Here is a 141348-nt window from a genome sequence, read left to right on the forward strand (position 1 = left end):
TTCAGAAATTAAATACAATTTTTCAATTTATACGGAAAGCTAACTTTGAAGTACCATACTTGAGTTGTTTCAAATACATGAATTGGGCCGCAAGTAATACTTTTATCCCCCAAATCAACAAAGCAACAACTACCCTCCACTTCAGTAGCCTCTTGGTTTTTCTTTCCTGCTTTCCATGATGAGAAAAAAGGATGAATTTGCTTTCCTGCAAACATCCGTGAATTTTCCTGATCAAACACAAAAGAAAAACACTTAGAGCTACACATTGAATACTACGGGTGATAAACATGAACCAAACAAACCCAAGTTACAATCACTTTCAATATTCAAGCTAAAAGTTTTCATTTAACCAAATATCCCAAAATCAGCACAAAACCAAAGAAGTGCAACTTGAGCTACCATAACTAATTTCAGCTTATTCCTCTTCTTTCTCTTTTTTTGATACCAAAATCGTTATCTATTCATAGTATGAGTAAGCAATAACCACAATGACAAACATAAGCATATCCAATTACCAAAATCTAGCAATATGAGCCGAACCCGACAATCGAATTGAGCATGGTGACTGACCTGAGCTGACATCTTTGCCTCTAACCGCAAATCCGGAACTGGCGGGGATGTAGCTTGACACTCAATCGAATCAGCCATTGTTTTCTTGGGCGTAGTATTCACTGCTCGCTTCTCCTTCACCTGCTATAAAAAACAAATACTTGAGAATTAGCTACTTTCTTATCCTAAATTTTCAATCAGATAATTCAAATTCAATGCACATTCTGCAATAAACAACCAAGATTCACCTGAACCTTCTTGGAAGCTCGCAGCATTGACTTTCCTTTAGGCTTCCTCTTCTTCTTGCTTTGACTGCTCCCACTGAAATCCTCGTCCTCATCTTCCGCAAAGTCCTTCTGAACCTCGTGATCGCCGTTCTCTTCGCACTCTTGCGGTTTTTGCGGGAAGAGCGTGGACTGGACCAATCTGCGGCGAACACATCGCCGCTGATCCTCCGGTGGCCGGAGATCGCCGGGGCTGAGCTCCGTCAAGGGCTCGTCTTTGTCGTCCGATTTGTCCATGTAATGTAGATGTAGGTTTGGTTTTGGGGAATTAGGTTATTGGAAGAGGAATTTGGGAATTGGCGACGAAATTCTGATTTTGGAGAATAAAAATGGTTTTAGAGAAAAAAAAAATATATATATATATATATTTGGAGGGAAAGAGAACGTTGTTCCCGCCTTGGAGCGGAGAGATTTTTGCTTTTTGGTAGTGAAGTGAACTCAACTGAATAATATTTCTTTTTTTTTTTTTTTTTTTTGATAACCGGTCAGAAACAATAATACTACTGCTACTACTACTACTTATTAGAGCATTCTCATTAACCTTTCTATATGCTAAAAGATTTTTTTTTTTTAGCATTTTTGACCCAAAAGTTTGCTCCATCAAGGGTTTTAAATGCTATAATTTTTTGCATTGATGAACAATGCAATCTTATATTTGAGATCGCACTGTTCACCAACTGTAAAATTTATATTATTTTTTTATTCAGGTGGAGCCCACTTTCTTTTCTTCTTTGTCTTTCTCGTCTCCATTTCTTCCCTGTCTCGGCATTTCTCTAATCTCTCTCTCTCTCTCCCCCTCTGCTCGACATCTCTGTCTCCAAACCCATGATTGACAGTCAATGACCGTCCAAATCACAAACCCATGGTTGATTTGTGACTGACCCCAAATCAACCACAGACAATCACCGCGGTGACCCAAGGAGAGCAAACCGTGGCGGCCCACGACGAGCAATGGCCCCATGGCCACTCATGCAATCTGAACCAACCCACAGCCACACACGAGATCTAAAGCCACCCACGGCAATCCACGATGATCTAAACCCACCCACAATGATTTGAACCCCACCCACGGTGAGCCACGACCACCACCGGCCCACAGCAATCTGAATCCCACGCCAATTTGAAGCCTACAAGCCGATCTTGAGAGAAAGGAGAAGCTTTCACTATGAGAGGAAGAGAGGAGGAAGCATGATGGGTCTGCTAATGGGTTTGCTGGTGGCGGCGATGGTGGAGGTTTCTTTTCTTTCTTTCTTTTTTTGCTGTGGTTGGTGGTGGTGAGTGGATGTGGAGGTGGAGGTGGAGGTGGAGGTTTCTTTCTGCTGTGATTTTTTCTTTTTTCTTTTTTTGTTAGTGGTGGTTGTGGTATGGGTGGTGGATTTTTGGTGGGTGGTTGGTAGTGTGGTGCTGGCGGTGCTATGAGAAAGAGAGAGATAGAGGAGAGAGAGGAAAAATAAAAAATTATTGCTTTAAATGAAATGGTAAAAAAATAGAAGTTTTGATATAGGTTGTATTGTGAAGTGGTGTGTTATATGTTATAAAATTGGGTTTTGAGATGTTAAATGTTATATTTTTTGACATGTTTGATGAGAATGCTCTTAGTTTCATATGGCAATGGGTACAAGTTACTTGCTGAAAATTTGAAGTTTTAATTTGTAATTATGATAATTTAATTCAAACATTCCGTAGCTTTTACTGGTGGAACCGGTACCCAGTGACTTTATTCTTGCCCTACAATATTTTTCACATTTATTCCCTCCCCCCTCGCGCATGCGGGGTTATGAAACTTTTTACGACAAAATTTAAGTACAGGATTTTTGTGACTTTTTTCTCATAGAATACTGGTGTATTTTTTGTTAAGTAGTTACATGGTAAGACTGAGACATTCCAAGCCTAACTCTTGGAAAGTGTATGAAACAAACCCAATAAGATGACCACCAAACTGTAATTAATAGGACTGTATGCGGGTTTGCTTCGACCGATTGAGAGAAAACCGATAATGAAGTACAATAAAAAATACAATAAATTACATTGCACTGTCTCCTAGTTACGAATATGAAAATTATCGGACTTTAATTCTTATTTGCATTATAAATTAAATAAATAATATGAAAATTGCATGGATAAAGTTGGTCTATAAATAGTCTATAAGATCAAATATTAAATTATGAAGTGAGAAAGTGTTTGGGGCATATATCTGACATGCATAGTTGATTTTTCCAAATCAGGGTCAAAGGATATTTGGGATAGGGAGCATCTCCTTTCTTCGAATGTCTTTTAAAATCTCCCTCTTGCTCCATAGAAATTTGGGCAAGGTAATGGGTTATTGTTGGTTGATCGATCGTTGAAGGCTAGGGGTTGGTTTAAGGATTCCACCAACTTGGGTTTGTGTTTATGAGATTAGTAGGTGGTTGATCATTATTTTGAGGTGTTTCTAGGGTATTTGAAGCACACAAATTTATGGCCTTTGAGAGGAGAGGCTACAACTAACACAAATGATCAGTGGTGACTTTATCTCTCTTTAAAAGCTCATGTTTGAATTAACATATCAATTTTAGAATATTATGAAATTGTTGTAACATTTTATTATGACCCTAGCGTTACTCTTATTTTTATTAAACCCAAATTCTTGAGATTATCAAGTTAGGTTGATCAATATTTTTTTAAGGTAGACGAAACATACTAATTTAAATATAATATATGTATATATATATATATCCCCCCTTTCTTGTAAGTATAATACGGAGTATTTTTTTGGGGAAGTCAGGGTGGTGTGTAGTTGCCCTAGGTCAGGCCGTTTACATAATTCTATGGTGTGTTAGTACCTGGCTATTTCATTTGGGCCAGACCCTTGGCCCGTGGAATTTTGTTATTTTGTAACCAAAATTATTACCCATGTAGCATTATCATTTATCAAACCCCTCTTGTTAGAGAAAGCATTATTTATATCTAACATTAAGCCACTCGTATAAGACTAGTATGCATACATCAAAATGTCCAAATATTGTCAAAGTAGCAGTGGAATGGGTATTGGGTTATAGGTAGTATTTGTTATAGATCTGCTCACTCTACTCTCATTTTAGATTGTAGACAACCAATGAGATGGATTTCAAGCATGAAGATTAAGCACTGTTATCGAGAGGTGTACCAATGTGTAGTTCGACTAGCTAAGAATGGAGCAGATCAACAGCATGATTTTACGGTTTTTGCCAATCCACCTATGGAGATCATTTTATTGATGTATTATGATTCTATGGGTTTGTACTATGAGATGCTTTCCCTTTAACTCTTTTATTTAATTAATGCAATGCAATCCTTTTTCTACCTTAAAAAAAAATATGCTTGTGACCACATTGAAAGATTGTCAGCTTGGTAATTGTTGACTAGTATGGCCAAAATATTGTCATTCCCTATGTTAAAGATATAGTAGACTAAACCCTAGACTGATAGACTTATAGTACAAGTAAGAGACTTGGTTTGTACACAAATCAATGATATATTAGTGTAGTACAAATCCTGTGTTATAATGAACCATAATATATGTATATATAATAAATTAAATCCTAAACTAATAGACTTCTAGTACAAGTAAGAAATTTAACTTGCACACATAGTAGAATTAGACTTAGGTCTATGCTAATGGGCTAATATATCTTTAAGACACTATATCATCCCCTTAACTAGAATTTTTCATGTGGAGTGCTACCACCCATCCCAATATAACACTTGCAACAACCTACAAAAATACCAACGAAACAATGTTCTTTTATAGAGTCAAGTCATTAATATAACACTGTTCAGTCATTTAAATCAAGAAAAAAAAAAATCAAGAGCACAAAACAAACTATCATTCACTCTCAAGCCTCATGTTTCAAAGCATGAGCTTGAGCATGTGAAGGTGCATATATGATCAACTTTTAAGTTTGGCAGTCCGCATCACCATGTCAAATGCCCAAAACCCACCACAACCATGAACATAATTTGGGCAACTGCTCAAATATTAAGTATACCCACACTGTACCTTCCTAATTTGACTTTCCTGCATCAAAGTAAAGGCTTTGTTACATCCAAAACTAGGTCAAAATGCCCAAATATCACTAATTTTCGAAATTTTCAGCAAAATAGCATTTTTCTCAAAATTTTAGTATAATCAAGTTCCAAAATGATGGTATTCATGGTATTTTGCTACATAGTTTGCAAACAATGCTATTTTGCTGAAAATTTAAAAAATAGGTGGTCAAAAAACCATTCAAAGTTAAAAATTGTATGAACTTTCCCCTACTAGACTCATGCCATATTAACCATCAACACCGAACCTACTGCTTGACCAACTCTCTCCCAAACTTATTTAGTAATATAAATTAGTGAAAGGCCGTGGATTTGAAGTTTTGAACCAAAAAAAGGAACTGAGTTCATATGGAGCTTATATGGTTCAACATAAGCACTCACCATGAGTAAGTGCTTATTAAAAATCCAAGGACACCCCGCTAGAACTCTAGCCATTAGCAGCAAAAAACTTCCACAAAAACCATGTTACCCAAGGCATCCCATATATAGTCATTAATTATATATACAGTTTTCCAGGTGTTGCGTATAGTATGTTCAAAGCTCATTGATTGAAATTATTAACCGATAACACCTTAACCATGACACATAAACTTCCCACCCAGCGAATAATACCCCTTCACTCCTCATCGATAAATTTGAATAGGATCACATGACACATAGTGACCCAACAGCACAGATCCCCCCTCTCTAGGCAAAACACCAAAATGCAGTAATACTTCATCAAGTGTTTTTCCAAAGAGAACTTGAGAGACTCGGAGATTTTTTTGCTCAACTTGTTAAGGCATTTTTTTTGTTATTTTCCCTTTTATGTTAGAGATCAGTCTATGTATAATAAAAAAAAATATGTAGAATTTATATAATTTTGCCTAAAAATGACCCACATCAGTTTGTGTATAATTGTGTAAATTTACAAATTTGTTATAGTAACAGTGTAAATTTACACTGACACTATTCATTTTGCATTTGATTGTTTATTTTTTCTTTATGTATCTTGAGAATAAAGGAAGAGAGTGGATAGTAGTTGTTGTGTGCGAAGAAATATAAGTAATAAAAAAAATGAAGAAAAATTGATATTTTATTGAAATGTAATGTAAAATAGATAATCTAATGTACGTTGTTTTGAAAAGTATGTAAAATAGAAAAAATAGGTTATTATACAAAAATAAACATGGATTTTCGCACGAGCTGATGTGAATGCTCTTAGGATTTAAACTCATTGCAAGCCGTACAATAAAAGTTCTCTTTCTCCACTTGCAAATTCTAGGGTTAATAGCATTGTCCAAATAACATGATTGATGTATAATAAAGGTTATGTTATTGGGTTATTAGTGTATTCGAGTAAAAGTGATGCTTCACGTATTAATTTTCACCTTATGAGCTCTGTTAAATATTAGCATTGATACACCATGTTGAATATGCTAGTATAGATGCGGAAGCGAAAGCATAAAGTATAAAACACAATAACACACGAGGTTTAACGGCCTACATCCACGGAGGAAACCCTAAAGGGCTACATCAATAATATATTAGAGTGTAGTACAAATCCTATGTTACAATGAATTATAACATGTGTATATATAGTAAACTAAACCCTAGACTAATAGACTTCTAGTACAAGTAGGAGACTTGGCTTGCACTCAAAGTAGAATTAGGCTTGGGCCAATACTAATGGGCTAATATATCTCTAACACTCCCTCTCAAACTCAAGATGGAAGTTTGATGAAATCTTGAGATTTGATAAGGTTGAGAAGATCCCTTGAATGAAGTTTGGCTCTGTGACGGTAGTTTGAGGAAGGCAATGGTCTTGCAGTGTTGATGCGACTTCTAACGGTGGCTTGACTATACCGGAGAGTTTTGACGGCAGTAGTAGGAAGCCAAAGAAGATGAACGCAGCGAAGAAAAACACCGAGGAAGACAAAGATTGCTCTTAAATATACCGTAAGGACAGAAAACCATGGCCACAGGAAGGTGGCTCTGATACCATGTTAAATATTAGCATTGATACACCATGTTGAATATGCTAGTATAGATGCGGAAGCGAAAGTATAAAGTATAAAACACAATAACACACGAGGTTTAACGGCCTACATCCACGGAGGAAACCCTAAAGGGCTACATCAATAATATATTAGAGTGTAGTACAAATCCTGTGTTACAATGAATTATAACATGTGTATATATAGTAAACTAAACCCTAGACTAATAGACTTCTAGTACAAGTAGGAGACTTGGCTTGCACTCAAAGTAGAATTAGGCTTGGGCCTATATTAATGGGCTAATATATCTCTAACAAGTTCTTTAGAAGGCTATGAATTTATTTTTTATTTTTTTTGTCTTTAGCATTACTCTTAAGCCAGACAACCACATAACTCCTCTTCCTCGTCTTGATTCTTTTTTGTGATTGTGTCCAATACCTCTATTGAAAGACTCCTAGAAAAGACTTCTCAGGTCAAAGCATAACAATACATTTGTCATTTTAACAAGTTTGACGGTTCTGGGTTTTAGATGCACTTTTAACTAACTTATTAATGTTCCAGAATGTTGTAGAGTCAATTACTATGTAACATAACTCTTTCATATTTCAAGTCTAAGTAATAGAACTCCTGAATACAAAGCCATAAAAAATGACTAATGAGTTTTTTATTTATTTACTATAGTTTGGATCTTTCTTATACTTCCTACCTTTTTTTTTTTCTTTACAGATATGAAGCATGTTTTTAATAGTTACAGCAAATATTTGGTTGTTGTTTTAAATCTACTTTTATGCTTGGATATATATGTTTCTTTTCATAGATATAAATTAATTTTCTGTAACATTTTCTTCTTTGGTATATTTTGTTGTTAGAAGTATGGCTTTGATTATGTGTGGTTTATATGTAAAATTTGTATATTGACGTCTTGAATTGAGGTTGATTTTGGGTACAGTTGACATCAGGCAGTTGATTTTGTACAGTTGATTTTGTATATAAAACAGCCTTTTAAATTCTAATGTCATCATCTTATTCCTCTCATTGCAAATTGAACCAAATTCAATGGAAATCTCCCACTTGGGTTTTGTCCTGTTTATGGGTTGAAAATATATATCTTGATTTTTTGTAATCCTGGGATCTAATGAATGTAGCAACAACTTATCAATTGAAGAAGATGGTGATTGTACAAAATTTCAAAAACTTGATGTTCAAACCAATGTGCAACTCACACCAACATCTGTACTTAAGGAAAACAAAAGGGCATATTCAAGGACTACTACAAAGCAATAAAGGAAGAAGATACAAAAAACACTTTAAAGTTGTCTTTCAATCTCTAAGATTTTCTATGCACAATTTGGTTTTAAATTGAAACATAGAGGAATTAAACTCTTATATTTAGTTATTTGAGGATTTTTTTTAGTATAGCGTTAACTGTTTGTCTATATACATCTAATTTCTAAATATTGTAGTGTTCTCTTTACATTTTAAAAACTCATGAGACTCAATTTGAATTGTAACTTATCATGTTTAAATAATTTCTTTTGAATTTTAAGTAATTAATATTTGCATTGGTATGTTGTTGAGACTCAATAGTCGTGTCTTTAAAATCAAGAGGAACTGAAAAAAAATATCTAAACTTCAACATTTTTTAAATATAATGAATGCATTGAATATTTAGTGGAAGACATGAAATAAATGAAATTGAAAAATAAGAACGTGCTACTAGAGAATTGATGCTGAATTCCAATAGCTAATGTCACATCATTTGGAAAAAATTGGTAGCTTTTTCATGCATCGCACAGGTTAGCGACTAGTTATTATTATTATTATTATTATTATTATTTTAGAATCATCTTCAAATAAATAGTGATGGACTTTTAATTGTTGAAAATACTACAGGTAAAACATAATTTAAGCACATTACAATGGGGCATTCTTATGTGTCTATTAAAAAAAAATTCATTTACCTTATAAAACAAAATCTCTAACAAAAAGACTTATTAAAAAATACATTTTTATTATTAAAAATACCAAATACGTTATAAACAAATGAATGACAATAGTTACAAACAATAAAATTCAATACAAATTATATTTTATAATAACATTAATTAAAGTTCTAACAAGTAACAACATACAATAGAAAAGTTTTTGTGGGGGGCAGTTAGTCAGGAGGTATTATTAAGGCGGTACGAATTGGGCCTACAACTCAATCCGAGGACATTAACTAATCCGAGAATGACCAAATGAGGTTATAATGGAAATGGTATAAAGAGAGAAATAAAAATAATACGAGATAAGTCCAACACACGTCCGAGGAGAAAAACCATATCAGGAACAAGGATCCGAGGTTAGTAAGAGTTTCATATCACCCTAGACCTTCTTCAAAGTTACATCACAACTAGGAGTTGGATGTTGGACAAGGGGTAAGTAGAGAGAGGCAACAAATATCTTCAAAAGCTGTTACCTCTACATTAAATGCCTCTCAACTAACTCTCTGGCCGCATTAATGTAGAAATGATACCTGAACAGTGACCAAACAACCTTACAGCTACTATTTGATGGTTCTGGGAGGTGTTGGATAGGATAAGAAGGAGCTCTTAGAATCCAACCTACATGTGTATGGTAGGGATAACACAAAGATTGTAATATATAGCACGGAAAGGTGACCTAAAAGGGGGATCGAGAAAAAATCATAAAATCTAGGCAATAATATCGTGGGTTCTTGTAACTGTGTTCATAATCAAGATATTATAAGATAAGTTTCTTAGGCTGTGCCGAAGACAGAATTTTTTACTTTACTTGTGCTTAACAATCTTAATTTAGCAACTTTTATGATCCATCTTTTAGAGTATAACTAGTTCTTTCACTCACGCTCTATAAATTCATTGTTTGGGCTTAAACCCAATCTCATACTTGGTCTAATCCAAATACTGTCCTTACAGTTTTCATCTCAACTCATCAAAGTTTCGTCTATTTTTTTTTCTCGAAAAAAAAAAGTTCTATCTAATTTTAGGAATAAATGATTTAGATTTTAGGAAAATAAAATGAAATGAGATTTTTTTTTCTTCTTCTTTGTTTTAGGTAAAAGAGTTATGTAAATTACGCTTCCAATAACAAATTTATCAATATAATCATTAACATTTTTTAGTAAATTTCATTTAAAATTAAATTTAATGTTGGACAAAAAGAATATTTATTATGCATTAAATAAGCTTGTTTCAAGATGGCGAGCAATTTCAAGTTAAGCTAGTTAATACAAAATTAAAACATTTATTAATCATGTTATAGCACATAGGGGCCAATCTACACTAAAAGTCTTTGTAAACAACTTATTTAGTTGAAATTACAATTTTTTTGCCGAATGTATTGTAGATAAAGCTAAAAAGTAGTTGAAATAGTACAATGACTCATAAATAATACCAAAAAGTATAATGAGATTCATAAATAGTAAAAAAACTAGATTTTTAAATCAATGCCAAACACAATCCAAATGCTAATTTACAAAAAAATAAAACGTTTTGTATTTATATTCATATTAAATATTGTCACCCTTATCACAGTGTTTGAATAAGTGAACTTAATCATTTGATGAGATCTTACTTTAATTATACCACACATATTATATAAAATAGTCATATTGTCATGATCTTCACTTGATTGTTGTTGTTGTTTTTTCTCTTTTTTTGTTGAATTATACATTGTCAATTTGTCATGTCAAAAAAGAAAGAAAAAGAGATAAATGAAGAGAAGATGAAAGTAGCCATTTTCCAAGACAAGATTAGTAAAATGATTATTTAATTAACACTGTTTAAAATATATTTAGAAATTTAACATTTTTCTAAATTGAGTTAATATGATTTTAAGTGAAATTATGTTTTTTTTTGGGTTTCCCACCGTGTTTCCTCAAGACTTTCAATCAGAGACTAATCATTGTTCGTACTGGGTGGGCCCACAAAGGGGTAAAGCACTGGCTCAGGAAATTCTTTTCAAAGTGCAGGTAACAAGACTTGAACTAGGGAGCACACTTAGTCAAGCCCAATACAAGCACTTTGAGATCAAGAGCCCAACTAACTTGACTAACCCCCTGGGTTAGTGAAATTATGTTTTGAAAACATAATTTTGACACCTAAATTGCATTGAAATTAGTTTAAAATCATTTTTTTTTTAGAGAAGTTTAAAATCAATTTAAGCATTAACATCATGCCTTCAAAACACAAATTTTTAAACAATAAAGAAAAAGATTAAAGACCCATTTGATAAAGCATTTTAAACACATGTTTTTAAATTTTAAATAATATTATAAGTATTTTTACACACTTTTTTATCCACACATATTTTAAAAAAATACAAACAATATTACTCAAACTCTTTACCAAACATATCCTAAATTCTCGAGTAACTTAAAAAAAAGATGGAACTAATTTGGATAAATAATATTAAAAATATACTATTATTTTGAGGTGTATGACACGCTCCTTAATGTGGGTGGGATTTTCACACAATGCTCTAACGAGCAAGAAACCAGAAATTCGTTTCCGCATGCCTGAAAAGCAGACAATAGAACCCAAAATAGTCGAACGTGGGGTTCGCTTGGATACCCATAAATCTTAAAGGCAAAAACCTAAATTACCAAAACATCCCTACATAAGTAACAGTCCAAAATAAACAACTAAAAAACAATAGTCCACAGTAAAGGAGACGGAAAATTACCAAATTAATGTTGTCACGGACTCATGATCACTTGAGCTGCAATTATCGTAATGAAATATAGATTAGACTAAATAATTTGTTCCTCTCCAATGCTAACTTAACTAACTAATTCCTCTAAAAAAAAAGAATAAATAATTTGATATGTGTTATTTATAAATTGATTAGGTAAAATAGGAATTTTCTTTTTCCTTATATTAAGAGCATTTGCATCCGTGAGTTTTTAGCCAAATTTATTATAACATACTTACTTTGTCAGTTTAGGTGATCTATTATTTATAGACAATTATATCAGCTTCAATATTCTATTACTATTTTACTTTAAGATTATTTTCTTTTTCCTCAAATATGTTTTTTTAACCCAACTTTCCTAAGGTGTGAATAAAATAAGATTTTTATTTGGGGTATTGATTGAACAATGCTCAATAGATATACCGAGGACATTGTTCATTGTTAAGTTTTTAGGACAAAATATTGAAGGTTAACGTATGGAAGTTTTGGGTGAGTTTGGCTTTTTATTTATTTTTAATACTAAACAGGGCTTTAGCTAGTATCGGAGGATGTAAAAAAATATCTATTTTACATTTTCCAAACCTACTTTATCTATTTTATTAACCCAATTTATAACTCACTTAGCATCCTAGTTTTTATTTTTACTTACAACTTATTCAAATAATATAAACTACATCATCAAATAATATAAAAAACTAATTATCAAAAGAGAGAGAGAGAGAGTGTGAGAGATTATAATATATATATATATATATATTTATTTATTTATTTACAACCTTATGAATAGAAAGTTGTGTAAATACAAACTTACTGTACATAGTTGTTAAATTTTGTTAGCAACTCACACCTAGATAAAGCTCAATTCAAGTAGATGGGTTGCTAAAATAGCAACTTGAGGATTTTTACACTCTAGCATCATTGGGGTTGCAAAAACCCCCTATTGCTATTTTACATCCAAACAAAAAAAAAAAAAAAAAAAACCACTACATCCAGTGGGTATATTCAAATTTTTTTATAACCTTGCTACAGTGGGTTCTTATTTATAAGAACCACTTGTAAAGAATTTTTTAATATAATAATTTTCTCTCCCCTATTATTATTATTGAGTTAGATTTTTAGATATATATTAAGAGGATTCAAAAATGTAGTTATTGCTTTTTTTACTGTCAAAAATACCCCTAATCTAATTAGATAACTCTTATTCTTAATGTGGGGCCCAAATGATTTATGGGCCAGGCCCATCTACCCGGGGAGAATCCGAAGGCCCAAGCCGAGGAGGGCTATGGCCCAAGCTCGACAAAATAGCCTATGGATACCGCCGAGGACAGCTCAGTCCTCGGCAGACCCAAAGTCCCCCCTGAAAGAAGGGTAAAAACGGTATAGGACTGAAACTTGGAAGAAAGATCTAAAATATCCAGGGAAAGCTGCCCTTACTGCCATTCAACGCTCTGAACCTAACAGAGCCGCATTCTTTGGCTTTTACAACCACCCCCAACGACTTTGAATATGGGCTGATGAGACTTGGAAAGGTTGATCCTATACGTGGACGAAGGACAATGAACGCAGGCAAATATAAAAGGAAAAATAAGTAACCTAAAAGGAGGGGTTGAGAAAAATGGCCAAAAACCAGAGCCTCCCAGCCCACCTCCAGGAGAAAGACTCCAGGGGTGAAGGAAAACTTAAACTCGTACGAACACCGCGAAAAACCCACCGCCTGTCAACCAGGGCCTAGCCTTCCAAACCCACGCTCTACAAATGATATTGTTAGGGGCATTTTTACGTGCGAACCCGACACTGTTACGGTCCGCCACGAATCGCGTCCTTACAATTGGCGCCGTCTGTGGGAAAGGCTTGTGTGTTGGTATAGGATGTGGGTCGATAGAGTTTCTTCGTTATTTCTAACCGTTGGTTATAGAGTTCTAGTATAAAGTTCTGCTAGGGGCTACGTTTCTTGACCAGGGGCTTGGCTGAGGAGCTAACTCCCTTAAAGCCAAGGTCTCCTGTAAAGAGCAAACTAGGCACTTGATAGCGTTAATCGTATGGATAAACTCTAGGGGCTTGGTTGAGGAACTAACTCTCCTAAAGCCAAGATCCCACACAAAGAGAAAACTAGGTTTTGGACAGAACCAAGGCATTGTAAAGTCCTCGGACTCAAGCCTATGGGGAAACCAACTACTTGGATGATGGAAAACTAGGTTTTGGACAGAACCAAGGCATTGTAAAGTCCTCGGACTCAAGCCTATGGGGAAACCAACTACCTGGATGATGGAAAACTAGGTTTTGGACAGAACCAGGGCATTGTATGGTCCACGGACTCAAGCCTATGGGGAAACCAACTACTTGGATGATGGAAAACTAGGTTTGGGACAGACCAGGGCATTGTATGGTCCCGGACTCAAGCCTATGGGGAAACCAACTACTTGGATGATGGAAAACTAGGTTTGGAAGAACAAGGCATTGTAAGTCTCGCTCGGACTCAAGCCTATGGGGAACGCAACACCTGGATGATGGAAATAGGTTTTGGGACAGAACCAGGGCATTGTATGGTCCACAGACTCAAGCTATTAGGAACAACTACTTGATGATGGAAACTGGTTTTGGACAGAATAGGGCCATTGGTATGGTCCACGGACTCAAGCCTATGGGAAACACTACTGATGATGGAAAACTAGGTTTTGGACAGAACCAGGGCATGTATGGTCAGGACTCAAGCCTCTGGGGAAACCAACTACCTGGATGTGGAAAACTAGGTTTTGGACAGAACCAAGGCATTGCATAGTCCACCGGACTCAAGCCTCTGGGGAAACCAACTATCTGGATGTGGAAAACTGGTTTTGGACAGAACCAAGGCGTTGCATAGTCCTCGGACTCAAGCCTCTGGGGAAACCAACTACGTGGATGAGGAAAACTAGGTTTTGGACAGAACCAAAGCATTGCATGGTCCATGGACTCAAGCCTATGGGGAAACCAACTACCTGGATGAGGAAAACTAGGTTTTGGACAGAACCAAGGCATTGCATGGTCCACGGACTCAAGCCTATGGGGAAACCAACTACCTGGATGAGGAAAACTAGGTTTTGGACAGAACCAAGGCATTGCATGGTCCATGGACTCAAGCCTATGGGGAAACCAACTACCTGGATGAGGAAAACTAGGTTTTGGACAGAACCAAGGCATTGCATGGTCCATGGACTCAAGCCTATGGGGAAACCAACTACCTGGATGAGGAAAACTAGGTTTTGGACAGAACCAGGGCATTGCATGGTCCACGGACTCAAGCCTATGGGGAAACCAACTACCTGGATGAGGAAAACTAGGTTTTGGACAGAACCAAGGCATTGCATGGTCCACGGACTCAAGCCTATGGGGAAACCAACTGCTTGGATGAGGAAAACTAGGTTTTGGACAGAACCAAGGCATTGCATAGTCCTCGGACTCAAGCCTATGGGGAAACCAACTACCTGGATGAGGAACCAACTATTTAAAAAAAAAAATGGCACATAAACCTCAAAATCCATCCGAAGAGAACTCCGCGTTAACAAATGGGTTAATACCTTGATTGCGCGGATTCCTCGGTCTACCCTCTGATCCTCAGTATCAAAGGGGTTGATGCGATACGGCGTAACGTATTATCCAAAAGCACAACCAAAGTCCCTCGCTACTCGGCTACCCTCTCGGACGAATTACTTAGAGTTTATCGTTCTCGGACATCGCTCTAGCATGCATCGCGCAGCACTCAGCGGTTATCCCGGTTAGTTCCAAGAGTTTAATTTATTGATGATTAACCTTGTTATGCTTGATAATATTTGTAAGTTTAAACTAGTAGGAATCTGTGTTAAGGCATTTTTCTGCCTGGAATATCATTAAGGGCAAGCTTATATTTAATATTCATGCATAAAGTAGTTGTTACGGAGAAGAAAGATATGTATAGAGAAATAGACACATATTTTATTAAGACAAAGGAACAGTACAGTGTACAATGAAAAACTGAAACAAAGCCTACATTGAAGCTAACTACGTATGTAACGAAAAATACAAGAGAGTGAAGATAAAGCCGAGGAGGTAGCACAGAGGAGAAGTTGGCTACTGCCTCGAGACCTTATTCCTCCTCAATGCTTTTGCACGCCCATAACTCAGGCAGCAAAAGAACCCAACTTGGGGCCTGCACCGGTGAAGAAAAGGTGCAGGGAACCTGACCTCAGGCTAACACCATCTACAGAAAAGGTGCAGGGAGCCGGAAGTTGGGGAGCCCCCGCAAAAATTTGCCTGCTACAAGGCAGACGGCGCTGATGGCGGAAATTCCTTCTTCTGACATACCAAAAATCTGGCATGACCAGAACCTGCTTCGGATTTTGACTAAAAGAAGGAGGAATACCATCTTCCTCCTGTCAAGACGGAGGACTGGCTTGAATCTGTGCCATCCTTGTCCATACCATATCACCTTGAGGATTCGGTGCCTCTGAAGCGTGCGGAGACCTTTCATCCCCATCCACGCCTCAAACATCTTGCTTTGAGGCAGTGGCACTAGAAAGAGAGATCGCGGATATGGAAGAAATATGGTTCTGAAGGGAACAGGAGAGTTCATGTGCAAGTGAAGTGATCCCCTATCCCATTTATACCCAGAAGTAAACCGGTGGCATTTAATTCACGCAGCGTCCCAAGGAACGCTACAGACAAAATGTCTCTGGCTCGATTTCCAACGTCGTCTGCAACCCTGAGGCTAAAGGAGTCTCGAGAAGGCGCACCTCGAACACTGGGACGCCAAAAAGTACCGCGTGATCAAAGACTACGGAAATACCTCTTAATTTGCGGGCCCAGTAAATTCGCGGCCCAGGCCCGTTCAGCATAGGGCCCAGGGACAGAACCAAGGCCTTGCATGGTCCTCGGACTCAAGCCTATGGGGAAACCAAGTACATAAAAAATTACAAGTTTTGGACAGAACCAAGGCCTTGCATGGTCCTCGGACTCAAGCCTATGGGGAAACCAAGTACATAAAAAATTACAAGTTTTGGACAGAACCAAGGCCTTGCATGGTCCTCGGACTCAAGCCTATGGGGAAACCAAGTACATAAAAAATTACAAGTTTTGGACAGAACCAAGGCCTTGCATGGTCCTCGGACCCAAGCCTATGGGGAAACCAAGTACAAAAAATTATAATTATTACAAGTTTTGGACAGAACCAAGGCCTTGTATGGTCCTCGGACCCAAGCCAATGGGGAAACCAAATACTTGGATAAGAAAAGGTTTGAATTTCGTAAGATGGGTTACTTGATAAAAATGTCAGGTCACTTCATCCACGGCTTAAACACCATAAAAGGTTAAGGCCAATAAAGTTGTAAGGAAGGTGGTGGAACGCCCCAGCATTTAGTCGTATAAGAAGGCTGTTCATTTGGTGGGTGATATATCTTCAAATGGTTATTCCTCACACGGCATCAAACCTTCGTTTTTCTCCTCGGCTAGCATGGGGTAAGTATTACTTTTCACTGGTCGGCCTTATTGTGCCAAGCATTTCTATTAAAGTTATGGCGACATCTTTTTATTATCAAGTATTTTGGTCTTAGTCGTCATTGATTTAGATGCTATATTATGGTGCCGAGCAGCGTTTGTAAATTAAAAAAAAAAAAAAGGCATAGAGACAAAACATGCGAAATAAAATAACAACAATTTTTATTAATACGAAAAATTATTACAACGTACAAAGAGGGGCTCAAACGAGCCTATACAAAATGTGAACTGCCTAAGCAACAATTACATCCGTAGTACAGATAAGTAAACTGTCAGGCGTCTTTTAAACTCGTCTTCGAAGTCTCTCCAATCTCTGCCTCAATACTGCTCATATTACGATAAGAACCTTCTTTGGGAAAAAATGAAGGAGAATGAAATAGTAAGGAAGAAATCAATGAAGAAGATGGAGGAGATGAATGAAGAAGATGGAGGACATGAGTAAAGAAGGAGGAGAAGAAGAGAGAAGAGATGAAAAGAAAGAAAAAGGAGCAAAAGAGGGAGAATTGAAAGCACCAGGATGGAACTGGTGCTAGGAAGACTAAGAAAGGGAGACGGAGGATAGCACCAGTGAAGGAAGAGAGGAAGAAGTAGAGACACTTAGTCCCTGCCTCGATCCTGACTCCCAACACACTGGAGCCATACTAGGTATGCTCATAGGAGAGCGGTTGGTACTGATGATGGGTGTTCTCGACTCGGTCACGCCGAAAGTTTGACATGACAAGTCCCTACTTCGGATTTTGACTGAAAGAAGGATGAGGTTGATTTTGAGTCTTCGCCATCCCTGTCCCGATCGAGCCATAATGAGCTTTATTGGAACATGGCGTTTATGGGAGGGGTCTGGCTCCTGCATCACTCGTTGTTATGGTAAAGTGTATCGCGATTTAGTTTATAAACCAGTGGGTAAAATGAACCCTAGGGGAGGCCAAGTATTTCAAATCTCAGAAGGATGAAAAGGAATTCTTTACAAAAACAATAATCTCCTCCCTTCCTTCTTATACAGAGGGTGGAGCGGGAGACATTTAATAGGTTCAGATCTCCAAAGGAATCTGTCAACACAAACATGCCGGTTCCGTTTCTCCACCCCATCAAAACAAACCGCCGAATTAAAGTAGTCTCGTAAATAGTGGCCATTAAAAGCACGTTTTGGGATACCCAAACGATAAGAACGCATTAAGCGCGAAATCAAAAACTGTCTCATAGACCGGTGCATTTCTTGGACAGACAAAGAGCCGCCAGCATTATTAATAGGCTAAATTGATTGGGCCGCAGGAAGAGGTTCGGCATCACCAAAACCCCCCTTTCCAACCAAGAGGTTGGACAGCCGGGTTTTGAGGGGCTATTGTGGGGCCCAAATGATTTATGGGCCAGACCCATCTACCCGGGGAGAATCCGAAGGCCCAAGCCGAGGAGGGCTATGGCCCAAGCTCGACAAAATAGCCTATGGATACCGCCGAGGACAGCTCAGTCCTCGGCAGACCCAAAGTCCCCCCTGAAAGAAGGGTAAAAACGGTATAGGACTGAAACTTGGAAGAAAAATCTAAAATATCCAGGGAAAGCTGCCCTTACTGCCATTCAACGCTCTGAACCTGACAGAGCTGCATTCTTTGGCTTTTACAACCACCCCCAACGACTTTGAATATGGGCTGATGAGACAAGTATCAATCTTGGAAAGGTTGATCCTATACGTGGACGAAGGACAATGAACGCAGGCAAATATAAAAGGAAAAATAAGTAACCTAAAAGGAGGGGTTGGGAAAAATGGCCAAAAACCAGAGCCTCCCAGCCCACCTCCAGGAGAAAGACTCCAGGGGTGAAGGAAAACTTAAACTCGTACGAACACCGCGAAAAACCCACCGCCTGTCAACCAGGGTCTAGCCTTCCAAACTCACGCTCTACAAATGATATTGTTAGGGGCCTTTTTACGTGCGAACCCGACACTGTTACGGTCCGCCACGAATCGCGTCCTTACACTTAAAAAATAAAAAATGCGGTTAAAATTGTAATTCAACAAAATTCAAAAAAAAAAAAACTATAAGATAAACTTTTTTCCTAAAAATTAGCACAATCTTTATTTAATATATTTCCCGCATGTTTGATTCATTTTTTTCCCTAAAAAGTGGCAAACATTAAACCAGAAGTTTACTCCATTTCAAATCCTAGATTTTAGTGTAGTTTCTTAAAAATTCCTTCCTGTATAAACTCACTAACAATAGATAAATTCAAATTAAAAAACTAAAAAAACTTCCAGATAATTCTCGGTATAACTTCCCACTAGAGTCCTAAATAGATTCAAACTTCTCTCCTATTTCTAAAAAACAAAAAATCTTTTCATCCGACTAACACAAATAAAACTACCACCCCCTCTCCTTCCCAAATACAGTTATTTCCAACCTATTAGATTGAGGAAAACTGCTTCTACCCTCACTTAACTTTCTTCCAGCATCTTAAAAAAAATTGGTTTTGGAGCATGTTCAAAAAAACTGTTCATACAACTGGCTTTATTCTCTAAAAGAAGATATGCAATATTTATTCTCTTCATCTAATGAGATTCTTCCTCAGTTAGAAGTCCTTTTTTTCATGAGTGAAGTTTACTATCCACCTAAATTTCGCCTCTTACTTGCTTTCGGGGACAAACACTAAACAACATCTCCATTAGATCTATAAAATCCAATTAATTCTCATGTAACTTTTGTAGGTTTGATTTTTTTTTTCTTCTCAATTGGAATTCACAATGGACTTCTTCGATGGTCAAATAAACCCATCTCTTTTGTTAATAACAATTTCTTACAGCCAAGTCTTTTTCCTACAATAATTATTTTTATTTGTTTGAAAAATAAAAAAAAAATTTATAAATTATAATAGAGACAAATTATTCACTTATATCCAAAAAAAATAGAAGAGCCTCTGTTAGGGGGTGTTTGGTAGAGGAGTTTGAGTAATATTATTCGAGTATTTTTGATATGATTATGAATAAAAAAATATATAAAAATATATATTAATATGTTTAAAATACTTTAAAAGTTGCTTGAAATGTTCTGCAAGATGGGTCATAAATATTTTTGCGGGTAAAAGAAGGATAGTAAGAGCCTATTTTATAAATAAAAAAAATGATAGTAAAAAGCCTATGAAGGGGACCACTAGTGACCGACTAGGAAGCATCAATGTCCACAACCGAGAATAAAAGATGTTGACGAGGACAAATTAGACCAAGAAAAAGAAAGCGTTTGAGACTCCAAGCTCGAGAATCTGACTAATGTCTGTTCACTCTATGCAACACATTTGTCCATTCCCAGACGCTCCATCCTTTTCAAAACTTTCCCTTTCCATCTCTCTCTCTGGGTGGAGAAAGTAGAGCAAGAAGAAGAAGCAGCAGCAAAACAAAACACAAACCCTAAACCCTGAAACTCACTTCTCTCTCTACTAAACCCAAAAAAACCCACATTTTTTTTTTAGTGTCTAAGCAGGTCTCACCAATCTTAGACCTTCCTCTCCATTTCTTCTTCTTTTTGGTAAACAAATCATAGAAGAAGAAGAGCAAACCAAAAAACAGTACCAAAGGTCCAAAACCCACTTCAATTTCTTTGAATACCAAAGCAAAAAACGCATTTCAGCCTCATTTATTGCCCAAAAGAAGCATATATTTTTTTCAGCTCTCAACTCTCAACTCTCTAAAACTCTAAACGATGCCAAATCAAAAACCCATCTTCCAAAACCTCTTCTTTTTACTCCTTTCCTTGTCAATCTTCACCAATGTAGCTCATGTGAGCTCAAAGTCCACCATTGAGCCCTGCTCAAACTCTGACTCTTGCAACGCTGTCTTGGGCTACACACTCTACACTGACCTCAAAGTCTCCGAAGTAGCCTCACTCTTCCAAGTAGACCCCATAGCGATCCTCACATCAAATGCCATCGACATCTCTTACCCTGATGTCGAGAACCACATCCTTCCTTCACAACTCTTCCTCAAAATCCCCATAACCTGTTCCTGTGTCGATGGTATTCGAAAATCGGTCTCGACCAAGTACAAGACTCGGCCTTCAGACACTCTTTCCACGATTGCTGACTCCATATACTCGGGTTTGGTCTCGGCTGATCAGATTAGAGAGGCTAATTCGATATCTGACCCTTCGGTTCTCGACGTGGGGCAGAGCCTTGTGGTGCCTTTGCCTTGTACTTGCTTCAATGGGACTGATAATTCGTTGCCAGCTACATATTTGTCCTATGTGGTGAAGCCTGTGGACACGTTGGCTGGGATTGCTGCAAGGTATTTGACTACTATTACTGATTTAATGGATGTGAATGCTATGGGGAGCACGGCTATTAAGGATGGAGATATACTTGCTGTTCCTTTACCAGGTATGTTTATCAGTTTCTTTGAGTTAAATAAAGCGTTTGATGTTTGTTCTATGTATGGTTATGTCTTTCTATGTATGTTTTGGTTGAATTTCATGTAATATTGTAGTTTTACATTACAAGTTAGTATTTGTTGTTAAGTTTTGTGATTTTAAGCTTTTATAAGTGAGGGTATACGTTCTTTGTAATATGTATTGTTAAACACACAATATTGTTAATATTTGTTATTGAGTTTTGTGATTTTTATCTTTACTTTTTGATAATTTAATAGTTAGCTATGAGGCTCCTGACAAGCTATGTACTATGCATTTATCATGGAATTTTATTTAAAAAATGTATTTATGATGGAATTTGTGTTAAGCACACGGTATTGTTAATGTTATACCTTCCGTTCAGAATTATATGTGTATGATGAATTTGCATGTTTTGGCAGTAAAGAATGAGTGATATTTTTAGTTGTTCTGAATTTGTTTTGAAATTTGCTGGTGCTTTTGTTTTGTACAATTTATGATTATTTGTTTGTAAATGATTGAGGTGGTAGGGTTCTTAGTTACTTTCTTCTTTGAATTACAGCATGTGCATCTAATTTTCCAAGATATGCCTCGGATTTTGGCTTGATAGTGCCGAATGGGAGCTATGCCATTACAGCAAGTCACTGTGTGCAGTGCAGTTGTGGGCCAGGGAACCTCAAGTGATTCAGCAACTTTGCTTACATTTTGATTCTTTTGTTGTTAATTTCAATCTTAAAGAAGATAAAATTTTCTTCTTTAGGTCTAGTATTAATCCGCTTTATTGTGTATTTATGCAGTTTGTACTGCATGCCTGCTTCGTTAGCTGTTTCTTGTTCGAGCATGCAATGTCGAAACAGTAATCTCATGCTGGGGAATGTTACATTCCAGCAGAGTAGTGCTGGTTGCAATGTGACTGCTTGTCATTATGGTGGTTACGTCAATGGCACCATAGTCACTAGGTATTGTTATCCATTATAATCTGGTGATTTATTTTTTAATCTTCTTATGTTAATCGTGAGATTCAATTTCTGAAATGGAGTTACATTTGAAGGTTAAGCTAATTCATTCCTAATTATTCTGCAGTTTGTCCACATCTCTTCAACCCCGATGCCCAGGTAAAAGATTTTGCATCCTATATTCCTACAGGGTACTTGGAATGCACATTAGAGAGGATATTATTCGCTTCTTGCTGTTAAAAATTGCAATGACTGCAACCCCCCCCCCCCCCCAAAAAAAAAAAAAAAAAAATCAAAGATTTTGGTAATGTTCTTCTTGATATCTTTGTTGGTGATGATGATATGGTGAAAAACTATTTAACACAGTGGATTGTTTTTTCTCTAATGGAATTTTTTTCTGACAACCAAACCACTTGGATTTCAAAGCCTTTGTGCAGAATATGCTGAAATATTAAATTCAAATAAGGTCGAATTAGGGAGCCAATTAATGTTCAACAACTCACTTTACACTGAACACTTGAGTATGAATGCAGATGTAAAGTTGATATGTCTCGTTCACTTCAATGTTGAAATCTGTTGAAGTAATCACATAAAGCTTCACTTGACACTTCTATTTTTGTGATTTTATCACTGTAGCTCTTAAGTTGTTTTTGGATTGGTTTTTAAAAAATGATGCAGGAGCACAGCAATTTCCTCCACTTATAGCACCACCTAACTCAGTAACCAGGGATTCAATGTTTGCGCCATCACCTTCACCTCAGTCCAATGGCGCTGGAACCCCAACACCCAAGTCTTCGGGGGTGCCAACAACAACAACTGGGTCACTTCCAGGACTTGGACTTCCCCCTGCAAACAGCCCTATTGCAAGTGCTTCTTCTGATGCGTCCTCCTTGGTGAATTCATTAGCCACGTTTCCATCTGCATTTGTTTTATTTATTTTTGTCAAGCTCATGATGTCCATGTCATTGTAATACTGCTGATTATTGTATGCCTCGATGGCGGGGTTTTGTTCTGCATGGTTGATGCATTTTTTTGACTGGTTCAACTTCTTGTATTTAACTCTTATTTCTTTGTTTCTACTGTCAAACTCATTTATTGATGTGGAGAGTCCTTAGTTTCCTATTGGTGCCTGTTATATTGTTTTACTTAACTGCCTTGCTATGCATTCTGAGGTATGACCAGTTGCATTTCTGTAATCTATTCTTTGGTATTCATTAGCAGAGTGCTCATTCATTAGCAGAGTGCTCATAAATTGTGTGGGTGTACTGCTTGTCTGACTATGTATGTTGAATTTTTGTTTTCCTTTTGACAATTTTGAATATGCTGATGAGAACTTAATGGTTTTTAATTTATTGGAATCTCAATAACTTCAAATATCTGCAGCATGGTCTGCTCTTTGAGGTGTGACTTCAAGGAATTCTCTGTAAAATTTTATAAAATTGCCCCCACCCCATGCCCCATATGTGCATGGTTGCCGGATTTCTTTTTTGGTGTTTGAATTTACTAATAATTAGAATTTCATAACAAGATTGGGCTTCCCTTGAATATTAGTGCTCTGGTTATTACCTTTACTAATTAGTAATTAGTACTGTGCCTTGTTGGCTAAAGCTACTCTTGACCTATAAGGTAGGCTTCATGTACCGGAGTCCGTAGGTGACTCTTCCCTACTTTCTCAAGTTCCCAACAATCTTGGCTTTGTTAATCTTTTCTTCATTTGCATATTATTACTCTTGATTCGAAGTTGAGTAACAGATAAATGAGGAGGTTTTTTGTTTATTTTATGACTACTTTAGTTGGTTAGGGTCTGAAGTGTGTACAAAGAGCTGGATGGATTTTTTCATCTAGAATTTCATTCTAGAGCAGTAGAGCTAGCTTGTCTTTTATTTGCATCTTAATAATAGTTTAGTTTTTGGCGTGAGGAAGTAAAGCATGTACTTGAGAAAACAGCATTGCTGAGGGAAGAGTGACAGTGACATGCATATGTTCTCGAAATTGTATTGGGAAGACTTGCTTAGTAGGAGTTGGGATCAATTCTTTCTTTCATTTGACTCCATCTAAAATTTTGTGCAGTAATGGACTTTGAGCTTACACTTAGAACCAAACTACTCTACTTTCTGAAATTAGGAATTTGTTGGCGTGGGACTGGAAATGGGAGGGTGCAATAGCATCCAAAAAGTTCAAAACAAGCTGAAAAAATCTTTGCCATTGGATCAGATTAGAAAAGTTTAAAAACAAAGTATACAGTAAAAAGTTATTTGAAAAATATGATCCAATGGCAAAGATTTTTTCAAATTTTTGCAGACCATTGGATGCGATTACACCCCTTATTTGCATGGGATCCAAATCCGGAAATTAGAACTCCTGTTCATCTAATGAATACAGGCCATGTTGCCTTCTCATGGTTGACGTGGGAACTATTAGAACCAGGCATACAAATGGGGGATTAGGGAAATATAATCAAATGATAAAATTGTTGTGAACTTTTCATGAGCATATAAAGTTATATGATTCTAAACTAAGAAAATTTCTAATGCACACAAAAAATATTGAGACTTAAGCAGAAGCAGGTTAACCAAAGAACCTACAGCTGATCACATTTAGTGGGAATGAAAGAAAGAATCTCCTTTTTAAGATCATGAAGAACCAACATGTTTCGCTGCTGAAAGTTCCCGAAAACTGACAACCTACCCGTAGGCCTCATTGCCAAGCACACCAGTCCTAACTTGGTATCTAGTATCATATAGTTCTCTGCTGGCAACTCCAAATCTAATCCCTTGAAATGAAAAACCAATCTGGGGAACTTAATTTCCTAAACATTTTTTGAGGGCAAGTCAAAGCAAAGATCAAACTCTGTTGTGTATAAATATGACACCTGAAGCTTTGTTTGTGCCACGAACGCCTGCTTTAGCATGTCGAAAGCATCCTCTTGTAAACTAGTGACTGTGGTTTCGGAATCTATCATCAGGCCCCCACCTCCATTGCTGCCTATTTGGAACAATGATTTTGGTATGGGCAAGAGAGTTTGCCCAAATGTGATAACTTCGAGAGATAAGTAATAAAAAGATGGTAGAATTGGATTTCTTATCCATGGGGTGCTTTTGATTGCCCCATTTGAGACATTCAAATCTGCTAGAGAACCAAACAAAAGGCTACTACTTTTGTTGTCACCAACTGAAGTGAAACAGTACGAGAATTTCCTTGAACCAAGTTGTGAAACTAAGGACAAAGTTCCACGCCCAAGTCCCACTATCCCCACAACATTGTTCATTCCTATCACTTGGTTGTTCACCCCACACCCAAAACCTATCCTTGGCACAGAAACCTGTTCTTCAAAAGTGAGAGTTTCCCTTGATAAAAACCCTTGTGATGACAACCCATCCCCATAAACATTCAAATATTCGCAACACCCATTACCACACCTTGAATTTCTCAAAGCCTTACACAACTTACTAGAGCATGTAACACTTGAAAAAGAAGAAGATAGTTTTGGGTTAAAAACTGGGGTTGCTCGTTCGAAACAGTATGTGCATGGCTTGCATTATGTCCATATTAAGTCACTACCTGTGTCCATGATCGCAACCAAAGGCACCACGGGGGTCCCAATTGATAAGTTCATGAGGAACTCTTCGTCCCCAGCATAAACTGGGGCTCTAATATCATCAATTCGACCATTTTTTGTGATTGCACTAAGCTTCTCAAGTCGAGGTTTCACTTGGTTGATTATGGCTCGTTGGATGAGTTGCAGTTTTGTGAGGTTTTTTAGGCCAGCATCAATGTGTGTTAGGCTAACCCAGAAGCCGGTTTTTAATGGGTTATCATCAAAAGCTAGCCTTGATGAGAAAGTTAGCAATGGGAGAATTAGTATTAGAAGTGGTAGTAGTAGTAAGGGTTGGAGAGAAGTTGCATAATGTGCCATAGTGTGCGTGTTTTAGGGAGTGAATGGTAAGTTTTTGAAATGAAATATATAGTTTAGTGGCCTTATTAGAGAAAGAGGAAGAAGGGAATTGCCGTTATCATAATCTGGAACTGAATGTAACGGTTATTATTATGAGTAGTTGCTCAATCCTTTTGTAGATGTGTTGGAGAACCGGATCAACCAGTGTGAACAATGGGTGGAAGAGAAAACTTTAGTTTCATCACATGATTTATAAAATTCTATTAGAAAATATTATGCAAAAATGATTACAAAGATTTTTTTTTTTTTTTGAAACATTGGATGTTTTGATTCCTTAAAAAAATTTGAAACATTGTTGTTGAAGATGGTCATATTATCTATCCTAAAAGATCACATTAGATAAGATCATATTGTCTTCTTGTGTGACATGCTAGAGACACCTTAGATAAGATCACTTCGTTTTTTTATATTTTTTTATATAGGAAAATCACTTTGTTTTTTGATATTGCATTGTCTTTTTTTCCTTTTTCTTTTTTTGTGGATAATTTAATGCACAATGGAGGAAAGGGGATTTGAACTCTAAATGTTTCTGTTAGAAATGGCAAGAGATTCCAGTTGAGTTACAAGACTCTTGGCAATATTGTATTGTAATCTGTCCTTAGATGTTGTCTTTTATCATCATTAAAGAATTGGAGGGCCAAATTCAATATTACTCTACACTCTATACTGTGAATTCAACATTTAATCAAAAATTAAAATTATCAAACTTATATATTGGAAATCTGACATCATGCTACCAAGTAAGCATTGCAATGAATTGGTTGAACACTTAATTTGACTCATCACTTTCATCAACTTATTTAATTACACTTTTTCATTATTATCACAGATTTTGGATATAACATCTTTCAATTTTTTATTACTTATTTATTTGTTTGTTTATTTTAAGATACTAAATGCAATTGATGTAAATTTGGATCTGTTCCATTAAAAATTTAGGACAAAGAGTTGAAATTAACTTTGGTAACAAATTTGGTTTTGTGAAAGCTAAATTTTTCAACCAATTTCTATAGCAATTAACTATAGCAACCCTGTTTGCTATAGCTTCAAGGAACCAAGACAGGTTGACTTGGATGGGGGCAAAACATGGGGACTTTGATCTAACAAGTGCAAATATGATTGCAACAGGGCTGGGTTCTCTTGATCTTTTCCATGGAAAATGGGGTTGGGACCTAAAAATCCTTCCAAGAGTTCAAACTTTCCTTTGGAAGTGTTGTCATAACAGCATTGGAGTTAGAGAATGTCTAGCATCAAGAGGCATGAATATTGATGTTACCTGTCCTCTTTGCCAAGCTAATGTTTAATCAATTTCTCATGCCCTTCGAGATTGCCTAATCAAAAACCCATACGGATCCAGCTAGGAATCTCCACAACTAGTTGTTCCTTCGTCACTCAAGACTTCAACGAATGGTTGTCAACCAATTGTGCTACTATTAAGGCAAGGTCTTGGTGCACTATTCCATGGAATATAATGTTTTCGTTTACTGTTTGGACTTTGGACCATCTGGAACAATAGGAATCAGGTGGTATATTAGTAGGTTTAGGTCGATGGAAGCAAAGTATTGGAAGGACAAGCTCTTGATAGCTTCTGCATAAACGACTGTAGTTTAGTCTTTCTGTTTGTTATGCTACTTGTAGTTTAGGATGTGGCGTACTTAGTTTTTATTAATTATAGACATGCGTTGTTTGGTGATTGGTGTATTTGCATAACTAATTTTGGAGGGAAGATTTGGATAGATTAGGAAGTTAGTTAGGCTCAGTTAGTAGCTCTTTTCCTTGTATATATATGGATCAGTTTTGTACAATGAAATTAATGCATTTTATTCACTCATCAAAACTCTTATATGGTATTCAAGTGTAAAAGAACCAACCCCATGCTAGCTAAAGAGGCAATGTAGAGAGCAATGAAATTTTTCTTCTATGCTTACTCCCCAAAAACCCCTACCCACCTAGTTGTGAAGTAGATTTGATGGGAAAAAATGGCCCGTGTATGGGTTAAGTTGAATACAGACGGATCATCACTTGGTAACCTGGGGCTAGCGGGAGGAGGAGGAGTTATTCGTGATATCGAAGGTGCTTGGATCATGGGGTTTGTGAGGAATATAGGCATCACTTCTAGGTATATAGCCGAATTATGGGCTCTAGGGGATGGCTTTTACTCTGCATAAATAGAAATTTTAATACTATTGAAGTTAAGTTAGATGCTAAATCGATTATTGATGTTTTGTCTACTTCAAATTGCTCTAACAGTTTGGCTTCCCCTATGGTGGATGACTCAGGCTACTAGCTACCCAAATTCATCAGATTTAGTTTAACACATTGCTTTTGAGAAGCTAACAGGACTGCTGACAAGCTGGCCAGGATAGGAGTTGCCCAAGAAAATCAGTTTAATCTTTTTAGTTGTTCGCTTGTGGATGTTGTTGATGTTTTCTTAGCTGAGTTTAATGGTCTGTATTTAAACGGGAAGTGTCCTAAGACTATGTTTGTTCCTTAGTTTTCTTAATGCAACCCTCTTTTACCAAAAAATGAAAAAGAAAAAAAAGAAAACTGAATTTTTCATGTCAATGTGTTGGGTTTCTTTTTGCTCTCTTGCCATGCACATAAGCTGAAATTATCATGTCATATGAATTTACTGAGCTTTCTTGATGATTCATATAAAGTTTAGGAGTCATATCTGCTACTTGCCCACATAAGTAATGAGAAAGGCTAGTGACGCATCTTTCAAAGGATATTGAAAAAATCTTAAGAATTTATAAGCATGTTCTCATTGAAATCCTTAGGTAGTCTTCTCTTTGGCGTTAATATGAGTTAGAAACACCTATTGAGCCTAGGGGTGGCAAGAGTTTTCAACTTGAGAGAGAGAGAGAGAGACAGAGAGAGATAATTTTTTTTCCAATAATGCCCACTTGAAACTTTAAGAACCAAATGCGCTTTGAAACTTTAGGAACCAAATGGGTTTAAGGTAAACTTTAGGGAGCAACAATGTATTTTTGCCTGTATATTAAAATTACCAAACCACTCTTTTATACAATAATTTTTTTTAAAGGTCTAGATATTATACCGTTATTTACTTGATATGTCATTTTTTTTAATTATTTATACTAATATTAATTTTGTTACCTCAAACATAAGGCAACTGTGATTCTTATCGAATTATCTTCAGTTTCTCTCCATCATCTTTCAATAAAGCCCTAATAAGTGAAAATAAGGGGGCGTTTAGTAATATTGTTTGTATTTTTTTAAAATATGTGTGTGTGAAAAAGTCAGTAGAAATACGTGTAATGTTGTTTAAACACTGAAAACCGTTGTTTAAAATATCTTACCAAACACCTCTTAAGTTGTTGAAAACATCTCGAGTGGGAAAGGGGTTGGTAGTGGAAGTTTGAGGAAGGTTGAGATTTGACTTTAATTTTCAACGTTTTTGATGGCTCCGCTCCAGAGAATATGGGAAAATTCCTCAATATATATATATATATATATATTTTAAAATTTTGTAATTCATCCATCATCGTGTGGGGGACACTACAGTGTTTCTCTTTGTTGATTCTGATTGGATGTATTTCCGCAGTTATGGTTTATTTATGCATAGTGGAGGTTTATTCATCTTAAGGAAAGACTCATTAAGGAGAATTTATATTGACTGAAACGGTGATAATCATCATTATATTAACTTTTGTTGCCCATTTAATTTCGGCATAACCTTAGGTGATTGAAATTTATGAGAGAAAAGGTCGCTCTCTGCCTCTAGGGATAGCCACGCTATTTCCTAAGCTAGTGGAGCTTTCTTGTCCTTGTCTCAGTACAAGTCTTTTGTCTCCCTTAGTGGAATCTCTACGATTTTCTTTCCCCTTTACGTCAAACATGGACAACCTTGAAAACATGTGGAACAAACTCTTGCTTTTGGACTCAGAAGAAGATGGGGTTCAATGCTCTGTTGACTCTTTAGCGCCTCGTCTCCTACTTGCTGCAAAATTTCTAACGAAGAGGCTAACAAACATTGAAGCCGTTGCTCGCACTTTCAAACCCCCATGGAGAACACAGAGGGATTTTAAGATGAAGGATATGGGGGAAAATGTGATGGTTTTCGAGTTTGAGGATGAATGCGACCTTGAACGAGTCCTGGAACACGAACCTTGGACATATGACAAGCACCTGGTGATTTTTGAGAGGGTAATGGAGAATGTTCCCATCTCAGCCTTATCTTTCAAGCTCATTACTTTTTGGATCCAGATCCATGACCTTCCAATGCACAGCATGACTTCAACAATCCGTGAATCCATTGGAAACTCACTTGGGACGGTTCTTCCAATGACGGACTCTGAAGAGGAAGGTGGGAAAGGTAATTACCTAAGGGTGCGAGTACGCCTGGACATATCAAAACCACTTAGTCGGGTGCGAAAAATTTGGTCTGATGGTAGAATGGTTGGATGGGCTGCACTGAAGTATGAAAGACTACCAAACTTCTGTTATTGGTGTGGTCTAGTGACTCACGACGAACGGGACTGTGAAATGTGGCTTCGCAGTAAGCGAACTCTAAAAAAGGAAGACCAACAGTTCGGTGCGTGGATGAGAGCAGAAGCCGATTTGTCGTATCGGAAAACATCATTGATCGTAAATGGTACGTGTCCAAAAAAGGCTGGTCCACCCAAAGGGAAACACACTCGGGCTCCTTCACAGGCAACTGAATCATCTGGGGCTCAATCCAACACTGTAGGAACGATGACGGCGGCAATACCACTTCCGGTGGAGGCCGAAGCTGAAACGGAAGGTGGTGAAGGTAACGTTCAAAACCCGGATTTTCAGCAACCATTAACGCATGAAGGTAACGTTCAAAACCCGGATTTTCAGCAACCATTAAAGCCTATTGATGATGACGCCCGTTACAACTCTTCCCATCCGTTGGCCATTGATTTCACCTTCCATACCAGGTCAGTCACTTTCAATGCTAATAACACACCCAAACCGAGAAGCCATGCAAAACAAACCATAGGTCAGCCAAAGCCCAATACAAAAGCCCGAAACAAAACACCAACTCACCCCACACATGGGCCAACATTAGACACCATTCCCACAAGCCTTTCCGCCCCAACAGTCAAATGTGAAACCCCTAGCAGTGACCCAAAAGGCCCACAAGCAACATGGAAAAGATTAATACGTAACCCAGAATTAGGTCCCCAGGAGGTGTGCATGACAGACTCTGCCTCTCGCAGAGAACACTTTGAAACAGAGGAACTGCGACCAACAAAAAGACAAGCCTTGGTTGCCGACGATGACTACCCTCTTCCTGCAACGGTGGTGGCTGTTGATCAGCCCCGCCGAACCCAATGAATTGCATAAGTTGGAACTGCCGTGGGTTGGGGCAAACACGTGCAGTTCTCGAACTCACCGAATTGGTGAAAAAACACTCCCCAACAATGGTTTTCCTCATGGAAACCAGAGCTAAGGATGACTTTCTGAAGAGGCTTTGCACAAAGCTTCAGTTTGACAAGTGGTTCATTGTACCAAGGATCAACACAGGGGGTGGCCTAGTTCTATATTGGAAAAGCGAGATTGACCTTCATGTACTTAACTCTACTCCGACATTCATCGACGCAGTAGTCAACCCAGGTTTGGATGACGCCTGGCGATTTACAGGTTTTTATGGGAACCCTGTAACAGCCAACCGGGAACATTCTTGGGCACTACTTAAACACCTCTGCCTACAAATAGACCTCCCTTGGTTATGCGTAGGCGATTTCAACGAAATTGTCAAAGCGGAAGAAAAGATGGGAGGTGCAAGCAGACCGGAGAGACAAATGGTTGCTTTCAGGGAAGCGCTGGATTTTTGTGGTTTAAGGGACCTTGGTTTTGTGGGGTCTCCATTTACATGGTGCAATAACCAATTCGATGGGGTAGTAACGTGGATTAGGCTTGATAGGGGAGTAGCCACACCATCATGGTTTCAACTTTTTCCAACTGTTCGAGTTCACCATATTGCCGGATCCTTGTCAGACCACTCACCTTTATGGGTGTGTTCTGATGATGAAAACATTCGCTTCTATAAAAAAAGGCGGCCTTTTAGATTTGAAGCAGTATGGATGCGAGATGAGAGTTGTAATGGAGTTATTCAAAGAGCATGGGAGAGTAACACAACAGGTTCGCCAATGGACAAGCTGACACAGAAAATAGATGGGTGCCGAACAAAATTACAAGTTTGGAGTAGGATGCACTTCGGTAATATCCGCAGGTCACTGGCTGAAAAGAAAAAACTTCTTGCTAAGGCAGAGGCAATCTCAAAGCTGGGAGGAAATCATGAACAAGTAAGGATTTTAAGGGGTGAAGTTTATGAACTAATGATTAAAGAAAATTGTTTGTGGCAGCAAAGATCAAGGGTGGACTGGTTGAAGTCAGGGGACCTTAATACAAGTTATTTCCACAGCCGAGCAACTCACAGAAACCGGCGGAATTTTATCTCCAAGTTAGTGATGGATGATGGTGCAAGTGTGGAGGATGAGCAGAAAATTGGAGAGGTGCTGGTTGACTATTTCAAGAGCATTTTTACTTCGGCAAATCCTTCAAATTTTGATACCATTTTGCAAGGAATTGATCCCAAGGTCACTCCATCAATGAATGCCGAACTCACCAAAAGCTTCACGGCAGAGGAGGTTGAGCAAGCTCTCAAACAGATGAAATCCATGACTGCGCCAGGCCCAGATGGTATGCCACCCTTATTTTATAAATCTTATTGGAATACTGTGGGTTCTAATGTTATTAGTGCTACTCTTTCAGTCCTAAATTCAGGTACCATGCCGCCACATATCAACCACACCTTTATATCCTTAATCCCAAAAATAAAAAATCCAGAAAAAGCCAAGGATTTCCGCCCCATTAGCCTATGTAATGTTATCTATAAAATCATATCCAAAACCATAGCCAACCGCCTTAAAAAAATCCTCCCAAAACTGGTGTCTGAATCCCAAAGCGCCTTTATGTCAAATCGCCTCATATCAGACAATATCCTTGTTGCTTTTGAAACACTACACCACTTAAAAAATAGACGAAGAGGAAAAACCGGATTCATGGCCCTTAAACTTGACATGAGCAAAGCCTATGATAGGGTTGAGTGGAATTTTTTAGAAAAACTTATGGCAAAATTGGGGTTTGATGAGAAATGGATATCTTTGATTAGCACATGTATTCGATCTGTCTCCTTCTCGGTGTTGGTTAATGGGGAACCTCATGGTTTATTTCAACCTCACCGAGGCCTCCGCCAAGGAGACCTTATATCACCTTATCTGTTTAATTTATGTACAGAAGGCCTCCATTCTCTTATCAAACAAGCAGAAAATGATGGCTCAATTAGAGGTGTATCTCTTTGCAAAGATGGTCCCAAAGTCTCCCACTTATTCTTTGCTGATGACAGCCTCCTCTTCTGCCGAGCAAATGAGCATGAGTGCCAAGCTGTGCTGGAGGTTCTTGAGAAATATGAACAGGGTTCGGGGCAACAAATCAATCGAGATAAAACCCAGATTTTCTTCAGCTCAAACACGGAAACAACAATGCAAGAAAATATCAAAGGGCTGCTTGGTGTTTCGACTATAACCCAATATGAAAAATATTTGGGTCTCCCTTCACTTGTGGGTCGAGGTAAAAAGCAGAGTTTCAGCTATATCCGGGAAAGAATTTGGCACAAAATACAAGGATGGAAGGAAAAGTTATTATCACAAGCTGGAAAAGAAATCCTAATCAAGGCCGTGATTCAAGCTATGCCAACTTTTACCATGAATTGTTTCAAGCTTCCAAAGGTTTTATGCAAAAACATTGAAGCCTTAATTCGCAAATTTTGGTGGGGATACAAAGGGGAAGTGCGCAAAATTCATTGGGTTAGTTGGAATAAATTATGCTTACCAAAGAACCATGGTGGTTTGGGTTTTAAGGATTTGGAACGATTCAACCTTGCTCTCCTTGGAAAACAAGTCTGGTGGCTAAGTCACAATACTGACTCCCTCTTTTACAAAGTATTCAAAGCCAAATACTTCCCCAACTGTTCAATTTTTGATGAGGGGGTTAAGAGGAAGGGATCATATGCATGGCATAGCATTCTGTCAGCTAGAAGCATGGTTCAAAGAGGTTCAATTTGGAGAATTGGCAATGGGGAAAAAGTCCGCATCAGAGGTGACAATTGGCTCCCTGACCCGTACTCAAGACAAGTTATATCACCCCAAAAAAATTTCCCAAACTGCACTTATGTCTGTGCATTAATAGATGAAACGATCCCGTGTTGGTTGGAAGACAGAGTTCGTGATGAGCTCCTGCCCCATGAAGCTGAAGCTGTCCTCAGTATTCCTCTCAGCAAACGCAGGCCTGAAGATTCTCTTATTTGGCAGAGGACGAAGAATGGAGTGTACACTACTAGAAGCGCCTACCGTATGCTAGCAGAGATAGACACCCTGTCCAAACCGGGTCAGTCAAACCCAGTAGCAAGTAATGGTATCTGGAAGCAAATTTGGAGCCTTAATGTCCCTAACAAAATTAAACATTTTTTGTGGCGGGCTTGTGGCGAAGCATTACCCACAAAGAAGAATTTATGCAAACGAAAAGTCATCTGCAATGCTAGTTGTGAGAGCTGTGGGAAGGAAGAGGAAGACACCATCCATGCGTTATGGGAGTGCCAAGTCCTTAAGGAAATCTGGTGGGAGATTGATATTTGTCGAAGCAACTTGTTAACCTGATTCACTTGCTTCCGAGACCTCCTTACTGGAATTTTCCAAGTACAAGAACCAAACCAAGCAGAAAAGTTCGCGTATGTGGCCTGGGGAATCTAGACGAAGAGGAACACAGCTAGAATGGGACAAGTGTCCATGCCATACCAAAAAATCTATGCGGAAGCAATGGATAGACTGCAAGAATTCCATGCAGTGCAGGTTGAACAGCCCATAACAGACACAGCGGTTGAGCAACATCGATGGCGCCCACCTCCATCTCCTCTGCTCAAAGTAAATTTCGATGGTGCGCTTTTCATGGACTCGTGTAAGGCGGGCATCGGTGTAGTGATAAGGGATTCAGCGGGGAAAGTTATTTGGGCTCTGTCAGAAAGGATTCCATTACCCAAAACAGTAGAGGATGTTGAAGCATTGGCTTGCAGGAGAGCAATTGAGTTTGCACTGGAAAAAGGCTTGCAACAGGTTGTCTTAGAAGGAGACTCAGCTACTATCCTAAACAGCATTCTGGGGGGCTTGCCGTGCTTGGCACCTTATGGGAATATTATTGAGGATTCCATCATTTTGGCTTCGCAACTTAGTCACTGTTCTTTCTCCCATGTTCGTCGCAAGGGCAATGCGGTGGCTGATAAGCTAGCAAAATTAGCCAAGCATCTTAATGTACCCAAAGTTTGGTTGGACAATATTCCTAGTGATGTCAATTCCTTTGTAGTTATTGACAGCAATTCTGTTGAATTTTGAATAAAAGTACTGGACGATTTCTCAAAAAAAAAAAAAAATTTATGAGAAATGTATATTTTACAATATTTTTATAACAAATTTTAAATGAAAAATTATTGTTTGTTGTTACAAGTGAGTAAAAAAAATAATTTAAAGTTGTGAATTCAAATTAGAACTAATAATAATTTACCACCTATAATTTGTTATGAAAGTATTGTAAAAATGTTATAGACATAACACTTTTCTTAATTTATATTAAGGTAAAAGAAAAAAGGAAAATTTATATGAGAGGTGTTTGGTACCTCCTTTTTCTTTTTTCTTTTTTCTTTTTCTTTTTTTCATTTTACCTAGGTAATAGATTAATAAATTCTCAAAAAAAAAAAAAAGAAGAAGAAGAAAAGTGATAGATTAATAATATCTGTCTTATAATTACAAAATTTCACCTATAAGAGCACGTTTGGTAGACTACAACGGTAATTATATAAGAATGAGAATGAGTATTATAAAGGATAAAAAATGACATAATGTAATACTTATTATTATTTATTTGATTTTATTTTTCAAAAAAAATTATTCAAGTGCTAAAAACGGATGACCACTAATTTGTAGTAATAAAAAATATTTTGCTATAGTATTTTCAATAATAATTTTTAATTTTGAGTAAAATAAACGGTATCTAAATGCATATGATGTGTTTAATAACAAAGAAGCTAAAATAGTTATCAAGAAAACACAAAAAAAAGAGTAAATAAATAAATAAATAAATACTCTACATTAATGTATGTAAAGCCAAAATTGTACGAAGCTACTTTTGGCTTCAGCGATAAAAGTTTAAAATAATTTTTTAATACCTACTCGTAAAATATGATTGAATGACCCTGAATCCTAAAAAATGACCCTAAAACCTAAAAAATGACCTAAATAACCACGAAACCTAGAAAATTACCAAAATACCCTCAGAACAAAGAAAATGACCATAATGCCCCCGATACCTAGAGAACAAAATGTCCAATATAAATAAATCATAAAAAACCTAATAATATATCTAACTCTATATAACAAAATTATAGGAAGAGAGAGTTTGAATGATTTTATATTTATGAGTTATTTTTTTGTGCAACTAAAATTAATCTAAATATGTAAGTTATTTATATGCAATATACCATGACTATGTACAATCCATTACTAACTAGGTAATATATATATATATATATATTTAAACTAAAGCTTAGTATTTTTTTTTTTTAATTTAGAGAAAATTCAATTAGAATTAGAATCGGAATTTTCTTTTGCTAGCTTTCCATAAAAATAAAATTGTTTAGATTTTTATCGTTATTTTTTCTCTAAACTAATAAGCATATTTTTTATATTGTTTCTATTCAGATAATTTGTATACGAATATCTTAAACCTAAAATATTATAATTGAGCTGAATGATCTCATGCATCTATTCTCATTCAATTTAGGAGATACTATTAAACCAATCTATTCTTTTTATTTTGTGTTGTATTTAGTAGAATTTCACGTACAATGATTGTGAATTGATATTGTATATGTAGTATCCAATAGTGATTTTCAAAATTATATATGTAATAGCAAAGTAATGAGAAACTTGACTTAACTAATATCATGAAAATTGTAAGGAAAACCATTTTAGTATCTTTAAATGTCTTCTTCAAACTAATGTCCTATATGTTTAATAAGTAATAACCCAAGCTAACATCAATAGCACCACTACAATTCATTATTCTCGTGTGTAAGTATGGGTTACATACTAGTTTTTAATAATTGAGAATAAATCGAATTTGAAATATCCTACACCTCCAAAAGAAAAAGATCAAGATAGCCCCCCAAAACCAACAATCCTTGACAATTATAAATATACGTAATCTCTCTAATAATTAAAAAAGAAACCTAAAAAATGATCTCTCTCTCTCTCTCTCTCCCCAGTAAGTGATAATATTAACTTTAAAATATTCATTTTTTAGGATACTTTTTAATTTTGAGGTGGTTTCTAGGATAATTAAATTTCATCACAAGTGTAAATATCATTGTATAAATAAAATATTTTTTATATTAAAATAATTCTTGGTGTGTGGTCATTTGTTCTAACCATAGTTACAAATATGATAAACAATGATTTCGTTGCCAAAGCTTATATTTCTTTACTTTTATCGTTTGATTTTATAATTTGTACCTCATTTACTTTTATTTCCCCTATCCTTGTCTTGCATCACCACCTACTTTTTCAGTTATTTATTTATGAAACAATGATGTTTTTATTGACTAAAAACACAACCAAAATGCAAGGTAGAACACCCAAGCCATAGCAAAACTAAGATTGGCATTTGCAAATAAAAGTTTACAACAGACCCACTACAACAAAACAATAGGCTATGATAGCTTACACCCCTCAACAAAGTGCCATGATCTCAACAAATCAAGCTAAAACTGGCCACTCCTAAAACACAATCTACAACAAAACTTATACATTAACATCATCAAGCTATCACAATTTCTTAACACTACAGCAACATGTCACAACTGAGTAATGAAACAACAAATCCACCAGGCTTTGACAATAATAGAGCACCACAAGATATCCAGCAATACCAAGCTTTCAATAATTCTTCATCATAGGACGCATCAGTCTCTAGTTTGATAATGTAGTATACATTGCAGATTTGAGTCCTCATTTATAGCAAAGGATACAATTAAGCATTGAGTCACAACTGCATAGTTTGCTCTCAAATCTCCCTTGAACATCCTTCTTTAAAACAAAAGGTAGATATACAATTCCTTTAATCAAACATTTAAGATATAAGCAAGCTATACAAACAACAAAACACTAGCAGCTAAAAGCTGCAACACCTAAATAGAGCAATCAACAAACTAAATAGCAAATGAAACCATACTTAAGAATAATCAAACTTATTTTTACGATAACAGTAACAAGACTAAATTTGATAGCACCACTATCCACTTCTTAAATTGGTCATGGTTGCATATATTGAAGAAGATTAAAGAGAATCATGAGGTGGTCAAATTATAATTTGAGATCATACAATTTTATTGAAAGCATAGCAATGAAAACAATTGATTTAAAATGCCTTGATTCCAAATCCAAATCCAAATACTAGTTAGCTTAATCCAATGGTTTTTATTTAACCAAGTTCCGTGGACGTACATGATTGGCAACCCACATAATAGAAAATCCTTATAAAGATAAGTACCAATCCAATTAAAATCAATTTCTTTAGATTTACAGCAGGTTGGGTGTGGGGGTCAGGTGACCATCACACACATAGTATAATATTTAGGTTCAAACTTCAAAGGCCACTGCTTGGATTACCATTGAAGACAACCAATAATGTTTACTAACCTATACTAACTTGTCTCTGTTTCATAGGGACACCTGAACTCATAATCTGTGTACAATTGCTCAAAATCTTAGTAAAAAAACTCTTGCATCAAAATACACGGCTCACAGAGGCATTTCATCGAACAGTTAATTGCTTTACATGGTTATTTAATACAAAAATTTACATTTCAGTTAGACCAACCTTGAATCTAAAAAACATAAAATCTCTAACAATTTCTTAACAAAACTATACCAGCCTAAGCACCAAACCTCAATAAAATTGCCACTCCCAGCCTTACCAATAGATATAGAACCGCATGGACAAATCCAAACAAAACAAAATAAAATACCCATGAAAATTTTACCAAAATAAGCCAAAGACTTTACCTTTTTGAAATACCAAAAGCAAAAATTGATAATACCAGTTGATTGACCAAGGGATAAAATTGATAGTTCAAAACTGAAGGTGCAAAGTACAGTGGACTATTTCTAACTCATTCTAGTAATTTAATCACCATTTACAACAATACAATTATACAACTGATACAATCTAACCAAAACAATCAAACACAAACGCAAAGAATATATGTACATGTATATGTGTATACCTTGCCTGTGTGCAGCGTTCTATAGCAAACCAAATTCGTTGGTTTGAAGCTAACCAGGGGTCCAAGCCTGCGACCTAGTGTACCCGGAACCTGTAAAATTTGACACAAAAATCAACAAGATCTAAGAAACACCCAACAAACACACAAAGGGCAAAAACATTAAAAAAAATAAAAAATAACAGAAATTTAGTACCACTTTCAACCTTAAGATTTTGATAATTTCTTGGTCAAATAAAAGAAAAAAAAAAGATGTTAAAGTTTGTATTTTTAATATTTTTATAGCTACAGCTTTGAAAATTTGTATCACTGACTCGTACAAGTAGCTCTTGGAATTCCCAGCTCATAGAAGAATTTCATCAAACACTTTGCATTTCCACTAGTCCAACCTTGAACTCCAAAAAAGAAATCAACAATTTCTTATCAAAACTAAACCAACCCAGTTCTCATCCTTACAGCAGATACAGACCCACAAAAATTCAGAAACAAATCAAACAAAACCCACAGAAAAATCATAAACAAATCAAACGAAACCCCAAAAAAATCAGAAACAAATCAAACAAAATCCACATACAATTCTTAAACAAATCGAACGAAACCTACAGAGCACAAATAAACCCAGACAATCCTATCAATATTTTGTTATTCAGATATACAATTGATGGAAGAGACTGAATCCATGGCATCCAAACAGACCACTAGAGTTTTTCCCTAACTTCAACAAATAAAGAGGAAAACGGTTAAGAATCAAAATCCCTAAATGAATGCTATAAGAAATTTAGACTCTAGTTTGTAAAGACACAAGATAGCAAAAAATAGATTCAGTGATTTAACCAAGAACATCAGTGATGAGGGTTGGAAAGAAGAGACGACAAAAGAGAAGAACCCACAAGAACCTGGAGGTATTGTGCATATCAGATTCCTTCAGCCATTCAAAATAGTAAGTTAGGCACGTTTTCAAACAATTAAGAAAACTAACATCTCGAGTTTTAGAAACTCGAGATCCATATTATAACTCGAGTCTAAAAGACTCGACTCGCGAGTGTGAAAATGCCACATAGATCTCGAGTCTTTAAAACTCGATTTCCATGAAAAAAATTTCACCTATAGTGGCGTTTTTAAGCCTTACAGTGACGTTTTAAAGCCCTATAGCGGCGTTTTTCTGCAAATTTTTTTTATAAGTACAGGTTTAGGGGGTTCTATAGTGGCGTTTTTAAGCCCTATAGTGACGTTTTAAAGACCTATAGCGGCGTTTTTTCTCAATTAATGGAAATCGAGTTTTTAAAACTTGATTTTCAGCCTGATTTTTTTCCCAATTTAACTTAATCCACTTACAAATCGAGACTTAAAAACTCGAGTTTTATCTTGGAACTCAAGTTTTAGACACTCGAGATGCTAGTTTTCAAAATTGTTTTGAAACGTGACAATTAACTAAATTTTTTAATATTTATTGTTATTTAGAAAAAAAAATTCCAAGAACCTGCTTCAGATCAGAAGCGGTGCGAGAGAGAAGAAGAACCATATTTTTTTTTTTGGTTTTATATATTAACTTGACTGACCGGTAACTGATATACTATTAAAATTATACAAACGGCTAAGATTAAAACAAGTAAATCTAATGGCTAAAACTTATGTAGGTACCGTACCCCCTAAAAAACAGGGCCAAAATGGCCAACTGGCCCTAAAATCCTAAGTATATAGTTAGTTGGCTTTGTTTAGAAACATAATAGCTTACTAGCATCTCGAGTCTCAAAGACTCGATTTTGGCCTTCAAAATCGAGCCTTTGAGGCTCGATTTGTAGCTCGGATCAACTCTGATGTGGCAGAGGTGCCACTTGGCATCCACATGGAAATCGAGTCTCTAAGACTCGATTTCTAACGCCTATGACTAACACCAACTCAGACCAAACACCAGAGCATCAGAGGAAAAACCCAAACACCAGAGCATCAGAGGAAAAACCCAGAGAAAAAAAAGAAGAGCATCAGAGGAAAAACCCAGAGAAAAAAAAAAGAAAAAAAGAAAAGAAAACCAGAAACAGAAAGGGAGAGAAGATCGAGATCGGAGACCAGGCGCGCGCGGCATGACCAGAAACTGACCAGCGACCCAGGCTCGCGCGAGACCCAGGCGGCCTGGGGCTCGCGCCGGCCAGCGTCGCACGCGGCCAGGGGTCGCGCGCGGCCTGGGGCTCGTGCGAGCCTGGGTCGCGCGTGGCCTGGGGCTCGCGCGAGCCTATGGCCGCGGCGCGACCCAGGCTCGCGCGAGCCTCTGGCCGCGCGCGACCCAGGCTCGCGCGAACCCCAGGCCGGCGCGCGACCCCTGGCCGCGCGCGACGCTGGCCGGCGCGAGCCCCAGGCCGCGCTGGTGAGTAGCGGTGAGTTTCTCTTTCTCTCCCTCCCTCTGATCTGATCTGATCTGCGTAGAGGTAAAGTTTCTTAAATTGGTTTTGGGTATTTCTGGCACGTACAGACTTAGAATGTTTTAAAAAAATTTTGGATTAGAAATCGAGTCTCTAAGACTCGATTTCTATGTGGATGCCAAGTGGCAACTCTGCCACATCAGAGTGGTCTAAGCTACAAATCGAGCCTCAAAGACTCGATTTTGAAGGCCAAAATCGAGTCTTTGAGACTCGAGATGCTAGTAAGCTATTATGTTTCTAAACAAAGCCAACTAACTATATACTTAGGATTTTAGGGCCAGTTGGCCATTTTGGCCTAAAAAACAGAAAGGGAACAGGAGACTGACCCAAAGCTATTAAAGAACACTTCTTTCTATTTTTTTTAGTCTTATTCTTTTCTCATTCCCGTTGCTCTCCTTCTCTAGCTCTCTCCTCAGATCAGCTCTCAAGACCCTGAAACTTCTCGAGCCCCTCTCGAACCCTCTCGAACCCTCTCAAACTCATTCTCAAAGTAATAGCAACAGTAACATTGTATTTCTCTCTCTCTCTGTTTCGTTTCGAAAAAAAAAAAAAAACCCAAACAAAACCAAAAGCCCGTCGATCTCTCGCAATCTCTCTGGTTTTGGAGATGGAGAATTCGGAAGCGAGGAGTTCCCAACGCGTCCGAGTCGCGGTTAGTATCAGGCCAGATGACGGTACGGATTGCATTTCAGTGGTTCATGGTGAACCTCTGCCTCAGGTACTTGATTTTTTAAAAATTAGTTTTAATCTAATTTGATGATATGTGTATGATTTAGCTTGAAATTTGGTGTTCAAAATTAGGTGCAAATTGGTTCGGAGTCCTTCACCTTCGACTATGTTTATGGTGGTAGTACTGGCTCGCCTGCTTCTGCATTATACGGTGATTGTGTTTCTCCTCTTGTGGATGCACTATTCGATGGTCGTAATGCCACTCTTATTGCATATGGCCAGGTATAACTTTTTATTTTATCTTATAGAGTTAGAACACTCGAAAATATGTTTTGATACATTGCTGAGTTTACTCTGTTTATGTTTTTTAAGACGGGGTCGGGGAAGACGTACACCATGGGGAGTAACTATTCAGGGAAGGGAAGTAATGTAGGAGTCATACCTAAAGTAATGGAAGACATATTCCAGAGAGTCGAAGTGATGAAAGATTCAAGAGAATTTGTTATTAGAGTCTCATTTATTGAGGTAAAAGAAATACTTCTACTTAGCTTGTTTCGTTTTGTTTCCTTTGCCTCACTACTTGATGTGGTATGATGTGATGACAGGTACTCACGAATAAAGTGTATGATTTGCTAGATCCAAATTTGCGTGCAAGGGTTTCCTTACAAATTAGAGAAATTGATGGAGGAACAACAGTTGCTGGAGTCATTGAGGCAGAAGTTAGGACAGAAGAAGAGATGGCAACACATCTATCTTGCGGTTCCCACTCTCGTGCCACTGGGAGTACTGATATGAATGACCAATCAAGGTGAAAATTTCATAGTGATATATATTTTTGAAAAGTGTTGCCAATGAAAATCTCTAGCTTTGTAGTTTTGAATGAACACTTCATAATTTGAACTGTTGCCATACTTCATTATGTTGAAAGTTATATAATTTATAATGTTGAACTTCATGTTAACTTTTTGTACCGTTTTCCAGTGGCTCACATGCTATCTTTACAATTACTATGGAGCAAAAGAATTTTGCACACAATGAAGACATTGGTGATGACATCATATGTGCAAAACTGCTTCTAGTGGATCTCGCTGGTAAAGGTAGAGACTTGGTCTTGGGGTTTCAATCTGTTACAAAATGGTTTATAAGATAGTGGCAAGATGAACATCTATAGCTTTGTAGTTTTAAATTCTAAAATAGCCATCTATTGTGAATGTGATATATGGAATGAAAAGTATGTTTCATCATTTAAATTGGAGTTTTTCCCATTTGTGTTTGTTTTAATAGTTTATTTGATGTAGGAACTTCTATCAATGAGGATTTATTGGCACTTGGCAAGGTGATAAGTGACTTGGGAGGTAAAAGGAAGAGGAAAGAAATACGTCACATTCCGTATCGTGATAGGAAGTTAACCCACTTGTTACAGGCAAGTGAATAAATATTTATTTTTCTTACTTAAATTGTAAGTATAATTTCTTAGAATTTGCTTGTACCAATGAAATTGGATCTGGTCATGGATTAGCACATTATATTTTACATAACACAAGAACACATAGTAAGAAGGTGTAATATGGAGACTGCCATAAGTACCAAAATAATGGAATAAGGGTTATTATTAACATTTTTTGGTATTTAAAGTGAAAATTTGACTGATTGTAAAAAATTCTCTCATGATTGTTTATTGAAATTTGAATCTGTAGGATTCTCTTGGAGGAAACAGCAAAACGGTTATGATTGGTATGTGTCAATATACTTATTCAAGCATCTTAGATCTTTCTTTCTTGTAATTCCTCCTTTTTATTTTTAATGTTAACAATGTTTTGTATTGATTGAAGCTTGTGTACGTCCTGCCAACGCAAATCTTAAGGAAACCCTGAGCACATTGAAGTATGCAAATCATGCTCGCAACATTCAGAACAAGGCAGCTGTAAGTATTCTCTCAACATACTTTATTGGTTCAATCTACTGTTGAACTGTGTTTGTGGGCCTCTTAGATCCCATCTTTCTTAGGGTCTGGTCATGGAAATGGTAGAGTGTAACTATACATACATACATAGATTGATAACTATACATACATATTCTTTCCTAGAAAGAGATTTTTCTCCATTATTAATTTGCTGTCCAAGAACTGTTTTGGTAACCACATTATCATTGAGTGCAGCATACTGAAACCGGGTAATTTCTCTCTAGTTGATTGCTTAAAAAATCAAAACAATATAAATTGAAGATATTAAATATAATAAAAAAGCAGATATTTGTCTAACAAAGTTGCCTGTGTATAGTTGGCTGTCGTTTTTATCATCATTGTATGTTACCTTTAATGTGCTTAGGTGTAGGGCTTTCACTGTTATTTCATACTTTTTTTTTTTTATAATTACATGCCAGGTTTTGCCACAAAAAACAAAAAAAGCTTCTATGTCTACAAAACGTTGCATTGACTGTAGAGAAAAGGACTCAGAAATAAGAGATAAGGACTCAGAAATAAGAGATTTGAAGGAAAAGGTTCTGAAGTTGGAGATGGACAAAGCAGAACTTATACGTTCACTGGTAAGTGCATTACGGTACCTCTAATCTGACCATGAGTAATATATCTTGGGAGAGGGAAAAAACAAATAGTGATACAATCTACATATATACATAATCTATTGGATTTGGGTGGGCCATCTATTTCATTAAATTGGATTTGGATCTATATAGCTATACTTATTAAGTGACATCATACGTTGTTAAACTATCCTTTTGACTTTCTTGGACATGGTTGTCTGTTATTTTTCTTCTTATTATTATTATTTTTTTTCTATTCTACTTTGCAATAGAATGTCTCGAAGAAAAGGAGAATGGCAATGGATGGGGACCTAAACAATGAAGGGCATAAGAATGACTTGCGCAACCAGGTAGGCGCACCCTTCTCTTCTTTTTAACAATCAACCAAAAATAGTTTGCTTTTTTTTTTTGGTATTTTACTTGCTGAATTATGCTATACATGATTTCCAGTTACATATTATTGGTTAATTGTTTCTATTGCTGTTCTTTTTTATTTTTATTTTATTTTTTATTTTTTTTAATTTTTTTACCATCAGCCAAAAACTGTTTGCTTCTTTTCTTCTTCTTCTTTTTTTTTTTTTTTTTTTTTTTTTTTTTTTTTTTGTATTATTTTACTGGCTGAATTATTCTATACATGATTTTAGGGCTACAGGAGCTCCTCTAGATCAGAAGACATGGATACATCTGAATCAGAATATTTGGATGATTCGGATGATGATGATTGGCCACAGGAGCTCCTCCATTGCAGCTCTTGCAGTAAAAACTCTTCTTGCAAAACAGTGAGATGCACATGCCATGCTTCTGGATGTAGTTGTGGGACTTTGTGTGCTTGTTTACCTAGTAAGTGTGCCAACCGCAGTTGAAATGGAGCTGGTAGCTGCACAAATTGAAGAATGGGATGAAGAAAGTTCTGTTCCGCTAGCCCATGTCTTGCATATTTTTGGATGGGGCAGTGAAGTAGAGGCACAGATCAATGCAATTTTATTTGAAAGTGCAATCCGTTCATCTGAATTTTCTCCTGAATTACTATCTAGCATTCCACATATTCCTTGGGAGGTGCCACCTGAGGAAGTTAAAAGTAGAAGAGATCTTCGAAATTTGTGCATATTTACTATTGACCCTTCCACTGCCATTGAACTGGATGATGCTCTCTCTATTGAAAAATTGTCCAATGGCAATTTCAGAGTAGGAGTCCACATTGCGGATGTGTCATATTTTATTTTACCGGACACAGCCATCGAGATAGAAGCACAAGTTGGATCAACAAGTGTCTATCTGTCACAATACAAATTACCAATGTTGCCCCCAATGTTTTCAGAGAATCTGTGTTCTCTTAACCCTGGAGTAGACAGACTTGCATTTTCTATTTTTGTGGACATCAACTATGCTGGGGATGTTGTTGACCATTGGATTGGCCACTCTGTGATACAATCTTGTTGCAAGCTTTCATACAAACAGGCTCAGGACATTATTGATGAAATAAGTAATGTGGATAGTTCTAATATCACTGAAAATGGGAATCCCCAGTTGTATGGCCATTTCAAGTGGCCTGATGTTGTTAGATCTGTTAAAAGCCTTCATGAAATCTCCAAAATTTTGAAGGAGAAGAGATTTAGTGATGGGGCTTTACGTCTGGAGAGCTCCAAAGTTGTTTATCTATTTGATGATCATGGTATTCCATATGATAGCATGCTTTGTGGACAGAAGGAGTCAAACTTTTTGGTTGAGTTTATGCTTTTGGCAAATAGGACAGCTGCGGAAATCATATCTAGAGCTTTTCCTGATAGTGCATTACTGTGGAGGCATCCTGAACCAAATATGTGGAAGCTCAGAGAGTTTGAAGCATTTTGTTGCAAACATGGTTTGGAATTGGACACTTCTTCTTCTGGTCGGTTTAATCAGTCGCTGGAGCAAATCAGGGAAAAGCTCAAGGATGATACTGTGCTGTTTGACATTCTGATCTCATATGCTTCGAGACCAATGCAAGTGGCTACTTACTTTTGTAGTGGAGATCAGAAAAACGGTGAAAATGATTGGGGTCATTATGCACTGGCTGTTCCTCACTACACTCATTTTACTTCACCTCTGCATCGGTATCCTGATATTATAGTGCACCGGACACTGGCTGCAGCCATAGAGGCTGAGGAGTTGTACTTGAATTATCGAGGATCTCTGCCAAAAGTTAGCAGGGGAGAGAAAGTAGCAAGAAGATGTTTCACTTGTATTCATTTTGATAGAGATACTGCGGAATCCCTGGAAGGTAAGAAAGCACTGTCAGCTGCAGCAGTAAAGCATGGAGTTCCCTGCTCTGAATCACTTGCAGATGTTGCTGCTTATTGCAATGAAAGAAAGCAGGCTAGCAGTCATGTGAAGGATGCCTGTGACAAGCTCTACATGTGGGTCCTGCTAAAGAAAAAAAAGGTATTTTTTATTCTTCCTTCAGCGCAATTTTAATTTGCAGTCCTCTTTCGTTAACCTTTAAAAACAAATTATTACCACTGGTGGATTGTGATTGTGGAAAGATATTAGTGCATCACTAAGGTGCTACATTGTCCTACATTAAATGCTGCATTCACTTTGGGATTTGTTATCTATGTCTGCTTTTGTCATACCTCCTGCCACCATACTCTGTATTTACATATTTCATATCATATACTTGCATCATGATTTTTGTTATCTTTAACTTGAATTCCAATGTGTGTGTGTATATATATAGATCCTTAGTATTTGGCAGGAATGCTACAACCAAGTACCCTCACTATGTGAAATGTGTTCACCCTCATTCTCTTCATGGGTAGCTTTCTATCAGACTTGATAGTTTAATAATTCAAAGCATTGTACTGTAACTACTGTTCCAATCTTGAAGTGTGCATTCTTAATTAGAAGCTTAATGTAAAATCTAAGAAGCACAGACACTGACATGACATGAGACAAGGCAACACTGCAATTCTTAAAAAACTAGGACATGACATTGTAGGGACATGGTAACTAATTAATTATTTTTAGGTATTTTAGGGTGTAATTTATTAGTAGCAATCACATTTTTATTAATTTTATCTACAAATAATTCAACTTCAAACATAAATAAAAAATGCAACTAAATGATAATTTTTGACAATAAAATATTGTATTTTTAACAGTAAATTGACCATAATGTACTAATAAATAATAATTTTAACAGAAGATTTATATTTTATAACAATTAATAATAAAAAATGAATAAAATCCAAAAACTTAACCAGACTATAATTTATTGGTAACTAACAATCTTAAGGATTTAACCAAAAATGAAATTACAATTTAAAACCCCTTGTCTTGATAGATACGAGAGAATAGAACTCTCTAGAAACAAAAACAAAAATAAAATAAAATAAAAAAATTTTTTTTTTTAATAAAAAAGTCAAAAACATTAGAGTAGAGAACAAGGCCAGGTGGGCGAGACCGCAAGAGAGATGTAAAGTTGATGGTGAGGAGTGATCTGCAACAACTTTGAGAAATCTGATGGAGGTGCAATGGTCCTTTTGGGTCACTGATCTGACACTGAGGATGGCCAACAAGGTGCGATGCTGCTGTTTGGATGATCTGGCAGTGAGAAAGCCAAGGATGGCTGGTAGCGCAACACAGAGAGAGTGTGTGAGAGAACTGGGGAGCTGTTTGAGAGTGTGAAAGAGAGGGAAGTTTGTTTTGAAAAGTTTTGTTCTACAGATTGATGATTGTTATCATGGTAGACTGGTAGGGAAGAAAATCATTGATTTTTTAGTTATTTATTTTTTTAATTGTCAGCTGTGTTGAGAGTGGGCTGCAACCATGTCGAGCCCGTGTCCCAATTAAAAAATAATTTTTTTGGTCGGACACTCCACAGGCGGGCATGTAAGCAGCCATGTCTGACACACACACACAACCATTTTCGTTGCGTCCATGCGTCCTAGTATAAAATAACCAGTAAAATTTTATCAGTCTGATTGAGCCAAATACTTTGAATTCGAGTTGGTATTATGGTTGTTGAGGCATTGCTCTCTTTGTTATGTTCATCCTGAGTGTTTCAGTGTTTGGATTGTGCTTCATGTTTGGCCTATCTATTGTCCTACTGCAGATTTTATTTTCAGAAGCAAGAGTATTGGGTCTTGGGCCAAGATTCATGTCCATTTATATTCAAAAGCTAGCTGTAAGTTGTTTCTGACTTCTATCTTCCTTAATTAAAAACCCTCTCTCTCTCTCTCACTCTCCCCCTTTTTTTTTCCCATTTGTTTTTCTCTGTGCTGCCCTTAATTTTTATCCTGTCATTCTATCAGATTGAGCGCCGGATATATTATGATGAAGTAGAAGGCTTGACTGTGGAATGGCTGGAGACTACTTCCACATTGGTGCTTAGTTTAGCTAACAAACGCTCTTCTAGGAGAGGTGGCCCTGGTAAATGGAGGGCACTTGAAGACATTGAATTTGTTGTAAGTCCATGTGATGTGAAAATTGAACTGGGGGTGTTTGGAGGGAGTTCTAGTGAACAGGTAGGTGATACTGGTGTTGCTGCTCAGGCTTCAGAGCCCATTTGCAAATCTGTCATTTCAAATACTGAAGTTGATCCTGGAGTTTCCCCCTCACAGTGCATCTCCTTTCAACCATTCCTGTAGTACTTCATGCAGTAGGTGGGGATGATGGTCCCCTTGATATTGGGGCAAGGCTTTACCTGAGCTCATATCTAAGGTAACTTGGGTGTTTGGTAGTGTCAAACTACTGCAACTGAAGGAGACTCTGTGGAGATGAAGATAACAGAGCTTTGTATGGAATGGGCAAGCTCTGTTGTAGATATGAATTAGTGTATAGTTCACAAGAGTTTTAGAAGAGAGAAAAATTTGTGGTTTAAGTCTGGTGATGCTTTATGAATCTATGATGCTAAAATGGTGGTGTAGCTGTAGATAATGGTGGAGGTTTTCGTTGTGGCTTTAACTTAAGTGGTTTTTCTGTTTTTTTAACAGATGCAGCTTGCCGGAATAGGCCCTTGTGTTTGTAGCCAGTTCCATCCAATATTTTACTTGTTGAAAATCTACCTTCAACTTGGGATTTGAGCTTCGAAGCCAAATTCATGCTGTATTTTTCTCCTTCTGACTGCAGCCCAATATATTTTTTGATTTTGGGTGGTCGGATCTAGTAACTTCAATTTGGTATGTTATTGCCTTTATTGTATTTTGAACTGTTAAAACTGGGTGACTGGCAGTAGCTCCCTGTCAGAATAATGTGTTGTCTTCTTTCCCTAGGTGAAAACTTGAACTGGAACTGTAATCATCTTTTGAAGTGCTGCTTGGCTTGTATTTCAGCTCAAGCGTGCAGCAGCACATAGATCTCTTATTAATGGATATTTTTTGTTGGGTATTAATTTAACAGTTTCTTTGAAATAGTAGGTGTGACAAATGGGCAGGTTGGGTCATAAATGAGTTAAGTGTATAATTACCCATTTATTCATTTATGACTCGTTTATATATAAATTAATTATCCATTACCAACCCAATTTATTTAATTAGTAGTAATCCACCCATTCAACCCAATATGACCCAAATACCTCTTAAACTACTTAAATATCCTCTTGACCTCCAAAATTACCAAAATCCTCTTAAATACCCAAAATGGCATAAATATCCCTACACTTCCAAAATTACCAATATATCCTTGGACATCCAAAATTATCTCCAAAGTCTCTAAAATGAGCAAAATACTGTCAAAATCTTTAAAATGAGCAAAATACCTATGAAATATCTAAAATAATCAAAATACTCCTGATATCTCTAAAATTATCAAATATGCTCAAAAACCACTAAAATGACCAAAATATTCCCAAAATCTCTAAAATGAGCAAAATACTCATGAAACTTCTAAAATGATCAAAATGCTCCCAATATCTCTAAAATTACCAAATATAGGTAAAAACCACTAAAATGATCAAAATATTTCCAAAATCTTTAAAATGAGCAAAATGCCCTCTAAAATCTCTAAAATATCCAAAATATCCCCAGAACTTAAAAATTACCAAAATACCTCAAAAACCTGAAAATGACCAAAATATCCCTTAAATCTAAAAAATGATCGAAATACCCCCTAAACTTAAAAAATGACCGAAATACCTTTGAAACTTTAAAATTACGAAAAATACCCGTAAAATCTAAAAGATGATCAAAATACCTTCGATACCTAGAAAATGACTAAAATACCCCCGAAACCTGAGAAAATTACCAAATTACCCTGTAACCTAAAAAATGACCGAAAAACCCCCAAAATCTATAAAATGACCAAAATACCCCCTAAACTTAAAAAGGACCAAAATACCCTGAAAACTAAAAAATGACTAAAATACCCCCCTAAAACCTAAAAATGATCAAAATACCCTAAAAATGATCGAAATATCCTTGAAACTTAAAAATTAGCAAAATACACCCTAAAACTAAAAAATTACCAAAATCCCCCCTAAACCTAAAAAATGACCGAAATACCTTCGAAACCTAAAAAATGACTGAAATACTTCCAAAACCTAAAAAATTACCAAAATACCCTGAAACCTAAAAAATGATCGAAATACCCCAAAACCTAAAAAATGACCAAAATAACCCTAAAACCTAAAAAATCGATCGATAAAAACCCTTGAAACCTAAATTATGACCAAAATACCCCTAAACATGTAAGATGACCGAAATACACCTGAAACATCTAAAACTACCAAAATAGAGGTTTGGGGTATTTTGGATGTTTTGAGAATATGTTCGACAAATTAAAGGTTCTAAGAGTATTTCAATTATTTTATAGGTTTCGAGGGAATTTCGGTAATTTTATAGGTTTCGAGGGAATTTCGGTAATTTTTTAGGTTACAAGGGAATTTCAATAATTTTTTAGTTTTTGGGGTTATTTTGATCATTTTTTCTATTTTAAGGGTATTTCAATAATTTTCTAGGTTATGAGGGTATTTTTGTCATCTTTTAGGGTTTTAGGGGTATTTCAATAATTTTTAGATTTCTTTTTGGTTATTTCGGTAAATTTCTAGGTTTCAGAAGTATTTTGGTAATTTTTAGGTTTTGGGGTATTTCAACAATTTTTTAGGGTTCAAGGGTATTTTGGTCATTTTCTTGGATTTTGGATTTTGGGGGTATTTTGATAATTTTCAAGTTTTGGGGGTATTTTGGTAATTTCTAGGTTTTGGGGGGGGGGATTTTGGTCATTTTTTGGGTTTCAGGAGTATTTTGGTCAATTTTTAGGTTTTGGGGGGTACTTTTGTAATTTTTAGGTTTCGATGGGGGTATTTTGGTCATTTTCTAGGTTTTAGGGGTATTTTTGTCATTTTTTGGGGTTTGGGGTATCTTGGTAATTTTAGGTTTTAGGGTATTTTGGTCATTTTTTAGGTTTTGGGAGTATTTTGGTCATTTTTTAGGTTTTTAGGGTATTTTGGTCATTTTCTAGGTTTCAGGAGTATTTTGATCGTTTTCTAGAAATTTAGATTTTATGTTGTTTATTTTAAATTTTAGATGGGTTTTAGTGGGTATTCAATAATTTTTAGATTTCTTTAGGGTTATTTTGGTAAATTTCTAGGTTTCAGAAGTATTTTGGTAATTTTTAGGTTTTGGGGTATTTCAACAATTTTTTAGGGTTCAAGGGTATTTTGGTCATTTTCTTGGATTTTGGATTTTGGGGGTATTTTGATAATTTTCAAGTTTTGGGGGTATTTTGGTAATTTCTAGGTTTTGGGGGGGGGGATTTTGGTCATTTTTTGGGTTTCAGGAGTATTTTGGTCAATTTTTAGGTTTTGGGGGGTACTTTTGTAATTTTTAGGTTTCGATGGGGGTATTTTGGTCATTTTCTAGGTTTTAGGGGTATTTTTGTCATTTTTTGGGGTTTGGGGTATCTTGGTAATTTTAGGTTTTAGGGTATTTTGGTCATTTTTTAGGTTTTGGGAGTATTTTGGTCATTTTTTAGGTTTTTAGGGTATTTTGGTCATTTTCTAGGTTTCAGGAGTATTTTGATCGTTTTCTAGAAATTTAGATTTTATGTTGTTTATTTTAAATTTTAGATGGGTTTTAGTGGGTATTGGTGGGCTTATCCATTAAGATCTATATAATTAAATAACCTAATGGGTCTATACCAATTTAGCCCAAATATTCAAATGCATTGGGTTAAGACTTGTCCAAATTAGGTGAGTAATGATGGGTGGGTTCATGGATATAGATAAAAATTGCCACATCTACTGAATAGTGATTCACTATTACCTTATACAACATTGTGCCAAAGATAAAAAGCAATTCTAATTAGTTTTTTATGCCAAGTTTTTGAAGAAGATACTTGTAGGTTGTAGTTTCCACCTCAAGCTTCTTGTTTATGAGGTCCTACAAAGCTTGGGGTATTATTTGGACGCCCCCCCCCCCCTCTCAAAAGAGATAGATGAACGAAAACTCAAATATTTTACTCTCCTTAAATTCGTAAGTTGTGTAATATGAAATTTATAGAAGGCATAAATTAATCAATATGAAATGGATATGTGGAGAACCCCTCACTCCTACTCTCCAAAACTCCCAGCCTCCAAAAGAGGTGGAAAAAAGAGAGAATATTATTTCAAAATATCTAAAGGTTTTGGCTAAGTTGGGGGCACTAGTTAAGTATGAATAATCTTGTTTTTTGGTTTCGTGCTTGTATATTAATGTGGTAATAAATATGAGAAAAAATTAGAACGTGTAAATACGCTGGTTTACACCCTCTAATAATAATAATGTGACATTTCATATTTTTACTATATAAAATATAGAGCACGATGCACACAAATACACAATTATACCCTCAAAAATACATAATATAATAAAAATTAAAACCCACATGACCAGAAAATCAAAACTCAAACTCATTGTGTGGACAACCAGCCCAACAATGAGCCGTTGGTGATGGTGACGGTGACGTTGCCAAGCTTTGCTTACTTTGGAGAGTCATAAGGACCTAAGTACTGGCATTGGGGGGTGTAAACACCCTTCAGTTGCTATTTTACAACTCAAGACAGTAAAAACCCACTCCATCCGGGTTTTATACTTTAAAAAAATTGCAACCTATGAATAATAAGGTTGCATATATACAACCTTACTATTCATAGGTTGTAAAGAAAAAAAATAATATTTAAGTGATAAGTTTTTGTTTTTTGTTTTTAATTATATTTTTAAGGAGAGAGAGAGAGAAAGAGAGAAAGAGAGAAGCAATAAGCTAGAGGGTGATTCGAGGAAGGTGGATTGAGCTAATCCATAAATTGAGTGTGCTACTGTTTATTTGCATTTTGATTATAAGCCAATTTATTGCTTTTTTATTTATTTATTATTGAGATTCGACGTAATTATAATATGCAATTGCACTGTGTAATTAAACCCCCTCTCTCTCTCTCTACTAACACTTTAAATCCTAGCCATTTATCACAATTGCATCAAGTTTAATACTTTTTTTTCCCTACCATTTGCAGGTCCCTTGTAAGTTTCTGACTAATTTTTTTTAGATTTTTACCTTTTTATTATCTACAATACTTTTCAACAAAAAAATTATATAGGTTGTTTTCAAAATATAAAAAACAACGGTTTAAAAAAAAATCCTCAAATTAAAGGCGCCAAAAAGGGTGGAAAGTCTCTCACTCTCTCTAGTCTGATAGTCTCTACTCTACTCTCTACAGTAAACCTAATAATAAGTAAGAAAGTAAGTGGGAAGAGAGAGATGACATCAGCAATAGGATGGTACGGACCCCTCATCGATCTCTCCGAAGCCTCTCTCCACGTGGGCGATTTCGTTCAGCTCCTCGTTTTCGTTCACCGATCAACTCCTACTGTTCAGGTCGAATGTTATTTCATTTGGATGTTATTCATTTTTTGTTTGTTTGATAGTTTATTAATTGAATTTTGGTATTGCAATTAACGCAGTACAAGTTATCAAAAGGCGGAGGAGGAGGAGATCATGTAATAAGGACAGAAATTCAAGTGGGTGACAACACACGACCATTTTTTCCTGTCTCCCTATGGCACAAGCAAATGCAATTATCTACACCTGGTGATGTCATTTTGTTACAAAGTCAGTTCTATACTCTAATTTGCTTATTAAGATTGCAACATTTGTTTCATTACTCATTAAAAATAAATAAATAAATAAATTATATCCAAATTAGTTTCTAACGTGCCCCAATTTAATTATTACAATTTTTGGTGTTAACTGTTAAGTGACTCATTCATAATACTCAGCTCCAAAAGTAAGAAAACTTCATCATGCCCAATATCACATTTTTCTTTTCTTTTTGGTTGGGTAGAAATTCCAGCTTTTTTTTATTTACAACTTTTTCAGGATCAAAGACCATAAAAAGCTTGATGTTTTTAAAAGCTTAATAGATTCTACATTTCCATTTTCTCCAAAGGGCTGCGCTGCACTGAAATATCTAATTCTATTTTACATTATCTCTAGGATACAATTACTCACATTGGATTCTTCTACTTCAGAATGCATTCTGTTGAACGTGTTATTTTGGTTTTAAAATTTGGTTTGATTTCTGACATAATCTACTGTTAGAGTTCTGTTAAATAATATTATTAAGTTTACCTTTTTAACATCTTTTTTTGAACTCAGATGTAAAGATTGCAAAATTTGGAGATTTTGTTGAGGCCAGAACTGTCCAATGCTCATCGTTGCAATGTTTAATCCACCCTCATGAATCAATTTTGTCAAAGGGTATAGCACTAATACTACGATATGTTATTCTTCTACTTAAATTTCAACTGATTTTAGATCTTTACAGCTAGGAATCAGCATGTAATTAGTATTAAGTTAATTGAGATTAAAAGAAAGACATGTAAAATATTATATTTATATTTGTAGGCGTTGATGATTTAATAGCAAATTGCCGAGTTGGGACAACAACAAAGGAAAAGCTTACGAGAGTAATAGAATGGTTACAGCGGTCTGGATCCACTCTTTGCAATCTTAACGTGCACAGTGATCAAGTATTCTATTTACCCTTTTATGTTTACCTCTATTTTCAAATTTGATATAATCTATTAATGTGGCTAATAATAGGAATCTGTTGCTTATGGAGCATGGATGCAATTTTCTTTTAAATGAATCAATTTGTGGAAAATGTTATCTTCTTCTTTTTTGGTGGTTATGAATCTGTGTTGAGTTGTGTCCAAGTCATTTTATTGCATGCATATAAATTTGGCCATCGTTGCTACTTTGTTTTTTGGTAAATGCTTCTTCACTTTGTGGTTCTGTTGTCTATACTTGGCTTCTTTTTGTAGTCCCACTGGTCACTCTAATTCACATAAAATGAACAGTGAGTAAAGTCACATGTTCTGCCTTTGGCTTCTTGATTTCATGTTTACTCTGTGGTATATATTATGCATCTTATGATATCATATTTTGAACCCATTTTGGTTTTCTAGGTAACCACAGATTCCTGCATGAAGATACATTCTTACCCTGATAAAATATCTCACAGTTTGTGTTAAGCTCAAAACTGTGTGGGATATCAGTAGCATTTCTGCAATTGACAGATACTACTTTCATTTGGAGAATTATATTACCATATATGATATGCTTATGCTTATAAAGCTTTGATGCCCCCAAGTGTTCTCATTGCTTTTCTATTGCTTGTGACCCTGGGTGATAAATGGGTTGTTTGTTTGTGTTGGTTTTTCAATATTCAATCATATCTGCATCTTCAGTTCTTGTCTGGCCTTCATGTTAGACTGCATCATTTAACTCTTTGGAGGAAATTACTGATAACAACTTGTGCAGAAAAAGGGGCATTTTTTAAGAAACTGGAAAGTGCTGGAAGAGATGAAATCTAGGGACTGTTATTCCCTTTCCGAAGTAACTCATCTATCCAACTCCTGCAAGGCAGTTTTCCATGCATCGGTTGGTGAAATTTTTCTGCCATTTACTCAGAAACCTCTGGGTGATTCCGAGAAGGAAAAGATGTTTATCAGCAGGAGATTATATAAAACAGGAGACACTAGTTTAGTAGAGGATCTCATTTGCACAGGCTGCCAGCTTTGTGGTTCCCCTTTGGATTTGGAGTACAGGTATAAAACATTATATTTTATGCTTTGTTGCAGTGGCAATCTATAACATTGAATATCTTTTGCCTTTCATTGTAGCAAGTCCATGTTTGAACAAAATTCCATTCCACGATATTGCTCAGAAAGTTCAAACCGCCTTCATGCAGTGAGCTTGATATATAGGCCCCTTATGGTATGGTTTTGTTCTTGTACTATTTTGATTTACATATTATTTTCCTCATTAAAACAATAAAGTTCCACACCTTTTTTCCTTGATGGAAAACCATGTGTTCACTGAGGTTACCCGCGATTATTCTTTGCTCTGACTTCAATTCTCCAATGTTTCTTCAGAGTATATGGTCATTTTCACATGACCAACATCATTTAGCAGTCATTCACATGCTTTAATTAAAATGATGAAAAACTCGGAAAAAAGCCCAAAAAAAAAAACACTGAAATGATGAAAGGGGAAGTACTAATCATTTTGGATTCATTCAGTAGAGCTAGACAAGGACTAATTGATATTAATATATTATCTATTGGAGAACTGCAGAATACAAAGCCAACAAAAGTACGAGCTTGTATTTCTCATATGGATACCTAATTCTTGAAATATAAGGTGTATGCCAAGCAGAAAAGGATGGGATCAACCATCACTTGATATAGAAGACGAATGATTTTTGAACCTAAAACCTTCTAAAATATGTTTTAAAAAAATGGACTTGCACCATTTCTATGAATATAAACAATGGGCAGACTAATTTATTATTACTGATAGGATGAAGATTGCCTGATAAACTAGTGTGCAGGCAGAATTTCTGGTTTGATGCCCAATCCTAATGTTATTACATTTTGTCCTTTTCAGAGTACTTGAAACCAATAAACTCAAACTCAAATGGCATTTTCACTAGGTGGGTGTGAAATGAATTGCTGGTTTGATGCCCAATCCTAATGTTATTACATTTTGTCCTTTTCAGAGTACTTGAAACCAATAAACTCAAACTCAAATGGCATTTTCACTAGGTGGGTGTGAAATTACCCCCCCAAAAAACCATGGAATACAGTGTATGAGATCTCAACAATCTGGTGACTTAGAAAGCCAAAGCTTTCATGGAGATGGACCTTAATGGTGGTTTATATCTTATTAGAAAAACTCAACAATGGCTAATCAATCATCCACCAAAGGATTTGATAGGGGGACCTTTTATGTGGTTGCGGATTCCTTTTATTTGTAAATTAAATTGTCCTCCTTTCACTGTTTCAGAAAGGAAATCATTGCAGAGGCTGGATAAAATATATATCTCATTAACAAAAACTGAACGAACATCCAAATGAACTTATAATAATTTTATTTTAGATTCTTATTCATTATCAACATTAATCATCTTGCAATTGGTAACTACTTTAGATTCTGTTAGTTTTTGCATGTTCTTATATGTTTTCAACGTGTTAAGCTAATCTTTGCATTCAACTGCAGTTGTATGTATGGGATGAATCAGAATACTTGCCCTTACTTGTCAGGAACAAGGCTGCAGAAATCTTGTTTGGAAACATTAGGGCTGAAAGGGTCTACTTATGCTATAGAGAGGAAAAGCACGATTGGCAGCCTGATCCAAAAGATGTTCACAAGGACAGGCATTTTTGCACTAGAGTCTCAAATCACCCCAAAGCTGCTGCTGGATTTCCAGGTTCTTTTTCATCAGATCCAGAGATGAGTCTCAAAGGGAAGGGAAAACAAAGTTGTGACAAAAAGATGAACCTGTATTTCATTTGGTTATTTTTTCTAAAATTGTTGCTACAACAAGGAAAGAACAGTCCTTTGAAGTTTGAAGTCACTGTAAATGCCAGCTTAGATAGGGAAAATGGGAGGTTTCAAATGGTTTCCATGTCGATGCCATGCTTCAGAGCAAAATGATCCAAAGTACATTTCATTCCTGGAATCTGTGGAATTTATGTTACAGTATCTTCTTATATGGATAACCGTTCAAAAAAATCCATTATAACATACACGTGCGAGTCATGCGACAGATGAGTTTAATTACCTTGACAGATTAAGAATATGAACACAGGGAAGTACTTGGAGATGTTTAGCCAATGCTCTCTTTAAGCGAGTAAAAATCATTGTAAATATAAGATGGTCAACTTGGCAACTAAGCATTTCAATGACCTCCTCTTCCAAATTAAAATATGATCACAGGGCAGTACTTGGAGATCTTTAGTCAATGTATACAGCTCACTTTAAGCAAATTATAGTTATCATGAAATGTAAGATGGTCAACTTTACGTTTATTTGTAACTAAATAACTTGCAAGTCCTAGTAGGGTCATTTTTTCTATGTATTAGCTTATTCTTTGACAAAAACTTTACTTGTAATTGGGTAGATCTAAGTTGAGTTTAATATATCAAGAAGTATGCTACTTAGAGACATCAAGTGGTATCATTAAAAACATGAAGATTGATTCAAGAAATAAGTGAAGAAAAGCCGTTTCATTAAATCTTGACACAAGCTCAATTTGTCGAGAACTACAAATTCAAAATTCTCAAATATGAATTTCGGCCCAGGATGATTTAAATGATTAGGGTTTCTCTCTCTATAACCCTATTCATATATATATATATATATATATATATAAAAGTCATCAAGTATGGAAACTGAAACCTAAAACTCATATACTTTATGTGAAGCTAGTGCATTTGTTGGCCATAGAGTTTTGTAACCAAGTGCTTCCTGATCTTCATCGTTTATAAAGTAAAGAACTTTGCAACCAACAACAATAAATTAAGTTGCTAAAGTTAGTCACATACTAGGATCCGTGCAAAGGAATAGTTACAGATTGGAGATTTGTGCAAAGTAAAGAAGTTTGCTACAAGATCAAGTTTAATTGGGGATTGCAACCAACAACAATCAATTAAGTTGCTAAAATTAGTCATATACTAGGATCCGTGCAACGGAATAGTTACAAATTGGAGATTTGTGCAAAGCAAAGAAGTCCGTTATAAGATCAAGTTTATTTGGGTATTGAAGCGAAAGTTCAACTATAAGTCAGTATTTTAGGATAGGCCAGGGTAATGGTAAAATTCCTCATACTTATTACTGCTTGATTATTGATTAATGGATTCTTAGAGTAATAGCATTAAATTCATCCGATGAGATTTTTGTCTTACAAGAGATTTTCTCGATTCATCAACTAATAACCGAGTTATTTATTTTCTATTGCATATTAGTTATTTGGTGATTTATTAGTGCCTCTTTGATTTATTGGTGATCTATTTTAACCCAACAAATCCACTTATTTTTCAAGTGATTTAGAGATTTTTCATGGTGAACTAAATGTGTAGAGATCACCTGCAGAAGCATATTCTCAGCTAAACAAACCAGGCCCTTTCTCCCGTCTCCAAACAATAAATCAACATAAAGTGACACAAAAACTTAAGTATTATTAGCTGAATAGTTTTGCAGCTGATTAGTTGGAGTTTACCGCCAACAACTCTAGAGTGATTTTTAATGCAATGAACAAGTGAACATAGAAATCATAGGAAAAGAAATTTTTTTCACTTATCAAAGAAATATTCATCTTTTACAGCAAAGCAAGTTGAAACAAACTGAAAGCTTCCGAACATGAGGCATCTGACTATAAGCTTGACATCAAGACTCTGCTCCAGTCTCAGCAAGAGAAGCATCAGCTGCAGAATTTTGAGCTTCTAACAGCTGCATCTGGCGTTCTGCATGTTCTCTTTCGCAGGCAGTGATTCCCATGATAATATCAAGCATCGTACCAGTTGTGCCGAAGAACACAAGGGGTGCTGGAGATTTCCGTTTTATACCCACTGGAATTGCTAGCAAAGCCCCTGCTACTGAAAATACCCATGTGCCCAGAGCGCTGCGAGCATTTGACACTCAGTAACAACCATCACATTTTTATTTATAACACTCAATATATTAAAAATAGAAAAGGACATTTATCTACCATGTCAAGCAAACACCTGAGATATGACCCCATAAAATGAAAACAAGATAATGGTTTTTTGCTTTTCATAAATAAATAAAGGATAGCAAGGGTTGGGAAATAAACATTTTGATAGAATTTCTAGTTTTTCTTCCCTTAAAGTAATAGATGGATGAAACTAGCAAAGCAATCGAAATGAGAAGCACAAAGCTAACTCCAGAAAATTATTATGCCAATTGGCCATTTAAAGTTAGAAAGGTAGGACTAGGAGGTGAGGATGAAGGAGGTTCAAGATATCAAACTTTTAATCACACAAACACACCCATTTCACTGTACTCTTGGTTTAACACAATAACATAGCAAGAAAGATAAAAACGAATATAATATATATATTGATGATGCCGAAAATAGTATCACCAGTGAGTCACACGTTCCTCGTACGATCAAACGGCACCTGCACAACGAAAAGGAAGAACCTAGCAGAGAGTACCGGTGTGGTACCGGCCAAACACCCTCCGAAGGTCAAGTTAGAACTATTCTCACTGCTCTAGAGTGCTAGAGAGGGTAAATTATGCGTACCTCAGTTTGTGAGGATGCTTGGGCTTTTATACTAGTAGAAGGTTGACCTCTTTACCTTGGAGTAGAAGTCCTTTCCTTATAGGAGTCCTTTTGAGCGTATTTTACGGGATCTTTTCCTTATGGGGATCCTTTAAATATTATCTAGCGTGGGAAGCAAGTAAACTTGTGCCCGGTCCGTCAGCCTCAATTTTCCTCCGTCACCTTTGTTATACCGTTAGCATTTGAGCCGTCAACCACGGAGTCAGCTGATCCTATGACCGTCAGCATAAGCACCGTCTACTACGCCCAAAGAAAAAGTATTAATTCGTCGGCTTTATGTCCGTGTGGTTTAAGCTCTCCTTTTATCCTCATCAGTTGCCCCCTACTCTACATGTTCGACGAGTAAGACCGTCAGCATGTGGAGTTAGAAGATGATTAGAGAAAAATCAAATATGAACGACTCCTCGATCTTCGAGCTATTAAATGCAAGGTCACGTGGCATTCAGTCGTTGGCCTCGTTTCTGGGCGCGGGCGTCGTCTCGTCTTCCGTGCGTTTTCTCTCCTGTATAAATACCACGCCCCTTGACTCATTTCATCATTTCAACCTCGCTGGTTTTTTAAGAGAGAATCCGTCACCCTTACCTCCAATTTGATCCGTCAGCTGTTATCAACACCGTCACTTTCAAGGTCGTTCCATCCATTCAAGATCTGCTTCACCTGTAAGTTCTTCTTTCCTTCTCTTCGCTTTTTTCTCCCTTTTTTATTTTTGTCTGAAAAAACAAAGTCAGTCTAGGAACTTAGAGCATATCCGTCACTTGTAGGTAGTCAGATGTCGAGTGACGCGTCGAGTGATCAGTCATCAGTCCGCGATGGAGCGGGCTACGATGAATTCTTTGGCTCAGGTCAAGAGTCCGACGGCTTTTCTGAATCGTCAGGAAAGGAAACGTCAGCCCAGTCCCTTAGTATTGATGTAGAAGGCCAAGTTGAGGAAGTTAGGGATAAAGTGTTAAGTGAGGTTGAGGTCGAGAGGAGAGACGAGGAAATTTGTGTGGACGGGAACGGGGATGAAGGCGACGAGGAGTCGGATAGTGACGGGAGTAGGGACGAGGGTAACGAGGTTAGTAGTGACGGAAATGAGGATGAAGGTGACGACGAGTCCTGTGATGGAACTTCAGGGAGTTCTGGAGGTAACCGTCCCTTCATCCTCCCGGAGGAGTGGGCCGTCAATAAATTCCTTCCAAAGATGAGCAACAGAGTTTTTAACGAGTTGCGTACCCGTTTCCAAATCCCAGACCACATTCCTATCCGTCTCCCTCGAAAAAATGAGAAGTGTTATACAGGGAGGACTGCTGATGTGGGGATGTACGATGCCATGTTTGCTGCTGGCCTTAGATTACCACTGACGGCTTTACACCGTCAGCTAGCGGATTTCTTGGGATTGTCCGTCAGCCAAATTGCTCCGAATGCCTGGAGGATTTTTATTGGTGCTGAGATCCTTTGGGGTCGCTTGAGTGGGGGGAACCGTCAGCTTTCGCTAGACGAGTTCTTTTATTGCTACAGACCCCAGCATAAAGTATCTGCCAAGGGGACCTACCATTTTGCTCCACGTGAGAAGAGCTTAAGATTAGTGTTTGATATGCCAGACTCCAATAGAAATTGGAAGAATAGATTTTTCTTTGTTAAAGGGACGGATTGGGTGTGCCGTCCAGGTGAGTGGGATACACTGCCTGGCGGTTATTTTGATAACACTTGGGCCTATATTAGGGAGTCAGGTTGCCCCCTTGTCCTTCTTCTTACCGTCTCTTTTCATTTATCAGGGAGTTTTCTTGAGTCCGTCTCCTTTAACACCGTCTATTCCCTTTTATTTCAGCTAGCGCTCGCCCGGAGATATCTGACGAACAAAGGGAATTTATCCGTCGGATACTTGGCATACCGCTTGAGCAACGGAAGTGTAGGGACTTAATCACCCTAGACACTCTCCATTTGTATTGTGGGGGTCCAGAGCCGACGGTTGAAGCTCGGAAGTTGGAAGAATTTTCTCGTAAACGTAAGTCGAAGCCTTACATGACCCGTCGGTTTATTTCTTTCGTCGGCTATTACTGATCCGTCAATTTATTTTGTGTAGAGATGGAAGCTGCGAAGCAAAGGGTGAGGGCCGCTGCAGCCCGTAAGAAGGAGGAGGAGAAAGCTAAGGGAAAAGAAGGAGCGTCAACCCCTCATTCCTCTTTGAAGAGTTCAGTTAAGAGGAAGGCTGACGGAAAGGACGATCCTCCTTCTAAGAAGGTAGCTGTCAGTGCTGGGGATGTGCCTTCCACGAAGTCGCCTCCCAAGTCTGGTCACGGTGCTGGGAAAGGAGTGATGACCTCTTCCGGTCCCGTCATTGAGGGACCCCGTTGCTTGCTGACCCACAAGGATTATGCTGTTGAGGGGGTAGAATCCCTCATAAAACAGACGGATCTGGACCCTTGTGCTCAGCTAGGGACGGAAGACCTGGGGGCGTCAGCTTTCTTTGACATAGCACGGGTATGCTTTTTACTTTGATTAATTTAATGTTTGCCTTGCTTTATGGCTGACGGTTTTACTTCCTTCAGGCCTTGGTTCGTGTAAAAGCACTTCAAGACCGGTGCGTGGCCAAAGAAGGCGTCGTTTCTCGGGTTAGGAGGCATAACGCCAATCTGATGGATCAGCAAGCGCAATATAAGGAGGCCGTCCGTCTCTTAAACTCAGAGCTGAAGGATGTAAAGGAGAAGTTGGGGGAGGCTGAGGGTCAGCAGAAGAAGCTTGAGGAGGAGGTTTCATCCTTACGTGCACAAGTAGAGACGGCTGGGACTGACGCGGTCCAAAAATTCAAGACAACCCAGTCATTTATTGATTCCTGCGCTGATTATTACGGCACAGGTTTCGACGATTGTCTGAAGCAGGTAGCGTCAGCTTATCCAGAGTTGGATCTATCCGGAATTACCATGGATGCCTCCGTGCCGATGACTCCTGCTCGTGAAACTGTTGCTGACAAAGGTGACGGACCCCTTAGTTTGGACTCTTTGCTTAATGATGCCGGAGTTATTTTGGCTCAGCCAGCCGTCACTATCCCTGCCGAGTCTTCAGATGCGGCGCAAATTGCCAAGGATAAAGCTGACAGGGTCTCCAAGGATGTTCCTGCCACTTAACCCTGGCTTTTCTATTGTAATTTTTGAACAATGTTTTTAAATGCCCTTCCGTTTATTGGGCTTTTTACTTGTAACTCTATCTTCCCCTTTTTATGGCACTTGGAATCCGTTGCTTCGAACACGTATGTTGATTCTAATTTCTTATGGTCCCATTTATTTGACGAGATTGTTACCTTTCGATTTTTTAGCCCCCTTTTTTTGTCATTTGAACGGGCTTTGTTGGTTTGAGAACCACGTTTGTAAGTAGGGTCCTACTTTTTCGTTAGACCGTCATCTATTGGACCGTCTGTATTATAGGTCCGTTAGTTCTAGGACTTGGTCCATACGATGATATTTTCATCTATTTGATCGTCAGCTTTTTAGCCTCCGTTAGTCCCTTAGCCTTGATGTCTTTGACATCCTTTTTGGCCCGTCAGCTTTTTAAGCCTTTGGTGTATCTAATCACCTTCATTAGTCCTTTGTTTTTTAGGACCTCGTCCATATGATGATTGTTTCATCTTTTGGACCGTCGGCTTTTTAGATTTCCCGGACCGTCGGCCTTAGCCTTGATGTCCTTGACATCCTTTTTGGTCCGTCAGCTTTTTAAGCCCTGGTGTATTTAACACCTTCACTAGTCCTTTGTTTTTTAGGACCTTGTCCATACGATGATTGTTTCATCCTTGGGACCGTCGGCTTTTTAGATTTCCCGGACCGGCTGCCTTAGCCTTGATGTCCTTGACATCTTTTTGGTCCGTCAGTTTTTTAAGCCCTGGTGTATTTAACACCCTCACTAGTCCTTTGTTTTTTAGGACCTTGTCCATACGATGATTGTTTCATCCTTGGGACCGTCGGCTTTTTAGATTTCCCGGACCGGCTGCCTTAGCCATGATGTCCTTGACATCTTTTTGGTCCGTCAGCTTTTTAAGCCCTGGTGTATTTAACACCTTCACTAGTCCTTTGTTTTTTAGGACCTTGTTCATACGATGATTGTTTCATCTTTGGGACCGTCGACTTTTTAGATTTCCTGGACCGTCGGCCTTAGCCTTGATGTCCTTGACATCTTTTTGGTCCGTATGTTAGTAGACCGTGGAAGCAAAATACACTTTAGTAATTTCCGAAAAACTCCTCTTATTGCCATGCATTCAAATAAAAGTAATAAAAACCAAGTCCCTTGGGCTAAAAAAGAAGAATTGTTGCAAAAGATTAAAGTAAATGATAGTTCTGAGGAGTGAGACTAAAGTCTTGCTGGAATGTAAAATAAAAAATTGAACTTCGTGCTGTCGCTCCTACTGGTAGTATCTTCGTAGGTGCTCGGTGTTCCACGGGTGCGGCAGTTTCTTTCCTTCCAATGTCTCTAGATGGTATGTGCCTTTCCTTTGCCACGACGTAACTCTGTAGGGTCCTTCCCAGTTGGGGCCGAGTTTCCCTTGGGCAGGGTCCCTAGCGGCGCCCATGACCTTTCTAAGAACAAGGTCTCCAACCTGGAAGTCCCTGTGTCGAACCCGAGAGTTGTAGTGTTTAGCCATACGGTCCTGGTACCGAGCGAGCCTTTGTTCTGCTGTTGCCCTGATTTCGTCTATTAGGTCCAACTGTAGCCGCATAGCCTCGTCATTTTTGTTTTCATCGTGGTTGTGCACCCTGTAGCTTGTGAGCCCAACTTCTGCTGGAATGACCGCTTCGCCTCCATACGTTAGTCGGAATGGTGTTTCTCCTGTGGGTGTCCTTGCTGTCGTCCTGTAAGCCCATAATATGCTTGGCAATTCATCGGGCCATATACCCTTTGCCCCCTCGAGCCGAGTCTTGATAATCTTGAGCAAGGATCGGTTCGTTACTTCAACTTGGCCATTAGCTTGAGGGTGGGCGGGGGAGGAATAGTGGTTCTTTATTCCTAGTTGCGAGCAGAAATCTCGAAAGGGGTCGTTGTCGAATTGCCGTCCGTTGTCCGAGACGAAGACTCTAGGAATTCCAAATCTGCATATGATGCATCTCCAAACAAAGCTTCGTACGTTTTTCTCCGTGATTGTGGCCAAAGCTTCAGCTTCTACCCATTTTGTGAAATAGTCGATGCCTACCACCAGGAACTTTAGCTGTCGTGCTGCTGTAGGGAAGGGTCCCATAATATCTAAGCCCCATTGTGCGAACGGCCATGGGGCCGTCATTGGGGTCAGCTCTTCGGTTGGTTGCCTAATAATGTTGCTGAACCTTTGGCACTTGTCGCAGGCCCTGACGTAGGCTTCGGCGTCCTTCTGCATGGTGGGCCAATAGTACCCTGCCCGCACAAGCTTGTGTATCAACGATCTGGACCCTGAGTGATTTCCGCAGATTCCTTCATGTACCTCTCTCATGACGTAGTCAGCTTCTTCCATATCCAAGCATCTTAAATATGGTCGGGAGAAACCTCTTTTGTAAAGGACGTCTTTTATCAGGACGAACCTTGCTGCCTGGACCTTGAGTCTCCTTGCGGCTTCTTTCTCGTCTGGTAAGACCCCGTTTTTCAAGTATGAAATTAACGGCGTCGCCCAGCTTCTGTCGGAGCATATTTCCTGCATGTTACTGAGGTTTATTAGCGGAGAAAGCTGTATGAAGGAGAGTACATTACCAGGGATGACCATTTGTTCTGCTGAGGCGGCTTTCGCGAGGCGGTCGGCTCGCTCGTTTTCTTCTCTAGGAATTTGGACAACTTTAGCTTCTAGGTCATCCACTCTCGCCTTTACTTCACCAAGGTACTTCTTCATCTTTTCGCCCTTGCACTCATAGTCTCCATTTATTTGGTTAGTGATGACCTGTGAATCGCAGTAGATGACTACCCTCGCGGCTCCTGCCGCTTTGGCGAGGTCGAGCCCTGCTATCAGAGCCTCATACTCTGATTCATTGTTAGTGGCAGGGAAATCAAGACGGACCATACATTCAATGGTGTCTCCTTCGGGCGATAATAGCACAATGCCGGCCCCTGCGGCTTGTCTGTTAGATGACCCGTCCGTATATATGCTCCATTGAGGGGACTCTGCTGCCCCCTTGTCTTCATCATGAGTGAACTCAGCTATAAAGTCGGCGACGACCTGTCCTTTGATGGCAGTCCGTGGGCGGTATTGAATATCAAATTCGCTCAGTTCTATGGCCCATAATGCCAATCGTCCCGCGGCCTCGGGACTGCTCATTGCTCGCCTTAAAGGCTTGTCAGTCAGGACGTTCACCGTATGGGCCTGGAAGTACGGCTTGAGTTTGCGGGCTGCCGTAACCAATGCAAAGGCAAGTTTTTCCATGGGCGGGTATCTTTCTTCGGCCCCATGAAGCGCTCGGCTTGCGTAGTACACGGGCTTTTGCACTTTCTCTTCTTCTCTGATCAAGGCTGCGCTAACCGCCGCGGGGGAGACGGCTAGATAGAGAAAAAGCTCCTCTCCTGGCTGCGACGGGCTTAGTAATGGTGGGGAGGAAAGGTAAGCCTTCAGTTCTTCGAACGCTTGCTGGCATTCGTCAGTCCACTCGAAGGATTTCTTCAATGTTCGGAAGAAGGGTAAACACTTGTCCGTAGCCCTTGACACGAACCTGTTTAGTGCCGCTATCTTTCCGTTGAGGCTTTGTACCTCCTTCACGTTTCTTGGTGGTGCCATATCCAGGATGGCCTGGATCTTGTCCGGATTTGCTTCAATGCCCCTCTGAGACACCATGAATCCTAAGAATTTTCCTGCCGTTACTCCAAAGGCACACTTTCCTGGATTGAGCTTCATATTGTAGGAGCGAAGTGTGTCGAACGTTTCTTTGAGATCTCCTAGATGATCTTCCTCCCTTCGGCTTTTCACCAACATGTCGTCCACATAGACTTGGACATTCCTCCCAATCTGCTGCGCGAACATTTTGTTCATGAGTCTCTGGTACGTTGCGCCTGCGTTTTTTAGGCCGAAGGGCATCACCTTGTAACAGAAGAGGCCTTGGCTGGTTACGAACGACGTTTTCTCTTGGTCGGCTTCATGCATTCGGATTTGGTTGTACCCCGAGAAGGCGTCCATAAAGCTCAGCAGCTGGTGTTGAGCCGTGGAGTCTACTAGGATATCGACCCTCGGGAGGGGGTAGCTATCCTTGGGGCAGGCCTTATTGAGATCGGTGAAGTCCACGCACATCCGCCATTTCCCGCTTGCCTTCTTGACCATCACCACATTTGCTAACCAGTCGGGATAGTATACTTCTCTAATAAAACTTGCTTCCCGTAACTTTCTGACTTCTTCTGCTATGGCTCGGTCTCGCTCGGGGGCAAACACTCTCTTCTTCTGTCTGATAGGTGGAAAGGCGGGCGATACGTTCAACCTATGCACCATGACTGAAGGATCTATTCCCGGCATATCTTCATGATCCCACGCGAATACGTCCTGATTGCGTCTGAGGAAGGTTATGAGCTCCTGACGGATCGTGGTGTTAGCGAGCGTTCCAATTTTGGTCGTTCGACTAGGATCGGAATTGTCAAGGGGTATCTCTTCCAACTTCTCGACCGGCTCTGTTACCGTCCGGCGCTCTTCTATGCTTAAAGCCTGAACCTGATCCTCCATTTCCATCATGGCTATGTAGCATTCGCGTGCGGCCATCTGACTCCCGCGCAGTTCGCCTACTCCGTAATCAGTCGGGAACTTGATCATTAGGTGATAGGTGGAAGTTACTGCCTTCCATGAGTTGAGCGTGGGTCGCCCGAGGATAGCGTTGTAGGCTGATGAGCAATCGACCACCAAGAATGTCACGTCCCTGGCTATTTGTTGAGGGTAATCGCCTACAATGACGGATAATGTGACTGCGCCTAATGGGAATACCCGGCTCCCGCCGAAGCCAACAAGCGGGGCGTTGGTTGGGATCAACCGCTCTCTGTCGATCCTCATCTGCTGGAACGCTGTATAGTATAGAATATCCGCTGAACTGCCATTGTCGACCAGCACCCGGTGCATGTTGTAGTCCCCCACACGCAGGCTGACGACGAGCGCATCGTCATGTGGATGGTGAAGGCGTCGCGCGTCTTCCTCTGAGAATCCGATTATGGGACCTTCTCTCCGTGCTATCTTCGGCACGACTCCCGTCAGCTGAACATTTTGTACCATCCGAAGATAGGTCTTGCGGGCTTTCTTGGATGACCCGGCGGCAGCCGTTCCTCCTACGATCATCCTGATATCCCCGATCGGAGGCCTCGGTCGCTCATTGTCCCGTCGGGGGTGCTGGTCTTGTGCGGGGGGATCCGCTCTCTCCTTGCTAACGAATCTCTGCAGCTTTCCTTGTCTGATAAGGGCCTCAATCTGCTGCTTGAGGTCATAGCAATCAGCCGTGTCGTGGCCGTGGTCGCGGTGGAAACGGCAATACTTATCCCTGGAACGTTTGTTGGGGTTGCTCTTCAGTTTTCCTGGGAACGTCAGAGCCTCTTCGTCCTTGATTTGCATAAGGACTTGATCCACCGGGGCTGTTAGCGGAGTGAAGCTCGTGAACCTTCCCCCCATTGGTCTAGGGCGTCTTTCTTCCCTCCGGTCTCCTGTTCTTGTCTTCTTGCGGCCTTGGTCCTGCCGATTGTCTTCCTGTCGTTCTCTTTTCCTGGGCTTCTCTTCCCGAGCTAATAGGGCATCTTCAGCGTTCATATACTTCGTGGCGCGGTAAAGAACTTCCGACATGGTCTTAGGGTCGTTTTTGTATAGGGAAAACAAAAACTTTCCCTTCTTCAAGCCATTCGTGAATGCCGCAACAAGGATCTTATCGTCGGCTTCGTCGACTGAGAGTGCCTCTTTGTTGAAGCGGGAGATGTAAGCCCTTAAAGTTTCATCTTCTCGCTGTTTCATGCTCATCAAGCACGCTGTAGACTTCTTGTATCGATGGCCTCCAATGAAGTGTGCGGTAAACTGAGCGCTGAGCTCTTTGAAGGTGCCGATGGAGTTTGGTGCCAGTCGGCTGAACCAAATTCTCGCTGCGCCCTTCAGTGTTGTAGGGAAGGCCCTACACATGATGGCGTCCGCTACTCCTTGAAGGTGCATTAGGGTCTTGAAGGTCTCCAGGTGGTCCAGCGGGTCCTTGACCCCGTCATAACTGTCTATCTGTGGCATGCGGAATTTGCTTGGTAAAGGGTAGGAGTTGACGGTGGCGGTGAACGGCGAGTCAGTTCGGTTGACAAGGTCGTCCAGGTCGCTTGATACTCGTCCCTTGAGAGCATTCATCATGACCTCCATTTGTTCCTTCATGGCCTGCATCTCCGCGATAACAAGTGGCGGAGCAATCTCTGCGAGGGAGGGGATGCTCGTGTTCTGCCGTTCTGGTTTGCTCGGGGCGTTGCTGGCCTGGGGGCCTTCCTGATTTCTCCTGTCGGCGCTAGTTCCCTCTTGATCTGCTCCTTGGTTGTTGGGGGCTGCATTCTTCTGTCTCAGTTGCTCTTCTAGGTCGTGATTTTGTTTGGTGAGGCGCTCTACGGCAGCGGCGAGTGTCCTCACCTGTCTTTCAAGAGCAGTCGTAGGGGCTTCTTCTTCTTGAGCGTCGTTGGTAGTCGCCATTGAGCGAGTGAGTACCATGTAACTCTTTTGTCTAGGAAGCGAGAACGTGCTACGCTTCCCACAGACGGCGCCAACTGATGAAGCCGAAAATAGTATCACCAGTGAGTCACACGTTCCTCGTACGATCAAACGGCACCTGCACAACGAAAAGGAAGAACCTAGCAGAGAGTACCGGTGTGGTACCGGCCAAACACCCTCCGAAGGTCAAGTTAGAACTATTCTCACTGCTCTAGAGTGCTAGAGAGGGTAAATTATGCGTACCTCAGTTTGTGAGGATGCTTGGGCTTTTATACTAGTAGAAGGTTGACCTCTTTACCTTGGAGTAGAAGTCCTTTCCTTATAGGAGTCCTTTTGAGCGTATTTTACGGGATCTTTTCCTTATGGGGATCCTTTAAATATTATCTAGCGTGGGAAGCAAGTAAACTTGTGCCCGGTCCGTCAGCCTCAATTTTCCTCCGTCACCTTTGTTATACCGTTAGCATTTGAGCCGTCAACCACGGAGTCAGCTGATCCTATGACCGTCAGCATAAGCATCGTCTACTACGCCCAAAGAAAAAGTATTAATCCGTCGGCTTTATGTCCGTGTGGTTTAAGCTCTCCTTTTATCCTCATCATATATATATATATATATATATATAGACACACTGACTTGGAGACTGAGCAGTCCTCAAGATGCTTCTCTTGGCCTGACATTTCTCACTCTCAGCTACTTCTACTTATTGGTCCACTTCAACCTGTTTCATTCTTTCATGTAATTAAGATCAACCATTAAAATGTATAGCATATGTAAAATTGACTATGTGTGTGTGTGTGTTTGTTTTGATTGTGAATTATGACAATTTGAAATGAATGTAGAAAAGCAAAGATAATTTTATTTGTGAAAGCTTTTAAGCAATACCCAACAAGTGTTCTTACTCCATTGATTTCTCTAATTTGTATGGGATCCCTTGGATGCAAATTTGGAACTAGTAAATCATACACTTCATCCTTGAGTACCTGTCATCACATCATACTACATCAAGCAAATAAACTCAAGTAGTGAGGCGAAAGAAAACAAAATGAAACAAGCTAACTAGAAGTATTTCTTTTACCCCAATAAATGAGACTCTAATCACAAATTCTATTGAATCTTTCCTCACTTTGACTCTTTGGAATATGTCTTCCATTACTTTAGGTATGACTCCTACATTACTTCCCTCCCCTGAACAGTTAATCCCCATGGTGTACGTCTTCCACGACCCCATCTTAAAAAACGCAAATAGAGTAAACTCAGCAATGTATCAAAACATATTTTCAAATGTATCAAAACATATTTTCGAGTGTTCTAACTCTATAAGATAAAATAAAAAGTTATACCTGGCCATATGCAATAACAGTGGCATTATAACCACGGAATAGAGCATCCACAAGAGGAGAAACACAATCATCGTATAATGTAGAAGCAGGCAAGCTAGTACTACCACCATAAACATAATCGAAGGTGAAGGACTCCAAACCAATTTGCACCTAATTTTGAACACCAAATTTCGAGCTCAATCATACACATATCATCAAATTCGATTAAAACTAATTTTTTAAAAATCAAGTACCTGAGGCAGAGGTTCACCATGAACCACTGAAATGCAATCTGTACTATCATCTGGCTTGATACTAACCACGACTCAGACGCATTGTGAACTCCTCACTTCCAAATTCTTCATCTCCAAAACTAGAGAGATTGCGAGAGATCGATGGGCTTTTGGTTTTGTTTGGTTTTTTTTTTTTTTGAAATGAAACACAGAGAGAGAGAGAAATACAACGATGTCAATGCTATTGTTGCTATTAGTTTGAGAGTGAGTTTGTGAGAGTTCGAGAGTTTGAGAGAGTTTGAGCTTCATAAAAGAGTGGTTTGGTAATTTTAATATACAGGCAAAAATACATTGTTGCTCCCTAAAGTTTGTCTTAAACCCATTTGGTTCCTAAAGTTTCAAAGCGCATTTGGTTCTTAAAGTTTCAAGTGGGCATTATTGAAAAAATCTCTCTCTCTCTCTCAAGTTGAAAACTCTAGCCACCCCTAGGCTCAATAGGTGTTTCTAACTCATATTAACGCCAAAGAGAAGACTACCTAAGGATTTCAATGAGAACATGCTTGAAAATTCTTAAGATTTTTTCAATATGCATTGAAAGATATGTCACTAGCCTTTCTCATTACTTATGTGGGCAAGTGGTGGATTTGACTCCTGAACTTTATATGAATCATCAAGAAAGCTCAATAAATTCACATGACATGATAATTTCAGCTTATGTGCATGGCAAGAGAGCAAAAAGAACCCCAACATATTGACATGAAAAATTCAGCTTTCTTTTTTTTCTTTTTCATTTTTTTGGTATAAGAGGGTTCCATTAAGAAAACTAAGGAACAAACTTAGTCTTAGGACACTTCCCGTTTAAATACAAACCAGTAAACTCAGCTAAGAAAACATCAACAACATCCACAGGTGGACAACTAAAAAGATTAAACTGATTTTCTTGGGCAACTCCTATCTTGGTCAGCTTGTCAGCACGTTTTCTTTTCGAAAGCAATGTGTTAAACCGAATTTGGTGAATTTGGGTAGCTAGTAGCCTACAATCATCCACCATAGGGGAAGCCAAACTATTAGAGCAATTTGAAGTAGACAAAACATCAATAATCGATTTAGCATCTAACTCAACTTCAATAGCATTAAAATTTCTATTTATGCAGAGTAAGAGCCCATCCCGTGTGAGGAGGCTATAATAATAATGCTAACCAGAACGTCATAGAGTTACTGAAGTGTGAGGAGGCTGGTTATCTCTTCTTCTTCTTTTTTTGGATTAGTGTCATAATTTTTTATTTATAACCAAATTTTTTGTAACATCTTTCATATATTTAGCGCATCACAAAACGTCACAGAGTTACCAATTTACAATATATATAGTTGATAAAATACAATACACATTATAATTCAATTGAGAAAGTAGTATATAAATTTTGTTCATAGGCTTACCAATTTTAACATGAAAACGTTTGACCATTGAAAAGAATTCTGTATATTAAATAGAGAGTGCAGAAAAATACAGTGTTAGTTAGAAATGGGATGAAAGAATGAAGAAGAAATAAAGAGTTTGGACAAATATGTGGGGTCCACTATTTTCAATTTATTTACAACTATGTCATTATAAACTTGGGGGGGGCAAGTTGTAGTAAAGATATACTAAAATATAATTCAACCAATTTTCATGTGATTCAAACCACAAAAATTGAAAACTACAATGATAATTTTTCGGTCCACCGTATGGATATTCTATGTTTCTAGGTTAATATGGAGCTATTATGAGATAAGTAGGTCGAATCTCATCTTGTTTGTTGATAGATAATTCATATATTTATTTACGTGATCCTGGATCATGGTCTATCTCTTTAGATCGAATTCTTGAACATTTGGAGGGACGCTCATCAGACATTGAAGTATCAACATTTGTTTCTACAAATTACCTAAGTTTTGAATGACATACAACATTTTCTTAAAAAATGCATTAATTGTTTGTCATTTGCACATTATTTGGCATCTAATTTCAATAAATAAATAAATAAATCAATTCAAAAAATGGTAAACTAACATGGAAGAGAGAGATAATAAATTATCATAGAAAATTCATTCTTACACAGTCTCATGGCCCTCACCTCACTTGGACCCACTCAAGAGACAAACAACACAAAAACCGAAAAGGTTGAGTCATAGAGTTAGTGGGTCAAGAATAAAGAATCCAATAACAATAAACACAAAAAGATAAAGTCAAATAAATATAAATTGCTTTACTAGCAAAAAATATCACATACACATACTTGATATTTCTATTATGCTATTTAGTATTTAGTTCAGTTCTAGAAAAAGAGAGAGAGAACTGAGATGAGAATGATTGAATGAGATACCTTGAGGAATTGAGGTGAGGGCTTTAGGATTTGAGGTTGAGCAATGAAGGATAGGTCAGGTCAGTGGCTAGTGGAGCTATAGCAGAGCGCAGAGGCGTGACTGTGTGAAGACTAGGAATTTAGGCAGAAGCGTGAGGTGATGATTGAAGAGTTTGTTTTGTTTGATTAGGATTAGATATTTCAGATTTGGGGTTGGGCTGGGCTGGAAGTGCCTTTAGGTTAGAGGAGAAGAATTTTGTATGATTAAGGATTTTGGGCTGGGCTGAATGTGGACAAATATTTTTGTTTTATTTGAAGTTGTATTGGACTGGTTGTTGAAAATTTTTTTTTTGGGGTGGGGAACATCAACAACAACAAAACGTGGGCGTTTAGGTTTTTTTTTTTTTAAAAAAAATACAAATACCCACCTCGTTTTTTGTCCTCTATGTGAAAAAGAAAAGTTTTTAAGAACCACGGTCCATTCCCATTCCCATTACCATTACCAACACGCAAACGACAACCTGACCAATCTTCCCAACAACGATAGATTAGATTAAGGTTCCAAGGTTTCGCTCACAACCATGAGAGCCCACGGCGCAGTGGAGGTGGCGAAGACGGTCATAGAGGTTGCCGACGTGGCCTGGATGGCCTTGGAAAAAACCCACCACCACCAACACGAACACGAACACGAACACCAGGAACAGAACACCGCAACTCCAGACGAAGAATTGGAGTCTCTGCGATCGGAGAATCGGCGTCTCAAGAACTTGCTGGAGCAGAATCTCAAGCTCCTTCAGAACCTCTCTGAATCCCCTTCTTTATCACATGATTGCCCTCCAGATGTACGTCTTTGTTCTTTTCAAGCTTGATTGATTTCTTTAGTTGTGTGTATATTTTGTGTGTTTTCATCGTTTGATGTTGAATTTTGTGGAATTTCTCGTGTGGGGTTTTTATGGAATTGGAGAAAGTTGATAATTTGATTACGAAATTAGGTTCCTTCACATACCCTTTACTTGTCTTTTTCCAAGTTCCAATATTTTATCAAATGTAATTAGTTGTCTTTGGCTTTTTTCATTAAAGACCTACCAAATTCATTGTTAAATTTTGCTTCCTACTTGTTTTATTTTTGGGCTTTATCATTTCAAGCCTACTAAGTTAGAGGGAAAATTTAATAAGTTTGCCATAAGACTAGTTATGCTATATTATTTTGGCTGCTAAGAAGCAACATATCCATAAAAATGAGTGTCGTTGAATTGAGACCGTTAAGATGGATGGGTACAAATTCAAGGAAAAATAAGATTCAAAATGAGGAAATTTGCATAAATATAGGGGTGGACCCTATTGATGAATAGATGAGAAAGAGTCACTTATGATGGTTTTGGTCATAGAGGAGGAGGACGATTAATGCACCAATGAAGAAGAGTAATTTGATTTAGGTTGAGGGATCGAAAAGGTAGAGGAAGACATAAAATAGCATTATTAGAAGTAGTAAAAAAGGACATGTCCATTAAGGTGGTAATGAAGAGTATAACTTGGGATAGAATAGAATAACAAAAAATAATTCTTGTGGCTAACCCTGATTAGTCTATTGAGGATCTAGCCGACACCACAATTCTAGAGCTAAGACTTGGTTGTTGTTGTTGTTATAATTTCAAAATTCAAAATTAAAATATCTTTATATTGAAAAGTAATGAAATTGGTCGCTCGGGATAGATTCAATTTTTTATTGATGTGCGGTGTTCAATTTCCAATTGCAGTTGTATGCTCGGCTTGTAGCAACTGTGGATTCTGAACACTTCTTGGCTCGCCTCAAATCCCTTCAGCAAGCATCGGTCAATGGAATTAGCTATGAGTTTCCTTTCAAGGAGGCCACAGGTTTTTTAGTTTATTTCATGGGTTTGAAACTTCAATGCCACATCCTATCTATACCATAAGTAACACAATTTTGATCTTTCACTGGTTTCTTGAGTTTGTTCTTTGATTAGATGCTGATATGCGTTCAGCTGAAATTTTAATCAAAGTTGACGGTGAAGAACCCAGTTGGTGGGTATGGGTCACAGATGAAATGGTCCCAAGCAATGTTGAGGAATGGAGTGGAATTGATGATGAAAAATATGTAGTTGTTAGTGAGGAGCACGTGGTGGATGGGGTTGCCAACTTTATGGCTAGGTGCATTATGTCAAACCCAAAAGCTCAGGTAAATGGCAACCAAAGCCTATTGCTATTTAACTATTTAATATATTGTATCTAAAACCAATTGCTTCCTTGTGCTTACAGAATTTGACACCAGAAGAGTTGCAAAAAAGTAAGTTTTCAGTCTAAAATTTTTGAGCATGCTTTTTCCATCATGATTTCTTAATCCAAAACTTCATAAAGTTCATATAATCTGTTATCATTGTAACCTTTTTATTTTGTAGTATAGGGAGTGAGTAAGGTTTTTTTGGTAATAACTGATTTATCTTGCAATCATCTTCTGTTGCTGGATAAGGAAACCGATTTTCATTGGAATCAACTTTGTTATCTGAATCTCTAGCATTTATTAACAACCACAAAAGAAAATGAATTGGGTAGATGTTTGTATGTGCTTTGTTTGTGTACAACATTAAATTAATGGATTAGTTAAATGTCAAATCCATAGAAACGTTCCTTATACCTTGTGTACAAGTTACTCACTTTCTGAGTTTGATGGGGTAACTTAGAACATTTCGCATTTTTCTCAGTGATATAGTGAATGACAGACCTGGCTCTGGCTACTCCCGTGGCATGTGGTCTTGTGAGCCGGAGTGATTGTCAGTGTTACTTATCTTTGTGATATTATGAAATTCCAGCTGTTGCAAAGGCGGTAGGTGGTGTCAGCAAACTGGAGAAGGTTTTAGGCATTTGGCATGCTGGGACTCTGTTTTATACCCTGTCCACCTGGGGACTTGCTCTAGCAGGGTGAGTTTAATTTTTTTTTTTAAGTATACAGTAAGGATGCTTTGGTGAATGTTATTTTTGATCCTATTCCGACATGCAGTTATGGTATTACACTTCATATAAGCTGTAGTTACATAATTTAAAATATTTTACAATAGATGCATCTCATGCATCACATTTCATGGAAGATCAAAACACAAGACTAGTATTGGCAAGCAAAAAAAAAAAAAACTACTGAAATCATCTGTCCTTCCCTCTTCCCCAATACCCACACCAACCCAACTTCCTAAGTACCTATAGGTATGCAATCAGTTACTTGCAAGACGTTTTCGTACAGTTGTACAATCCTTCAACCAAGAGCAAGAGATCACTTTCATCTTTTGTTACATGTTTGAATGCTTTACAATGTGTAGACAGTGAATATGATTTTTATGGCATCTTTACATTTAATCATTTAAATTTTAATGAATAGACCCTTTTAAAACCAATGAGCTATAGTTCAACTGGCACTTCATCCTCCCATACTGGGTGCGTGTGTAACTTGGAAACTTGCATGATCTGAATTCCAGGTTGTGGTTAGGAGGCAAAGTTTATTATTAGTACCGCAGGTTAAATATCTGTATTTATAGCCCCGGTGTTTGATAAGTTGCAAGGTTTTGTGTATGTGTCCTAATAACAATAGCTTTCAGCTGTGTTCTAATAGAATTCTTAACCTTTGACTCAGCAAAAAGGACTTGAGTATGTGTTGTCTTTGTGACATCTCTTCATTGACAAGGGATTTGTGTTGCAGGTTATATAAGACTCGTGCTGTGTTCAAACTTGCCGCACTGGGCGTTCACACAACCAGCAAAGTGGTTATGAGGGCTCTATAAATATGGCTATTCCATAGCTGTGAACCATATGATTGCAATTGGACACATTAATGCTGGCCTCTTGCGCTTGTACAGGAAAATCAACTTTATGATTCAACACTTCCTGTCAACCGTGGTTATTTTGTTTGTACATAATTGTGAATAGCATTTGCCTTTGAAACCGGTGTACTCCTTCAACGACTTGCTGTTTCAATTGATCTCTAGCGCAACACACACCCCCCCCCCCCCCCCCCCACACAAAAAAAAAAAAAAAAAAATTGCCATCAAGGTATTGACTTCCATAAAAATTCATTATATCTGTTATTTATTTCTTTCTAGCAACACATTGCAACGTGCCAAGAGTTACTCGAATGTGATTTCTTGTATTTGTGAAGCCAAGTTTGCTCAACTCCTCCACTTCCGATGTTTTTCCTAAATGATTGTAAAGGCTAGATAAAAGCCATGCAACCATCTCTCAATTTCTCATGCTCTTTATTATTTTTTTGCTTTTCCTTTTGATTGACATGAATACGCACAAGTCATTCTCAAGGAAAAGAAAAAGAAAAAGAAAAAATACAAGTCAGTCGCTCCTGCAAACTTGATACTAACATTTCCTTAACTATAAATTGCATCCCACACAAATGACATTAACTAAGTATAAATATAGCGTTATTGATAAGGTTCAGAAAAACCCATTGAAAAAAAGATGTAGAATTCATACAAATGTTCATATGCGGCAACATACTTGCCAAGATTAAAATAAAAGACAAGTGCAACATTGTCAAAAACCTAAGATTAAAATAAAAGACAAGGTGCAACATTGCCAATTACCTTTTGGTACAACCGCTAGCTTTTTAGCACAATTTGTTGAATGCAAAATTAACCATTGCTACATCTCAAAACAAAAGTCTGATATGCTCTACTAGCTATAGGGGCCAAAATTGTGATGTATACGGTATACCTAAATTGTCTCAGCAAATATTTTCTGGTTCCCAAACAGCTCAATTGAAAAAAACCAATTGCTAGGAAATTCGAACCAGACATACCAGTTCAACAACACAAATAATTGAACTGTAATATATGGAAGAGCATCAAAAACAGATCATTTTACTTCTGATGAATCACCAAAAATGAATAATTAAAAATACATCTGCATGTAGAAGAGTAAGATTATGATTCTGGAGTCTTTCTCTTAAGATTGGAAGCAGAGGCAACATCTGTCTGGGCCTGACCAAATACTGACCTGCATGATGTCCAAAGCCACAACTATAATCAAGAGAGGCAAATCAATAATAGAACTAACCTCTCAGAAATGCAGAACAATTATTGTTTGTTTTTTACAGAATAACTATTTGGCAAATTAATGATGTCCAAGGCAGAAGTAATTTGATTCATCTAGAGAACTATTTTTTTGACACCAAATATCAAGAGTAGCAATCTACAGTGACTGTTTCTCTTTTCTTTCCTTTTATTTTTGGTTAAGTTTGCACCAAAAACCCAACCACTGATTCATTTTAACTTACCTTCAGGTTGTAAAGCATTTCTTCCTGCAATGAAGTCATGGTATTTTTTCCATTCATGTTGTTGTCAACCTTACTCACTTTATCATGCAATTCCACAGTGGCCTAACCAAATAATATACTAACAAATTCTCCTGTCCCCATCTCAAACTCCTGAAAAAAGCTCAACGTAGAAATTCATCACAAACTGTAATAGGCTTCACCATCCAGCTACTGGCAACCCCCATATCCTATTTGGAGAGCAGAAAAGATTTCTCACTCCCTTCAACCCTCAAGTCTGATGATTCAAGACCATATCTCAGGCTTAATCAGAAAGATAGCCTTTTGCGATAGCATTAAGGATATCCTCATAGCAAAAAATTCTTTTAGTTTCTTTGTGATTTTATACTTAGTCTGGTAAACTATCAATTGTCCAAAAAGTTTAGATTGTTAGGAAATGGTGACTTTAATTACTTAACCATTATTCTAACAACTACCAATAGGTTTAGTTTGATTATAAGCGGTGACACTATTGTAAGCAGCATGTCATAAACATCATAATACAACTTAAAAGATGGTATATCTACTCACCCACAGGTTGAACATTTCTTGTGATGCTTACAGAATATGGACAAGCATACAGAACATATGTAGCCCATGTCTATTGTCTTTTTATGGCAAAAGCACCTGCAAGTTTCATAATCTCAATAAGGTGCAAGGAATTCAAAAGGTGGGTGTGTGAGTGTGCATGTATGTTAAATTATTGCTAATACATATTACATATGGGGAAACAAATTAAGATTTTTACTGCTTCAAAGTGATAGCAAATGAGATTGAAGGCTTTGCTTTGATTAAGAAAACAGCCTATCATGACTGATATTAGTAACCCAAGGGTTGTTTCATCACTTCCTATGGTCTTATGGAAGATGTTATATTGTGACAAAACTACATATTGTGACATTCTAGTATGTTAGCTGTATCCACTATTATTAGACACCCAAACAAAATCATCAATCTAGATCCAAAAGTAAAGTTGAGAACTACCCTCTAATGTTTAGCTTTATGTAAAAAATAATACAGATAATCAATTCATTGCACATAAAAACAATGTATTTCTAATCGGTTTGAATTTTCTACCCCCCCTCTTCCCCCCACACACACAATAATTTACCAAATTAAGGTCAGTTGTAGCGCAGGCAGTATATTCAAGGGATAATCACAGTTGCTAAAAAACAGTAATTGATGCAGCTCCCTTCACCAGTATATAGAGTAGATCAGCAATAAAACATAAAGCTGTGACTTTGGTATTTCAAAAAGTAAAAATCCAGAAGAACAGAGGTCATGAAACAACAACATAAAGAGACACAAATGAAAGACTAAGAGTTTTGACTTACGAGGCACGGAAGTCAACACCAACAGACTTAGGAAGCTGTAGGAAGGTTCGAGAATGCAAATCAGTTGCAAAAACCGTCTGCATGAAACAACAAACAAAAGTTAGAAAGAGTGACATAATAGGAAAAAGGATAATCATATATATATGACAGGCCAAAGAGATCAAATGCAACAAACAAAATTGTTAGAAAATATATATCACTAATAGTAAAGGCAGATCTTCAATAAGACAAAAGAAAGCCAGCTTCATCAATACCTTTTTATATAAAATCTGAATGAAGTTTGGTATTCAAAAGCAAAATATCTCAAAGTTATTAAAGGTCCACCAAGTTCTTGCTAGATTTTCTGATTCAAACCAAATCAATTATGTTGAACCTAACAATAAATATTCACTTCTAACCTGAAGAGTTCTATAAATTCTGAACCAAATACCGAAACAGCAGAAAATAAAAGTTGCCACGGTTGATTTAATATGTACAAGAATATCATTGAGGTATAAGACGCTAACAGGGCTTAAATAATGCTTTTGGTCTGTTCTCGTGCCAATATGTTCGAGATGCTTGATAGCTGTAATTTGTGTGCTTAATGTTGGTGTACATTAAGCACATGGGTAAATATTCTCTTTTGTATACATCTTGTGTACATGGGTTGTGCCCCTTTGCATTTAATCACTGGACTATTTACTTATCCGGAAAAGATTAATAAATAAAAATCCCAAACTATCCACAGCACTGATAGAAAAGCGCAGCCAACCGCCCCGCATCACAACACAAACAGAACCCCAACAACCACCAGCAATCCAAATAGTCCCAAATGTTGTCAATCAATCAGCCACAAATAGTGGGAATGAACTTGCTGCCATAACCCCAATCCTAGGCATTGGTCACAACAAGTCAAGGCCACCTTAGTTGTGATTGCCATGTTTATTCAGTCCACACTGTTGCTGCCAAACCTCCCTAGCCATGAACATGCTCACCAAACCACCAGCTTGAAGCTCTGTCATCAACCCATCGCTCTGCCTTCAACTTTGACCACAAAGGGTCTTTTCGTCACACATCCCAAACCAGCTTGAAGCTTTGTCATCAACCCATGGCTCTGCCATCAACTTTGACCACAAAGGGTCTTTTCGTCACACATCCCAAACATCTCCAAGCGCTGTTGAGACAAGCTGGCGCCAACAAAGCCTACAGTGGAGGCCAGCTTGCAGCTGCCACCACCAAGCCTTTCAACCTGGTTTTCTAAAGTTTAAAACAACACCACTTGGTTTTCTAAGGATTACAACCCAACCCATTAAAGAACCCCTACAAGCTCTTCAACCCGACACCTTTACTATTAAAAGAGAGAAGAAGAAAAAAGTCCCAGCCAGTCCAAGGTTCACAATCCATATTGTGCCACCATGAGCTACTCTTGACGAGGTTCCCACCTAGGGTGAGTTGGTGCAAACAATGAATTGGACATATTAATTCTAACTGATTTTGTTGGATCTGATTGATTGTGATTGATGTTGATTGATGCTGATTGATGCTATTAGAGGGATTTGATTTTTATTTTCATATCTTATGTATTTTGAGTTTATTTTCTTTCCATGTTGAATCTAACTATAAGAGTTTATTAAAAAACCCTTGGACTCACTATTGTAAATAGTTGATAAATTGATTTATAAAACTTGGGTTGGAAGTTTTCTTCCAGTGCTTGGTAGTGATTCCAATCAACCATAGGTGGTGATTTGTAGGTTATATTTTCTTTTTTCATTACTTGGCGGTGATTCCTAGGTCCTATCTTTTTGTTTCCTCAAACACGAGTCCCTTTTTGAGTGTTCATTGTCATGACACCATTATCCTTTAACAGCAACAAAAATCTCAAGATCTCACTCTTGTGCGGGCTTCATACCCCATTGTTATTAAGCCAGATATGAGATATTACCTAGAATTCAAATATCAGTTATCCAAACAACCTATGAAGAACCAAAAAAAGAGCAGGCCACATTGAACAAGAAACAATGTCTGTTTTGAAACATAATCTGAACAAACCATGTCCAAGTCTTTCCCGTTGGAGCTACACAAGTTTGGCCAACCTGAGCTTAAGACATGCACAGGCCAAGTGATATGATAGTAAACTCACTAATTCGGCACCGGTATTAGATTTTATTTCAGGTTTCATGAACCAAGTTATTTGAAAATGCAATGGTTCTTTTGAAATGCTCTCAACAATATACACATCAAGATATAAAATTTTTCAAAGCATTACAGAACGTTATAACCAATGCTGATTTTAAGTTAACCTATGACCAGTTAACCATGTGTAGATCATGTAGCCCCGGTTTTTGATAGACAGGAAAATCAACATAAGCAAGGAATTTTTTTCAAAGCATCACAGAACATTATAACTAGTGCCAATTTTAACCTATGACCAGTTAACGATGTGTAGATCGTGTATCCCCATTTTGATAGACAGGAAAATCAACATAAGCAAGGTAACAGAGTTGTAAAGAACACTGTATATTTGTCATATGTCGTGCCTCCCAATTGATGGAGTCTAATTTGCATTTGCAGTGACTTTTCTGAGTTGTAATCAGCAATATACATAATCAGGAAAGTAAGCTCTTTCAAATGTTCATCAGATTATTGGAAAATTTAGCAACGGACAGACAGAATTGTAGTGTTTATCTTGAAGATAATGCAATTTGAGCTTCCCCTTTATATATTTCATGTTATAGGCCAAATAGTCTTGAAATTTGCCAAGCATATCACATAATATTTTAAAATAAATTATGAAGTTCGTACAGGACAAGCAAGCTCAATCAGCAGAGAACAAGATACAGGACTACAAATTGAAAGAACTTTGCCAAAATTATACACAACCTACCGAGAGATATTGAAAGAGCCCATCCAGTTGCTGGGGTTTCTGATACACACCACCAGTTATGTAAGAAGCCTGTTGTTCAAAAACATTAAAAGCAATCACTGAAGTAAACAGAGGGCTGATGCTAATAATAACTCATGTCTGGCAAAAAATTCATTAAGAATGCGTGCTAAAGACAAAGTACCTGCTGTAGGAAGGCAGAATTGTTAGAACCTATATAACAAGAATCTATAGGAACCTGCAAAAGGAGCACATTGATTTCACATGAGACATCTTTAACTTGAAAACAAAAATGATAATTCAATCTATTAAAAGATGTTAAGGATCAAAAATCTTATAAGGGGACCTTTGTACTCTCCCAATGTACCTAAAGCGATCATAATCTACATGCTACTAGTATGCATACAGTTTAAAAAAGATATCTAAACTCGACATCCAATTGGCATGTCAGTAACCTGTTCAACAAAGCTTGAGTTACTTTGATAGACAGACAATTTAATAAGCCATCATATATCTCACACAGCATTGAGAAAACATGAAATTACATACCCTAATGTTGTTGACACATTTCAGCACTCGCTGATAGTAGTTTTTTCCCACTCAGAGTGTTAGAACATGTCAAAAACAGTTTAACAAAACTGAATGATGACCAACATTTTCCTTTAAAGGCTAAATTGTCAGACAAAGAAGCTGAATGTTTAACAATCAATAGGCCCACTTTTTGACTTTTAGACTCCTGGTTCACACAGCCATATTACAAGTGTATACTTATAGGGGATGTCTCAACCATGGGGTACAATCTTATTTGATAAACCCAATATTTCACATGGACCCAAGAGAACATTGTTATGTGTCAAGATTATCCCGTCTCAAATGCCTAAATCAAATTTATGGCCCTTTTATTTATTTTATTTTATTTTTTTTCATTTCAAAATAATGATCAAATTCAAGTCTTCACCACATCGTTAAGATGAGATTTGCAGATACTTCACTTACTATTATGACTACGGAAAAGGAAAAAAAAAAAAAAAAAAAAACTAAATCTTGTAATAAACTACCATTGGTAGTGAACCTTGCATTTTGGTTGCTTAGCTCCATTCAAAATTAAAGGTTTTGAATAGTGCTTGAATTTGTTCAATTCATCAGCACTGTCAACAGAGCCAAGTCAAAAGTACAAACAGGTTACGAAGAAAATGAACAAAAACCTGAGAGAAACAGGGAGAAAGTACACAGGGTGGTCACAAGTTGGAAATTTTTGAAAGGGAATTAATAAGCAGGTGATCCAAAGAGGATAAAGGCAAAAAAATTGACAAGGGGATAAAACAAAGTAGGCTAACAGGAGAGGTTAGATAACTTGGTGAAAACGAGGTGTTTTGAGGAACTCATGTGAGTCGGAGTTTATTACAAAGCAGTTTAAAACAGTGGATGCCATGTTGGCAGGGAGAAGGATGGGAAATTTAACAATCAAGACCTGGGTGGTTGAAGCACAAACAGAAGATTGTCAAACTTATGTTAGATAGTAAACTGGATGCGACTCTTATTGATGATCATTATTCTCGGAACACACGCCAATTTATGGTACTTGGTAACTAAATATTCTTTAACGAGTATGGCAAAAATGCAAATGCATGGTAATCAGCCACAATTCTCATTCCGAAGTAAGATTTACATATGATGGTAAATCACAATTATTTTATACAACTATGGCAAAATGAACTACATTTGCCACCTAATTCTTGTCCATCTATAGCAAAATGGATAGTATAGCTTTCATGCTTAACAACCAAACAATAATAACAACTTAGGGACTTTGATTTTGATTATTCCTGAATATGCTCCACATATAATAGCCAATTTTTCATACTAAATGTTTGGGGACCCAAAACCAGAGCCATTTATGGTACAAGTTAACATCATAGGATATCAAACTAGAATTCCTAGAAGCATTCTCAACCTTCATTGGAATTGAAGGGAAATTGAATGAAAGACACCGGACTATTTCCAAATACTGATCCAGCCATTCGCAATCCAAAAATTAGATTGTTGTAAAGAGATTGTTAATAAGACATGTTAAAAGCTTAAACTGCATACCATTGAACGCTGTGCTGAGAATATTGAATTCATGATTGCAACATATCTGGAGAAGGGGAGAAAAACTTTCAGAGTAAAAGCTCAACCAAGCAGTACAAAAAATATAACATAATAATAAAATACTTCCAAAGATTATAAAGAACATACTGTTCTGGCCCATCTGACGATCCCTGCACACATAAAATCTGCTCCCATATGTTAGTAACTTTACCAGGGAAATATACCATTAAGTTCATGAAAATCCTATAAGAATGTGATAAAATGATGAAACATCAAATAAAGATAAAAATAGAAATACAAATACAAAAAAAAAAACCCACAGAAGGTTGGCTCTAAGAAACAGAAGCAATGCACATGCATATATAAATTGGCCTTGCCAATTGCTCTGATCAGGCCAGCCACATAAATCAATCTGGATGATAATTCACATGAGTTTGGTAAAATATATGTCAACTTTGGATGATAACAAAAGCTGTTTAAGTATCATATCACCACAGGTCAACATTCGTAATAAATCAAGAGTTTGTAGAACCAAAAAAGAAAAAATTCTGTTTAAGGTCTTAATGGCGCTCGCATTCATTGTCAATAATTACAGTTTTTAGTGCATCAATGACCAGGATCATCTTTATATAAATTTTTGCAAAGGCAGTAAAGAAGGAAACATAACAAAAACACTATAGGAATCACTAACGGATAACTGTAGTTTTTAGTTTTTACAAACCTGAAAAAGACTGTAGTAGCTATTAACATATCACATATTTTCTAAAGTTGTATTGTCAAATAACAAGATTATTATAGCACATGCATATCATCTTGGAAAACAAAATCCCACAGCTCCACGATACATGGGCAGTTAAATGAACAAAATAAATATCAGTATCCCAACTTAGCAAAAACCATAAGAATTAAAAATATGAAGAGTAATACTCACTCGAGGATGTGGATGGAGTGGTCCTGAACGAAAAACTCTCTGTATATCTATTCATGGAATGAATGAAGCGAAAACACTCCATTGTATTTGTATTTGTATATGTATATACAACACATTTTTTTTAATTTATACACACAGAATTGACAAAAGCTGCATCATTATAAGGATTAGGATACAACAAAGAGCCATGGACAAGGAGCCTGATAGCAGCGAAGATGTGGTGGTGGGTGGTAGAGACTGTGACTGTTGCTTATTCAATTGCTCATCCCTGGTGACAAAGTCTTCCAATTTCTTCAACAACTCAGAGCAAAGAGCCGGGAGCTTTCCATTCTCGATGCCGGGGTTGGTCGATAAAGAGGAATCGTAGATGTAGTCGCAGGAATTGCATCCCGTAGCGATCACTACGATTTGGTTGATTTGGTTGAGAAGCAGAATCGAGTTCAAAAACGAAAGCACCTGCAGAAGAAGACCAATCAAAATTATTTTAGAGAGAGAGAGAGTTAGGGTTTAGGAGAGAGAGAGAGAGAGTGAAAGTACGTGAGAGAGGAACTTGGAGAAAGGGAGAGAGGAAGTGCTCCAGAAGAAAGGGTTTGTGTCCAATAGAACCACTAGCAGGCTGACGTCATCTGCAAATTTAACAAAAACATCAATGAGAAGAAGAAGAAGAAGAAGAAAGTAGAGAGAGAGAGAGACCTGCGTAGAGCTTTGTAGGAGCGGAGGGCATGGCTGATTGTGATTGAGTAAGTAGGAGGAGCTAGGAATTGATTTTCGATTTCGCGGGAAGCTTTGAGGCTACAAATGGGGATTCTCCCTCTGCACTGCAGACCACCCCACCGGACACCACTTCCACTGCCAACCCCTTACCCTTTCCCACTCAAGATAATTCGATAAGAATCAGAGTTGCTTCACGTTTGAGGTAACAAAATTAATATTAGTATAAATAATTTAAAAAAAAATGACATATCAATTAAATAAATAACGCTATAATATCAAGTCCTTTAAAAAAATATTCTTTTATAAAAAGAGTGGTTTGGTAATTTTCCTTTGGGTTAGTAACATATAGGCAAAAATACATTATTGCTCCCTAACACTGTGTTTGGTTGAGGGAAGTTAGGGAGGATGGAAAGAAAAATAGAGTAAAAAACAGTATTTTCCATTGTTTTGGAAAATATTGAGGATGAACATCCGGCAGAAAATTTTCTCTCTCGGGTCCGCAAATCTCATGAAGAAAAGTTACGAGAGAAAAGTGCTCTTATAAGTCTTTTACCATATAGCCCTTTCCACTAACCTCATTTATGACTTTCTCTTTTGTTTTTGGTAAAACACTCATGACTTTCTCACCTATACCCCACCTGATGTCTTTTGCCCACAAATGCTCATCGCTTTTTTGCCTCTTCTCTATCTTACCTTCACATCAGACCGTGGTCCAGGCTCTCTTCTCTCTTTTTTTTTTTTTCTTTTTTTTTTTCAACGTGATCTATTGTTTCTCCTCATTATACTCCTCATTCATCTATTGTTTCTAGGGGTGTGCAAAAAATCGACGAATCGAACAAACCGACCGAACTGTTGCCAAATTTTCGGTTCGGTTTTGGTTTCATTTTTTAAAAACCGAAATTTTCGGTTTCGGTTTTGGTGCTAGATTTTTTATCCGAAACCGAACCGAACCGACCGAATATATATATATATATATTTACGTAACTCTGTTACATAACTAATCAGTGGCTTAGTGGTACGCTACTTTGTGTTTTGCTAGTAATCCCAGGTTCGAGCCTTCACGTGGGGGGCTTGAGTTTTTTTGCTATTTAATTTTTTAAAACCCTAGAGCATGAGATAACTACAGAAATACCCTTCCCCTCTTTTATTCTTCCATTTTCACTGCTATGTTATCTTCTCTTCCCACTTTTTTATTACCATATCTTTTTACTTCCATATATTAGTTTTTTGGAGATTTTATAATTTTTACTTCGGACAACAATGCATCTGCCGATGAGTGTACCTTTCTCATATTTATAATTTCTATGTAAAAGCATTGAATATTTTTCTTGCTATAACCTTAATCTCGGGCATATTGAGTAACAAATGAAACATGTACAAATTTCTAGTGAATTTCAAGTGATGCATCTGTACATAGACACTACTTCTTACCCACCTTTAATGCACCTTCCCCCCTCCCTTTTTCTAGTTTAAGGGATTATGTTTCTAATAAACAAATTGATCATTTTTCCTCTGGGCTTATCTAAGCCAAAATGAATAATAATCTAACCATGTTTGAGTCCTGAGCCATCCCAATGGTTGTGCATCTAGTCTGACCAAAAACTAACATGTGCAAATTCCCGGTTGATAATTTGATGTACATTTGCTTGTACTATGGTGTTTGTCTTCTTGATAAGGCCAAAATGGCCAAATGGCCATAAAATTGTAACTATATAGTTAGTAGACTCAGTTTCCAAACTTTATCATTTACTAGCATCTCGAGTCTATGAGACTTGATTTTGGCCTATAAATTGACTCTCAAAAACTCGATTTTTATGGTCTAATCACGTCCGATGTGGCATATTTTTCCACGTGATGACCACATGAAAATCGAGTCTCTAATACTCGATTTACAACCTTTATAAAGACCAGACCATTCAGAGACCAGAACATACCCAGAGAGAAAAAAAAAAAAAAAAAAAAAACTAAAAGAGAGAAGAACCCAGGCAGCGCGGCGATGCGCGCCCCAGGCCAGGCAGCGCACGGCTCGCGACCCAGGCAGCGCGTGACCTGGGTTGCGCGGCCCAGATCGCGCGCTGCCTAGGTCGCGGGCCACGTGCTGCCGCGCGCGACCTAGGCAGCGCGCTGGCCGAGATCTGATCTGATCTGAATCTCTCCCTCTGATCTGGATTTCTAAATTTTTTTTGGGTATTTCGGCTTCTCTGATCTGAGTCTTTCCCTCTGATCTGGATTTCTTAAATATTTATTGGGTATTTCGGCTTCTCTGATCTAAGTCTCTCTGAATTTCTTAAATTTTTTTTTTGGATTTTGGATATTTCGGCTTGTACGAGAGACATAGAATTTTTTAAAATTTTTTTGGTTTATAAATCGAGTCTTACAGACTCGATTTCCACGCAGGAAACAAATGCCACTTCAGGCCATGAAAATCGAGTCTTTGAAACTCGATTTATGGGCCAAAATCGCATCTCATACACTCGAGATGCTAGTAAATGATAAAATTTAGAAATTGGGTCTACTAACTATATAGTTAGAATTTTATGGTCATTTGACCATTTTGGCCTCTTGATAAGTGTGAATGAGTACCAGGATAAAATAGTGTGCATAGATGTGTATGTCTGTTTTAAAAATATTTCCGGAGGCCCGTTGTCTTGGTGGCATATGTAGTTGTATGAGCTAGCTATATCCATGCTCTAAATTAATTAATTTCTTCTCTCTTTTTTATATTTTGGGTTTGTTTATTTTTTTTCTTTGTTTGCTTTCTTAGAAAATAAATGATAAGGAACCGAAACCGACCGAAACTTAAATAAACCGAAATCGACAGTTTTTCAACTCTTTGGTCGGTTTCAGATGAGACTTTTAAAAACCGAAAATTTCGGTTTCGGTTGGCCGGATAAAAAAAACCGACTGAACCGAACCAATTACAGCCCTAATTGTTTCTTCTTGATTTTTTGGTTTCGTATGACATTTAATTTTTTTTTTTTTTTTCATTCGTTTATCTACCATGTACTCATTAGTTTCCGTTTGTTTTTTTTCTCCAGCCAAGGAGTCTTTCTTGATTTCCTCTCTAGCCGAGACAGGTATGAGCTTCTCCACTTTTTTTTTTTTTAATTATTCCGTTCTTCCCAGAATCTTTCTCCTATATATATATATATATATATATATAATTCTTTTTCCTTTAATACACACACCATTGTGCTATTTTTTTATTATCTATTTCTTATTTTTTGCAAACCCATTTGGTGCCTCTCACTCTCACTCACTGCCTTTGCTTCTCGCCTTCTCTGTGCCTCTGCTTCGGACTTCGGTAGTCAGTGGCCGAGGCTCTGTATCCTTGCTTGTTCTTTGCCTTCAAATTTTTAGTCAGTTCAGTCCACTACTCCACTGGTAACTTCTATTATCAATTATTCTTTCAATTATTAGTATTTAATGAATTATAGGGCATTATAGTTTACACTCTACAGAGCATAGCATTTTAGTTTACAAGTGTGCCTGCCTCTGTGTGTGTTCATAGTTGGTGGATTTTATTGTTTGGTATTAGTTGTGATTGTTAGAATCTATTGGTGTAAGGTTTTCATTTATTAGTGGTCGTGTTTTGTTGAATCCATGTTAATTTTCATCCAAGTTTGCTGAATCCTGTTAGTATTAGTTGTGATTGTTAGAATCCATATTAATCTTCATCCAAGTTTGTGTGTAATGATAACAGCAAACTTACCCCTCCACAGTTTCCACTAATACTTATACATTGTACCAATGAGGTTCAATGTTGAAATTTACTCCAATAACATTAGCAACACGAGTTCTTTTCTCTTTCCCGTTGCTCTCCTTTTCTCGCTCTCTCCTCAGATCAACTCTCAAGACTTTGAAACTCTTGAACCCTCTCAAAGTAATAGCAACAGTAACATTGACATCATTGTATTTCTCTCTCTCTGTTTCGTTTTGAAAAAAAAAAAAAAACCAAACAAAACCAAAAGCCCGTCGATCTCTCACAATCTCTCTAGTTTTGGAGATGGAGAATTCGGAAGTGAGGAGTTCACAACGTGTCCGAGTCGCAGTTAGTATTAGGCCAGATGACGGTACGGATTGCATTTCAGTGGTTCATGGTGAACCTCTGCTTCAGGTACTTGATTTTTTTAAAATTAGTTTTAATCTAATTTGATGATATATGTATGATTGAGCTTGAAATTTGGTGTTCAAAATTAGGTACAAATTGGTTCGAAGTCCTTCACCTTCGATTATGTTTATGGTGGTAGTACTGGCTCACCTGCTTCCGCATTATACAATGATTGTGTTTCTCCTCTTGTGGATGCACTATTCGATGGTCGTAATGCCACTGTTATTGCATATGGCCAGGTATAACTTTTTATTTTATCTTATAGAGTTAGAACACTCGAAAATATGTTTTGATACATTGCTGAAAACATGTTTTGATACATTGCTGAGTTTACTCTGTTTGTGTTTTTTAAGACGGGGTCGGGGAAGACGTACACCATGGGGACTAACTATTCAGGGAAGGGAAGTAATGTAGGAGTCATACCTAAAAGAGAGTCAAAGTGATGAAAGATTCAAGAGAATTTGTTATTAGAGTCTCATTTATTGAGGTAAAAGAAATACTTCTAGTTAGCTTGTTTCGTTTTGTTTCCTTTGCCTCACTACTTGAGTTTATTTGCTTGATGTGGTATGATGTGATGACAGGTACTCATGAATAAAGTGTATGATTTGCTAGATCCAAATTTGCATGCACGGGTTTCCTTACAAATTAGAGAAATGGATGGAGGAACAACAGTTGCTGGAGTCATCGAGGCAGAAGTTAGGACAAAAGAAGAGATGGCAACACATCTATCTCGCGGTTCCCACTCTCGTGCCACTGAGAGTAATAATATGAATAACCAATCAAGGTGAAAATTTCATAGTAATATATATTTTTGAAAAGGGTTGCCAATGAAAATCTCTAGCTTTGTAGTTTTGAATGAACATTTCATAATTTGAATTGTTGCCATACTTCATTATGTTGAAAGTTATATAATTTATAATGTTGAACTTCATGTTAACTTTTTGTATCGTTTTCTAGTCGCTCACATGCTATCTTTACAACTACTATGGAGCAAAAGAAAGTTGCACTCTTCATAGCCGGAGTAACTAATGAAGACATTGGTGATGACATCATATGTGCAAAACTGCTTCTAGTGGATCTCGCTGGTTCTGAAGGTGCAAAACGAATGGGTGCAGATGCCGTGCCTTTTAAAGGTAGAGACTTGGTCTTGGGGTTTCAATCTATTACAAAATGGTTTATAAGATAGTGGCAAGATGAACATCTATAGCTTTGTAGTTTTAAATTCTAAAATAGCCATCTATGTGATATATGGAATGATAAGTATGTTTCATCATTTAAATTGGAGTTTTTCCCATTTGTGTTTGTTTTAATAGTTTATTTGATGTAGGAACTCCTATCAATGAGGATTTATTGGCACTTGGCAAGGTGATAAGTGACTTGGGAGATAAAAGGAAGAGGAAAGAAATAGGTCACATTCCTTATCGTGATAGGAAGTTAACCCACTTGTTACAGGCAAGTGAATAAATATTTATTTTTCTTACTTAAATTGTAAGTATAATTTCTTAGAATTTGCTTGTACCAATGAAATTGGATCTGGTCATGGATTAGTACATTATATTTTACATAACACAAGAACACATAGTAAGAAGGTGTAATATGGAGACTGCCATAAGTACCAAAATAATAGAATAAGGGTTATTATTAACATTTTTTGGTATTTAAAGTGAAAATTTGACTGACTGTAAAAAATTCTCTCATGATTGTTTATTGAAATTTGAATCTGTAGGATTCTCTTGGAGGAAATAGCAAAATGGTTATGATTGGTACGTGTTAATATACTTATTCAAGCATCTTAGATCATTCTTTCTTGTAATTCCTCCTTTTTATTTTTAATGTTAACAATGTTTTGCACATTGAGCCGTGCACTTACCAGTGAATTTATAAGTTCTGCTTTTTCCATCTCCAACTTCACAACCTTTTCCTTCAAATCTCTTATTTTTGAGTCCTTTTCTCTACAGTCTGCTTTTTCCATCTCCAACTTCACAACCTTTTCCTTCAAATCTCTTATTTCTGAGTCCTTTTCTCTACAGTTAATGCAACTTTTTGTAGACATAGAAGCTTTTTCTGTTTTTCGTTGCAAAACCTGGCATGTAATTATAGAAAAAAAGTATGAAATAATAGTGAAAGCCCTACACTTAAGCACATTAAAGGTAACACACAATGATGATAAAAACGAAAGCCAACTATACATAGGCAACTTTGTTACACAAATATCTGCTTTTTTATTATATTTAATATCTTCAATTTATATTGTTTTGATTTTTTTAAGCAATCAACTAGAGAGAAATTACCTGGTTTCAATATGCTTCACTCAATGATAATGTGGTTACCAAAACAGTCTTGGAAAGCAAATAAATAATGGAGAAAAATCTCTTTCTAGGAAAGAATATGTATGTATAGTTATCAATCTATGTATACATACATAGATTGATATATGTATGTATAGTTACACTCTACCATATCTGATGGTGTCACAAATCATCCAAGTCCATAACTCGTCCATATGTATCGTCCAACAAAAGAAGCTACAGTAGGCGCAGAGAAAGTTCCAAGCGTTCTGGCGAACCTCGTCCATATATGGACGAGGAATACCTCATGGAATCTACACTTACGCAGGCAAGCCTTCCAAGATGGTCTCGTCCATCTTTCACTAAAGATGGACGAGTTCATCGTGGAAGTCTCGTCCATCTTTACTGAGGATGGACGAGTTCACCGGCCCGTCCAACCCAGGTAACTTCCACAGCGGTTATGGAAGTTACCCCCAATTCTCTGGACTCCTCGACATTGGGAACGGTTACTAAACAGATAACCGTTCCACACACACACACTATATAAGGCTTCTTCGATGAAGGGTAAGGGGATTCAGACAATTTCATTTGGAGAGAATACGTATTCCTTACAGAGAGTTCAAAAGTAACTAACTTCATCATCAGAGGATTTTTGGCCGGTCACCACTGGTCCCCTCTGATTCTGTGTTCTTTGTATTACAGGAGATAGCCCAAAGATCATCGTTCGAGTCTTATCAACCCACTGATATCCAAGGAATCATCAATATCCATGACCAAACCCTAAGAAAGATGGGATCTAAGAGGCCCACAAACACAGTTCAACAGTAGATTGAACCAATAAAGTATGTTGAGAGAATACTTACAACTGCCTTGTTCTAAATGTTGCAAGCATGATTTGCATACTTCAATGTGTTCAGGGTTTCCTTACGATTTGTGTCAACAGGACTTACACAAGCTTCAATCAATACAAAACATTGTTAACATTAAAAATAAAAAAGAGGAATTACAAGAAAGAAAGATCTAAGATGCTTGAATAAGTATATTGACACATACCAATCATAACTGTTTTGCTGTTTCCTCCAAGAGAATCCTACAGATTCAAATTTCAATAAACAATCATGAGAGAATTTTTTACAATCAGTCAAATTTTCACTTTAAATACCAAAAAATGTTAATAATAACCCTTATTCTATTATTTTGGTACTTATGGCAGTCTCCATATTACACCTTCTTACTATGTGTTCTTGTGTTATGTAAAATATAATGTACTAATCCATGACCAGATCCAATTTCATTGGTACAAGCAAATTCTAAGAAATTATACTTACAATTTAAGTAAGAAAAATAAATATTTATTCACTTGCCTGTAACAAGTGGGTTAACTTCCTGTCACGATACGGAATGTGACCTATTTCTTTCCTCTTCTTTTTATCTCCCAAGTCACTTATCACCTTGCCAAGTGCCAATAAATCCTCATTGATAGGAGTTCCTACATCAAATAAACTATTAAAACAAACACAAATGGGAAAAACTCCAATTTAAAAGATGAAACATACTTATCATTCCATATATCACATTCACAACAAATGGCTATTTTAGAATTTAAAACTACAAAGCTATAGATGTTAATCTTTCCACTATCTTATTAACCATTTTGTAACAGATTGAAACCCCAAGACCAAGTCTCTACCTTTAAAAGGCATGGCATCTGCACCCATTCGTTTTGCACCTTCAGAACCAGCGAGATCCACTAGAAGTAGTTTTGCACATATGATGTCATCACCAATGTCTTCATTAGTTACTCTGGCTATGAAGTGTGCAAAATTCTTTTGCTGCATGTGAGCCACTGGAAAACGGTACAAAAAGTTAACATGAAGTTCAACGTTATAAATTATGTAAATTTCAACATAATGAAGTATGGCAACAATTCAAATTTGGGTGTTATTGCAACGATTGCAATGACTTCGATGTTATTGCAACGATTTTTTTTTTTTTTTTTTTTTTTTTTTGTAATAAACATTTTTTGTTGTAGTGATAGTTTATGTGAAGTGTTGCAATAAAATTTGAGGTAATAAGTTTGTACTACAAAAAAATTTTGTTGCAATAAATCTTAAATATTTTAATGAAAATTTTGATGTAATAATATATTTGCTATTGCAATAAACAATTTACTACTTTGAATATCTTGTAGCAATAGACTATTATTTCATAAATTTTATTAGAATAGATTGTAAAGAATTGACAAAAAAAATTTGGGTTCAAATTATTGCAACGGTATATTTATTGTGAAGTTGGAGATGGAAAAAGTAGACTGTAGAGAAAAGGACTCATAAATAAGAGATTTGAAGGAAAAGGTTGTGAAGTTGGAGATGGAAAAAGCAGAACTTATACATTCACTGGTAAGTGCATGGCTCAGTGTGATCCATGCCTTTTACAGTTCCTCTAATCTGGCCATGAGTAATATATCTTTGGAGAGGGAAAAAACAAATAGTGATACAATCTACATATATACATAACATCTATTGGATTTGGATCTATATAGCTAAACTTATTAAGTGACATCATACGTTGTTAAACTGTCCTTTTGACTTTCTTGGACATGGTTGTCTGTTATTATTCTTATCATTTTTTTTTCTATTCTACTTTGCAATAGAATGCCTCGAAGAAAATGAGAATGGCAATGGATGGGGACCTAAACAATGAAGGGCATAAGAATGACTCGTGCAACCAGGTAGGCGCACCCTTCTCTTCTTTTTGACAATCAGCCAAAAATAGTTTGTTTGTTTGTTTTTTTTTGGTATTTTTCTTGCTGAATTATGCTATACATGATTTCCAGTCACATATTATTGGTTAATTGTTTCTATTGGTGTTTTTTTTTTTTTCCCTTTTTTTTCTTTTTTCTTTTTTACCATCAGCCAAAAACTGTTCGCTTATTTTTATTTTTTGTATTTTACTAGCTGAATTATTCTATACATGATTTTAGGGCTACAGGAGCTTCTTTAGATCGGAAGACATGGATACATCTGAATTAGAATATTTGGATGATTCGAATGATGATGATTGGGTGCCAGAGTCAGAAGAAGAAGAAAAACTCTATTGTAGCTCTTGCAGTAAAAACTCTTCTTGCAAAACAATTAGATGCCCATGCCATGCTTCTGGACATAGTTGTGGGACTTCATGTGCTTGTAAGTGTGCCAAAAGAAGAACTGTCAAGGGTGGCTCACCAGAGTTCCAAATTCATGAGTCCCTTCCACCAGATTAATACACCTTTATGACATGTACTGTTATCATGATTCCATGAATGAAGCTTTTTTCAAATTCCACTACAACAAAATATGTTTATTACAACAAAAAAATTCGTTGCAATAACATCAAAGTCATTGCAATACACTACAACAAAAAATGTTTATTACAACAAAAAAAATCGTTGCAATAACATCAAAGTTATTGCAATAGTTTATATGAAGTGTTGCAATAGAATTTGAGGTAATAAATTTGTGCTACAAAAAAATTTTGTTGCAATAAATCTTAAATATTTTAATGAAAATTTTGATGTAATAATATATTTGCTATTGCAATAAACAATTTATTACTTTGAATATCTTGTAGCAATAGGCTATTATTTCATAAATTTTATTACAATAGATTGTAAAGAATTGACAAAAATAATTTGGGTTCAAATTATTGAAACGGTACATTTATTGTAATAGTTAAAATTTTCATATTTTTTCTTACAATAGATTGTAAAATAATTGGAATTAGTTCATTGTAATAATATATTCATTGCAGCTTCATATTTGTCATTACAATAAATTGTAAAATAATTGATATTTTAGTTGTTGCAATGTTAAATTTTTTGCAATAAGCTATACAAAATTTTAGTTATTGCAATGTTAAATTTCTTTTTTTTGTTGCAACAAAATTTGTTGCAATAAGCAATAAGCTATACAAATTTGTTGCAATAATTGATATTTTAGTCATACAAAATTCTTCTCCTCTAACCTAAAGGCACTTCCAGCCCAACCCAACCCCAAATCTAAAATCCCTAATCCTAATCAAACAAAACAAACTCTTCAGTCATCACCTCACGCTTCTGCCTAAATTCCTAGCCTTCACGCAGTCATGCCTCTGTGCTCTGCTTGATGGCCTCAATTCATGCTGCCTGAAATCCCAATCCTCACGTCATGCGAGCCTCTCCGGCTCGCCATGATGCTGTAGCTCCACTAGCCGTTGACCTGACCTAGCCTTCATTGCTCAACCTCAAATCCTAAAGCCCTCACCTCAATTCCTCAAGATATCTCATTCAATCATTCTCATCTCAGTTCTCTCTCTCTTTTTCTAGAATTGAACTAAATACTAAATAGCATAATAGAAATATCAAGTATGTGTATGTGATATTTTTTGCTAGTAAAGCAATTTATATTTATTTGACTTTATCTTTTTGTGTTTATTGTTATTGGATTCTTTATTCTTGACCCACTAACTCTATGACTTAGCCTTTTTGGCTTTTGTGGTGTTTGTCTCTTAAGTGGGTTCGGGTGAGGTGAGAGCCATGAGACTATGTAAGAATGAATTTTATATGATAATTTATTATTTCTCTCTTCCAAGTTAGTTTATCATTTTTTGAATTGATTTTTTTTTTTTTGATTGAAATTAGATGCCAAATAATGAGCAAATGACAAACAATTAATGCGTTTTTTAAGAAAAAGTTGTATGTCATTCAAAACTTAGGTAATCTGTAGAAACAAATGTTGATACTTCAATGTTTGATGAGCGTCCCTCCAAATGTTCAAGAATTCGATCTAAAGGGATAGACCATGATCTAGGATCACGTAAATAAATATATGAATTCTGTATCAACAAGCAAGATGAAATTTGACTTGTTTATCTCATAATAGGTCCATATTAACCTAGAAACATAGAATATCCATACAAAGGACCAAAAAATTATCGTTGTAGTTTTCAATTTTTGTGGTTTGAATCACATGAAAATTGGTTGAATTATATTTTAGTATATCTTTACTACAACCCGGCTCCCCAAGTAATTATTCCTGACTATGCCCCTGGATGTCGTGTACTTTATATATATATATATATATATATATTAAAAAAATACATTTCTTTTAAGGGTTAGAGGAGATTCATAAACTATTTTATAAAATTTTTATGAGAAAAAAAAATGTGACTAACTTTTTTCATCGTTTTTTATTTTTATTTTTATTTTTTAAGTTTCTAAAATAGATGATTATATGTATGTCCTAAGGGCATAAATTAATCGGACCCTTCTTTTAATGTGTTTATTTATTGTTAATGGCTCGTTTAATTGATTGCTTAGTGCATTCACATTAGCTCATGCAAAAATTCTTATGTATTTTAGCATAAGAACCTTTTTCTTTTATTTTTTTAAGATACTCACTTTTCAAAACACCTCACATTAAATTATCTATTTTACACTACATTTCATTAAAATACCAATTTTTTTAATCGTTTCTTTTTCTTCATACACAACAACCATCATTCAATCTCTTCCTTTATCCTCAAGATACATAAACAAAGAATAAACAACTAAATGCAAAATGAATAGTATCAGTGTAAATTTTCATGGTTATTGTAGCAAACTTGTAAATTTACATAATTATACATAGACAGATGTGGGTCATTTTTAGGCAGAACTGTGTAAATTTTACATTTTTTTTTCTATTATACACAGATTAATGTGAATGATCTAAAATTTGGGATTAGGTTTGATCATGGGTTGGTTTCGTATTGGAATTGAGAGTATGACTCTGATCACATCAAGTTTGAAGACCTCCTGACCGCTACTAATCGAGAAGACATGAGTTATTGTTTAATGAAGTAAATTTATGTTAGCAATTGGATCAATCACTTCACGTAATTCATCTTGTTGAGACTCCTTAGCTTAATTGAGGTGGACGTACAGGGCAGCAAGTTGATGGAGATCTTTTTAAAATGTCATTAATGAAGAATAAAGGAGGGTAATGAACAACAACATGCAATTAATGGGGACGATGAAAGGAATAATGGTGACCAATCAAGTGAGGAATTGGGTTTGGAGGATACCAATTGAGTTTGCAAAATGAGGATTGGCAGAAAAGATCAAAATAACCTCACACTTAGTTCGGAAAAATCCCAAGCATAAAATAACCTCACACTTTAATTAGTGTCTATCTATACATAATTAAAAATATATATATATATATATATATTTATATATATATATATAATGTGTTACCTTTTATTTTATTTAATAGAGACATGATGGTCAATTTATACAAACAATATTTTTAACAAAACAAAAAAGTTTTCCATTTATCCAATTTTCCACCCTCCCAACTAAACACAAATGAGAGAAACTAAAAGGAGGGTAAGTAAAGTAATTTACCATAAAAACAATTCAATATAGGAAAAACTAATTGATGCTAGTATTAAAACTTTCTTAAAGTTTTTTATTAACAAATGTGACACCTTTCAATATAGGAGTAGTTTGTAAGATCTAACATAACTATCAGAATATCTTACCGGTATCTAGTACCCTCTCATCTTGGCATATTTTTAGGAAGTTGAATGATTTATTTAAATAAGAAATTATTTATTATTTTTCTATAATGATTAATTGCATGCAACATTGGCTTAGAGTTGAACATCCCAAGTCTCATCAATTATCATCACCATTATTATCTATTATCTATCTATATATATTGCAAAATTATTGAATACTTCAGGAGTATCATAAATGCATACTCTCTTCTCTCACATGAATTGTGGGTCCTGCAATAAATTTAATTAGTGGGACCTACAATTATGTGAAAGGGGGGAGTACGCATTTATGGTACTCCGAGAGTATTCAATAATTAATCATCATCTGTATATATTAAGAGGATTCAAAAAGTTAGTTATTGTCATTTTGACTTTCAAAAATACTCCTAATTTATTAACTTATCCTTATTCCTAAAACATAAAAAATGAAGTTAAAAACATAAATAGACAAAAATTAAAAACATAAAAACTTATAGAGTAAAAACTATGGTAGATAAATACAAAAAATAAATAAATAAACTTCTCATTACCCATGTACACAACTAAAACTACCCCATGTTCCTATAAAATAAAAAAATAAAAAAATAAAAAAATTGCCCCAAGTTCTATAAAAAAAGAGAAGTGTTATATCCACAAAAAATCATGGATGGTAAGGGGTTGTTTGGTAAGAGTATTTAAATATAGTTTTTTGTTTTGCAAACTATAAAATGGTGGGTCCCACACCTGAATTTATTGTTTGGCTAATATTTTCTAAATACAGTTTTCAAAAAATTGTATCCTATTTTCCTGATTTAAAACAGGATTTTGAAAACGGCTAAGGGGGTGTTTTCAGGATACAGAAAATGTTTTTAATGACATAGTTGTAAATAAATTGAAAATAATGGATTCCACATATTTGTCCAAACTCTTTTATCTCTTAAATTAAGAAGTTTATTTTTATCAGAAAAAGAATTCTCACACTTCAAATTTGAAACTTATCATTTAAAAAAAAAAAACATGATGAGCTCTATTCCCATATTATTATCCACAAAAAAAAAAAAAAAGCAATTTACAAATTCTACACGTTACTTTTTGTAAATATATATTTTTTAAATCTCAAAAATAGAAATAGTCTCTCAAACAATTATTTTTGTTTTTAGTATTTTGAAAATTGTTCTTAAAAGTGGGAGCCAGACATGTAATATATAAAAATAATTATCTGAAAACTAGTTTCAAGTTCAATTTTTTGAAAATTGTTTTTACACTATTTTGAAAACAAAAACAAAAATCCTCCAACCAATCAAGCCCTAAGTTGTTATTGGCTTTAATTTGAACCTATTATCGAAATTATTTTTTTGTCCACTAATAACAACTTGTAAAAACCTGCAACTTAGGATTTGTTGTAAAAATATTATGGACATAGCATTTATCTATACTATATATAAGAGGATTCCCCTCTTTCAACTGGCTTTTTATGTGTTTCTAAAAAAAAATACTGGCTTTTTATGTGGTTCAAAAATGCCCTCATTAATGAAGGGTAACTTCATTTAGAAATAAAGTCATAAATGTCAAATAACAATTTTCATTTTAAATTCAAAAAAAGAGCTCCTAAAATTTACAATTTTTTTTCCCTTTACGTTCAAAACAGAAATTATAGTTACTGTTTATCTTTAAAGTTTATCCTTCTTATTTGTTTGAAAAATAAAAAATATATATTTCTAAATTATAATAGATACAAATTATTAACCTCTATCCAAAAAATAGAAGAGCTTCTGAACATGCGCGTGACGTGCGTGCTCAAAGGCTAGTGTGTGTGTATAACCATCTCACATTCCATCTAAAAAAAAGACGATCACATTAAATTCTAATAATATTAAATCCCTCTAAGTTTAAACCCACAATACTCCTTTAGTTTCTTCTTCATTCTTTCATCCTATTTCTAACTAACATTGTCTTTTTCTGCACTCTCTATTTAATATAAAGAATTCTTTTCAGTGGTCAAACGTTTTCCTGTTAAAATTGGTTAGCCTATGAACAAAATTTATATACTACTTTCTCAATTGAATTATATTGTGTATTGTATTTTATCAACTATATATATTGTAAATTGGTGACTCTGTGACGTTCTGTGATGCGTGAAATATATGAAAGATGTTACAGAAAATTTGGTTATAAATAAAAAATTATGACACTAAACCAAAAAAAGAAAGAAGTGATAACCAGCCTCCTCACACTTCAGCAACTCTATGACGTTTTGGTTGGCTTTATTATTTCAAGCTTTTCACAATTTTATTATGGCATGGCTATGCTGTTATTAGGATTACCTGATGCCCAAAGGTTCATTAACATAGACTAACGTATTTATTATTAATGGCTGATGAACTACTTACTTGTGTTTTTTTTTTTTTTTTGGTAAACTGGAATTGAATTAAAAAAGAACTACACAGCAGAGGAAAGGGCAGGACACAGCCTGTTTACATGAACACCGTTGGCATCATCCTCCAAAAGACTAAGTAAGTCCACAGGCGGACTGTGAAAAACAGTAAAATCACCTTCAATAGAGGTACCTACTTTAGCTAGGAAATCTGCACATCTATTAGCCTCTCTATAAACATGTCTACAACGAGTTTGGGGAATCCGGCTAATCATGTATTTGCAATCCTCCATAATAGAAGAGACAATAGAGTTTGAGTAGTCTTGTGAATTCCAGTAGTCTTGTGTTTGGTTACTGCATTAAAATTTCAATCTCGCCTGCAAGCAAGACATATCTTATCTTGTGGATCTGGAAAGATTGTCCTACTTATCCTCTTACGCTTATGCTTCTATTTCAGCGTATTTTAGTCTATGTTTATTCTTCTGCCCTTGACGTCCTTATTATTTTGTTTGTTTTTTAGATTTGATAAGATCTATCTCAACTTTTGTATCTTTATTCACACTTCAGCAAATATCTTTAGGGTACATTTGGTTAGAGGAGTGGAAAAGTGGGAGGATTAAAAATTGGGAGGGGATAGAAAATTGAGAGGATAGAAGAAATTTAGTTTTCTCTCATTTGTGTTTGGTTGGGAGGTTGAAAAAGTGAAGAGATGAAAAACTTATTTGTTTAATTGAGAGGAAAAATGAGAAGATTGAAAATGAAGTTGGTATAAATTTACAATTATGTTCTCATTAAATAAAACAAAAAAGTAACACATTTTTTTAGCAAAAAAATTGTGTATGTGCAAGTGGACGAAGAAAAAAAAAACTGGCAAGCAAAGCAACTAAAAAAAAAAAGAATAAAAAAAAAAGGAAAAAAGCTACTGACGTGGACGAAACCCATGTACAAGTGCACATGGACATTTTCGTCCATTAAGCAACTCCATTTTCTCCTCTCAGTTTTCTCCCAATTTTGGGAAGAAAACTTTTTGGTGGGTTTGGAGAGAAAATACTCGGACCCCACTACAAAATTTTCCACTCTCCCTCCCAAATTTCTTTCCCTCAACTTTTCTCTCCTAAATTTTTTATTCTCCCTAAAATCTCTCCAAACAAACACATTCTTAGCTAATGTTATTAACTGGTTCAAATGTTACCATCAGAGGAAAAAAAAAAAAACTGGTTCATTTGTTAAATTTTAAAGTTTTTGTGATTTAAAGTTGTGTATGAAAAATAAGTCTATTGATCGAATAGTAAATAATATCCAATTTGAACGAAATTTGATATGTATGATAAGAACATAAGAAATATGAAATGCAACGGTTAGATTTTCAAAATTCAAACCCAAAAAAGAGATATATGATAAATTTAAAGAGTTTCTATTCAAATTAATTTGAAGAGAAACTTTATTCTTTGTATGGTAGGAACATACAATGTACATGTAAGTCGGTCACTCTACCTCATTCATGGGTCAGAGGAACGTAATGAATTCCTTTGGTCCATTTAGGAGAAAGCTGCAGTGGTTGTAGAGTGGTATCATGTGAACATGGTGTTGTTGTACTCATTAGTTCCACGATTAAAATTCAGTTTCTAACAATTTTAAACAATGTCGTAATATACTAATATCATTTTTAAAAATTAATATCTACTAGCCTCTAAGCACGCATGTGAAGCTTTTCTATTTTTTTGAGAAAAAATTAATAATTTGCATCCATTATAATTTGAGATTACTACATTTTCTAATCACAAAAAAACTTAGGAGTGTGATGAAAAATTATTTCACATGCAAACGCATAATACTCATCACACTCCTAGGTTTTTTTTGTGATTTGAAAATGTAGTAATCACAAATTATAATAGATATAAACTATTAATTTTTTTCCCAAAAAAAAAAAAAGCCTCTGAGCGGGGCTAGTATTCATTATTCATATCATATGACAAGGTCTTCCTTTGGAACCGGAACCGGTAATACAATACCATCACTCTATATTTGTTCTATGTTGTAAATTCTATTTGACATATAGATTCATAGTCACACACACCTACAGTAGAATTTTATCTTGTATCAACTATAAAAAAAAAAAAAATGTCTTTTTATTTTAAGTTATTTTTCGGGTGAAAATATAATGTTCCATACTGGCGGAGAAAAAAAAAAAAGGCATATTATTAATATTTCCAACAATGTCTGCCATGTGTTAGTTCTAATCAAAATTGACCCGCTTCTTATATACTAGTTCAAATGTATTGATTCTGGATTTATTAGTGTAAAGGTCATCACCATAAAATATAAATGCATCTAATTTGACAATAAGATCCGAGAAGCTAATCACTCACCAAATAAAATTATTCGTACCAATTATAACCATTTGAGCTAAAACTATCCCACGTTCTATCCAAAAAAATACCTACCCAGCCACCTTTTATTTATTTATTTATTTTCCAAATTCAAAGTTTAAAAACAGTACAAATTTGTGGATAACTACACGTTTAAAAGTTTATCAAAAAAAAAACTACATGTTTAAAAATTTCGGATTAAACTATTTTTTTTTAAAATCCCACTATCTGTTAAGTTTAAAAACAATACAGTTTGTGGATAACTACATGTGTAAAAATTTTGGATAAAATTACCCGTCTCCCATGTTTGCTTAATGTATGATTTATACATGTGGGTTGAAATAACACTCCCCACGTTAAAAACTTCTAATTTAATTCTAAAATGTTGTGTTTTAATTCTAAAATTTAGTCATGTACTACACATCCATAACAAAAAGTTAAAAGAACATATATTTAAAATTTAGCAACTACCATTTTTTTTTCTTTTACGGCAAAAGGCTCAATTTTAATCCTAAAATGTAGTGTTTTAATCCTAAAAGTTAGCCACTTACTACACATCCATAACAAAAGTTAAAGACTTTAAATTTCAAATATATTTCTTTTACTGTAAAATGAAAAATTTTAATCCTAAAAGTTAGCCACTTACTATACATCCATAACAAAAGTCAAAAAGGTTTAAACATTATAACATTGTTGAGGTACAAATTTTCGGGCTTTGATTTTATTAGCCCACTTACAAAATACCCACATGAGCCCACACATTATTCTAAACCCACATAAATATTCCCATATATATATATTACCCAAATATTCTCTACGCTATTGGGTCTTCACAAATATAAGCCCATAAATTGCCTTGAGCCCTCTCACAAATATTACCCATTATATCCCACATATTACCCAACTAGAATTTTTCACAAAAATACTCATCATGTTACTTCCAAAATCGGACCACAAAATTATGCCATCCCCACAAAAAATCCCGAGCTCATTTACCTTGTGGGCAAAGCCCAAAAAAAGGCCCAACAATATCATTTACTAAGCCCGTTGTGACATGGCATCTCTAAAAGCTCGTTGCTACACAGCACCTTAAAGCCCGTTGCTACATGACACCTCTAAAGCCCGTTGCTACACGACACCCTAAAGGTCGTTGCTATACGGCACTGTAAAGCCCGTTGCTACACAGCACCTCTAAAGCCCGTTGCTACAGGGCACGTCTAAAGCCTGTTGCTACACGGTACCTTAAAGCCCGTTGTTACACGGCACCTCTAAAGCCCGTTGCCACACGGCACCTTAAAGCTCGTTGCTACACGGCACCTCTAAAGTCTGTTGCTACACAGCAATACTTTACAAAATCTCAAAATCATTTTTACAAAGCCCAAATACTAATTTGGCACTATTTTACAAAGCCCAAATACTAATTTGGCACTATTTTTACAAAGCACAAATACTAATTTGACAACTATCTTTACACTATTCCATAAAGCCCAAATATTATTTTGGCAACTCTTTCACAAAGCCCAAATATTAATTTGACACTATTTTACAAAACTCAAATACTAATTTGGCACTATTTTACAAAGCCCAAGTACTAATTAGGCAATTATCTTTACACTATTTTCATAAAAGCCTAAATGCTAATTTTGCATCTATTTTACAAAGCCCAAACATTAACATTCGACACTCATTTTACAAAGCCCAAATCCATTTTAGCAATTATCTTACAAAGCCCAAAATAATATTTTGGCAAAAACAATTACTTTATACTCAAAACCCAAATGTTAATTTGGCACTTATTTTGCAAAGCCCGAATATTCTTTTGGCAACTATCTCATAAAGCCCAAATGCTACTTTGGCACATATCTACTAAATTCAAATATTATTTTGACACTTGTTAAATCCCTAACTCATGGGAAATACAAATTACTCATCTCTCAAAAGAATATTTCTTTCACAAAATTTTATGGGAACTATGTCTATTATTTCCATAATCAACTAACTATAAAGCCCATGAATATCACCCATGGCAAAACTACTCATCTTGTAGGGTTAACCAAGCCCAAGCAAGCTTATCTACAAAGCCCAGCTGGGTCAAGCCAGCCCACACACAAATCTCAGCAATTAGAAAACACGTGAACTGGTCAGCCAAATTTCAGCAACAATTGAACAGCTGGAGCCCCTTCCTATCAGGTCCCAACTTGTCTAATCAAATCAGAAAACAGACACGTGTCCACCAGGGGATGAATCCTTTCTCCACAAGCTGAAATCTCATCATTTCTCAAGTGACATAAAGCTGAAGGTGATGTGACAGAAAGCTGGGAAAGCTTTAGCCAGCTGTTACTTCTTTCTCCTTCAACTCATTCAGTCAAGAACCCAAAGTTGCCATGACTAGACCAGTGAAGCTCCTGAAATGACACAAAATCAACTCATTTTCATACTAAAAATATGTATTCTCTGGTTCATGAACCAAGCACATGAACCCCAAATGGGGAAACTTAGGGAAATGTGGTTTGAAGGGTACCAAGGGGATCCCAGCAAAGTTCGCAGCAAGGGCTCCAAGGTTGACACCTGGCTTGGGGTGGTTCAATTTGCCCTAGGGAACTTTGATTCTAGTTGCAGCTTAACCAAGATCATTAGCCTAAAACATGCTCTAATCCCATCAGCCAAGGCTAATCAACATTCAATGCTAAAGCCAGAAACCCAGCTGTTATTACCCAAAATAGCAAGAACCTTCTAAAGTTAAGCTCACTACTCTTAACTAAAAATCTTTCTCTAAGGATTTTCTAGAGATTGAGGAAGATTTAGCAAAGATTATTTGCTAATCACCTCCTGAAAACCCTGATATAAATGGAATTCTCCATTAATGCTTAGGGAACCAACAATACACTAAGACATACACCAGAGAGATTTTTCCTTAACCTCTCTGCTTAAGCTTTCTCCAAGCTCTGAAAAAGTGTTTGAATTCTTAGTTTCAAGCCTAGAAACTAAGTTCCCCAGCTCTTAACTCACAAATTTTTTCTTATAGCTCTATTCTTATACACTTACTTGCCCCAGTAGAACATTCCAGCAGTACTACTATATACTTTCACTAATTACTCATACTACTCACAAATGATTCTCTCTACTCACTACATACACTATATTCATGAGCATGCTATGGCAACATAACGATCTTGCTGCGCTAGCTGGGATCTCTCTCTCCCTTCATCTCACACTAAGTTTTCTCTATTATTTGTCATTATGAAACCCATGATATTTACTTATTCATGTACTATCAATGGTTATGATGTAACTGTTACTATAGAGTTTTTCCCTCATATTGTTGTACTAGAAGACTCCTCTCCAGAGTTAACGAATGATGAGTCTAAAAACGTAGATATTTCCCTTAGTCTGTAAAGTAACTAACGGTTGGAGACCTATGTTGTTTTGTTTTACTTTACTGCTGGACTATTTTCTGCAGGAACATCTTACCGTTGGGCCGTTTTTTGCAGAAACATTTCATTGCTGGGTTATTTTCCTGCAAAAACACTTTACCGTTGGGCTATTTTCTGCAGAAATATTTTAACGCTGGGTTGTTTTCTACATAAATACTTTACTGCTAGGCTATTTATTACAGTATGTTTTTCAACCGTGTTGACGTGTTCGCTGTAGGGATTGTTCATGGGCCACTCTTGTCAGTTCCAATTTGAGCCGAAGGCATAAAATATAGTGGATTTTTATTGGACCTTCACCGATAGCCTTTGGGCCATGCATCAAAGCCCATCGTCGAGTTTCAATTTAGACCTCCAACCTAACTTAAATCTTATTTGTTGAGAAGGAAACTTTTTTGCCCCCAACATTTTGGCGACTCCACTGGGGAGTCTACTGAAGCTAAGAGTTCACCATGCCTCCTAAGTTGCGGAACAGCCGGCAAGAGGGGACTAGAAACACCAGTCTCCCAGTAGCACAAAGCCATTACAGTCAAGCTCCATAAGGAGAACAAGCTGACCAACATGAGGTCAACCAAGAAGATTTTGACTGCCGATTCTCTTTCCTCTTAGAAACATTATAAGGAATGCAGCAAGCTCAATTCAAACTCGCTGAATCTTTAAAGGTCTTAAGAGAGACTCAAGGGCCAATGCCCCAACCATTACATGAAGAATCAGATCCTAGAACATAGCAGGAGAGGGGATCAGCCGTTGGGAATCCTCAGTCTGGTGAGCAAAATGCCTCTTTTCCTTAATTTGTTACATTATCTGATCTTACTGCTTTGCTGGAAAGGGAAAGGCTTAGCCAGCCAAAGGAACCAAGGCATTTTGTTCGTAGGCCTCCCTACCCAATTGAGTTACTAAGCAAGCCATACTCGGAGAAATATGAAACTCCCACCTTCTTTCTTTACGATAAGAGGAAGGGAAATGCAATCGAGCATGTCAATAAGTTCCTTGATTCTATGGGACCTTTTGCTGGAAATGGTGATCTTTGCCTAAGGGAATTCTCAAAATCTCTTATCGACTGTGCTTACACATGGTACTCCACTCTGCAGCTGGGTTCCATTGCCACATGGGATGATATGGTTGAAAGTTTCTGTTCAAAGTATTTTCATGGGGAGGAAAAGGTTACCATCTTTACTCTTCACAATACCAAGCAAAAGTCCTCTGAAGGACTCCTTGATTTCATCTGGCGATTCTGAGATGCTATTCTTGATTGTTATAGGCAGTTCAAAGAGCAAGAGTTGGTTGAGATTTGCATTGACAACATGTCTCATGAGTACCAAGCTCATCTAGAGAATCTTGATATTATTCAATTTGCCCAGCTGCTCCAGAAGGCTCGTAAGACAGCCGTATCAGTCAAAGCTTTCACAGCTGAAAGGCCTAAGTCAAAAAAGAAAAATGCACCTCAAGCTCTTGTAGTCTCCACCAATGAGCCAATAGTTAGGGAGAAGCAGAAAAGGGAAGAGGAGGAAGAGTATCCTCCCATACCATGCACCGATGAAGAAATGAATGCCGTCATTGACAAATGGATGGTTGATGGAGTACTTAGGCCCTTCAAGCCTATCCGTGAGCCTACTTAGGAAGATATGCGAAAATCCCTTTATTGTCGGTATCATTGATATGTGGGTCATGGAATTAGAGATTATAGAGCAATCTGGAGAACATTTCACAAGAAAATTTCAGATGGCACTTTGAACCTCACTTGTGAACAAGAGGTCCAGCAGAACCCACTGCCTCAGCATCACAAAGGGAAAGCTACAGCCGCTGTACTTTTTCATAACGGGGTTGATGAGAATGAAAATGTCAGTGGTACAAGCATGCCTCCAACAGCTATCTCCACTCTTCAAAGAAGCCTTACCTTTCGGACTTTGTTCAATCAGTTGGGGCTTAAGGAGGAGTCAAGGAGATCAGCAACCGAAGCTCTTGTATCCATTGCTGCCAGTTCTGGAACCCACTACCTCACAACTGAAGCTCATGCTAACCGTGCCTTCCTAGAGACTACTAATGTCATCACCTTCACCGATGAGGATATGGAGGTACAACACCCTGATCATAGTAAACCATTATATATTACTGCTCAGATTAATGATGTTCATATAAGAAGAGCACTAGTCGACACTGGTGCATCACTTAATTTTATTCCAGCCAGCACACTCAAAGCAGCTGGGATCCCACTCAACAAAATAGCTGAGGCTCCTATTGAGGTTTTTGGTTTTGTTGGAATTCATGAATGTACTATTGGGAGTACACAGCTAGTTCTTAAAGTGGGGCCCATTGTCGCTCTCACTAGATTTCATGTTATCGACTCACCGGTTTCTTATCATACTCTACTTGGGAGGCCATGGCTCCACAAACACAAGCTTGTGCCATCTACTTACCACCAATGTGTCAAAGGGAGGTTTAATGGTAAGCCCATACGCATCCCTGCTAATCCTACACCATTTGATCTATCTGAAGCACACTACTTTGAGGCTACTTTCTATGATGAGCTCACCCTAAGTGGGGAAGATTCTACCTCAAGACCGGTTGGGATTCCTTTACCTAGCTAGCAAGACATTAAGAATAATCCCGAAATAGACATGAGGTCTTTCCTTGATCAAAGAAAAAAGAAAAGAGAATGTGGGGAAACCTTCAGCGGTGCCTCACAGCCACGTTGTGTACAAGTCCAACTGCCGGATGGTCGTTTGGGGTATCGTTTATGACGGTATGCGGGGCCTAGCTGTCTCAAACAGAAGGGTCCCGGACTGAATGAAGCAAGCACTACACCAACATGTTGTTATACTCAAGAAAAAGAATCACCAGTGATAGAAGAAAATCTGCCCAGCAGTCTGGCAGAACTATTTGAAGAGCCCCCAGCGGTAACTAATTTCTCACCTGATGTGGAGCTAGAAACCATAAATCTCAATGATGATCCTAATGTCCAGCGACCAACTTCTGTAAATGCAACTTTGCCACCACTGGAAAAGGCTCAACTCATTTCACTATTAAAAGAGTACATTGATGTCTTCGCTTGGGAGTACCATGAGATGCCTAGTTTGGATCCTAACCTAGTAGCACATGCTTTTAACATGGAATCAAGGGCAAAGCCAGTAGTACAGCCCATGCGGACCTTCCATCCTGATGTTAAAGCTCAGATCATTCAAGAAATCCAGAAACTTCTCACAGCTGGGTTCATCAAGCCTATCAGCACCCAAAGTGGCTTTCAAATATTGTATCGGTCAAGAAAAGAATAGGCAAATACGATGTTGTGTTGACTTCCGGAATCTTAATAAAGCATGCCCCAAAGATGAATTTCCACTTCCTAACATTGATATGCTCATTGATTCAGCTACTGGGCATGCTCTGTTTTTATTCATGGATGGCTTCAGTGGCTATAATCAGATCAGAATGTCATCCAAAGATGTAGTCAAAACAGCCTTTCGAAATCCTATTGGTAACTTTTATTACACCGTCATGCCCTTCGGTCTCAAAAATGCCGGAGCTACATATCAAAGGGCTATGACTGCAATCTTTCATGACATGATGTACAAAGAGATCGAGGACTATATGGATGACATTCTTGTGAAGTCAAAAACCAGAGGAGATCATCTTGCTATCTTATGAAAGGTTTTTGAAAGGTGTCGACTTTACAAGCTTCGCATGAATCCACTCAAATGTGCTTTTGGAGTTACGGCTGGGAAATTTCTGGGATTTCTTGTACATCAAAGAGGTATAGATGTTGATCCTAGCAAAGTGCAAGCCATTACCACCATGAAGCCACCTACAACACTCACACAGCTCAAAAGTTTCCTTGGTAATCTCTCATACATCCAGCGGTTTATTCCAGGTCTCGCTGCCCTCATAGCTGCCTTTGCACCACTGCTGAAGAAAGGAAAAACCTTCCACTGGAATTCCAGATATCAGCAAGCATTTCTCTAGCTGCAGTAACTCATGACCAAACTGCCAACCGTATGTGCACCCGTACTAGGGAAACCACTCAAGCTATATTTGGCTACCAATAATGAAGCAATAGGGGCACTCATAGCCCAAGATGATCAAGAAGGGACTAAACGACCAGTTTATTATGTTAGCAGAAAGTTAAAGGATGCAGAAACTCGCTACCCAATGGCTGAAAGGGCTTGTCTTGCTTTAGTATATGCTGCCCAGCAACTGCGCCATTATCTGCTAGCTCACACGGTATAACTCTTAACAAAATATCATCCAATCCATTCACTCTTAAGGCGACCGGTTCTTTCCAAAAGGCTAGCACAATGGCTTTTGCAATTATTGAGTTTGAGATCATAACAATCACCCCAACAGCTGTAAGGGGTCAAGCCATCGCTGATTTGTTGGCAAATTTTCCTAGCAAAGACAGCTGGGACATTACTGATGATGTACCTGGAGAACTGCCAAGAGTACTGGAGAAACAGTGAGTATGTCATTCAAGCTTGATTTTCCATGCACTAACAATATGGTTGAATATGAAGCATATCTCACGGGCCTAGCGGTATCTCGTGAAATGGGTATCAAACACCTTCAAGTAATTGGAGACTCAAATCTGGTTGTTTGCCAAGCTAGAGGAGATTTTGCACTCAAGGAACCATCTTTAGCTCCATATAGAGCTATGGCTCAAAGGTTGGAGGACTCTTTTGAAGAATTCAATATTGAACACTCTCTAAGGTCGACAATCGCTTTGCCGATGCTCTAGCCACATTGGGATCAAAAATCAGATTTGAAGGTGCAACTACAGATGTTACTATTGTGAAAAGGCCAATCCCAGTGGTGCAAATGCTGAAGGAAGAGTTCTCTGATCAACCGCTGGGACATACAGACCGGCGGTCTTCCATTAAAGAAGCACTATTATCACTGAATGAGAAGGATTATTTGAAGGTACTCAAAGATTATGCTCTAATGGCAGAGGAATTATACAAAAAGCTACCTGGAGGAGTTCTAGCTAGATGCTTGAGTCCTGGTGAGTCCACTAAGCGATTAAAAGAAGTTCATGAAAAATCTTGTGGCCATAGTAGTTCTATCAGTCTCTACAGACGCCTCCAGCGGTTAGGCTATTACTGGCCAGAAATGGCAAACAAGCTGCCACTGTCCAAGAGCAATGTATCAATTGCCAAAATCCTCTTGATAAGATGGAATCATGTGCAGCCGTTACCACCAGCGATTGGTGTGTACCCTTTCTTGAGTATCTCATAGAGGGTATCTTGCCCAACAATCATGAAGAGGCCTGCTGCTTGAGAAAGTTGGCCGCTCGCTATTTTGTGGAAGGAGGTATTCTTTTCAGGAAAGGGTTCAATAGGGAGCCTTTAAGATGCATAGGGCCCTTTAAAGCACAATCGGTTATGCAAGAGGTGCATACGGGTGAGTGTGGTAACCATCAAGGCAAAAGGCAACTTCTCCAGCAACTGCTCAATCTGGGGTATTTCTGGCCCACTATGAAGCAAGATGCAGCTGAATGTGTGAAGACATGCCATACTTGCCAAGTCCATGGGAATCTCATACATACTCACCCCACCAACCTTCAAAACATGATGACTCTTTGGCCATTTCACACTTGGGGGCTCGACCTAATAGGCCCAATCAATCCACCATACAAGTGTCATATTTGGATATTAGTGGCCATTGAATACTTTACAAAGTGGGTTGAAGCCATCTCCCTAAAGAAGGCTACAGGTCCAACTGTTGCCAATTTCATTTGCGAGCACATAATCTGCAGGTTCGGTATTCCTCACAAGATTGTTACGATAATGGCACTCCCTTTGTCAACAAAGATGTTCGAAAATTGCTAGACCATCGCCACATCAAGCACCGCAAGTCCACTCCTTATTATCCACAAGGAAATGGTCAAGTGGAAGCCACCAACCGAGTGTTATTAAGAATTCTTAGCAAGATGGTGCATGAATATGAGGGTGGCTCGACAGAACACCTATTAGAAACTCTGTAGGCATACCGAAACTCAAGCAAAACAGTCACCGGACTATCACCATTCTCTCTTGTATATGGTACCGAGGCTATATCTCTAGTTGAGCTATTGGTTCCCACTCCAAAGGTTGTTCACGGGCAAGAAACAGACATAGATGCTGCCACTTGCGCAGAAATCAAAACTACTGACCTTGAAACCTTGGAGGAGACGCAAAATATTGCCTAAACCGCACCCAGTGGTACCAGCAGCAGATGGCCAATGCTTACAACAAGGCCACGAAATCCAAGGTTTTTATTAAGGGACAAATGGTTTTGAAGGCAGCAGATTACATCAAGAGAAATCTCTCAGCACCCTCTAAGTTTGCCCCAAGTTAGGAAGGGCCCTATCTTATAAGGGAAGCCAGTGCCAGTGGTTATTATCGTCTAGCTACAACAGAGGGTGAAAGTCTCACGGAACCTATCAATGGCAAATGGCTTAAGTTGTACTATGCTTAATTCGACTTTCAAGTATGTACCAAGTAAATCTCTTTTGTATGGCCTTAAGCTACTTCTACTATGCCAATAAAGAATTAAGCATTGCCTTTTGCCTCAAACATGAATTTCTTATACTTACAAGTACTCTAATACTATTTTCCATCCATAAATATGCTTACTCTAAACTGTGAATAAGATTACAGCCCTAATAGCTGGGCATTTTGAACCAAAATGGTCATGAACACAATAAGTATTTTTCAAAACTATGTATATGACTTCCATGACCATATTTTAGTTTGAATATACTATTCTTTGATAAATGAAGTATTTTTCACAAAATAAGTTCATGTACTTGTGCATAAACAAAGACACAGCTTGCATAGCTGGGAAAATATTGTGTTACCACATAAAGTTCACATGGTTGGTGCACCTCTGCACAAAACACAGCCTACATAGCTAAATAAATCCAAAGTACATAACTAGTTTCATTACATCACAATGTAAAAACAACTATCCAAAATACCAAGTTACTAATAGTAATAAAAGAAAAGCTAGTCAAATAAGCCATTGTCAAAGGTTTCTGCTGAGGAAGAAGCGCCTCCAGCTGACGATGACTGCATCAATGCATCTCTCTGACTCAGCAAAAGTGAAAGCTCAGCTCTCTTTGCTGCTATTTCTCTCTCAAGATCAGCTATTTTCCTTGAGAACTCATCATCTCAGGTAATAAAAGCCTCGGCAACAGCCCGAATCTTGTCAAGTATGAATTGAACTCCGAATTTCATAAACAACAAGTCTTTAAGAGCATTTTTAAGTACTCTCTGCAAATTTGAACTATCAAGCTTCGTACGCTACATGTTTAGCAGCACTGCAACAAGCAATTGAAGGTCGGATTTCCTCAATAAAACACCTAGCTTGCACCCAGCCATGAAGTATGGGTGTTTCTTTATAATTGCTGCCAGTAGTGGCTGACCTTCTGCAGGAATTTCAGACCGCTGGAACATAACGGTGTTACTTGAAAGAGGATGAAAGTTAGTTGCCACTTTTTCATTCTCCTCATCTTCTGCAAATCTTTCCAAAAATTATTCAAGGCTCATTCCCTTAGCAGCACCACCAGAAAACTCAGCCTGTGACTCTACAAAAGAAAAGTGGCATGGTTATATCCCCAGCAATAGTTGAAAAACTTTCACACAGCCAAATGTCATTGAACAAGAAGCTTATCTTACTATTCACATAAGCAATTCAAAACTACCATACCTGGAGGTTCTTTGTTGTGATGTGCATCATGAACGGTCGGGGAAACAACATACCCTTGGCTGGGCATACCAGTAGCAGCTTCGCTAGTAGTAACAGCAAGAGTAGGGTCCTTGCTAGCAGACTCCTCGCTGGAATCCCCAGTAGCAACTTCTCTAGTAGTGGCAGCAGCAGTAGGGCCTTCACTAGCCATCTCTATGTCTTCATCAGTTGGACCTAGAGAACAAAGGATGTCAGCAGAGGAAACGCGAGAAGAAACCGAAGCGAGGAACAGTAGTTTACCAAAATCAACAGCCGTACCCTCAGAATCATGCTCTTTTGATTGCATTTTTTCACCAGACTGTTGCAGCCATAAAAGCACACAGCTAACGCCAAAGAATGAAGGCAAAGAAGAAAAGAAAAAGAAAAGCAGAATAGAAAGACTGTAAGAAGATAAGGGCTTGGAAAAGATACCTTTTCTGAAGTTTCAAAGATCTGTATCCTACCAGCACCGATTTTCCTTCTATAATGCTTCGTTGGTGATGACGAGCTAGCAGGGGCATCAGCTGGGGCACTGAACTTAGTAACCTGAGCAGCACCAGAGTTGGATTGAGCAACCACTAGGGGCTTGGGGCTGCCAGCCTTAGACTTTTCAACACCTGCTTTTTGTCGACTCACCTTCTTGGGCTTGTCTTCGAATGAAGGTGATTTGCCACAAGGTCTTTTGGGTGCACCAGTGGTTGGGTTGGACTCGAAGGCTTTTGCAATAATGTTCTTTTCACTCCATTCCATGGGAACATCACCCCCATGGACCACCCAGCCATTCAGATCAGCTTTCCACTCAGCAAAACCCAAGTTTTGTCTAGCAGCCCAAGCTGAAGCTGCCTTTGTGTTTGGAATAAGTTGGGTATTTGAAGAAAGCTCTCTTAAAGGAGGACCTATCACCACCTCGTCAACTTCTTGGCTTTTCACATAACCTTCAAAGGTACTCATCACTTTATTCCAATACAATTTCATACTTGGGGTTGCATACCCCTCAAGATGCCTGCTTAGGACCAAAATTCTCTTTATCCTATTAGCCCAATACTCTAGGGCTGTACCATGCACTAATGGTTGCACTGCATCACTCAAAGCACAAACTGTGGTGTTAATGTCTGGAACATCCTGATCAAATCCGAATTGTCTCATGACCTTATGTGGGTTGTATTGTGTTAAACCGAATTTGTCACCTCTTGGGTATGGAATAAATGAGGGCGATGTGATGAGTAGGAGATTGGGGATCTTCTCATTCTCATTCAGCCCAAACTCCTGGGATCTAGGTCTAGCACTCAGAAATGGGTTTGGACATTAAAACCCAGCAGCAACATATGAGTAGGGCTTCCAAGCAAAGTGGCCTCCATCATCCAACAGTGTAATGGAATGGAGGTTCCACACTTTCAGCCCCATCCATTTCATCAATAAGGGTAAGCCATCTTTGAACCCAAGAAACTGAAGCTCACAGTCAGGACTAGTAGGTCCGATCACCCAATTGCTTGCCTTTACATCACCAACATCAGCATGATCCTTCGAATACTCCCACATTAAAGTTTGCAGCAGTACCACATTGATACTAGACTCTATGATATGATAAGGAGATCCCTTAAGCTTGTCACCACGCAACCTATCTAGCTCAAAATATAAGGTGCCTAAACACAGGGTACCTAAAGACAATGATGCACCTCTACACAACACTACAGCTAAAGGAAAAGTAAAAGGCTTCACAAACTGAACCCGAGCGGTATTAAATTCACACTTACTCATCCATAAAACCAAGAATGCTGCTCTTCTGACATCACCATTCTCAAAATTTCTAAACTCAGAGATCCAAAAGGAAAACCAAGCTCTATTACCTCCCCAGGAAGTGGAGGTACCTTTGAATGTCTCCAACAACTTACTAGCAATCTCAGATTTTGCATCAAACAACTCCAACTCTAAAGGATTGACATCTCCCATGCTGGGCAGCAAGCATATCCTCTCCACGTCTTCAAGTGTGACCGTGGTCTCACCTTAAGGGAAGAGAAAAGTGTGGGTATTAGTGTGCCAACAACATACCATGAACCGGAGCGCCCTCAAATCTTTATACATGTTCCACCCATGAGATAGGACCACGATTTCGAATATTCTGGCATCCCTCAAAATTTGGCAAAAACCTTCATTAGCAACTTCTTGCTCCACCCAGTCAAACCAACCACTAGTTATGCCACAAGGGCACAAGAACTGAATAGGAGTTGGCAGGAACTCCTTTCGCTGAAACCGCAAGTCAAGTATACCAGTGGCAGCTGGGACCCACGCTGTCTCTGGACTAGGGGCTTCACCTTTCAGAATCCATCTCTTTAGCACCCCAGGTGGGCTAACCTCAGGGGCCCCAACCGTTGAGAATAGAAGGGATGAACAATACCATGGGTCCTGTAACGGCAGCAAGGGCTCCCCTGGTCTAACCTTCACATTGTCACCCCCAGCAGCTGCCCTAGCTACGCCCCTAGCCGTAGCATCTCTTTCTGGCACAGTCACCCCAGTAGTGTTGACACCATTGGGACTCAGCGGTTCTTCTCCTTCAGCAAAAGAGCAAAATAATACCCACGGCCACCACGGGAAGCAAGAAAAAATTGTGGGTTTTTCTCCCACTTGGACGAAATCAACAAGGAAAGAGAGAAATAATGTAGTCCCTTACTAAACCCTGGCCGCCACCCTCTCTCTCTCTCACTCTTGGTTGAAGGCAATGGAAAAGAATAAGAAAAGACTCTATTTCTCTCTCTGTTTGGCCAAAAATCTCAATCACTCTCTCTCTACCTTAGTTGAAATTGGTATTACTCTCTCACTCTTGGTCAAAAATAGAAAAGGGAAGAAGAAAAGATGCTCTCTCAACATTTCTCACTCTGTTTTAAGGTCCAAGCAAAAAAATAAAAGAAGAAATAGCCAAGGCTAGCCCTTTACTGGTAAGCGTGAAGGGTGCAGATGACAAGACATGGAGAAGAGACCAGCATTTAATGCCATAAACCTGAGGAGTAACTGAAGACCCACCAAGTGCTAAACGTGGGAGGGTACTGGACGTGGGAAAGTTGCAGAAGCCCATTATTCATAATTGCCACCAAATTTCAAACTCGCACATGTAACCAAGCAGAAACTGCTCACACGTGACTTGGGGGGCTAAATGTTGAGGTACAAATTTTTAGGCTTTGATTTTGTTAGCCCACTCACAAAATACCCACATAAGCCCACACATTATTCTAAACCCACATAAATATTCCCATATATATATTACCCAAATATTCTCTACGCTATTGGGCCTTTACAAATACTCAGTACACAAGCCCATAAATTGCCTTGGGCCCTCTCACAAATATTACCCATTATATCCCACATATTACCCAACTAGAATTTTTCACAAAAATACTCATCATGTTACTTCCAGAATCGGACCACAAAATTATGCCATCCCTACAAAAAATCCTAAGCTCATTTACCTTGTGGGCAAAGCCCAAAAGAAGGCCCAAAAATATCATTTACTAAGTCCGTTGCTACACGGCACCTTTAAAAGTCCGTTGCTACACGACACCTCTAAAACCCGTTGCTATACGGCACCTCTAAAGCCCGTTGCTACACGGCACCTTAAAGCCTGTTGCTACACGGCACCTTAAAGCCCGTTGCCACACGGCACCTCTAAAGCCCGTTGCTACACAGCACCTCTAAAGCCCGTTGCTACACGGCAATTCTTTACAAAATCTCAAAATCATTCTTACAAAGCCCCAATACTAATTTAGCCCGTTGCTACACGGCAATACTTTACAAAATCTCAAAATCATTCTTACAAAACCCAAATACTAATTTGGCACTATTTTACAAACCCCAAATACTAATTTGACATTATTTTTACAAACCCCAAATACTAATTTGGCAACTATCTTTACACTATTCCACAAAGCCCAAATATTATTTTGGCAACTCTTTCACAAAGCCCAAATACTAATTTGACACTATTTTACAAAGCCCAAAAACTAATTTGGCACTATTTTACAAAGCCTAAGTACTAATTTGGCAATTATCTTTACACTATTTTCATAAAAACCCAAATGCTAATTTGGCATCTATTTTACAAAGCCCAAACATTAGCCCCACCCTACGATGAGATGGAGATCCTACGGCTAGCGTTTCTCCTTAAATTTTGGGCGGGATTACTCTCACCCAGGTCTGCCCCCTATATAAGGCACCTAGGGGAGTCATTTTCTCCACTTTGCAAATCTTCGAGCCCTCCAGACTTCCAAACTTTCAAACTTTCAAGGCTTTCCAAACTTCCAAGTCTTCCAGATCCTAAAAAAAAAGTTCCCAACCCCTTTAAGAAGTTCAGGAAGCCATCTCCGTGCCTATTCTCGTAAGTTCTTTATTTTTAGGTTCTTTTCTCCTCGGCCAGTCTCCTTGGCCTTCTGTTCTTTATTTCCTTTCCTTGAAAATTTCTTTCACTGTACCTTGGCTGCTTAGATGGGTAGATTTGCTCCCCTTGTAGATTCTCCTGCCGATATGGAGGGATTTAGGGCTAAGTACCATATTTCCCAGGGAGTAGCCCTGCGGTACTGTGTTCCAGATCAGGTGCTTACCCATAGGAATGAGGGGAAAGTGGTCATTCCCATGATCGCCTTCATAGAAGGGGGGATGACACTTCCCATGGGCAGGGTAACCTAAGATTATCTAATCGCCCATAGGCTGTGCCCCTACTAGTGTGCACCCAACCTCTTTAGGATTCTAGGTAGCGTAGATGCTCTTAATGAGAAAATGGGGCTGAATCTCACTTGGCACGACATCGTTTGGATGTATGAGTGTCGCCTACTCAGAGACGTAGGGTATTATCTTAAGTTTAGGTCCTCAATTGTCAGGCTCGTCTCGTGCCTCCCTAAATCCAATAAAGGTATGAAGGATGACTTCCTGATAATCTCGGGGGCATGGCACAACTGTCTTCACTGTTTAGTTCGGGAGGGAGAGCCAGGTGGGGTGCCTTAGGCTTAGGTTTCCTTCCTTTTTTTTTTTTTTTTTTTTTTTTTTTTTTTTTTTTTTTGTGTTATGGGCATTAGTTTTGCGATTTCACCGCTATCCTCTCTCTTTTGGTATTCTGTTTACTTTTGATGGATGGCTTTGTTATCCTAACCATGTTTTTGATTCTTAGATGTTTTTGCAGATGAGAGGCACGTAGCTCCTAGCCATAACCTCGTCAATTTCACGAGCCTTAACAAGGTGCTGAGGTTTGAAGTGTTTGTCAGTGAAGATAGGCAATTGAGAGTTGTCCACCTCACCCTTGATTTTGAGCCCTTATCGTCTCAGTTCCAAGAAGTAGGTCATGCGATAAGAGTGGGCGATCCTCGACTTGCCCGGATTGATGTCCCGATGCCTAGTTTTTTGGCCCGAGAAGACCTCCCACTCGTCGAGCTTCCCTTCCACCATTCTTCCCATGAGGTATGACCATGAGGTATGACCAGCACTCGGCCTACGTGCACCATCTAGCCCGGAACCCTCGGTTGGAGTTGGATGGCATGACCATACCCTAGATCTCCTCCATCAGGGAGTTCTAGAGGGGTTACACCACCCATGTGGCCGAGGCTCTAGAGCAGCCCCTTTTGCTGCCCAAGGATATGGACGCCCTAAAGAACATAAGGCAGCAAGATCTCTTCATGTCCCTGAAGAGGGACTTAGTTTTGGTGAGTTTTTCAACTTGGTCCCCCTGACATTGTGCTAGTTTTCTTACTTACTTATCTCATGGAGTGGTTTGTTGCTTTTGCGCAGGCCGTCCAAGAGGTCTTTGCTGCCAAGTAATGGGTCAAGGACATCTGGAATGAGGTCACGGTTGAGGCCAACCTCCGCATCGAGGCCAACAGGGCCTTGGGAGCTAGCCAGTAGAAGAATCAAGAGCTCAACACCAAGCTGACCGTGGAGGAGAGGGTGCGGAAAAGCGCTGAGGCTGGTCTACAAAATGCCCAGGACCAAGCCAAGGATCAATGCAAAAAGCTCTATCATACTGAGATAGAGCTGGCCACCCAGAAACAGATGGTCCTGGAGCTGAAGGCAGAGTTGCAGAGATTCAAGGAGGCAGCTTGGACGACCAAGGAAGTTGCAAAGGCCTTGGAGCAGGCATTTTATGAATGTAGGGTGCAGGAAGCTGAGGTCCGGCTGGCAGATGAGTTGGCGGAGGTTTGTAGCGACTATTGCAAGGAGGTATGGGCAAAGGCACTTAACCGAGCAGGAGTCCCTACTATCTCCGAGTAGAGGAACGCTGAGAGTATTTTCTACCTAGAAGACATCCGAGAAGCTCCAGGGGTGCTCCCTCCTCCTGTTGCTTTTATCCTCCCCCCCTGAGCAGCCCTCCACCACTCAGGCCTCTCTTCCTCTTTTTGAAGTCTGTAAAGGGTCTAGCAAGGTTGGTGACCAAGGCTAGGAGGCTGAGGTGGCTAAGGGCAAGGAGACTGGCCAGGATGGACCTCGGCCCGTGGACAAGGACAAGGGTAAGGGCAAGAAGGTCAAGTCCCTGCCAGAGGCTAAAGGTACCAAGGCTGCTCTCGCAATCAAGGAGGCTGTCTCCAAGGCCAAGGATGCTAAGCCCAAGTCCAAGGCAGGTGATCCCAAAGATGATCCTTCTCGGGCGAAGGCATAGTTTTAGGATCCTTTTTGTACTTTCCTCTTCTTTATCTTTTTTTTTTTTGTGGCAGTTTGCCATTGTTTGTAATGTACCCCGTTTCTTTTGTTTAATGAAAAGATATCAATTTTTGTTTCATGGATCTTTATTTACCTATGGTTGGTGTAGTTATCGCTTAGCCCTCTAATGAGACTTGATATTGATGATGCCTCTAAGGGTGAATACCCGGACTTTAACAAAAGCTGACAGTAATGAATTGTTGCTAATTCAAATGAATTGTACTTGGGTTTGTACGTGTATATATATATATATATATATATTTGCAGTAAAAGGCTTACATGTTTTTGTGTTAGGTTTTTTATTAGTATTTATTTTTGTTAAAGGAAAGGCTCCAAGATCCATATTTCTTTATTTTTTGGTGTTTTTTTTTTAATTTTATTTATGGTAGTTATATATTTTTTTTAATCCTAAAATGTACTATAATTTTTTTAATAATTAAATGTAATAGGTTGTAAAAGGAAAAAAAACTGAATAAATTAAAAGCATTTTTTTTAGGACTAAAACATGGAAAGTGAAATTTAAATATAATCGGTTGTGAAAGAAAAAAAGAAAAGAAAAGAGAATTTGTTAATTGAAAAAGTGGGCAATGGTATTAGCATATTAAAAATAAAAGCACTTTTTAGAAGTAAAACATGGAAAGTGGAATTCAATTGGCTGTTTTTTTGTTTTTACGTATTTATCTTGTTAGTTGAAAAACTTGTAAGAGAATAGATTAAGGGTATTTTGGGCATCAAAATTGAGGAATCCAAACAAGAGAAGCCCCCTTAAATAGTAGTATAAATATAGATAAGTAATTTTCTAAATTAAATTTATTAGAAATTGATAAAAATTCAAATCCCACATACAATTTTACAACCCCTCTATAGGAGTGATAGGCCCAGGAACGCATATATATGTATATATTAGGCCAGAGGCCCAATCCGAGGACATTAATTAGTCCGAGGATAGGTAAAAACCTTCCTAAGAATCCGTGTTGGTGAGTAAAGAGGAGAGGTCTGATCATAACCATTCGAGAAGGCTGTCTAAAAAGGAATACTTCCACAACAGAGGGAGGTCATGAAATATCTCAAGGGAAAGCTGCTACCACCGCATTAAATACTCTGCAGCTAACTTTCTGGTTGCATTAATGTAAAAATGACCCTTGAACAGTGCTACCTTGACTGCCCCAACTCACAGAGGGCCTGAGAGGGTGTCCGATAGGACAAGTACTCAAATAGTGGCTTGGATGATCAACAAATGGAGGGCCAAGATCGTCTAGAGAGAACTATATAATGTAAGAGACCCTCCACAGAGAAGGGATCGAGAAATTAAGAGAGAAATACTGTAGCAACCAAAAATTGAAACTTGTAATCAAACTTGAGAGAAATATATAAGAACTGATTTTCTTAGACTGTGTCGAAGACGATTTTCTTTAGATTAAACTAGTCTGTCTTCTTTTTCTTATCATCAAAATCTACTTTTTTTTTGTTGACTGATTCATTAAAACCTAATTTTTCCACCTACTCTCTACAAATTCATTATATTGGGCTTTTTGGGCCTAAGCTTATTTATCCTTTGGGCTAGGGACTCAAATTTAGTCCTTCCAATTGGTGTCGTCTGTGGGAAATTCTGGTGTTGTAGTGAGTCTAACATCCAACTATGGTAGGTTTAAGTTTGAATCAGGCAGAATCTATGGGGTCTCAGTGTCAAGATCACTTTCGTAATCTTGAACAAATAAGGGACCGGAAAGGGAGTGTGCATACTACCCAGATCAATAGGAGCCAGTCTCAGGGTGGGAACCACCTCTCTCATGAGAAAGATGCCAAGAACATGCAATGGGAGATTGATCATTTAAAGAGGAAGTTATGCCATGAATGGCGAAGGCGAACTCCCTCCAATTCTAACTTCTCTTCTGACGGTGAAGAGGATGGTCGTTATAGACGCAGATCAAGGACTCCTCCCAGTAAGTCTTTCTCGTATGATGAGGACTACCATCATGAGCGCAGAAACAGAAATTCATTTTCCAAAGGCTTGGGAAATGATGTTATGAGTAGATCACTTAACCAAATTTCCAGATCACCTTTCACTCGCAGAATTGAGGGAGGTAGACTTTCTCGGTGGTTCACTTAGCCCACATTTACCATGTATAATGGTCGAACAGACCTTGTGAAACATGTAAGCCACTTCAACTAGAGAATAGCCATGCACTCCAAGAATGAGACCTTGATGTGTAAGGTATTCTCATCCAGCTTGGGACCCATGGCCATGAGTTGGTTTAATGGATTAGGAGCAAGTTCCATTGATTCCTTTAAGGAACTCACTCAGGCATTTGGATTTCGCTTTATTACGTGCAGCAGGGTTCTTTAGCCCTTAGATTCCTTGTTGTCTTTATCCATAAGAGAAAGGGAGACCCTAAAAACGTATTCGAACAGATATTATGAGATGTTCAATGAGATAGATGGTGACTTTGACGATGTAGCCATCAGGACTTTCAAGGTCGGCCTACTTACCGAGCATGGCTTGAGGAAGTCTTTGACTGGGAAAGCTGCTACCAGTGTATGCCAGCTCATGGATTGGATTAATAAGTATAAGAGGGTTGAGAAGGACCAATAGCAAGGCAAGGGGAAGGGTACGGTTATCCCTCAGGGGAGGAGGGATTTCAGGTCAGATTGCTACAAAAATAACAGGCCCTGGAGGGATTTTGCTAGGCAATCTGGGTCTACGGTTCCTTAGGTGGTTAACAAGGTGTTTTGAGAGCCAGTACATTAAGTCTTAGAGAAAATCAAGAATGAGCCATACTTCAAATGGTCAAATAAGATGGGAGGAGACCTCTTGAGGTGTAACCAAAGTCTTCATTGCCAATACCACCAGGAGCGAGGGCACACCACTGAGGACTGTATAACTCTATGGAATCATCTAGAGCAACTGGTCAGAGATGGAAGGTTACAACAATTTTTGTATCGACTCAATGGGCAGGGAGACCAAGTAGGGTCGAGGGCGTAGGGGAACGCTTCTTCAAGGCCCCTTTTGGGTACAATTAATGTCATCTTTGTTGCTCTTAGGAGAACTTGCTCACAGCCCTCTAGGGTGATGTCTGTAGCTTGGCCACTCGTCGAGAACTATAATCCTGAGCTGAAGAGGGCTAAAGTGGAGGTCCGACCGGAATTGAGCTTTTCGGATGAGGACAAGGTTGGAACCATACAGCTATATAATGATGCTTTAGTAGTCATGCTCAGGATAGGAGGGTATGATGTGAAGAAAGTATTGATAGACCAAGGTAGTGGTGTGGAGATTGTGTACCCTGACTTATACAAATGGCTGAACCTGAAGCCTGAGGATTTGATAGCATATGATTCACCTTTGGTAAGCTTTGATGGAAAAGTTGTCATTCCAAAGGGTCAGATTAGACTACCCGTACAAGCAAGTTCAGAGGTAGTGGTGGTGGACTTCATTGTGGTGGATGCTTATTCTTCCTACACGGCCATTGTGGCAAGACCATGGCTCTATGCCCTGGGGGCTGTTTCTTCCACCCTGTATTTGAAGGTAAAATATCCGTCCGAGGACTAGGTTGAAGAGCTTTTTAGGAGTCAATTCATGGCTAGACAGTGCCTGGTGGCCGTAATTATGCACCAACATTAAGCTGAGTCCTCGGCCTTTGCTGAGGGGGGCTTATAGCAATCAAGGATTCCGGTCCTATCTATGGATGTGGTGTCAGAAGGGGAAAAGTGCTAGAAACTAGAAGAGATTGTTATAGATGGTGATCCAGAGAAGTTCTTTTAAGTCGGAACTCAGCTGCCTCTTCGGGAGAAGGAGAAGTTGATAGCGTTCCTTAGAGAGAATGATGATGTATTTGCATAGAATGCTTATGAAGCTTTCGGGGTGGATCCAAACTTCATTTGCCATTATCTGAATGTCAACCCAGCTATCCTTCCTAAGAAGCAACCACCTCGGTGATCATCTTAAAAACATTCTGATGCTATCAAGGAGGAGGTGAACAAGCTTAAGTAGGCTGGGGCTATTAAGGAAGTGTTCTACCCTGAATGGTTGGCCAATACAGTGGTAGTAAAGAAGAAAAGTGGAAAATGGCGAGTGTGCGTGGATTTCACAAACTTGAACAAAGCCTATCCAAAGGACCCTTTCCCCATGCCTTGGATTGATCAGCTAGTGGATGAAACTGTAGGCCACCCTCGGATGAGAATTTTGGATGCCTTCCAAGGGTACCATTAAATACCATTGGTTTTGAGTGATCAAGAGGAGACAACTTTTGTCACCCCTATTGGAAATTACCACTACAAAGTGATGCCTTTTGATTTAAAGAATGCGGGGGTTACCTACCACAGGATGACGACCAGGATGTTCGAGCTACAGCTAGGAAAAAAACATCAAGATTTATATAGACGACATGGTGGTCAAGAGTAAGTTAGAATCCGAGCATGTTAACGACCTTGGTAATATCTTCGAGATCTTGAAGAGGCATAAGCTGCACTTTAATGCTTCTAAGTGTTCTTTTGGTGTTGGTTCAGAAAAGTTCTTGAGCTATATGGTCACTCACCGGGGAATTGAGGTCAATCCTGATTAGATTTAGGCAATTAACAGTCTACAACCACCTCGGAATCCCAAAGAAGTCCAAAAGCTGATAAGAATGACTACTATGTTAAACCGATTCATCTCTCGGTCAACAGACAGGTGTAGGCCTTTCTTTCAGTTGTTGAACAAGTGGAAGGGATTTGAATAGACCGAGGAGTGTGTCCTGACTTTCCAGTAGTTGAAGGAATACCTTTCTCGGTCACCCATTATGTCCAGACCCAAAGTGGATGAGGTTTTGTTTGCTTACATTGTAGTGGCCTCTCATGTGGTGAGTTTGGTGCTGGTACGGGTTAATAGTGGTGTGTAGAGGCCAGTTTACTATGTGAGCAAGTCACTACATGAGTCCGAGGTCCGTTACCTACCATTGGAGAAGGCCATTTTTGTAGTGATGCATGCTACGCGTAAGCTCCCCCACTACTTCCAATCACACACAATTGTTGTCCTAACCTAACTTCCACTCAGATCTTTACTCCGAAGTGCTGATTATACGGGGAGGATTGCCAAGTGAGGTACGATCCTAGGGTCTTTTGATATTAAGTATATACCTCACACCTCAGTTAAGGGTCTAGTCTTTACTGATTTGGTGGTTGAGTTCGCAGAATCCCCATTAAAAGAGAGAACGGAGAAGTAGGACATGGATGAAAAATCGGTTGGATTAGTCTCCCTGCAAGAACCTTTGTCCTGGAGGGTATACGTTGATGGTGAAGCGAATCACAAAGGATCTGGAGTGGGGCTAGTTTTGATATCTCCCGAGAGGATCATAATTAAGAAATCCTTGAGATTGGGCTTCTCGGCCACAAACAATGAAGCTGAGTATAAAGTTTTGTTGGTAGGAATGACCATGGTTCAGAAAATGGGCGCAAAGGCAGTGGAGATATTTTTAGATTCGAGATTGATTGTTGGCTAAGTAAGGGGAGAGTTGGAAGCTAGAGATCTCAGAATGTAGGAGTATTTGAACTAGGTTAGACACTTACAGTCAGGGTTTGAGTATTTTAATTTATCACAAATCCCTAAAAGTATAAATACACATGCCTACTCTCTTGCCACGTCGGCAACCTCCTCGGCAAAAAGTTTACCTTGGGTGATTCTTGTGGAAGACTTGTGTAAAACTACTGAAGTAAGGAGAAACGTGGTCTATATTCATCAGATTAGAGTGGGTCCTAGCTGGATGGACTTCATTGTGTTGTTCCTTAAGGAAGACATCTTGCCTGAGAGTAAATCCGAGGCCGACAAGGTGCGAAGAAAGGCTCCTCGGGTTTGGTTGTCCGATGACCAAAATTTGTATAAGCGCTCTTTTTCTGGGTTGTACTTGTTGTGCATACACCCTAAGACATCAAAGCTACTTCTAGAGGAGTTACATGAAGGGATTTATGGAAGCCACATAGGAGGCAGATCCTTGTCTCACAAAGCCCTCACTTAGGGATATTGGTGGCCGAATATGCAGAATGAAGCACAAGAATATGTGAGAAAGTGTGACCACTATCAAAGATTTGCACCAAACATTCATCAGCTAGGGGGAGTCCTTAATCCTTTGTCTAGCCCTTGGCTATTTGCGCAATGGAGCTTGGACATTGTAGGTCCTTTCCCTAAGGCAGTAGGGAATACGAGATATTTACTAGTCGGCACGGATTACTTTACCAAATGGGTTGAAACTAAACCATTGGCAAATATCAGGGACGTGGATGTCAAGAGATTTGTTTGGAAAAACATTGTCACTTGGTTTGGGATCCCTCATACACTCATCTCGGACAATGGACTTCAGTTTGACAGTAAAGCCTTTAGGAGGTACTGCTGCGACCTAGGAATTACGAATAGGTATTCTACTCCGGCTTATCCATAAGAGAATGGATAGGCCGAGGCTGTCAATAAAGTCATAATAAGTGGACACAAGAAAAGATTGGATAATGCGAAAGGAAAATGGGTAGAAGAGTTGTCACACGTCCTTTAGACATATCGGACCACCCTACGCAGGTCAACAGGGGAGACACCCTTTTCAATGACTTATGGAGCTGAGACTTTTATTTCTCTGGAGACTGGATTCCCCACACTAAGAACGAGTTCTTTCACTCCGAGCAGTAATGATGGGTTATTGGAGAAGAGTTTAGACTTCTTTGAAGAACAAAGAGAAAAAATGCCATGGTCCAATTGGCCTATTATCAACATAAGTTCAAGCAAGGGTATGATGCCAACGTGATACTAAGGCCACTAGTACTTAGAGACTTGGTGTTAAGAAAGGTTTTGGGTACTGCAAAGAACCTAGTATGGGGAAAGTTAGGGCCCAACTGGGAAGGGCCATATCGCATCACCTTGGTGGCTGGAATAGGTGCGTATCATCTTAAAGACCTAGATGAAAATGTTGTGCCATGCCCTTGGAATGTAAATGACCTGAAAATGTATTATTATTAATGAAAGTTTTCCTTGTCACATTCTCGTTTATTATATTATTCGTTGAGCTTCCTATTATTTTTATTTTGAATATCAAACAGAACCTTTTGTAACGACCTCATCCCAACTATGTAAATATTGTCTACTTTAGGGTCTATGCCCCTCACGGTTTTGTTCTCCCTCAAAGCACACAGCAGTGGGAGAAAAGGCCTCTACACATTAAAGGGAAGTCATTCTTTATAAACACATTTCCATGTGCTTCCCTAGGCAATATAGGATTTCATGGAATATAAGACCCTCCTTTTGGGTCACTACAATCCCTTTTTTTCTAGGACCGTCCCTTGCTAAGGACTAGCTACAGTATGATTGTCCCCTTCTAAGGACTAAATACAATATTGAGCTTCTAATCACGACTTGCCATAGGTTTTCAAAACACATTCAATATGCTCACAAAAATAATCCATTCATGATTCTAAAAAATATAAAGATATATTTACACATACAAATTTAAATAAATCTAGGTTGTCCCACAAGTTTTTCGTAAAACGAATAGTCAATGTGCACATCAAACATTTGTAAAATATCCATTTATATATAAAATATCAACATATTTCTTTGATATAAAATTGTTTAATAATTAACACTGTTTTGGGAAAATCCCTAAAATTAGTAAACACCACTTACAAAATTGTGACCCAAAAGGGGGTCTTACAATTCATGGAATCCCACATCGCCTAGGGAAGCACATGGAGATGTGCTTATAAGGAGTGACCTTCCTTTAATGTGTAGAGGCCTTTTCCCCCACTACTATGTGCTTTGAAGGAGAATAAAACCGTAAGGGGCATGGGCCCTAAAGCGGACAATATCTACACAGTTGGTGTGTGGTCGTTACAGATGGTATCAGAGCCATGCCCTAGCTGGAAGTGTGGGTCCCACACGCGAGGACGCATGTGCTCGTAAGGGGGTGGATTGTAGTGACCCAAAAGGGGGTCTTACAATCCATAGAATCCCACATTGCCTAGGGTAGCACATAGAGATGTGCTTATAAGGAGTGACCTTCCTTAGAGGCCTTTTTCCCCACTGCTGTGTGCTTTGAGTGAGAACAAAACCGTGAGTGGTATAGGCCTTAAAGCGGACAATATTTACACAGTTGGGGTGTGGTCGTTACACCTTGGTTATACCTAGCACCTCGGGCCATATACCTTGGGTGAATTGATATCTCTAGACATCTTTCTAAGTATTAAACAACACCTTAGTTATGTCTGATTCCTCAGACCACATACTTTGGGTAAATTAATACTTAATGACATCTTTTTAAGTATTAAACAGAACCTTAACTATGCCTGGTTCCTTGGACCACATACTTTGGGTAAATTAATATTTAATGACATCTTTCTAAGTAATTAACAGAACTTTAGTTATGTTTGGTTTCTCGGACCACATACTTTGGGTAAATTAATACTTAATGACATTTTTCTAAGTATTAAACAGAACCTTAGTTATGCCTGATTCCTCGAACCACATGTTTTGGGTAAATTAATACTTCCTGACATCTATCTAAGTATTAAATAGAACCGTAACTATGCTTGGCTCCTCGGACCATATGCTTTGGGTAAATTAATACTTCTTAACATCTATCTAAGTGTTAAACAGAATCTCAGTTATGTCTTGTTCCTCGGACCATCTACTTTGGGTAAATTAATACTTCATGGTATTTTTTTAAGTATCAAACAGAAACTTGGTCATGCCTGGATCCTTCAACCGCATACCTTGTGTAAATTGATATATTTTAATAATTTTTCTAAGTGTTAAACAGAACCTCAATTATGTTTGGTTCCTCAAACCACCTACTTTGGGTAAATTAATACTTCATGGTATTTTTCTAAGTATCAAACAGAACCTGCTTTATATCTGGATCCTCAGACCACTTGTCTTGAATAAGTTAACACTTCCTATTGATTATTTAAGTGTATGATAGGATCAGCCATGCTGAATGATATGGATTTTCATTGAAGTGATATGATCAAATGCATGCTCATGAGCATCACTTAAAGCATTTGAAAGTATATCCATGATCTATTTACGGTCTGATTATTGTATCCAACTCTTTTAACTTAGTAATGGGAGGAGAGTTAGGTGGAGTCTGACACGAATGGGTGTTTTACCATTTATATACATGAATGGAGCTGTGTCTCATTTCCAAGTTAGATGAGTGTTAGAGAAGACAGAGACTATGTTAAGATCAATACAAACATCACAGATATGAAAGAAAAAAATTATAATTATCATTGATTTGAGCCTTAGGAAGAGGCGAAGTTGATTACATAGGATCAAACTAAATTACAAGTTCTGGAAACAAAAAAAAAAAAGAAAAAAGAAAAAAGAAAAAACAACAAAAGACAATTCATGGTTTCATCTTTATTACAAGTTTATCTTTTGGAATCTTAGTGGGCTGGGAGGTTGTTGTTTTTGAGGATCTTGAACTCTTACCCTTGGGGTCTTCCTTGGCAGGGATGGGGAGAGTTACCAAAACTAACTCTATGTTTTGAGAACCCACCCCTTCCTTGGAAGAATCCTTGGGTGTGTTTGAGGGCTTGGTCATCTCGAGGGTGACCTCCTTAAAGACTTCTTTCTCTTTATCAGCTGGGCCGGCTTGCTCTGCCACCTCTTGAGGATTGTTGGAGTGGAGAGGGTCCTTGGACAAAGTCTCTTCAATAAGGCTTGCAACGTTGGGGGCTACATCATCTGGGGACGCTAAGGAGCCTGACACCCGGATTGTAGGGGGGTAGTACACATTCTCCGCTTTCCTACGTGTCGAGGAGGCCTCAACCCCTGCTAGGTTAAGAGCCTCATTCCACACTTGGAGGCAGTATGCTCTACACACCCTCGAGACCTCGGCCTTAAGGGCTTCTTCGGTCTCAATTACCCATACGTCGTAGCCTTGTTGTTCGACTTGATCCCTGGCCTTCTCAGCATCCTTCAGTTTCTTCTCTAGCAGCTTGATTTGCTCCCTAGCAGAAGGGAGCTCATCCTCGGTTAAGCGGAGTTGCTTGCGCTGAGTCTTCGCCTGCCTCTCCGCATTATCCACTGCTGCCTCGGCACTTTTCCTACCCCTTTTTGCCTCGATGAGTTTAGCATCAGACTCCTTTAATCTCTTCTCAGCAACCTTGAAGGCCTTAACAGCAACAACTTGCCTACCCTCCTCATCCTTCATTTGTCGGTGGGAGGCATCCACCACCTCCTTGGCTCTGAAAGTGGCTTAAATAGACTGCAAAAGAAACTTGGCTGAGTGTGTGTGTATGTATATATATATATATATATATAACTTTGCTTGAAAAGCTTACCATTGCAAGGTTTCTCTTTAGACTTAGAAACACCTTGTGTTTCTTCGTGGTCCTTAGATCAACCATGTCCTCGGGAAGTAGCAGAGCTTGCTCTATAGCATTTACCACATACCCGGCCTTACCTTTTTGAAAGTCCCTGATTGATGAGTTCGCAGGGAGGGAGGGACCTGTCTAGCACCAGAGGGGGGTTTCAGTATGGAACCTTGGTGTGAAGTTCACGTCCCTTCTCCCCAGGCGCCTTATCGCTTAAGGACTTTGTCTGTGTGGTCTTGGCTACTTTAGCCCCTCTTGGAGGCTTATTCTCCTTAGGAAGGGCACCTTGGCCCTCTTCCATCACATCCTTCCCCTTCTGCTCTTGTTTCTTTTTCTTATCTGTGAGCTCTTGTTGAGGGTCATAAGGAGTGGGAAAGGAGGGGAGTTAGTTTGAGCAGCCGCCTCGGGCTCCTTTCCCCCAACTTGGGACTCCATCACCTCAATGAGGCTGGCCCTGGGTTTATGTTGTATCCCCATATCTTCTTGTATTTGACTCATTTGGGCAGAGAGGGAGTAGCTAAAACCTTCGGTAGGAACTTCTGAGGATTGAAGGCAACTAAAGACTTCAAAATTGTCTTCGGATTCAGAGATGTTAACTACCTTTTCCTCCTCCTTGATGGCAGGTTGTGATGGTGTGGCCTCTTCCTCGACCGCTCGCTGAAATGGTAACGCTACCTTGGGTATGCCTTTGGGAATAAGATCGGTAGTGAAGACGCCTTTTGGGATGGGACCGGTGATGAGAAAACCCGGAGCGGTGACACTTATTTGGTGTAAGCGAGTGTCCTTTGCTTTAATTACGCACTTAGGTGCCTGGAAGCTGGACGAGATCGGCGTGTATCCTAGGATTAAGTGGGCTGCTCGTAGTTGACCATCCTTGTGTACAAAAACCTCGACTTGGAGTATTTTGTCTAGACTTTCCTTTTGACTAGATTGAAGTTTGGTTCGGCAGTGTGCCTATTTGTAAAACCATCAGGAAAACAAAAAAGGCTGTCAGAAATGGGAATGGTACAAATCAAGGGGAAGGGGGTAACTTTAAAATAATCATCCAAGACCTAAAACCCCACTTGGTTGCCCCTCTCTTGTCGGGTAGGGGAGGCCATCATGCCATTCCCTTGACACGATTAAGAAATCCTTATTTAGGCCTTTGTTGGATTCAGGGAGGAATTGAATGAGCCTAACCTCGAGGTACTTAGACTTTAAGTAATACCCCTGCCCTTTCAGGTAGTGGAGGTTGTAAACCTAGTTGACATCATGGTGGGTAAGCCTTAAGCCCGTCTTTTCATTAAGGGCGTCTACACTTCTTAGAATCCTAAACATGTTTGTGGCACATTAGGCGAGAGCTAACCTATGAGCCCTAAGGTAATCCTTGGTTACGGTGCCCATGAGAATTCTCATCCCACCCTCTATAAAGGCAATCATCGGAATTACCATTTCTTCCTTTTGCCTTTTCTCGTGCCATTCTCCTTCCTTACAATACCTAATGGACACTCCTAGAGAAATCCTATACAGAGCTCTAAAACTCTCTATTCCTTCCTCGGATTCTACCAAATAGGCGAATCTACTCATTCCTAAGAGAAACTTGGAGGTACTAAGAAAATAATGAGAAGGAAGAAGAGCCAAGGAAAAAAAGGCACAGAGAAAGAAAAGTAGATGGAAAAAGTAAATGAAGAGATTTGTAAAGACTTACGTAAAAAAAGGGAATTGATCACCTTGGACTAGCTCTTGGTATTTATGAGGGCACAGGTAGTTCGGGTAAGTCTGTAGGTTCAGTGTATGAGTGCTAAAGTGAGATGAATGATTGATTTGAGTAATATTTATATCAAAATGGGAGTTACAAGCGGGAAAATTCCCGCCTGGGTTCTAGCAAATTCCTTAGTCGTTGGATCTGCATCACGCCGTAGATCGGGGGGGATATGGAGCCGTAAAAATTTAATGAAGGTACATCTCGTATGCCAAAGCGTTAGGAGCGTGTCTTGGGCAGTCAAAAAGACATCTGCGCATTTAAAGGTGATGTGTGATGAGCACGAAGTAACTATAATGACATTGATATCCTCCTTTCTTTTCGAGGAGCCAAAAAGAAGAAATTTGAGGGGCTATTGTAGGGGTGATAGGCCCAAGAATGCATATCTGTATATATATTGGGCCAGGGGCCCAATCCGAGGACATTAAGTAGTCCAAGGACATGTAAACACCTTCCTAAGAATTCGTGTTGTTAAGTAAAGAGGAGAGGTCTGATCATAACCATCCGAGAAGGTTGTCCAAGGAGGAATACTTCCTTAGCTAAGCAAAGCCGAGGTCAAAAGGTGTGGTCTGACACCAGGAGCAACATTTCAGATGATTCCAATGATAAGGATAAGTATTAAGGAATAGGATAGAGGGAGGCCATGAAACATCTTAAGGGAAAGATGCTACCACTGCATTAAATGCTCTGCAGTTAACTTTCTGGCTGTATTAATGTGGAGACGACCCCTGAACAGTGCTGTCTTGGCTACCCCAACTTATAGAGGGCCCGAGAGGGTGTTTGATGGGACAAGTGCTCAAGTAGTGACTTGGATGATCAACAAGTGGAGGGCCAAGATCGTCTAGAGAGAACTATATAATGTAAGAGACCCTCCATGGAGAAGGGATCGAGAAATTAAGAGAGAAATACTGTAACAATCAAGAATTGAAACTTGTAATCAAACTTGAGAAAAATATATAAGAATTGATCTCCTCAGACTATGCCGAAGACGATTTTCTTTAGATTAAACCAGTCTATCTTCTTTTTATTATCATCAAAATCTACTTTACTTGTTGTCTGATTTATTAAACCCCAGTTTTCTAACCCACTCACTACAAATTCATTATATTGGGCTTTTTGGACCTAAACTCATTTATCCTTTGGGCTAGAGACTCAAATTTGGTTCTTACACCCTCTACCAAGTCTTCCAACTACCAACAAGAGAGAATTGTGGAAATCATTCAAATGCATTTGGTTTTTGTGTAAATCTCTCAGTTTTTCAAACTCTAAGAATAAAAAAAAAAAAAAACTCTCTTTATCAACCAAAAAAAAAATTATCCAAAAAGAAACTGTAGAAAAAATCATATCATATTATATATCATATAAAAGTTGGGCTTAGACGTAGTGGTTGCGCCACGTGGCTTTACCAAATTGCAGAAATTTTATTAAATTTTTAGATTTTTAAAGAATTAAAAAGGAATAGTATACTACCAGGACTCTAATTCATTCTTATCATTAAATAAAATTAGATTAACATTATTTTTTTATTTGTTAGGATATATTTCTTAAATTAAGGGATAATATTTAACATACAAAAATTTAATTTAGATAATATTTATCATCTAAATTTTCAAAATTTTAATATTATTAAATTAATATTATTTTATTAGAATATCAAGCTACAAAACTTGATTATTAAGGGATAAGCACAATCCAAATTCTTCATGAGGTGATTAATATAAATTTATCCCAAGAAACAGTATATATTTCAAATAATTTGATAATCTTTGTCTATTCCAAAAAATAGTATATATCTCCATTAATTTGATAATTTCTACGTTGATGACATTTAATATATATATATATATATATATTTATATATATAAATTCCTTATAGTTATCAACCACGTTCTCTTTTTTTTTTTTTTCATTCTATTCATATGACATTTTTTTTAATTCCAATTTTTATGGGATAAAAACAAACACATTGATTAGATATCTTTAATTTCAATAAGATTTAAATGAATTATATTTCAAATGGAACTCTACCAATATATAACCCTATGAGGGCGTTTGGATTGCCCGTTTTCCTGCGTCCACGTTCGGTGCTGCGTTTTCTTTGTTTTTTTTTTTTTCTTCTGCCCGCATAAGTTGACTTTGGTGGACAAAAATTACTGTTTTGCACTGTAGCAGTACTGTTCATGTACTGTAGCAACACTGTTCACGCATTAAAAAATATTAAAAATGGGTCCCACGGTACTTTTCACACATTTAAAAATTATTTTGCTACAGTGTTTTCAGTTTTCAGTTTTCAGTTTCAGCAACAATAAGCTCAATCCAAACGGACCCTATATATCCTTTTTGGAGTGAAGTTTATTTCAATATGTGAATGCCTAAATCCCATGACAATGTAGATATGCATTCTTTCTTCTTTTATTATTATTATTTTCATTTTTTTATTATTTTCTTTAGTGTTATTATTGTTTTTTTTTGTCTTCATGTGATTTTAATTAATGAATTCAAAACATTTGAAAACATTGTGAAGTTTCTAAAGGCTCCTTCTTTGTTTTTGTATTTTGTTTTTATTAAATTGATTAGGTTTTGTATATTGGTTGTCTTTTGTTTAAACTAATTTTCTTAGCTTTGATCTAATGTATATGCTTAGGGTTAGGGTCTTAGAATTAATGATTAAATATGGTTATAATTAATAGATTAATTTTAACAATTTTCTTATTTGATTTTTATGTTACATCAAATTATCAAGATGTTCTACACGTGTATTATTGAATTATCAACTTTAATTTTAATTTATAATATTATCAAGATTATATTAATTTTAGATTTATCAATTATTTAGTACATTTTTTTTTAAATAATTATCAATTTAAAATTCAATTCGGAATTATCAATTTAATTTAGTTTTAGGAAGAAATCTTACCCCTTATTTTAGTGAGATAATTATTTACACTTGATAATTTTTTCTTTTATTTTTATTGAATCTATTAAAATATATAATTATTTATACATTTTATAAGCTTTTTCATAAAACCGTGCAAAGCACTGGCCTATAACTAGTAGTATATGTAAAACCAATTGCACAAATTCAAAACTTCATACTTCCCTAATGATTGCTTTTGTTAAAATCTTTTTTTTTTTAAATATTTTTTATCTAACAATTGCTTTATAAATCAGGTAAACTATGCAAGTTTAAAATTCCCTCTACCCCTATCTAATAAATTTAAAATTCCCATTGAAAAAATTTTTTTTTTTAAATCTTTCATCCTTCACCTCATTCAATGGCCACTACAACAGATCATATTTTTGTTTCAAATATTAATTTTATGGTTTAATACATGAGTTTTTGTTGGGCATACACGTAGCACCCAATAGTTTTATATTTTTAATTTTTTTTTCTTTCGTACTCATATTCACACTACCAAAAAAAAAAACCAGTTTATATTGGCACTTCAAAAACGCCACTATAGATCATTTGAGTGATCAGGACAATGAGCATGCCATTGTTTTGGGTGGTGATGATGATTGTTTTGCAGTTCATTTCTCATGACTTCCTTATTGGAATTTGAAATGTTAGATTTTTTTTCCCCTAAAAAACAAAGTGAATAAATCCATTACATTAACAGCTTTAAGTTTAGTTTCACTTTGTTTCTTTTTTGGATTAATAATCTTAAGAAAGTCTTATATTAAGACAAATTTCTTTTAAAAAAAACTAAAAAAAAAATTATAAAGATGAATTGTTTTCTATTTTATTTTGTACATTTTTCTATGTATTCCAAGCAATTGGAATATTAAGCTACTATTATTAAGCTCAGAGCTTGTCTATTATTTTGGGAAAAAGTTAATAATTTGCATCTATTATAATTTGAGATTATTAAAATTTTCAATTACAAAATACTTAGAGGTGTGATGAAAAAATTATTTCACCCACAAACCCATAATACTTATCACACCTCTGGGTATTTTGTAATTAGAAAATGTAGTAATTCCAAATTATAATTGATGCAAATTATTAACTTTTTTCCAAAATAATAGAAGAGTCTATGAGCACGCGTGTGAGCGTGTGCTCAGAGGCTTGTTATTTGATAAAATAAATTAAAAATGACATGACATATATCTTTAATCATTGAAAATTAAACCTTGGTTTGATTTGAAATGGAATTGGTTTGATTTGAAATGGAAAGGACAGCCAAATTGGATATGATCACGAGTAAAAATTTGAAATAACTTGATTCAGTCATAACAGTTTGTCTTCAGTGGGCTCATTAATAAACTTTAAAATTTATCATAAATTCAGAGGTATTAAGTTTTATTTATACTAACCATCGCGTACCCTTAATGTGGTGGTCACTCCACAAGTATAAGTGCTTATGGAGTGTGGGAGCAAGGGTCAGGGTTCAAGTTTTTAGAAAAGTTTCACACATATATACACTTAGATTAGGCTAGAGTAGAAATTCTATCTTGTATCAAAATTTTTTATTTATACTAAAATGGGATTAATGTGGTTGATACTAAAATGCAAATTGCATAATTTAAGTTTAATTGAAATTTATTTAAGTTTTTAAATTTTATTTTCGTTAATTGAATCATTTAAATTTTAAATTTATTAGTTAAATTATTTTGTCCAATTTTCATTTAAAAAAATATTTTCATATGAAAAACATTTATAATTAATAAAAAAATTTTATAATTTTTTTATGTGAGCATTTTCTATTTTTTTTTTTTATCTATACTATTATTTAAGGCACTTTCTCTGTTTGAGATCCTCAATTTAGATGCCCAAAATACCTTAAAATTCTTCTATTTCTAAGACTTTAATCATAGGATTAGACATGTAAAATTAGTAATTTAAAAACTCCTAAATTTTAGTTAAATAATTTTTTTTTCTCCCACTTCTACATTTCTCTCTCATATTAGTTGTCAACTACTAATACAACTTTAATTTTTTTTTTCCCCACAAACATACCATTTTTTTAATCATTAAATTGTTTGTTCCCCCCACCTCCACATTTCTCTCTCACATTAATAGACAAGTACTAATACAACTTATTCTTAAAATAAAATAAAA

General features: G+C 37.6%; 10 protein-coding genes, 1 long non-coding RNA gene and 1 pseudogene across 18 annotated transcripts in view; 7 read left to right on the plus strand and 5 right to left on the minus strand.

Moving 5' to 3' along the window:
- LOC115959785 overlaps nt 1–1187 on the minus strand; it is a 12534-nt gene extending 11347 nt beyond the window's left edge. The window contains exons 1-3 of one of the 2 annotated variants that reach the window (XM_031078364.1): nt 798–1187; nt 571–690; nt 60–227 (exon numbers count right to left, since the gene is read on the minus strand). In XM_031078364.1, coding sequence (XP_030934224.1) covers nt 60–227; nt 571–690; nt 798–1070 — 561 coding nt within the window. In that variant the 5' untranslated portion in view covers nt 1071–1187. Of the gene's footprint in view, nt 1–59; nt 228–570; nt 694–797 lie in introns of both variants that reach the window. The other variant, XM_031078363.1, reaches the window with a different exon arrangement.
- Nucleotides 1188–20327: 19140 nt separating this feature from the next.
- On the plus strand, nt 20328–23539 carry LOC115960842 (lysM domain-containing GPI-anchored protein 1-like). Its single transcript, XM_031079835.1, has 5 exons — nt 20328–21451; nt 22022–22139; nt 22257–22418; nt 22543–22574; nt 23094–23539. The coding sequence occupies exons 1-5, from the start codon at nt 20779–20781 to the stop codon at nt 23384–23386; spliced, it is 1278 nt and encodes a 425-aa protein (XP_030935695.1). The 5' UTR covers nt 20328–20778; the 3' UTR covers nt 23387–23539.
- Nucleotides 23540–24996: 1457 nt separating this feature from the next.
- LOC115961654 lies at nt 24997–26331 on the minus strand (annotated as a pseudogene).
- An 11784-nt stretch (nt 26332–38115) lies between these two features.
- LOC115958963 lies at nt 38116–41288 on the minus strand. Of its 2 annotated transcripts, XR_004084733.1 has the most exons (4): nt 41235–41288; nt 40069–40650; nt 39758–39847; nt 38116–38558 (listed from the first exon to the last, which is right to left on the minus strand). It is a non-coding gene; the product is annotated as an uncharacterized LOC115958963 (long non-coding RNA). The 2 variants fall into 2 exon arrangements; XR_004084732.1 differs by having other exon boundaries at nt 39758–40650.
- A 1272-nt stretch (nt 41289–42560) lies between these two features.
- On the plus strand, nt 42561–46326 carry LOC115960370 (kinesin-like protein KIN-4C). The gene is made up of 11 exons (XM_031079239.1): nt 42561–42889; nt 42973–43122; nt 43213–43365; nt 43446–43648; nt 43822–43937; nt 44139–44263; nt 44538–44574; nt 44673–44764; nt 45223–45384; nt 45654–45731; nt 46026–46326. Exons 1-11 carry the CDS (start codon nt 42779–42781, stop codon nt 46242–46244), a joined length of 1446 nt encoding a protein of 481 aa, XP_030935099.1. The 5' UTR covers nt 42561–42778; the 3' UTR covers nt 46245–46326.
- Nucleotides 46246–47835, plus strand: LOC115961655 (DIS3-like exonuclease 2). The gene has a single exon (XM_031080593.1). The coding sequence runs from the start codon at nt 46246–46248 to the stop codon at nt 47833–47835; it is 1590 nt and encodes a 529-aa protein (XP_030936453.1).
- A 911-nt stretch (nt 47836–48746) lies between these two features.
- LOC115960371 (inactive exonuclease DIS3L2-like) lies at nt 48747–50773 on the plus strand. Its single transcript, XM_031079240.1, has 2 exons — nt 48747–49546; nt 49674–50773. Exons 1-2 carry the CDS (start codon nt 49406–49408, stop codon nt 50007–50009), a joined length of 477 nt encoding a protein of 158 aa, XP_030935100.1. The 5' UTR covers nt 48747–49405; the 3' UTR covers nt 50010–50773.
- Nucleotides 50774–54978: 4205 nt separating this feature from the next.
- Nucleotides 54979–59426, plus strand: LOC115959477. The gene is made up of 7 exons (XM_031077894.1): nt 54979–55209; nt 55296–55443; nt 55990–56091; nt 56239–56363; nt 57157–57443; nt 57519–57612; nt 58897–59426. Exons 1-7 carry the CDS (start codon nt 55093–55095, stop codon nt 59332–59334), a joined length of 1311 nt encoding a protein of 436 aa, XP_030933754.1. The 5' UTR covers nt 54979–55092; the 3' UTR covers nt 59335–59426.
- Nucleotides 59427–60950: 1524 nt separating this feature from the next.
- LOC115961001 lies at nt 60951–73239 on the minus strand. Of its 4 annotated transcripts, XM_031080046.1 has the most exons (6): nt 73163–73239; nt 72930–73079; nt 72665–72817; nt 72489–72569; nt 72223–72307; nt 60951–61300 (listed from the first exon to the last, which is right to left on the minus strand). In XM_031080046.1, exons 5-6 carry the CDS (start codon nt 72264–72266, stop codon nt 61066–61068), a joined length of 279 nt encoding a protein of 92 aa, XP_030935906.1. In that variant the 5' UTR covers nt 72267–72307; nt 72489–72569; nt 72665–72817; nt 72930–73079; nt 73163–73239; the 3' UTR covers nt 60951–61065. The 4 variants fall into 4 exon arrangements, with proteins under 4 accessions (XP_030935906.1, XP_030935908.1, XP_030935909.1 ...); XM_031080048.1 differs by lacking the exon at nt 72665–72817; XM_031080049.1 differs by lacking the exons at nt 72665–72817; nt 72930–73079 and having other exon boundaries at nt 73163–73236.
- On the plus strand, nt 63255–65312 carry LOC115961000. Its single transcript, XM_031080044.1, has 2 exons — nt 63255–64447; nt 64516–65312. The coding sequence occupies exons 1-2, from the start codon at nt 64052–64054 to the stop codon at nt 65089–65091; spliced, it is 972 nt and encodes a 323-aa protein (XP_030935904.1). The 5' UTR covers nt 63255–64051; the 3' UTR covers nt 65092–65312.
- A 2687-nt stretch (nt 73240–75926) lies between the features above and the next one.
- On the plus strand, nt 75927–79654 carry LOC115959731. The gene is made up of 6 exons (XM_031078260.1): nt 75927–76325; nt 77241–77358; nt 77469–77680; nt 77761–77788; nt 78312–78420; nt 79190–79654. Exons 1-6 carry the CDS (start codon nt 76065–76067, stop codon nt 79269–79271), a joined length of 810 nt encoding a protein of 269 aa, XP_030934120.1. The 5' UTR covers nt 75927–76064; the 3' UTR covers nt 79272–79654.
- A 303-nt stretch (nt 79655–79957) lies between these two features.
- Nucleotides 79958–88965, minus strand: LOC115959730 (general transcription and DNA repair factor IIH subunit TFB4-like). 3 transcript variants are annotated; one of them, XM_031078257.1, is made up of 11 exons: nt 88719–88965; nt 88563–88651; nt 88202–88481; nt 88026–88072; nt 87242–87279; nt 87095–87140; nt 85188–85241; nt 85007–85075; nt 82144–82220; nt 81341–81436; nt 79958–80516 (listed from the first exon to the last, which is right to left on the minus strand). In XM_031078257.1, the coding sequence occupies exons 1-11, from the start codon at nt 88747–88749 to the stop codon at nt 80372–80374; spliced, it is 972 nt and encodes a 323-aa protein (XP_030934117.1). In that variant the 5' UTR covers nt 88750–88965; the 3' UTR covers nt 79958–80371. The 3 variants fall into 3 exon arrangements, with proteins under 3 accessions (XP_030934117.1, XP_030934119.1, XP_030934118.1); XM_031078259.1 differs by having other exon boundaries at nt 79958–80493; nt 88719–88955; XM_031078258.1 differs by lacking the exon at nt 79958–80516 and adding an exon at nt 80553–80923 and having other exon boundaries at nt 88719–88963.
- Nucleotides 88966–141348: the final 52383 nt, after the last annotated feature.

The sequence above is a fragment of the Quercus lobata genome, chromosome 9, assembly GCF_001633185.2.
Source record: "Quercus lobata isolate SW786 chromosome 9, ValleyOak3.0 Primary Assembly, whole genome shotgun sequence".
Classification (NCBI taxonomy): domain Eukaryota; kingdom Viridiplantae; phylum Streptophyta; class Magnoliopsida; order Fagales; family Fagaceae; genus Quercus; species Quercus lobata.

What these genes read in the sequence shown, in the direction of transcription:
- LOC115960842 (XM_031079835.1), top strand. Translation starts at nt 20,779, where the DNA reads ATGCCAAATCAAAAACCCATCTTCCAAAACCTCTTCTTTTTACTCCTT. An exon ending in ACTTGCTGTTCCTTTACCAG is followed by an intron (nt 21,452 to 22,021) that starts GTATGTTTATCA and finishes TTTGAATTACAG; the next exon opens with CATGTGCATCTAATTTTCCA. An exon ending in AATGGCACCATAGTCACTAG is followed by an intron (nt 22,419 to 22,542) that starts GTATTGTTATCC and finishes ATTATTCTGCAG; the next exon opens with TTTGTCCACATCTCTTCAAC.
- LOC115960370 (XM_031079239.1), top strand. Translation starts at nt 42,779, where the DNA reads ATGGAGAATTCGGAAGCGAGGAGTTCCCAACGCGTCCGAGTCGCGGTT. An exon ending in CTCTTATTGCATATGGCCAG is followed by an intron (nt 43,123 to 43,212) that starts GTATAACTTTTT and finishes ATGTTTTTTAAG; the next exon opens with ACGGGGTCGGGGAAGACGTA. An exon ending in AGTGGATCTCGCTGGTAAAG is followed by an intron (nt 43,938 to 44,138) that starts GTAGAGACTTGG and finishes TATTTGATGTAG; the next exon opens with GAACTTCTATCAATGAGGAT.
- LOC115961655 (XM_031080593.1), top strand. Translation starts at nt 46,246, where the DNA reads ATGGAGCTGGTAGCTGCACAAATTGAAGAATGGGATGAAGAAAGTTCT.
- LOC115960371 (XM_031079240.1), top strand. Translation starts at nt 49,406, where the DNA reads ATGTTCATCCTGAGTGTTTCAGTGTTTGGATTGTGCTTCATGTTTGGC. An exon ending in TTTATATTCAAAAGCTAGCT is followed by an intron (nt 49,547 to 49,673) that starts GTAAGTTGTTTC and finishes TCATTCTATCAG; the next exon opens with ATTGAGCGCCGGATATATTA.
- LOC115959477 (XM_031077894.1), top strand. Translation starts at nt 55,093, where the DNA reads ATGACATCAGCAATAGGATGGTACGGACCCCTCATCGATCTCTCCGAA. An exon ending in GATCAACTCCTACTGTTCAG is followed by an intron (nt 55,210 to 55,295) that starts GTCGAATGTTAT and finishes CAATTAACGCAG; the next exon opens with TACAAGTTATCAAAAGGCGG. An exon ending in TGATGTCATTTTGTTACAAA is followed by an intron (nt 55,444 to 55,989) that starts GTCAGTTCTATA and finishes TTTTGAACTCAG; the next exon opens with ATGTAAAGATTGCAAAATTT.
- LOC115961000 (XM_031080044.1), top strand. Translation starts at nt 64,052, where the DNA reads ATGGAAGCTGCGAAGCAAAGGGTGAGGGCCGCTGCAGCCCGTAAGAAG. An exon ending in CTTTCTTTGACATAGCACGG is followed by an intron (nt 64,448 to 64,515) that starts GTATGCTTTTTA and finishes TACTTCCTTCAG; the next exon opens with GCCTTGGTTCGTGTAAAAGC.
- LOC115961001 (XM_031080048.1), bottom strand. Translation starts at nt 72,266, where the DNA reads ATGTCAGGCCAAGAGAAGCATCTTGAGGACTGCTCAGTCTCCAA. An exon ending in GAGGACTGCTCAGTCTCCAA is followed by an intron (nt 61,301 to 72,222) that starts GTCAGTGTGTCT and finishes AAATGCTCGCAG; the next exon opens with CGCTCTGGGCACATGGGTAT.
- LOC115959731 (XM_031078260.1), top strand. Translation starts at nt 76,065, where the DNA reads ATGAGAGCCCACGGCGCAGTGGAGGTGGCGAAGACGGTCATAGAGGTT. An exon ending in CACATGATTGCCCTCCAGAT is followed by an intron (nt 76,326 to 77,240) that starts GTACGTCTTTGT and finishes TTCCAATTGCAG; the next exon opens with TTGTATGCTCGGCTTGTAGC. An exon ending in TGTCAAACCCAAAAGCTCAG is followed by an intron (nt 77,681 to 77,760) that starts GTAAATGGCAAC and finishes TTGTGCTTACAG; the next exon opens with AATTTGACACCAGAAGAGTT.
- LOC115959730 (XM_031078257.1), bottom strand. Translation starts at nt 88,749, where the DNA reads ATGCCCTCCGCTCCTACAAAGCTCTACGCAG. An exon ending in TCCTACAAAGCTCTACGCAG is followed by an intron (nt 88,652 to 88,718) that starts GTCTCTCTCTCT and finishes TTAAATTTGCAG; the next exon opens with ATGACGTCAGCCTGCTAGTG. An exon ending in CACTCCATCCACATCCTCGA is followed by an intron (nt 87,280 to 88,025) that starts GTGAGTATTACT and finishes ATATGGGAGCAG; the next exon opens with ATTTTATGTGTGCAGGGATC.